The 124,484-nt window shown below is 32.1% G+C and overlaps 12 protein-coding genes and 2 long non-coding RNA genes across 32 annotated transcripts; 7 read left to right on the forward strand and 7 right to left on the reverse strand.

Moving 5' to 3' along the window:
* The first annotated feature begins 3,978 nt into the window (after nucleotides 1-3,978).
* On the forward strand, nucleotides 3,979-5,700 carry LOC123207474 (wall-associated receptor kinase-like 15). 2 transcript variants are annotated; one of them, XM_044624937.1, is made up of 3 exons: nucleotides 3,979-4,910; nucleotides 5,006-5,084; nucleotides 5,476-5,700. In XM_044624937.1, exons 1-2 carry the CDS (start codon nucleotides 4,049-4,051, stop codon nucleotides 5,056-5,058), a joined length of 915 nt encoding a protein of 304 aa, XP_044480872.1. In that variant the 5' UTR covers nucleotides 3,979-4,048; the 3' UTR covers nucleotides 5,059-5,084; nucleotides 5,476-5,700. The 2 variants fall into 2 exon arrangements, with proteins under 2 accessions (XP_044480872.1, XP_044480871.1); XM_044624936.1 differs by lacking the exon at nucleotides 5,476-5,700 and having other exon boundaries at nucleotides 5,006-5,178.
* A 208-nt stretch (nucleotides 5,701-5,908) lies between these two features.
* LOC123207473 (hydroxyproline O-galactosyltransferase GALT6-like) lies at nucleotides 5,909-10,418 on the reverse strand. The gene is made up of 7 exons (XM_044624934.1): nucleotides 9,151-10,418; nucleotides 8,501-8,733; nucleotides 8,138-8,428; nucleotides 7,895-8,023; nucleotides 7,561-7,734; nucleotides 6,671-6,778; nucleotides 5,909-6,543 (listed from the first exon to the last, which is right to left on the reverse strand). Exons 1-7 carry the CDS (start codon nucleotides 10,016-10,018, stop codon nucleotides 6,334-6,336), a joined length of 2,013 nt encoding a protein of 670 aa, XP_044480869.1. The 5' UTR covers nucleotides 10,019-10,418; the 3' UTR covers nucleotides 5,909-6,333.
* Nucleotides 10,419-24,288: 13,870 nt separating this feature from the next.
* LOC123207487 (glycerol-3-phosphate acyltransferase RAM2-like) lies at nucleotides 24,289-26,672 on the forward strand. Its single transcript, XM_044624953.1, has 2 exons — nucleotides 24,289-24,903; nucleotides 25,773-26,672. Exons 1-2 carry the CDS (start codon nucleotides 24,292-24,294, stop codon nucleotides 26,670-26,672), a joined length of 1,512 nt encoding a protein of 503 aa, XP_044480888.1. The 5' UTR covers nucleotides 24,289-24,291.
* A 3,319-nt stretch (nucleotides 26,673-29,991) lies between these two features.
* On the forward strand, nucleotides 29,992-32,153 carry LOC123207484 (probable leucine-rich repeat receptor-like protein kinase At1g35710). The gene has a single exon (XM_044624948.1). It carries the CDS (start codon nucleotides 30,057-30,059, stop codon nucleotides 32,019-32,021), a length of 1,965 nt encoding a protein of 654 aa, XP_044480883.1. The 5' UTR covers nucleotides 29,992-30,056; the 3' UTR covers nucleotides 32,022-32,153.
* Nucleotides 32,154-32,420: 267 nt separating this feature from the next.
* On the reverse strand, nucleotides 32,421-37,494 carry LOC123207485. 4 transcript variants are annotated; one of them, XM_044624950.1, is made up of 9 exons: nucleotides 36,830-37,494; nucleotides 35,560-35,640; nucleotides 34,998-35,459; nucleotides 34,667-34,832; nucleotides 34,291-34,453; nucleotides 34,043-34,171; nucleotides 33,534-33,728; nucleotides 32,816-32,938; nucleotides 32,421-32,685 (listed from the first exon to the last, which is right to left on the reverse strand). In XM_044624950.1, the coding sequence occupies exons 1-9, from the start codon at nucleotides 36,999-37,001 to the stop codon at nucleotides 32,572-32,574; spliced, it is 1,605 nt and encodes a 534-aa protein (XP_044480885.1). In that variant the 5' UTR covers nucleotides 37,002-37,494; the 3' UTR covers nucleotides 32,421-32,571. The 4 variants fall into 4 exon arrangements, with proteins under 4 accessions (XP_044480885.1, XP_044480884.1, XP_044480887.1 ...); XM_044624949.1 differs by having other exon boundaries at nucleotides 35,560-35,643; XM_044624952.1 differs by having other exon boundaries at nucleotides 34,667-34,802; nucleotides 36,830-37,491.
* Nucleotides 37,495-43,192: 5,698 nt separating this feature from the next.
* LOC123207475 lies at nucleotides 43,193-49,834 on the reverse strand. Of its 10 annotated transcripts, XR_006500362.1 has the most exons (11): nucleotides 49,215-49,834; nucleotides 49,039-49,139; nucleotides 48,845-48,955; nucleotides 48,532-48,684; nucleotides 48,333-48,389; nucleotides 47,461-47,932; nucleotides 46,927-47,000; nucleotides 45,575-45,677; nucleotides 45,393-45,479; nucleotides 44,812-44,981; nucleotides 43,193-43,590 (listed from the first exon to the last, which is right to left on the reverse strand). It is a non-coding gene; the product is annotated as an uncharacterized LOC123207475 (long non-coding RNA). The 10 variants fall into 10 exon arrangements; XR_006500359.1 differs by lacking the exon at nucleotides 43,193-43,590 and having other exon boundaries at nucleotides 44,566-44,981; XR_006500365.1 differs by lacking the exons at nucleotides 43,193-43,590; nucleotides 47,461-47,932 and having other exon boundaries at nucleotides 44,566-44,981; nucleotides 48,478-48,684; nucleotides 49,215-49,830.
* A 711-nt stretch (nucleotides 49,835-50,545) lies between these two features.
* LOC123207480 lies at nucleotides 50,546-52,127 on the reverse strand. 2 transcript variants are annotated; one of them, XR_006500369.1, is made up of 2 exons: nucleotides 51,826-52,127; nucleotides 50,546-51,713 (listed from the first exon to the last, which is right to left on the reverse strand). It is a non-coding gene; the product is annotated as an uncharacterized LOC123207480 (long non-coding RNA). The 2 variants fall into 2 exon arrangements; XR_006500370.1 differs by having other exon boundaries at nucleotides 51,805-52,127.
* A 3,632-nt stretch (nucleotides 52,128-55,759) lies between these two features.
* On the forward strand, nucleotides 55,760-59,209 carry LOC123207476 (transcription factor BHLH089-like). The gene is made up of 6 exons (XM_044624938.1): nucleotides 55,760-56,729; nucleotides 57,010-57,204; nucleotides 57,305-57,370; nucleotides 57,617-57,685; nucleotides 57,786-57,857; nucleotides 58,653-59,209. Exons 1-6 carry the CDS (start codon nucleotides 56,445-56,447, stop codon nucleotides 58,776-58,778), a joined length of 813 nt encoding a protein of 270 aa, XP_044480873.1. The 5' UTR covers nucleotides 55,760-56,444; the 3' UTR covers nucleotides 58,779-59,209.
* A 1,284-nt stretch (nucleotides 59,210-60,493) lies between these two features.
* Nucleotides 60,494-74,323, forward strand: LOC123207481 (phospholipid-transporting ATPase 3-like). Of its 2 annotated transcripts, XM_044624940.1 has the most exons (27): nucleotides 60,495-60,917; nucleotides 62,747-62,812; nucleotides 63,011-63,072; nucleotides 63,362-63,443; nucleotides 63,645-63,755; nucleotides 64,777-64,854; nucleotides 64,989-65,085; nucleotides 65,694-65,800; nucleotides 66,176-66,241; nucleotides 66,586-66,707; nucleotides 66,833-66,929; nucleotides 67,006-67,083; nucleotides 67,171-67,287; nucleotides 68,132-68,281; nucleotides 68,375-68,479; nucleotides 69,570-69,712; nucleotides 69,949-70,050; nucleotides 70,137-70,200; nucleotides 70,286-70,498; nucleotides 71,233-71,398; nucleotides 71,512-71,591; nucleotides 71,705-71,944; nucleotides 72,154-72,375; nucleotides 72,456-72,623; nucleotides 72,726-73,088; nucleotides 73,208-73,314; nucleotides 73,640-74,323. In XM_044624940.1, exons 1-27 carry the CDS (start codon nucleotides 60,744-60,746, stop codon nucleotides 73,941-73,943), a joined length of 3,684 nt encoding a protein of 1,227 aa, XP_044480875.1. In that variant the 5' UTR covers nucleotides 60,495-60,743; the 3' UTR covers nucleotides 73,944-74,323. The 2 variants fall into 2 exon arrangements, with proteins under 2 accessions (XP_044480876.1, XP_044480875.1); XM_044624941.1 differs by lacking the exon at nucleotides 72,456-72,623 and having other exon boundaries at nucleotides 60,494-60,917.
* Nucleotides 74,324-86,325: 12,002 nt separating this feature from the next.
* On the forward strand, nucleotides 86,326-88,879 carry LOC123207489 (CLAVATA3/ESR (CLE)-related protein 25-like). The gene is made up of 2 exons (XM_044624956.1): nucleotides 86,326-87,129; nucleotides 88,357-88,879. Exons 1-2 carry the CDS (start codon nucleotides 86,876-86,878, stop codon nucleotides 88,394-88,396), a joined length of 294 nt encoding a protein of 97 aa, XP_044480891.1. The 5' UTR covers nucleotides 86,326-86,875; the 3' UTR covers nucleotides 88,397-88,879.
* A 3,742-nt stretch (nucleotides 88,880-92,621) lies between these two features.
* On the forward strand, nucleotides 92,622-96,881 carry LOC123207488 (serine/threonine-protein phosphatase PP2A-2 catalytic subunit). Its single transcript, XM_044624954.1, has 6 exons — nucleotides 92,622-93,063; nucleotides 93,408-93,522; nucleotides 95,917-96,025; nucleotides 96,111-96,188; nucleotides 96,317-96,508; nucleotides 96,602-96,881. The coding sequence occupies exons 1-6, from the start codon at nucleotides 92,811-92,813 to the stop codon at nucleotides 96,773-96,775; spliced, it is 921 nt and encodes a 306-aa protein (XP_044480889.1). The 5' UTR covers nucleotides 92,622-92,810; the 3' UTR covers nucleotides 96,776-96,881.
* Nucleotides 96,882-102,858: 5,977 nt separating this feature from the next.
* On the reverse strand, nucleotides 102,859-113,093 carry LOC123207483 (probable inactive receptor kinase At1g27190). 2 transcript variants are annotated; one of them, XM_044624947.1, is made up of 3 exons: nucleotides 112,501-113,092; nucleotides 104,565-104,593; nucleotides 102,859-104,459 (listed from the first exon to the last, which is right to left on the reverse strand). In XM_044624947.1, the coding sequence occupies exons 1-3, from the start codon at nucleotides 113,046-113,048 to the stop codon at nucleotides 103,216-103,218; spliced, it is 1,821 nt and encodes a 606-aa protein (XP_044480882.1). In that variant the 5' UTR covers nucleotides 113,049-113,092; the 3' UTR covers nucleotides 102,859-103,215. The 2 variants fall into 2 exon arrangements, with proteins under 2 accessions (XP_044480882.1, XP_044480881.1); XM_044624946.1 differs by lacking the exon at nucleotides 104,565-104,593 and having other exon boundaries at nucleotides 102,859-104,402; nucleotides 112,412-113,093.
* LOC123207482 (probable inactive receptor kinase At1g27190) lies at nucleotides 107,134-109,078 on the reverse strand. 3 transcript variants are annotated; one of them, XM_044624943.1, is made up of 2 exons: nucleotides 108,148-109,078; nucleotides 107,134-107,280 (listed from the first exon to the last, which is right to left on the reverse strand). In XM_044624943.1, exons 1-2 carry the CDS (start codon nucleotides 108,782-108,784, stop codon nucleotides 107,168-107,170), a joined length of 750 nt encoding a protein of 249 aa, XP_044480878.1. In that variant the 5' UTR covers nucleotides 108,785-109,078; the 3' UTR covers nucleotides 107,134-107,167. The 3 variants fall into 3 exon arrangements, with proteins under 3 accessions (XP_044480878.1, XP_044480880.1, XP_044480879.1); XM_044624945.1 differs by having other exon boundaries at nucleotides 107,134-107,215; nucleotides 108,148-109,072; XM_044624944.1 differs by having other exon boundaries at nucleotides 107,134-107,253; nucleotides 108,148-109,071.
* A 4,666-nt stretch (nucleotides 113,094-117,759) lies between the features above and the next one.
* LOC123207477 (transcription factor MYB1R1-like) lies at nucleotides 117,760-119,243 on the reverse strand. The gene is made up of 3 exons (XM_044624939.1): nucleotides 118,876-119,243; nucleotides 118,589-118,797; nucleotides 117,760-118,500 (listed from the first exon to the last, which is right to left on the reverse strand). The coding sequence occupies exons 1-3, from the start codon at nucleotides 119,150-119,152 to the stop codon at nucleotides 118,069-118,071; spliced, it is 918 nt and encodes a 305-aa protein (XP_044480874.1). The 5' UTR covers nucleotides 119,153-119,243; the 3' UTR covers nucleotides 117,760-118,068.
* Nucleotides 119,244-124,484: the final 5,241 nt, after the last annotated feature.

A 124,484-nucleotide genomic window follows, 5' to 3' on the forward strand; every position in this document is an offset into this window, starting at 1 on the left:
TAAGTTTTGCCGATGGTTGGGATGTGATCAACAAGAAGAGTTAAGCTGAAAGGGAGAGCCAATCTAACTAGAGATGGTCGTCTTCAGTGACGGTTTGCAAACCCTAAGGGGAGAATATTGATTTTTCAAACTTTGGGTTGAGGAAAATTATGAGATTTTCAAACTGAGGGGGGCAAATAGAATAAAACTTTAATTTTTTATTTAATGATAATTTTACCTTTAATTCTAACTAAGATTTTAAACGGATAGGTGAAACTTTTGACTTTTCAAACTTTGTGGATGTCACTTTAAAAACGCACTTAAACTTAGGATAGGAAATAGTCCTTCGGCCTTCTTTTGTATGTCAAGAGATTCTTCCTACCTTACACATTAAGGTTATGTTTCTCGGTGGAATTCTTTTGGCCAAAGGACTTATTCCCACCCAAAGTTTATTATATTCATATTAGGATTCTTTAACTATTGAAAACTCAAACACTCACCCATAAGTAGCTAAAATTAACATAATCACTTAAATTCAAAAAATAAAATAATTATCTAACTAGTAATATATTAAAAATAATAAAATATTATCTATTTTCTTTATAAGTTTAGAAAAAAAAAATTTCTCTTAAAATTAAACTTTAAAATGTTAAATTTTTTCTTTAAGAGTTTTCTTTTTTTTTTTCATTTCTTTTCTAACAGTGTCATAAAAAAAAGAGAGAGAGGAAAAAAATAAAACTCTCAAAGAAAATGTAATATTTTAAAATTTAATCTTGAAAAAAATTATTAATTTTTTATATTTATATGAAAAATAGATACTGTTAACTAATTCTATTAATTTTAACTTCTCACGAATGAGTGTTTAATTTTTTTTGATAATTTAAGGATATTAATTTGATAATACAATAAACGTGAAGCGGAAATAAGATTCTTTTCTATCCCTAAGCATCCAGGTATGCACAACTTGCTATAGAATCGCATAAATTTGGATTTGTTATTTGATAGCCCACCACAGATCCGCAACAGGTTCTCATAATTTCTCCATATTTTATTGCTACATTAATGATTTTGTTTTTCCAAAGAGTTAGGCCATTAAATAACTCTTACAATTGTTCAATTTACAAAGTTTTCGCTCAAAATTATTACGTCACTCCAAATTAATAAAATTTTAAAATTATTTCTTTCATATCAAAATTGTCATAACACTTTATTCTTTCCCTGTTACTTTCACTATCATTTTCGCTCTCTTCTTTTTTAAAAATTTAATCAATTCCACTAAGTTTTTGAAATTCTTGTAGATGGTTGAACTTCTATTTAGAGTACCAAGTTCATCCAAAGTCTAAACATCCACAAGGAATTGTTATTTTGTTTGGTTTTACTGGGATTGAATTTGGGATAGGTGGGTGGCGATTTTGATGGGTTTAGACTTAGGTGGGTAATGTTTATGTGGGTTTAGATTTGGATGGTTGACAATTGTGAATGTTAAGATTTTTAAACTTAAATAGTAGAGATTGAATTACGTATTTTTAAACTTATAAAATATAAAATCATTATATTTAAAATATTAACTTAAAAGTTACAAATAAATCATTTTTTGTAATATTTCTTTAAAATGTTTAGATAGTATTAATTTTTTAACAGAGTTACGTTTTGAGTAAGAAAGTGTGGTTTATACATTGAGTTGGTGGAAAAATGTCGTAAAGCCAAACCTTGGGCAAGAAAATGTAAATCACTTTTTTTCAATTGCACTTTGAATGTGTGTTTTACATTACTTAGACAAAATAGTGTTCTTTGACAATTGATTATACACGGAGGTGATTCTTTCTAAACAAGCCTAAGAGGTTCAATTTGGTTAAGTTTTATGTATGAATACTTTCATTTAATATTTAAAGCTCCTGTGGTTGAACTAATAACACAAATCAGCCTCCCCTGATTCATTTTCTGATATTAGCTCAATCGCAATTTGTATAGACATTATTTAAACTATCGGAAATTAAAATACATGATCAAATAGACGTATCCAAAATATGTTTTGAATGAATTCGATGATGGAACCAATTTGTGTGATGATCCAAAGCCTATGTTTCTATTTTCATAATATAATTTGTTTTTATGTAATATAGGTTTTGTGCGTGTTTTCTTCTGTGAAAACGAAAGAACAGAGAAAAAGTAAAGAAGAAGAAAGAGTTTTGATCTTTTTTGCATAATACTGTGTTGGATGGTTATGTGGTAATTTTTTAGACTTTTAAATTGAAGTCTAACTGCTTTTAACTTCTTACAATTGTCATAGACAATAATGTAGATGTATCTTCAACTGTCATGAGCAATAATATGAGGACGAAGCCCAATATAAACAATAGAAAACTTTCACTTTCACTTGCTTTTTGTTATTAATGTAACTCATCTTTTGCCTTGCCTTGAGGACCCGGAGCAAGGAGGCACTCATCAGGAGGATATATTACTAAAATGGTCAGCTTTCGCACCCATATTCAATGGTCACCCTTGTTTCCAGCTGGTGGAGGATTAGGTAAAGGGCATCTTCTTCGTACAAAGGAGATCATCCCATCTATTTAAAAACAAGTAATTAATGCACAGTTTTCACACAATGGCAGTAGATTTTCAAGGAGCTGTTTCATGCACCGACAAATCAAATCTTGTTCTGCATTCGGAATTCAATCTTCTAGTAGCAAATACAACTGCACTGCACAAGTAAAGACAGAACGCTGAGTGAATGGCAGTCTGCTTAATATGATTTGGGAATAATCTCACTTGCTTTCATGTGATTCTGCTATTAAACTAATCTATGGGTCAATGATATAGAGCTGGGTACTCTTGAATGTGAGAAAATTTGCTTATATGTGCTAATATTAATCATGATTGTAGTTTAATAAAATCGAATAATTAAATAGTACAATAACAGTTTACAGATAAATATAACTGATCAAATAAAGATAAATTCATTTGGATAGACAACATTACTATGAGTCTTAAGATTTATTAAACCTTTGACGGAGTCTATTAACCTAAAATATATTAGCTAGGTCTCCTCTCAACTAATACAATATAATATTTTTCATTAAAAACTATCATTTAAGAAGGTTTCAAAAGCAAAAGACTAGTCACTTCTAGGTATTACTATAATCATAAAGTTTCAATTCAGTATTTTATACTAATGCGGAGGTCCTATGAAATTAGAATTGCATGGCTAAAGTTATATGTATATTAATCTCACAATGTAACCATAAATATGTTATTAAGCTAACTCATCCATGCGGAGAAGAGTCTCTTAGCTGGGCACAGCACATGAAGCACATTGAGAACACTTAGAACCCTAAATGGAAATCCTGAGATTCTCGTAGTTTAGCTATTAAATCTTTAGATTAAATAATTTGGTTGCTATGAATTAGTCTTCCATGTTCAAAGTGCTTAATTTTCATACTTGTTGCTCTGGGATAAAAACTCGTTTGCCAAGTACCCAGAATCCCTCAGGAAAGTTCGCTTTCCTAAGAAAGCCAGTAATTTTGCTTTCCTAAGAAAAGAAAAATGATGATCTCATAAAACACAAACAAGAATCAACAAGGAAAGTTCAGGCAGCAACTTCTTTCTTAGCTTTTGTTCACCACTTCTTGGATCACCAAATGAAGTCTTTTGTAGTGGAAGTCGAATCATAGACTCAATAAGCTAAGAAAAATGCTGAAAACAAGGCATCTAAAGATGGAAAAAAGCTTAGAAACCAAAAGCTAGCCATCCCAACACCCAAAGTAATAAAAACACAGCCAATGGTATTAATTCTTTTCCGGTACGAGCAAAATGTAAAGTGAAAACGTTTATCTTTCACTCTCTCTTGGATCTTACCATCTAAACAGAAGAAAGGATATATATTTCTTCCTTTTCCTTTTCACTAAGCAAATATAGTGTAAAGCCACGTGCTGCTTGAACCCCGTTAAGTAAGCTAAACCCCCATATAAAATATGTACAAATTAAGAGCACATTCCACATCTCACTTCCTCACTTCACATCTCAATTCTCTCTTAGACATACACCTGCTCTTTCCCAAATTTGGTTCAAAATGAAGCTACCTTATCCTTCAATTACACTCTTATTCTTTTTCTCTCTAATCCGCTATCTTCCTTCTTTGGTTTCATCACAACCTTGCCAAAGAAGCTGTGGCACACTGCCAATCAAGTACCCCTTTGGCTCTGGCCCTGGCTGCGGCGACCCTCGATTCCAACAATTTGTTACTTGCAATGATCAAAAACTCACCTTGACCACACACACAGGCTGCTACCCCATCACCGATATAGACTACATGAATCAAGTCATATACTTGACGGATCCTTCCATGTCTACTTGTGCTTGTACACAACCAAGCAAAGGTTTTGGCCTTGACTGGAATGCTCCCTTCAGTTTCCATGAAGATAATGTCTTTACTCTACTTGACTGTTCCATCGCTTCCTCACCTATCTACAAATCAAGCACATTCAATGGAGATAACAGCTCGGCAGTAGTCCCTTTATGTGACAAAAATGGGGTAGCCATTTGCAGTTATTTGTATTCTTGTAGAGCAATTAGCACCCTCAACCTCCCTATCTCTACATGTTGTGTTTATGCACCGGTTGATCTGGGGCCTTCATTTGACATGGATTTACAGAAGTTGCAATGCTCTTCGTATTCCGGGTTCTACAGCTTCAGTGGGCAGGAATATAACCCGGAAAATTGGAAGTACGGAATAGCACTTAAATATAAATTCAATGTGTATAACGACTATCCTGGCACATGTGCCAACTGCGAGAAGAGTAATGGAGCTTGTGGATACGGTGGAGCTTACAATTCATTTATCTGCAACTGTCCCAGTGAAGCGAACACCACCACAGACTGTTTCTTTGAATCAACCTTCAATAATGCTCAAGGGCTTCTCCCATGGAAGACAGGTACTGATTCTTTCATTTTCTCTTCATGTTTTGATAATACTGTCAGTTTTTTATCTGATTTCTTCAAGCATACATGAATCATCTCGATGTTGCAGGGACTCGGCTGACCGGTGCCTTGACATTGATTCTGGTTTGGGTCATGCTGTAGAATGTAATTTGTTAGAGAGATGAAAGGTATTTAAGTACTGTTAAGTGTTGAAGTCTCTTTTGTTTCTTGTGTAAGTTTTATGAGCATAGAATCAAAGAACAAACCACTTGGTGATGAAAATTTCTTGCGTAATATTGACAATAAGCACCCACCAATTAACCCAATTATAAAGGCCTAAAATTTGTTACATATTTTGTATCCAAAGCATCAAATATGTCTGGTCTAGGTTATAAAAATACTATTCTCGAACCTGCTAGGGGAATTGATGATCTCAGAATGATCATGGAATAAGGTCCTCTTTCTTTTCATCATAAAGGTTCTTCTTTATGCCTACTTTCCTTTGAAGCTCTGGAAAGTGGTAAACTTTATGCCCATTGTTTGATGCTCTTATCTTTGAGTATCCCACTTTTTATGCAGGCTAGACAACCATTTTATTGAAGAATCATATTACTTGTACTCATATAATAAGTGGGCAATGAATGCAAAAACTTTATCTAGCTGGGAGTGATGTTGCTAGAGCTCTTGAAAGTGAAAATTTTGGATGTAACAGCACTTCATCTAGCCAATGGGGAGTTTTAAAGTCAGGACGTATGACATTCAGATACTCTCTCGTTGGCCACATTCATTTTGCACCCAAGTTTTTTTTTTTTCCTAGAAAATGCAATAAAAATTAAATACAATTCAATAAAATGCTGTCATAATTTTTATTAATTTATTTTTTCTCTCACTTTATAATCAGCTACTAACATATTAACACTTCAGTTTATAAAAAATATGTCCATATAATTTATTTGTACATATAATATTAGTTAGAGTAAGCCAAACCATTTAACTGTTACAACAATGGACATTTTAGTTTGCAACTCCATCCTCAAGAGAGAATGAACCATAAATACTTTCATTCTCCGCCTGTGTTTCCAATTACAACAGGGTGTTATATTAAATAGTCACAAATGAAACCCCCCAACTTGAACATTTAGCTAAAAGATACAGGGTTTCACTGGTTTTGGGAATACAATCCAGGTGTGGTCTATGAAAGAAAACCTTGTATATATTCCTAAAGTTTTGTTCCGTCACTATTCTTACATTTACGAGCGGTAAATTTGGAAGAATACAAAGTTAAATCATAAATGGCCAAAACATAGAATCGGTGATGAAAGGGAGAGAACTGGCCTAACCCTATCACTTCAATCCCACTAAATATACACAGAGACTTACTATGACTGCAAAATTGTTCTCAGATTTACCATACTGCAACTGGACAACATGGCATTATCATCTCATGTTGCAGCACTGTGGCTTTCCTCGCTTTTGCAACTTACCCCACAAGCATGTCATCTGTCTAGGAGATTGGTAATGAGCAGTATAATAGTCTTCGATGCACCCATGCTGGCAGAACTTCAAACTATGAACATACTCAACTGGTTTTGTACTATTGAACTTTTCCACCCACATTCCCATGCTCACGTCTTCCATCTTGAACAACTGGACGGGCCAACGATTTGGTTAAAAAGAATAATGACTACTTATCATCGAAAAAACTTCACACAAATCTTGCACATATAGACAGCAACAAGAAGTTATGTGGATTGCAGGCAGATCAATAACTTACTCTTAGCATGTGTTTTTCAAATTCATTTACGATAAAATGTCCAATGTCAGAAGACAAAATATAACCTGGACCATTTGCATATGGTGGATAATCTTCTTCAGGCCATTCCTGGAACTCACCAGAAAGGAAATAGTGTAAGCACTTGTTCAAGATGTGACAACCAAAATTCTACAAGCGAAAGATACATACTAAAAAAATAATCATTAATTATTAGGTTAATAAAATCGAGAATTATTGATCATCTGGAAATATAGCTCAAGCAGCACTGGACACATAATTGCCACTTATGCCAGAAAAATGATCGGTTAAATTTTACTACTCTAACCACACCACAAAAGGATAAAAAGAGAAAGGAAGAATGTAACGTTCGTGTAAGACAATTCTCTTTTTTTTTTTTTTTTTATGTAAATTTTCACAAGCACTACATATGACCAATTATGATTGGTCTTCATTCCAAAAGCAAAAAATTCCTCTAATCTCCAAGTAAGAAAGAGCAAGTACAGTACCATTACTGAAATATTCGAGACCAAACAAAACAAAAACCAAAACAAAAAAAAAAAAAAACATATATTCTTTCACACCTTCAACCAAAATTCAAATAATGGAAGGAAACCAAATATCATGTCAAATAAAAGCATGGTCTCAATTGAAAAAGAGAGATGAATGGAAGGAAAAAAAGAGCAGATCCTCAATTCCCTTCATTTTACCACACCTTCAACCAAAATTCAATTAATGCAGCCAAAATTGATATATTAGAATAATTTCAAAACAGATAGTTACCATGTAAACAAAATCTGAGCACAAAAGTGAAAACTGTACAAAGAGCAAGAAAAAGAAAACTAAGGAAATGGGTCCTCCAGGATTTGCAGAATTTAACAAAAAATGCATACCTCATATGTTACTGCCCATTTTCCATTACGGAGGGGCTTGTGATAGTAATTTATGTTCCCAATATACAGGCTCTTATCTCTATTGACTTTCTTTGCTTCCTTGATGACAGCATCCACCCGAACAAATGTGTCATCATCACACTTCATGATATACTTTGCAGCAACTGTGCGAACCTGTAAGCAGCGATGAGGATAATGCATTTTTTCCTTCTTTTGAAAAGGAATAAATAATATAAAAGCAAAATTTAAAATCTGAAAATTTTATAAACACATAGGCCATGTACTATTTTATTTTCTTGAATAATGAAGAAAGTTGAACACTGCTGCCACTCACCCCATATTCACAGATTGCAACAGTCTTCAGTACAACAAGGTCATAAGCATCCATGTAAGGAACTATCACAATATCACCAAAATACTCTGCTTCTTTCTTTAGGTCCACATTCACTTCTTTTCTTCCATGCTGTGGAGAAAAAGACCCAAAAATAGCAGGCATTATTAGCTCATACTGCACATTCAATATAGAAGATTTCTCATCAAAAAGAGAAATGGCATACTACCCTGCTTCCATCCTTACCAGTGCAACAAAAAACCGAGCCACCACTTTGGAAGATTTAATTAACTTGTGTTGCATCCAAGACTTCCTCACAGCCATCCGCTCAGCAAAATGGTTGCCAGCAGAAAGGATTCCAATAAAAAGCTCCACCTGTCCGTGAGGTAAAGGTGGAGCTTGCCACTTACTTATCATTTCAAGATGCTTTTGGGGATCAAAACTTGGATGAGAAGTGGGTAAGGAAGCAGCATATATAGCGTGCACATCAACATTACCATTCACAGCTAGTCCAGTGGCATCCTCAAGAGCAAATCCCTGAATATATTTATTGTCAATTTAAGAAGTTCCACCTTCATCAAAAATAGGCAATATGACAAGGTTACTCACAGTTCGATAAGGAAAAGACGCAATATGGTTTCCATCGATATTAATATGGTAGCCTTCAAAGCCAGCTTGTATCGTAAGAACAAATAACTTGCCCTCTGCAAATGGGTATGGCCATTCAAATGTCACTTTCTTGGTTCGCCCAATCAGCCTGTTCAACCACCATGTGGCCTTAGATTCTTCTAAGTGATCGTCATCATCACGAATCCATTTCTCACATTTCACTCGTCCATCAACTTCACAAAATGCAACATAAATGACGGTGAAAAGTAGCCCTTTAAAAAGATTAAACAAGCTAATTTGAACCATCAGTCCAATTTTCCATATTACCAGATTGAGACACAATTAAACTCCAACAATCAATCAGTTCTTACTCGTCAATTAGATCAATGACAAACACACACAAAATAATTTTCACAGTAGCATTATGGCAATTTCTGACTTTGTATCAACATTTATCATAATTCTTAAATAGCTTAACAAAGGTCTAAACCTTGCATATCACCTACAACTGTAATCTATACCAGCAAATATCAGCTTACTGAATAGACTATATTTACTTACTAATATATCAGCTAAATGTGGTTAAATGTTCTCACATTGCACAAAAAACAACCAGAAAAACAAAAAGACAAAGTGTAATCATTACTTACTAGTTTCGTCATCAGCTCTAGATTTCCAGCCTTCACATCTATGAGCCGAACCCCACTGCATCCTATAGCAAGTGTTCATTTCAATCACAGGCTTGCCGCTCCAATCACCCTTCAATCTGGGATTAAAATGCAAAATCCTCGGTGGGTCCTCCCCATCCACCGTCTTTAAACCCTGCAACTCCATTATAAACTGGGAAACCATCAAAGACTCCTCCCCTTCTTTCAACGTCGCTATCTTCGGATCATTCTCCGGATGTGCCCAATGCGGCAAACCAATAACAGTAATATGCGAACCCAGTGTTAATCCACACGGCAGCACCATGAGATGACCCCTCTTTAAAAAATCCGACCCGGACATCCTAATCGAATGCGGACAAGACTCCGATTTGTTCTCCACCGTCTTGTTTGTTTGGGGCTTGGTTGAAGCAACGGTTTTCCCGGATTCAAGTTCCTCCCAAACTTTCTTACCAACCAGCCACGCTTGCTTCGCCGTCTTGTGGAGAAAAGAGAACTCGTCTTTACTTCCTTCAATGTCTTCAAGTGTGCTCTCGTTGAAGAACAAGCCGGAAACTTTCTTGAACTCCCGCATTCTCCGCTCCGGTGTCCGTGAAAAACTATTAAAATCGTCCCTTGAAGGTCGACTCGCCGCGTTCAACTCTTCAGACTCGGTTTCAAGCAGCACATGCTTGGGCAAAGCGTTATCGAAGAACCCAATAGACCCATCATCGGACTCAGAGTCGGCAGTTCTGAAAACAAGAGGAATTTCAAAGCTCATGAAGAGAAGGTAACTAAACAAAACACCCATCAGAAATTTAATCATCCTGAGTCGACTCAGCGTCAAAACCGAGTCAAATTTCCCCCGCTTCATTTTGAAAAAACAGTCAAATCAAAAAACCGAGGACAGGATCACAGTGTTTGGGTTTTATTATCGTCCGCTGTTGGACAAAACTAACCCAATAAGGCGAGGAAACTGGGAAGAAAGAAAAGTGTTAAGGCAGTTAAGAGTCAGCACTTGCTTGAAAGAAATGAACTGAAAGGGAAAGGGAAAGGGAAAGGGAAATGGAAATTAAATTCTTTATATTTTATTTTGCTTTAAATGGCAAAAAAGCAAAGTATTATTTAAAAAAATCATTTAATGCAAAATCCCATTGCCTTCCATCCAGATCTTAGGCTGTCGTATAGCTGGGTTTGGTCTGCAATGGAAAAAACTAATGGCAATGGCGATGGCAACGGCAATGCTGATCAAGTAAGAAATGAAGAGAATGGTGGAGTGGAGGACTTGCTTTTGCTTCTAATTTATTAATAATATTTATCTACCAACAACATTATTAGATTAAACTAAATTAATAACATGTTTTCCCCTTAAATATCAATTTAAAGTCTAATAAAATCTTTCTCACTAATTTTATTACAATTATCCACCCCCACAACAACAGCTGTCCCTTCCCCCCCTTCCAAACGTAAATAAATAAACATTTTAAACGTGATCATCCTTGTGTTCAACCGTTAACACCAGAACGAAAAGGCATTACATGGCTTTTTTTTTTTTTTAACCGATTCGAAGAGTTCCACACGTAACCGATTTAGTATATAAAAATAAAATAATATTTAATTATAAAATAATATATAAAATATATATAACAATAATTAAATTATGTATTATATTATATATTAAAAATTGAATTTTTTATATCATATATTAAATATCGTATTATATTATATGATATAATTTTAAAAAAATAAAAAAATTATAATTAATATAATATTATTTAATAAAATATCACACACGATTAAAAATTAAATTTTTTTTTATACAAATCATTGCTATAGTACAGCATATAAATGCATATAGTTTTATGAAATTAAATAATAATAATTTATAAAATCTTGCAAATAGATTTTGATGGTGGGGACTTGGACAAGACGGGTCTAGTTTAGGTGGTTGGTGGAGTATTTAATCGTTGAGGTTGTCTTTATTAACTCCTTTTTTAAATTTTAAATATTTATATAGCAGGCAACTGACTTGGAAGAATTTCAGATTGCGTTTTTTTTTTATTCTTCATTTTCGCCAGAGTGTTATAGCTACTTTGATGTCGACTACAAAATAAATCCAGGCCAAAAATTATTTTATTTTATTTTGGAAAAAGACTTATTTCCACCCAAGGATTGGTAAAATCTCAAACTCATATTAATTAATTTTTAAAAATCTAAATAATCATTTTTTTATTAAAATTTATTATTAGAATTAAGAGTAAAATTTAAAAAAAAACTAAAAGATAATCATATTTTTTTCTTATATTTAAAAATCTAATAATTTTTCTATCGAAAGTTGAAAAAGTGATAATTTTTTCTAAAGAATTTTATTCCTTCATTTTCCTTCTTCGACGATTGTTCTTTGATCGATTTCCCATATGTCAACGCTCCCTCCAACCTCCACTATGAAGACATGACCACTAAGAGGCCATGAAGGCGACGACTAGAAGCAGTGTCATCAAAGATCCGTCTAGTTCCACTTTGACATCGTTTCCACTTCCACTTTCAGATCTCAAATCTTAGCGTTGCTTCTAGTTTGACAAATCTTAGCATTGTCCAGAAGCATCCTCAACGAATCAAAGCAGCACAAAAATGGTTAAGATCTATCACGTGATGGATCTAGATGAAGTCAATTTCTCATAAACTTGTCAATTTCTCAAGTCAAACATCGAATATCTAATTATTAATATTCATTTCTCTATCGTCATCTTGTTACACTTGCTCTTAAGCTTTCTATTTTCCCTCTACCATTAGTAAAACCTTAACCTTAAGATTAATTATGTTTATTTCTTTGTTCTTTTGAATAAGTTGAGGCTTATATATTGTAAATCTTCTTTATTTCTATAAAACTAATATCTCTCTATATTTTAGTTGACCTTTCTTATATCACTCATTGTCACCACCTCTTAGCTGTTGACACTTTTTTTTTTTAATAACCAGGGATGGATGGGTAAACTTGGTGTACGGTTATCATACCTATAACTATTGCATCAAATAAATCAAAGTTTCACAAGTGTGATAGAAACTCGAATCCAAGCTTTCATCTTGAAAGTTTTAATGTTTTACCAGTTTTACTAACCTTTAGGTTCTCTGTTGTCACTTTCCTCTTTAACAAACAAGGTTCTGCTTCTAAATTATCATGTGTGATAATAAATTATCGTCTAGATTCTAGAGATGAAAGTGTTGTGGATTAACTGCATGTATCAATTTCAGTTTCATTACTTACGTGTTTTTTGAGACTCTTAACTACACTATGGATTGAATCATTTGATTATTGTAGTTGTTGTTGCCTTTTTTCCCTTTGTTTTCATCATGATAATTGAATTGTGTATCATATCATTATTAAAAATCTAATTTTTTGTATCATGTCATTATTAAAAATCTAATTTTTTGTATCATATATTGAATATCATATCGTATCATGTGATACAACTTTTAAAAAATAAATTAATAAAAAATTATAATTGATACATCATCATTTTAAAAAATATCATAAACATCCTTGAAAATTTAAAAAATTTCAAATATATCTTTAATCTATTATCTTTTTCTCTAAAAAAATGGATCGATTTATATTGACAAAATGTATAGTGTTATAAAACATGTATCATATATTATAAAATACTAATAACTATTATTTTTGTAATTTTAGCTTTCATCAGTCTATCGGGTTTTGTCGATGGTATTGTACGAGGTTGTGGTTTATGCAAATTGTTTATTTTTTGAGGAATACTCCACCTTTGGAGCAAAAGGATTGTAATGGGTGGGGCATGAGTAAATGGTGCTACTTTCAACTTGGGGCAAATAAATTAATTGGATACTTACGATATTTTATTTAGTTTAAAAGTAATAAAATATTATTACAATATTTTATTATTAATGATGATAAAATAGGTAATAGAAGAAGCAATATAAATACTATTTCCATTTTAAATATTAAAAAATTACTGACATAATCTTTATTTTATTATATTTTTATCTTTATTTATTTATTTTTTAGGATAAAAATATTTTATTTTCAATTAATATAACAAGTAACATGAATAATATTTTACAATAATTATATTTAAGTACATTTAAGTAAAATGACATTTTAGTCTTCTTTTATTATATCAAACCAAATATAATAATTATTTATACTTACAAATTTTTATTAAACATAGTAATATTTTATATTCATTAATTTTTTAATTAATTTATCTTTATGGTAATTTTTTATTTTTAGTAATAAACATTACTCTAACCGAATGCACCCTAAGAGTCATTAATGTTAGAAATTTTACCAAATATGAGCAAACATTAATCATGTTTTAATTTTATAAAATTTAGGTAAATATAGACTCATGAGTTATTTTTTATAGGCATACCACGATAAATTTTGTTGAATGCTCAATGCATTTCATGTAAGGCTAGATTCGAAGTGAGTTTGCTTGAGCTTGATACAAGTTTTGCTAGAAGGAACCTGAACCCAACCTTGATATATATGAACTTGACTCTAAACCCGAGTTAAAATATATTTGAAAACCAATCACAAGCCCAAACCTGATCTTGACATATACGAACCCAAGCTAAAATATATTAAAATTTTTTAAAACTACACTACACAAGCCACAAGTGAACCAAATCGAATGAATTCGATGAGCCCGAGCCAGGTTTGGTTTGTGTACATGAACTCCCAATCCATGAAGCGAGCTGAGCTCCTAAGTTCGATGAACCTGAGCTAAGCCCCCCAAAAATGAGCTGAAAATGAGTTTTACCTTGCTTGGGCTTGGTTCGGCTTAAATCTAGCCCTAATTTCATGTATTAAATCAAGATTTTGACGATACAAGTTTAGACTATTGAGTTTGTGATGAGAGGCTTGGTAAATTATTGTAAAAAGAGAGCTAGGTTCCCTTACGAATGCTTGTACAATGAAAACACCTCATTCTAAATATTGTTATTTTGAGCATATATGAAAAAGGATGACCAATTTCATTAAATCAACAATCGATTAGATTAATAAGCAATTCTACATTAACTATGATGCAATTCAGGTTTGTTTAATTCTCTAATCTATGAATTTTATTACTTTATAACATGTATGTAAATGAATCAAAATTGATGTTGAGATTAGACTGACTGATTTTGATGAATAATTTTGTGAAAATTTATGTAGTTTAATTTAACATGTGGTATCAAAACTATGCATTGTATCATTGGCATAAAGTTATAGGATCTATTTTGTGAAACTGAAATTAATAATTTTGGATTAAAATTGTATCATTTTCATTCTAAGGTTTATAGGCAAATTTTAGACATTTTGATTCAATTAATATAAAATCAATTTTGATGTGAAATTAGATCATCATCATGACCTAGAATACATTTGGCATCATTGCCAACGTTATTTCTAGGCTTGATTAAGCCTTAAATCGCTGTTGTTGGCAATGATTTTGTCTTACTACCATGATATCGAGGCATAATTTTGGCCATCAAAATTGACTTTGATGTAATCCATAGGCACATATGGTCTCCTAGAAATCATTACAACATTTTAACGGTCGAACTTAGTGTCAGTCAGTCTAAGAATTATGAATTTATGGCTAGGGTTTTTTTTAATATTGTGGATTGATTCTGGGTTTTTCTAACTTAGAAACCAGACTTATAAGAAAATAGGTTAAGTAAATCCTAACCTGGTTAACAATCAACTTGCATTTGGTCAAATTGATCAAATCAACAGGGCAACCTGTATTAGGTCAAATCGGGCCACTCAACTTGGTTAAAAAGTCATCTCATACCATGCCAAAATTGGTCAAACTTGACTTAATCAATAGGTCAAATGTTGTCAACCCAACCTAGTGAATGAGTCAATTAGAACCAAATTTAGGTGAATGTGCATAATGGTGCATGATGATGCCTTGTCAATGCATGGCGGTGCATGTGATGTTCTATTGGCTCGTGGCAACGTGTTTGATGTTCTACCAATGCATGACAACACTTGCAATACTTTAACTAATGTATGACGATGCATGGATATGTGTGGCAATGCATGGTGACATGTGCAATACCTCTAAGACTTCCTTTGTTATAATTTTTCACTATTAGAGACTTAAGTCTTAGGGAAAGTGTAACATCTACAAGTATGTTAAATAGTCATTTTGTCTATATTTATATGTTTGAGTATGTTCATGGTCTATTAGATTGAAATAAATGAAGTATTATAAAATTAAAGTGAGGGACAACCGTACACAAGATAGGCATGCCAATGTGTGAATTGTCATATCAATTGGAATGGATAAGTGCCATATTAGAAGAAGTTTAAGTGATGAACTGTTGTATGTACGAGGCATACACTCATTTATGACATTTATGGCATTATGCACTAGCAATTTAAATAAGACTTGTTAGTTGTGCCTTAGGGATCATAATTTCTGATTAGATGTACACACTTTTATAGAAAAGAGAAATGGTGTTTTGAACTGATTTCCAACATTCCTCATGGTAGTCTGATGAGTTTTTTTTCGAAAACTAGAAGGCAACAAGGAAAGAGAGAAGGAGAACAAATAGGCAGCTTCAAATCTTCAAGCATAAAAAGGTAGGTAACTAAGACTATCTTACGAATTTTGTTCATGAATTTCTAATAGTTGATTGGGTTCTTTTCCCTTACCAAATTGAGTGTGATTAATTGATTGGATGATTTGGTTGTTGAAATTGAGTATTTTGTGCCCCATTATTATGCATGTTTTAGGTATAATTGATGGATCATGATTGCTAGTGTGATGTGGTTGAGATTCATGTTTGATTTGTGGATTGTTAGTTGATACAACCCATTCGAGCCTTTATTTTTATGTTTTTGGTTGTTTGATTATGTGAGAATGTGAATTGGTTAATAAAAATTGCATAGAAACGCTTTAAGGTGCGAAAACAAGTTAATTTATGATGCCCACATGTCATGCACGACCACCTCTATTGTAGGGACGATAGTGTCATGAGTGAAAACATTTTATTCTAGGCCATGCGTTAACACTCACAGGTATGTTCAAGGTTATTTTTGCCTTTTTCCTTTCATTTTACTTGTTTGCATTGTGTGTTATGCTTTTTGGGTGTGCATAATCATGTAAGTGAGTTTACACACCCATGTGTGTGCTAAGAAGGGTATAATTATCATTTCTTGCAACATGAGTGAAAATGGCTAAGTCTAGGTGAAAAACACGCTCCTGTATGAAGGAATAGATGTCTGTGTGTGGTCAATAAATTTGAAAACTGGATATGGATCAATTTTGCAACAGTTTTGGGAAAACTGCCATTAGTTAGTAGGTAACAACACAAACGCCTATGTGTGGAAAGACATATGGTCGTGTGTCATATTTTTCTGGCAAAAAGAAAAAAAAAAGAAAACACAAGGCTATTTGGCTAAATATGCATTTAATATTTCTTTAGAGCAAAAGAGACTAGATAACGATCTAAGTGTGTTAAGTTCTTGCTGGAGAACGAGGAATCATTGGAAACTCACCAAAGCCATGTAAAGACTGTTATTGTGTCAGAAGAGAGGTAAGTACGATAACCTTTGCTTGAATTAAGATTTTTGATGTTGTAATTGTGCTATGATGGTAAGGAGTAACATATGAATTATAACCTACTGATTGAATGAGAATCTATGAGTGCTTGCCATTTTGTTATAATGACAAAAAATGATGAGTTGTAGGTCATATGAACGGTAAGATTTGGAAATGTCTATGCCAAGTTGCTAATGTTAGGATATTAATTAAAATAGACATAAAATTTTGCACCTAAACCTTTTTAAACAAATTTTTAATGAATTTATTTTTTTAAGCAAACTCAATATTTATTTTAACAATACTCCTATTTGATAATTACCTTTTTTCGGTCGTGTTTTTTCTTCTGCAACGTTTTCTTCAATAGTATACTCTAACATCATCATATTAATTATAAGTTTAGTAGTTTATGAATCAAAACATTCATAAACTCGTTCGAAAATAGGTCAATTTTCGGTTTGATTGTTGATATATTTAGATTGAAATGAAAACCAGAACAAAAGTAAGTGTAAGTGCAAAAAGTGTGAGAAATGCAAATCCATGCGGATATAAATATATGTATACATGAGTCTGAGAGCATTCTCCCACTCATGTATGTATATATATATTTTATTATTTTTATAATATAAATATATTTATTTAATAAAAAATATAAATATTTTTATATAAATATTATATTATATATTATATTAAATTTTATATATATATATACACACACACACACACATACATACATACATGAGTGCTTGCATTCCTGCTATAATATAAATATATAAAAATATATTTATAATAAATAAAGCATTTGTCATACTTCTTATATTTCATGTACCCTTTGTAGTCACACTCATATTTGTTCCACTTTTTGTTTGGATCTAGACATATCAATAATCAAATTAAAAATTAATCTATTTTCAAACAAGTTTATAAATGTTTTTATTCGTAAATTATCAAACTTATAATTAATATGATGATATTAGAGTATACTATTGATAGAAATACTGTTAAAGAAAAAATATGGCTAAAAGAAGATCATTACCAAAAAAAAGTATTATTAAAATAAATAAATTTATTAAAAATTTACCTAAAAAAAATTTAAACATAAAATTTTATGTATATTTTAATTAACATCCCAGCCAGTGTTTGTGTTCTGTAAAACCTTGATTAATTGTTTAGTTGTTGATGCTCTGATTTGGAATTAATGTAATTTAAGACTTAGTCAGTGGTGAGATCACGTCATGTGCGTCACGCCATATAACCCATGAACCATGTAATCAGTTTCTAAAACAAATAAATGAATAAATAAATTTATTTATTTATAATTTAGTGCAAATATATTTGGACATTGACCGATAGATATTGATGTTTCCTGATCTTAATTAATAGCGAATTCGATTCAACGATCACTTGTAATTATTACCTCCCTTGTGTCTTGCATAAATAAATAAAAAATTTGCTAACAGGTTTTTCTTACGGAAAAAATAGGAAGTGTACCGAAATTTCAGCCAATTGGTTGACACTTAAAATTTATGATCATTCACAAGTTCCTTTAAATTCGTAGACATAATAGTGGTAAAATAAAGGGAAAATGACTGTTTTTCAGCTAAATTTTAGATCATTCTCAAACTTATATTCATAGGAGATAAAAAATCTCAATTCACATTCATATTCAAACTTTTATTAATATTTTCTGTTAAAGGTAAGGGTAAAATAGTTATTTTACTATTTATATTAAAAAATTTTAAAGTTTATTACTCTCCGCCCCCTCAGATTTTAGAAACTAATATTTCACTCTTACCTAAAGTTTTCAAACTTAAAAAAGTAACATTTTCACCCCCAAACCTAGGGTTTTCATATTTTTTAAAACTCAACCGCCCCTCCATAACTTTTAAAAATAGCAGTTTCACCCTCATTATTCAACTTCATCTTCTGATGTCATCTTCGACCTTCTTCTTCTAGTGCGACGACGATAGTGCAATAAAAAGATCTTCATCTCCTTGTCACAGACGTCCTCTTCTGGGAGGACGATCGTCTTCTTAGACAAAGACAGGATCTTCATCTTTGTCCAGGAAGACGAAGAGCTTTGTCTTTCCAATAAAGCTCTTTGTCTCCCAAGCTTCATTTGACACCGATTAGATATCTAATTGAGTAGAAATAGATCGTCGGAGGGAGAGGTTGCCAATAATGGTGTCGGAGTTTAAAAACTAAACCTTAGAGGTAAAATGTCATTTTTTAAAACTTGACCTATGGGGAAAATAGTTAGTTTTTAGAGTTTAGGGGAGGAGAAGTGATAAAATTTTAAGGGGTTAGAGTTTCGTTAATTTTAACCACCCATAAATAGAAAAATATAATTTTTAAAGTTAAAAGAGTTAAAATTTACAATTAGAGGATACTTGATGTAAGACATAGTCCTTTGGCCTATTGATATATATTTGTTTATTTTTTGACATGACTGATAGATATTGTTAATATGTGTATATATTTGCATTTTTTAAGACAATTTTATATTAAAAAAATATGTCATTATTTGTCTATTATTGATATATATATTTACTTATTTTCGGATAATATGTGTCATTATTTGTGTACTATTGATATATATATATATATATATATATATATATATTTGCTTATTTCTGGACATTGACGGATAGATATTGATGTTTCCATGTCATAATTAATAACAATTTTAATTCTACGAACACTAGTAATTATTACAGCCCTTGTGTTTTTCTTATGGAAAAGATTTTGGTAACAGGTTTTTCTTATGGAAAAGACAGTATGCCGAAATTTCAGCCAATTAGTTGACCCTTAAAATTTATAATCATTCATGGATCTAGCAGTTTGAGAGGTCGCAATTGTAAGAGACCCCAAAATACCTCTAGGATTATGAGTATCCCACTTTTTCCACTGATTTGTATTGGTTGACATTACACAATTGATATGTTGCATGTTACATATGTACAAATCATGTAATTATTTCGAGCTAGCATCTAGGCTTGGTTAATTATCGTTATGATTATCATGCATACAAAACATTGTTGAATGAGGAACTTTTAGTTCAAAGAATATTTTCGAAATAAGATTGGATGTTGATTTGATAAAAAAATGGTTCAATTCAACTTATGGGTGGATTAGTTGATCAATGGTTGAACCAATTAATCAATTAAAACTAATATTTAAAACAATTTTGAATAAGTTATTATGGTATACATGCTCAAATTTGATAAATGAAGTTAGAGGTGTTAACAGGCTATGTCAAATTACATTAGACGGACTATGTCAAGCTGGGTCGGACCGATATTGATGCGACCCGTCATGCTCGCAGGTTGAGCCATGCCTAATCCCGTTACAATGTGGACCGAGTTAGCTCGCTAAGATTTGAAGGCTAGTGGCATGATCTAAGAGTTCTTGGGTTATGTTATCTCAATCCCTTAACAACTGTCCATGGGCTTTTGATGAGCCAACCCATTACTTTTTTGATAAAAAATATATTTTTAATATATAATTTAATAAAAATAATTTATATTCACTTTCGAAGTAATATAAATGTGGACAACACTTCTAAATTTTTATTTAAAATCTCTCATTTATAACAGAAAAATATTGTGGTTATATGATATAACGAAAAAGTCAAATATAATGAAAATAAATTCAACTATAAAATATATAAATTCCAATTCTTACTAGTGTAATTTTTTATTTACATACAACGTCAAAATTCTTGAATTGATAAAAAATATCCTTTGCTATCTAATTCTACAACTTGAATTTTGTAATCATCTAATCTTTCATGCACATTATTGTTTTCAACTATATTAGGGTATAAATTTGATCGTCTATCATTCAACATATATTCACTTATATTAAAAGCTAACTCCAATGCTACAATAGACATCTGAAGTGTTAGTGCATCACATGTCATGATAGAAAGCACAAGATAACTGCTTTGATGTGCTTTCCACCATGACAGAACATTAAAAGAGTCACCTTCTCGATTCATAATTTCAGAAAAATGATCAATATTAATAAAATTATAAAAGTCAGTATAACTGAAACTTAAACCTACTTATTGCTTATTTTTGCGGAGAATAGATCATATACACAACTTATCTTTATATAAACTATTTGAACTTACTTAAAGTTTGAGAGTCTGTGACGTTTTTCCATATTTAATTTAATAAACAATATACACTTTAAGTAAAAAATTTTAAATATCATATATTTTATAAAATAAAGGTTCTAATAAATTCACGTTTATAACTTCTAATAAATTTTGTGCTTCTAAAAATTTTTCTCTAAGGTCTAAAATGGTGGCTGCAAAAATAGTAATAGTGTTTCTTTCCAATATTTTTAAAAATTTTCCTCCATTTCTCTTACAAAATCATAAAAAACAATATCAAATCTATATTTTTTAAAAATAAAACTAATTTCTACTATATAATATAAAATTAAACAATAGGTGGGATAATAAACACATAAGCATTGATCGATGGCCGTTTTAAGGGGTCTAACATGTTTATTAGAGTATTAACTGTGTCTTAACATACTTAGTGAAAAAAATTGGATTTTCAAGATCTTTTGGTTAAGTATGAAAAAATTGTGTTATAGTTGTTTCATATAATTTACATAATTTAAATATAAGATATATTGAATTTCACTTACTTTTGACATCAATCTTTAATTTTTTTTGTCTACATATTTGATGATATATTTGTACGTGTTAGAGAAAATAAAATATAATCAATGACATGTCTAATTGTTTCTATATGAGTTTTTGTTAAACTCAATCCATCTTACGCTATTAATTCATAATAAGTTATGTGCGTCTAATATGAAATAATTTGCCACAAAACAGTAAATTTAAATGATTCGTCATTAACTCAATTATTTTTTTATTACTTTTGGCATTAAAAAAAAAGTAATTATAAAAATAAAATTATTTATTCTATATTCATTAAAAATGTTTATTAATGTTCGATAAATTGTGATACCAGAATGAAGATATTTTAACACCTTAAATATAATAATTTTTTTGCACAATTGTCAATCATAATTAATATAATGAGCAGGTGCATAAATGTATACTATGTCTTGATTACAGGTTGTTCATAAATCAAAAGTAATAAAAATAATATCATTAAAATTAAGTAGTTCTTTCATAATTTTTATAAGTAGTTCTTTCAAAATTTTTAATGATATCAGATCTAGGTATAGACTTATCAATTTTTAGAAGTGTTGATTGAACACTATTTTGTAGCATTCATTTTAATATTTCATCATCAACATAAGTAAAGGTTTGATCAAATGTGATAACATACCTAGTCATGTACTTGCACATTTTTTATTGATCGTATGTGAAGTTTGTCGTTTCCCCCACACTTGAAGCCCTTGGATTACCTATTTCTCAATTGATCGTGATCTAGTAAAAACAATTTGTTGTTATCCTCTTAAATGGTGTGATATTTATTTACAATATTCATTGATATGACAATGAAGATAATCGGTGTCATCTGAATTTGACATATGTTAAATAAGAACACAGTGTTTACACATTGTCTATCGAATTAATTTACCTTCAATTATTTCTTCGATTTAATCGAAGTGTTCCCACACCGTCAATTTCTTTTTTCTTTTTTATCGTATGACCTCCACGTGCCTATGTTTGAGATTATTTATTGAAAACATATTAAGTTTTTTTATTATCAAAGTGTTTAAACGAATTAAACTAATGTGAACTTGAATCTATTTGTATTGAATAAAAGAAAATTGGTTGACAAAATTGTAAAAACAAATGGAAACAAAGTTGTTGGAGAAAATAAAAAATTTATTAAGAGAGTTTAAGATTGAGATTGAGAGAGTTGAAGAAAGTTTAGACCGTGGAGTAATGGAAAATCTGTGTGTGCATGGGATGTTTATATACGAAATTAAGAAAAAAATAAAAAAGTTCAACACCTACCGGCACTTTCAATAGTCGTTGCTTGGGTGTAGAACATCTTGACCCGTTACAATAGCGGGTTGTGTTATTGCCGGGCAAGCTGAAGAAAGGGTTCAAATCGGGTTTCAGATCAGCCTGACCCCTTATCCCTCTAAGTAAGGTTATGAGTTTAACTGTTTAAATCTCAATAATAAATTTAAAAGAATTATTTTTTATACTGATAAAGTTAAACTCGGTCTTCATTTCTCCAATCGTAACTATTTTGAATTAATCTAATTTTAAAAATAGTTTTTAAATAAAATGAAACTATTTTGATTAGCGATAGATGATTCAACCAATTGGACCAACTCCCTGAACCAGTTTCCAAAACCATGGCATGGAGACTTTCTTTTTCATGTTCATTTCATCTGCATATAATTCACTCTGTCTCTTCCTGTGCATGTAACCTGACATGGAATTTACCTTAATTACCTTGATATTTTGACCTGCGGAATTAGCTCGAAACAAAGGAAATCTAAAAATTTTCATCCTTAAGTTTCATGAAATGAAACCAACACCTTAATTTTCATTAGAAGATTTTTAAACTATAGCTAATGCCTTGGTTCCTATAAACAACAATCCGCAGGATTTAATTTTTCCATCCAATAAAGTTACGAAATTTTAATTTTTCAGTTTAGAAAAAAGTGATATATATAATATAATAAAACTATACGTATATATTTTTTATACATAATATTGGTATATAGATAACGTATTATTATGTGATTGGATGATTTTGAATTAAATAAAAAATAATATTTAATTATATGATGATACATTATCTATGTATCTAAATTATGTATAATAATATATATATATATATATATATATATATATATATATATATATATATATATATATATATAAATATAAAATATTGCTCTATATTATCGAACATCATCAAGATTTCATAATTTAAGTGATGACAGAATAGAAATTAATACCTCTAACTACTAGAATTAACCTGGATTATTAATGTTAGTTTCACAAGTTTGCAAAATAAAATTGTTATTTTCAAAGAATTTCAAGAATGGAAATATTAAAATTTCAATAAAACTATGTATACCTATTTTTGGTACATAATTTATGTACATAGATGAGGTGTTATCATGTGATTGAATGTTTCTTTATCATATGATGATACATGCTTTAAAATCATCTAATTACATGATGATACATCACTATGTATATAAATTGTGTATCAAAAATATGTATACACAACATTGCTCTTAAAATTTTACCCACGACCAACAAAATCAATGTTTTGGCAAGAGCTCCTTCTTCTACGCATGATAAAGACAAACCAAAGAAAACAGAAGAACGGCGGACTAAGCAATAAAATTATACCAAATGCGTATAAACCATTGTTGTTTTTCCCCTGAAAACAAGAGTGGCAAACCCTCGGTTACACCCATATGCATGCACTGCCCCAAACAAACCTTTTGTCCATTCATATTTTCCTTCCTAATGCAGCTTCCATTTGTCTGACTATACACATTTTCCTCTATATGTAGCTAATGAACACCAAGAATTCTCTCAAAACCAAACACTTTTCTCTTCGAAATTAAGTTAATATCTAGGCTCGGCTACCTCCTAACCATGGATTTTAATAAATATCCAACTGTCTATCAATGTTTATCAGTGGGTCGAGAAAAGCACACGGTTGTTGCCGATATGGACGGGACTTTGCTAAGAGGACGTAGCTCTTTCCCTTACTTTGCTCTTGTTGCTTACGAAGTTGGTGGGGTTTTGAGGCTTCTTTTCTTGCTTTTGGCTTCGCCAATCGCTGGTCTTCTATATTATTTTGTCTCAGAATCAGCGGGGATCCAAGTTCTTATCTTTGCTTCATTTGCTGGAATGAAGGTGAGTGACATTGAGTCAGTGGCTCGTGCGGTACTGCCGAAGTTTTACTCTGCTGATATCCATCCTGAGTCGTGGCGCGTGTTCTCTTCGTGTGGGAAACGGTGCGTTCTAACGGCGAATCCGAGGATTATGGTGGAAGCATTTCTGAAAGATTTATTGGGAGTTGACATGGTTGTGGGTACTGAGATTGCAACTTACAAAGGTAGAGCAACTGGGTTTGTTCGTCGTCCTGGGGTGCTTGTGGGAGATAAAAAGGCTCAAAGTCTTCGGAAGGCGTTTGGAGAGGCTCAACCAGACATTGGCCTTGGCGATAGGCACACTGATATTCCCTTCATGGCTATGTGTAAGGTTGGTGAATCCAATAACCACACACTTATATATATAAATAAATGATTAGCTGCTATTTTATTACCAATTTAAAATCATATAATCACATAATAATATATTATATATGTATATAAAAGTGTGTATATATAATATTACTCTAACGAATATCATATAATTTTTTATCTACCATAATTATGGTTATTATTATATTATGATCCATGATATGTTTGTTATAATAAGATATAATAGAAAAATGATATGATTTTAAGGTATGTCAAATTAATATAATATAATACATGTATCTTATAATAAGATACATATCTTGGATTCAAACCGAGTTCGAGCTACTCGTCAAATTTGTCAATTAAAAAATTTGGATTCAAAACGACATCGTTTCAATTAATATGTATTAAAACGACATCGTTTTAATAACAAAATAGTTAAAAACTCGAGCTCAAACTTATTCAAACAGAATTCGAGCTTATCTTTCACAAACTCTACTACATACAAACCAAGCTGAGCTCGAGTTTGGCTCAGTTCGAATCTAACTATAATATCATATAATATAATATAATATATATTCATATGAATAATCGATTACCTTTTAAGAAAAACAACTACTTAATAAAAATGCATACCATAAATTTTAAATTTTTAAGATTTATTTGTAATATTTTTTATATTATAATAGGATAATAATTGTTTTTTTTGGTTATTTTATTTTAAACAAATGCACTCTAATATAAAATAAAATACAATATTATTTTATAATATATAAAATTAAGTTTTTAAAATATAATACGATTCAACGATCCCATTCGAAATATATGAAGTATTTTTACCGGTAAGCACCATCTAAACCTTAATTACTTCTATTTGAAAACTTGTAGGAAGGCTACATCGTGCCATCCAAACCAGAAGTAAGGGCGGTGCCAAGCGAGCAGCTGCTGCAACCAATAATCTTCCACGATGGTCGACTAGTCCAAAAGCCAACACCACTCATGGCGCTGTTTATCGTTCTCTGGATCCCCATCGGCTTCCTCTTAGCCTGCTTACGTATCGCCGCCGGTGCTCTCCTCCCGATGCAGCTGGTATATTACGCTTTCTGGGCACTGGGTGTTCGTGTCACCGTCAAAGGCACTCCACCTCCTCCAGCCAAAAAATCAACCGGTCAATCGGGTGTCCTCTTCGTATGCTCCCACAGAACATTACTCGACCCAGTTTTCCTCTCCACAGCTCTCGGCCGTCCCATTCCCGCGGTGACCTACTCAGTCTCGAGACTCTCAGAGTTCATCTCACCCCTCAAAACCGTCAGGCTGACTCGAGACCGAGCCAATGACGCCTCCATGATAAAGAAGCTACTCGAAGAAGGTGACTTAGCGATATGCCCAGAGGGAACCACCTGTAGGGAGCCATTTCTCTTGAGGTTTTCAGCATTGTTTGCGGAACTAACAGACCAGCTTGTGCCGGTGGCGATGGTGAACCGGATGAGCATGTTTCACGGAACCGCAGCTCGGGGCTGGAAAGGGATGGACCCCTTTTACTTCTTCATGAACCCCAGCCCGGCTTATGAAGTAACTTTCTTGAATAAGTTGCCATTGGAGTTAACTTGCAGTTCAGGGAAGTCTAGCCATGACGTAGCGAATTATATGCAAAGGGTGATTGCTGCAACTCTTTCGTATGAATGCACTAGCTTTACCAGGAAAGACAAGTATAAGGCTCTGGCTGGGAACGATGGAACTGTTATTGAGAAGCCTTTGATTTCACCCAACAAAGTAATGGGATGCTGATTTTTGGGTTTTTATGCATAAATGGAACTGTATTATTAATAAAGGGGATTAATTACCAGAAGATGTAAAATTTGGAAAGACGAGAATTTGAGGGAGTTAATATTGTTCATAATAAAATTTAATTGCGATTATTGGAGAAAATGATCCTGTTCTAGGGTAAACAATTTGAGTTCTTTCTCATTTGTATATGTATAATGCTTCATTTTAAAGAGGAATTTAAATGGTATTTGTGAGATAGTAAGTAATACTATGTGGCTAATGCCATTTTTAGAATCAGATTATCTCTGTTACCTATATGCATTACTGGGAAAAAACAGAAGCTCTAAAACAAGTGCCATTACATTTGGAATATCGAAAAGTTTTTATATTTAACTGGGCTAACTTATTTAGTACCAATGTTACTGTTATACTGACAACAATTTTTCGATAATTAGATAGATATTTTTTAAATTTTTATTGAACACACAGCGGTGAGCATGCAGACAACTCATGCCCCGTGTATATGGATGACTCACGCTGGTAAGATACCAATAAGCGAGGCATCCCCAAGTTTGTGGATGTGACCTGTGGTCTATGTGCAACGAGTAAGGTATTCCCATCTTTAGTAAAGAGAAAACATAGCCGCTTAGATGTGCCTACGTGTCCCCTTTGAGTAAGATGCATGACCTGTCACCAGTTTACTTACTGAGGAAGAATTGCCACCGTAATGATTCTGTGATCCGAATCACCAAAAATACAGAATCTCAACATTATTTCTTAAATCCAAACAATAACATCCAGAGGAAATTGTTTGAAAATTTAAAGACCAGAAGAGAATGATAAGACAAGAGAGATAACAATTGATAGTTAGAGATAAAGAATCATTGTCTATGAAAAAAAGAAAAACCTAAGGTATAATGATTATTTTTTAAATTTTAGATTAAAAAAATTATAAATTTTTAAATTTAAAAAAGAAAATATGATAAAATTTTAATTTTTAAAATTTTTTTAATAAATAATAGTTTCACCTTTAATTTTAACTATAATTTTTATAAAAAAAAAAAAGATTTTTATTGTGTTTTTAAAATTAAGGTAGTAAAACTGAAATGGAAACAAGTCTTTTGGCCTTTCCTTTAATCCTGATGGAACATGTGTCGTTCCTATCGGCAAAGGTGTTGAGTCCCATGTGCTTCAATAGTTGCATATTTGTTCTCTTCTCCTTGATCTATAAAAGGACGGTCACTTTGTAAGTTTTGGGGGTGGGGGTTGGGGGTGGGGGTGGGGGTTGGGGTGTGTGGTGGACTTTTTTTCTTCTTTTCGGTCCAAACATGCAAGGGAACATCTTTGGAGCAAGCCAACCATCTTTGGATCTTTTTCTCTGGCGCTCCTTTTGGCAGTCTTTTATATAATTTTCAAAACAAAATCAACATTTGGAATTCTCTCCAAAATTCTTCTAAATATTCTCTTTATAAAAACACCCCTTGTAATTATTTCCAATAAACACATTATAAACAAAAAACTATTATCATTACAGTAAAAATAAGTATTGTCCAGACTATCTAACCACTTAAAAAACCTTTTTTTTGCATTATTTGTTTGATTGTTTTGTGTTTTACACAGACACAGATGGTCTCCATCGCAATCTTATCACATTTAGTCACACTTAACATTATCGGGTTGGTGCAAATTCATACATCAACAATTACTAAATCCATTAAGGAACTATTTTCCAAATTGAGTAGGATGGCAAACATTGCAACTGAGATGTCTGTGGGCAGAGAAGGGGTTGCAACTATTCTTTTCAACGAGATTAACAGAAACAGTGGTACCACTGTTTCTTTCTAATGACTAAAACTTCTGGGCTGAGATAAAGGAAGGGCCAAGGCCTCTGGGTCCTTATGGACTACAGCAGGTACACAGGGAAACACATATTTCGGCTCATCAACTGGCTTATTGTAGGTATTTAAAGTTTGGAATAACTGTTTGCCTTCCATGCAATTTTATCTGGATATGCAGTTTGAGATGCTTTTTGCATCCCTAGCCAAGGCCACTTACATCAAGTTATAATTAAAACCATTATAGCTAGAGCCATTGATGCTGTAGTTGCCATTGGATAAGATCTCTACTGGTAATTCATGCTTAGCAGAAAGACTGAGAGCATCATTTGCTCTGTTTGCTTATGAATTAGAGTTGCAACAGAGCAAATGATGCGATGCCATGCCAAGAACTCAACATAAATTTAGTTTTACTTAAAGTGCTACCAGCACTAAAAATCAGCTCAATTAGATATCTAGCAAACTTTTCTCATGCGGATTCAACAAACACATGCTTCACATCTTCAAATAGATTCCAAAGCCTGGAGGTAATTTGTTGCATTGCAGAAATCGTTGATGATTCTATATTGTTTGACAGGTCTACCAATAAGACCTATTTATTTAGATGATAGCAGAATACTAGTTCAAAGACTGAAATATGGACATAAATACATTGGTTAGAGTGCTTGGAGGGGCATCAAAATTGACCATTGAATCTTAATCTTTAAATTTTTTTCTCTTCTGTTTAATGTTTATTAGAATAATACTTACAAACTACCCGATTATATGGATCAGAGGTCTCTTCCTCTGTTCAAATTTTTGTCCAAACTCCCCACGGAAATCAAGAACTTTGTTCTTTTCTTTTTTAACAATGCTGACGACTATAAGAACCTTCTTGAAGTTCCTAAAATATACATACATGTCAGTTCCTGGGGTGAATAAACATGGTGGAAATCCATTTTTTAAGCTCTAGGACCACCAGGAATCTAAGAAGATGAAAGTTTCCTTGAAAGAACAAAAGAGTATCAACTCATGTGCATCTAAATTGTCAAACTCGATGGACTGAAGGCAGGCAGTGGATTAGATATTTCGGAGACCCTAGAAAATGTTAGAAAATTTGAACTCTTACTCTCTACTTAGAATCCCTCTCCTTTGACACTTAAATTACCCATACAGACTACTTGGGCTTGCTTGTAATTCAGTTGAATAATAGCAACTTCTTAGGGAAAATGTTTTGGACCTTTTGAACATCATGAAAAGAAATGAGGATTACTTTAATCATTATGAAACTTGGGTGAAGAAATTTCTTCATTTTTACGAATTAACTTAATGGGCAAAACTGTGATCTCCATTGACTCCTTTAACCAGAAGCATGGACATCATGATTCAGACATATTAATGCAAAAGAGAAAAGAGAAGTTAAAAAAAAAAAGAAAGAAAGAAAGAAAAAGCAGACAGCAATATATCTTTGACATCTCTGAGTTGTTCCCTTTATTTCAGTCCTTAACATGCGCAATTAATTTCAAATCCAAATATCAGAAAATTGTACCAGTGAGAGTAGGCAAGAATCTCATTCAGCAATTCGGAGAAAATGGGTTATCAGTTGCTCTTAATAGTTGCAGTGTTCACTGTCATAGCAGCTGGAGAGGGAAACATCAATGGAGGTGATGTATGCAACTCCAATGATCTGAAAGGGCTAACCAGCTTCAAGGTTGGAATTCAAATTGACACATCCGAGCGTTTAGCCAAGTGGGTTGGGCAAAGTTGTTGCAGCTGGGAAGGCATTTCTTGTGATAATATGACTGGTAGAGTGACTGAAATTCATCTTCCAGGATTCATCTCCACGGATGATTTTGTCTTTCAGTCGCGGATGGAAGGCTCGCTGTCTCCTTCATTAACACTTCTCACCTCTCTTGAAGTCCTTGATCTTGGAGGACTCATCGGTCTTGCCGGAACAATCCCAACATCTATTGGTTTTCGCCTTCGAAAACTCCGGAAACTCCATCTCTATGGCAACAAGTTAAGTGGCCCAGTCCCCGAAAACATTGGGAATCTTTCGAAACTTGAAGAACTTCACTTACACGAAAATGGATTATCTGGAGCCATTCCTTCAAGTCTGGGCAATCTACAAAATCTAAATGAGCTGTTTCTGTATTCAAATCAATTCACTGGTAAGATACCGGATTCATTCGTTAACTTGACGAATCTGGTACGTTTGGATCTTCATAGCAATAATTTCTATGACCACATACCAGAAAAGATTGGTGAATTACAGATGTTGGAAGAACTTGATTTCTCAAGCAATCTCTTAGGAGGAAAAATTCCAACTTCAGTGAATAATCTATCTGTTATTTCAGTCCTCTACTTGGATGATAACTATCTTGAAGGGGCAATTCCATTTCCATCTAGCCATGGCCTAATGCGTTCCCTCAGCTTCTTAAGACTGAATAATAACAACCTTACAGGACGGATACCACCGAATTTCGGGTCTCTTGTATCCCTCCAGAGAGTCTCCCTGGAGAATAACAAGCTTCAGGGAGCGATTCCAGCTAGTTTGGGTTACCTACAAGATTTGACAGAGTTATATCTTTATGGAAACCAGCTTTCTGGCCACATACCAAAATCAATTGGTCAACTCTCTAGACTCTTGATCTTTAGTATTTCTCATAACTTGATTAATAGGCCACTGCCTAGCAAGATGTCTTCCCTGCAAAATCTTCAAACAATTGATCTATCGTTTAACCCTTTAAACCTCTCTTCAATCCCAAGATGGTTAGCAGAATTGCCATCTCTTTCCCGAATACTCTTGGCAGGAGTTGGAATCGAGGGAAAAATTCCAGAGTTCTTAAGAAATACTGCAAGTCCAATACAGGAACTGGATTTATCAGCTAACCATCTGACGGGAAGCATACCGGCATGGCTTGGAAGCCTCACTCAGCTCTACTCTGTGAATCTCTCATGGAATTCACTTGTTTCAGAGATCCCCAATACAATTACTAACTTACAGGACTTGGGTGTACTTGATCTCCACTCGAATAAGCTAACCGGTCCAATAAGTCAGGTTTTTGAGATAGGGCAAAGGTTTTCTGGTGGTTCACTGACATACATAGATCTCTCAGACAACAGCTTTTCAAGTGGAATAGAGATGATGGGTGAAGGACAAATTGGGATTCAGTTTCTCAACTTATCACATAATTTTCTCAAAGGGCGGTTACCCATTTCCATAGGGAGATTGAGATCACTGAGAGATCTAGATTTGAGCCACAATAAATTAGGTTTTGAGTTGCCCAACACTCTTGCAAATGAAAGCTTATTAGAGACACTGAAGCTGCAGAAAAACCAGTTTAGTGGAAAAATACCGCGCGAATTTTTGAATTTGAGAAAGTTGAAGGAATTGGATTTATCAGACAATCTTTTGGTGGGGGAAATTCCTGCAGGCACTCCACTGAGTAACTTTCCTGAAAGCTCCTACTCTGGCAACAGAGGTTTATGCGGCAGGCCCCTTTCTCCCTGTAAAGCTAAAGCTTTAGTAAAATCCGTTGTCCCCACAAATTGATGTATTACCTTCTCAAGTTATAGCCTTTATCTTAGGACGACCTGTTCTTCATTCTTCTTCATATCCTGATATCACAACTGTATTACATGTAACCGTTTTGCAAATCATTTGATCCGACCAATCTTCTTAGTATACTAATTGTGTACAAACAAGCAACTCAAAAGATGTTAATCATGCATCACTTGATTTTTTCACTAGCACGAACGTGGAAATTAGTATTCGATTACAGAGGGAGATACTACGTGAAGGACTATGTGATACGCTGCGATTGGGTTCTCTCTTTGAACATACATTCTGTTAGACATTCCTTTTACGTGCCTGTTTCTGGGTTATAAGCCGATACTTATCAATTTACTGTAAAAATATTATCAGGCAAAAAACCTGACTTCAGTACTTCAGTGCGTGCAAGACTGGCGTGCAGTTCCCACTGACCCCCTCTGATTATTGGATTGAAAAATTTTTCCAGTACCAAACAAAATGCAAAAGAAATATCTGTGGAAATTAATTTTTCATTGAATGCTGTTTTCATCCTTGCATTGTTTTCGCAAACTTATAATCGGAGGGCCTCTTCACCGTGCCCCAGTTGTTGATAATTAATGTAGTCAATACCATTTAACCGTATACAACACAAGATCTGCTCTGGCAACTCTTCAACTTTGTTCCCCTGGTTTAAGATTCAGATATCAGTACAACAAGAAGAAAAAGAAAATTTAAAGCTAGCAAATAAAAGTAATATTAGTTTTATGAGCCAAAAATCTATTTATCTTGCTTTTGACAAAAATAAAATGTCATGCCTGAATTGTGAGGCCAACATCCAGGACGCACAGCTTCAGTCTGTCCAAAAATGCTTCAAAACCTTTCCTAGAAATGTAACTAAATCTGTGCATATCTATATCAATCTCGAAGTAATTTTCTCCCTGTAAAAAATTAATAGTGAGTAGTCTAGTAAGTAGTGACCCCATAGACTAAAAGAAAAGGACTATGAAGGAGATTATAGAAAAACTATGTCAGTACATCTTTTATTCATCCCTCACAAAAAAAATTATGCTGCTAGGACTTGATGCATTATTGCAAATCATCCAAAAGGTTCATTTGCTCTGGTTAAGTCAAACTCATCCATTTAGTAGCTGAATAGGTATTTGCTGGCAAGCAACAACTTGTTGCCAAAAAAACAGATAAGAATCATCAATAATTTAGGTACGCATCATTAAAGCAATTCAAACTTCAGAAGAAATGATGTTTTTTTAAAACAAGGCACCCAACCCAAACCAAAAATTAAATGACACCTGTCTAAAGTTGGTATGAGAAGGATTACATCACTAAACCTTTTGCCCCATCACAAGAGATCTAACCAACTAGACTAAATACTGATGCATTTGACTCATTTTAAAAAGGAGTTCATAAAGTTATCTCCTTGTTCGATATAAACACAAGTCTTGCTAACAATAAAATAGAAACAAATACATGATGATTCACTCTAAACCAATAAATATGAGTTAGATATGAACTTACAGAGAAAAACTCATGTTGTGGGCGTGAAAGAACAGGCTTTTCATTATAAGCCTGCATAAGTTTTCTCTCAGCTGCACTCAAATGAAGATCTTCCACATTCACAACACGGCCCAATATTTTCAACCTTTCACGGAAAGGTACTATTGTATCTACAGGAAAGCCTTTGACCTTTTCAACCTCATCATCAATTAACCTCTGTTTCACAAATGGCTTCTATATCAGCTAAACTGAGATGTGTAACTACAGAAGGATCTTATATGTTTGACATCAGAAAAATCAAGGTCCACTTTCAGGTTGGAAAAATGGAAAAAAAAAAAAAATGTAATGATGCAAGAACTGTAAGCCCATGGCATGACAGTCGAGAAGTATACCGAAAACAACAGTGTATCACAGTGAATATTCTAATGCATGATTAACCTGATCAGTAACTCAGGAATATCATTGTTGAAGTTTGATATCTATAGGCAATAACAGAATGGTATTGAGATTTATTAGAGACTGCAACTTACTCTGAGATTTTCTTGGAAATGTGGTGAAAGTTCTTTGGCATAACTATCAGAAAGCTTAAAATACAAAACAAAACTCATTCCTTCACCATCAATTTCATTTTGAAAGATTGCGGCAGGATATAACGGAACCTGCAGAGCCCATAAAAAGTCAGTATCAAACATGATAATTTAAACAAGACATTCTTGAATTAAATTAATAAAAAAAAGTCATTTAGTTATTAAAAGCATGTCTAAGTAGAAATAGATACCTGGACATTTACAACAAGGATAGGTGGAAGCTTCCCTTTCAAACTAACTGCAGGAAGTTTCACAAAACGAGCTATATGATCTATTTTTCGCTGAGCTAAGAATACATCAACACCAAATGGATAATATGCGGCGTGGTTATGAGCAAAATCCTTCTTCTTGTCCCTATCATATAAAAAGTTTATTGCCAACTGAAGTTAGAAAAAACAGGTATTGCAAAACAAGAGAACACTGGCTAGGTGAAGTCCCACATTAGAAGTCTGAAACTTTCAATAAATATAATGCTCACTATTGTTAAATAGAAGCATTACTTTGAAATAGCAAACAAATTCAGGCACACATTCTCACACCAAATAAAAAAATTTCTTGCAGACTAACCTGAAGTAATTCTCAGCTCGAACTTTAAAAGAATTTGGCTCAATCTGTGACCAACTATCAAGCATCTTCTTCTCTACAGGGCAGAAAGGTACTTGAGAACCTGCTACCGGCCTTGACAGAAGCCTCTTTGAAGAAACTGAAATACAATTGTGAAAGACAAAACAAACTACTAATAATGATAATTAATAATAATAATAAATAACCTAATTAAAATTTCTATTTGAGTTCAGATGTATAAACACCAAGAACTACAACCAATTAAATTAACTATTGCAAACTCAAAAATGTATTCAGACGATAAGCTTCAATAAAAGTGGTATGAAACACTCACATAGAGTAGCATTAGCATGTGCATCCTTCCATTTAAAGGAAAGCTTTGAAGCAGCCTTTTTCCATGGCCTTGGTGGACTAGAGCTTAGTGATCTTCTCTTTTCAACTGAGGGAACAGTAGAAGCAAGACAAGGCAAACAGTTGCTAGGAAGAATCCCACAATTATCCAACAGTCCATCATCCTTGCCAGAAGCCTCATCCACACAGGGTGTGATCTCATCAAGGAACACAGGTTGATTTCCTTCGTTAGAAAGCCCATCTGATTTTGATTGGGGATCAACATTACCAGAGCTTGGGACCTGAATATTTGAATTTTTGCCAACCTCACTGACAGAATTGCGAGCAGAATTTCCCGCTGATGAGTCCTCTGGTCTCAGCAACTGGTCAGCTCGATAATTAGCATCTCTAGGAGAAGCATTACTTGATCTAGACAATCCTTCAGAACCATTTAGAGATAACACATCTGCATCTCAAAGGTAGACACACTAACTTTAATTATACATGAGAGATTAATCAGAAAAATATAAAATAAAATAGACATCTGATATCCCCATATATCTTACCATCCTGTACACTCTGAAAATCATCATCACAATCAGACTCAAATTTTGCAGCTGTATCAAACCAAGCTTCATCAAGACTTCCTGCTGAAGGACTCGCAAAGTAACAAAATAAAAAATATATTAATAAACAGACATAAGAGAAACAGCATATATGTTTCCCTAGAACCAAGAACTGAGAAATACATTATTAAGATAATGGATAAATATAATTTTTCTAATATAAATTCCAAGTTAAGCATGATTGAAGCAATAAACTCAAAAGGAATCTAGACACAACATTTAAGATCTAAATTTCTAATAGGCACCACAGAGTATAACAATTAACAAGTGCATCAACAAAACATCCATCAGATGCTAGTTATACTCAAAGTATGTCTTTTGAACTTTATAACATGAAGGTTAATATGAAGTTAAACCGACAACAATATTGAAGAATTTTATTTAACGCTTTCTCATAGCTTGAAAAAATTATGATGATGTAGAACTAGAAAAAGATCATGTATGATGGATTTCAAATGTAAACTCATCAAATATCATGAAGAACGCCTCCCATCGAAACAAAGAAATCATCAAAACCCAGAATGACACATAAGAACAACAGGCAGCCAACTAGTCAAATCCTGGCATGAGTTTTACAACAGCATTGTTACAAAGTCTCTAGTGCATTTTGAAGACCTTATGTGGTCAACCTCACAAACCTCTTTGTTCAGTCAGGAGATTAGAACCACCCAATGAGTTTAGCACACCAAGAACACGGTAATATTACAAACTACTACAGACGAGATATGCCATGACAGATTATGCGACAATCTACCTCAAGATCCAGAATAGAAATTTCACTTTGATCACAAAAATTTTAGAGGTACATTGTGTAAAGCCACCTCTCAGGGCTCCGATTGAGTGATAAACATACTAATAATCTCAGAAAGAACCTTTGAAATGAATCAGTATCCAAAAACAAAATGCGCATCAGCCCGTTCCTATCAACTAAATATCAGGCCCCATCTTTCTAATTATCACAAAAATAACAATTTAATTCAAATCTGCACAATCTCAGTAACAAAAAAATCTGCTGTGTAAACAGAATTGCGGTTGACCCTGCTTCTCAAGAACTACTTTTTTTAAATAAAAAATGGAAACTTCAGATTCTTACAAAATCAATTAAAAAAAAATCCAATATCACATTTGAGAGTAAAAACGCGACTGATCAAATTAAAAACAGCAAAATTTACAGCAAAACCAGTCAATAAAGAGGAAGATTACAAAAGACCTTGCAAAGCGGGGTTGCAGAAAGATGAACGGTGATCAAATGGTGCAGGGTGCTCAAGTGATCCATCAGATAAGCGAGACGACACTCGTTTCTTCCTTTTGCGGTTCTTCTTCTTGGACGACCTCAATCTTCCACCAACACACCCCTCCGGCTTCGACACACAAGCTCCCATCTCTCTCACACGCACAGGCTCAAAGATCAATCACCAAATCACCATCACAAACAACATTGATTTCTCAACGACAAAACCGAATAAACGGACTCCGTAGAAACACACGAAACTACCCAATAACTTCAAAGAAGAGGCTGTTTTAATTTAAAGAGACATTTTTACAAAAACAAAGCATTCAATAAAAATCGTAAATTTGTTTCGCAATCTCTCAAAGTCAAATTCTATATATAATAAATAAAAAGGACAAGCGAGTGAGTGACGGCAATTGTTGGTGATCGTCCGCGCAAGGCACCTGTTAATCTTCCCAGAAGTTGAGTGGGACCTCATTTAAGAAAATCATGCCGCCACGTGGCTGCATACGGTTAGCCCACCCCCGGATGCGGTGGTTGCTGTGACGGTGATAATTTGCTTAGATTTCACGTTAGTTGTCGAACTTTATAGTAAAACGGTTATAAATAACCTCGCTTTTCCCATCCGTTCCGTTGTAACCTTATTTTCATCTGCCTAATTTATTATTATGTTTTTAACCTAAGTTTTCACTTTTCGTATTAATAAAAATATAATTATTATAATATTTGTTTTATTATGTAACAAAATTGTATAAAATACGACAACGAAGCGTGGGAGAATATGGGTAAAAAATACGAGGTCGGCCGAATCTGCAATTACAATGTGATTGGTCGGCTGACGTAACCCTTTTATCATTTTACTTTTCACATTGGTTCATATTACCAAACGTTCAATGTTAGATGGTGTAATTTTTTTTATCAACATTTTAAATATATAAATATATATATATATTTATATGAATTATTATGTTATTAGATATTTTGAATTAAAAATAAAATAATATTTAATCATATAATTATATGATAACATATATAAATATATACATATTTGTGTATCTAAAATATGTACGCATAATATTACTTTTTTTATATAATTTGAATTTACAGATGATATGTTATTATGTAATTAAATATTATTTTATTTTTAATTAATAATCATATAATCACTTTATGAGATATCATTTATATACTTAAATTATAAACTAAAAATATGTATGTATAGTTTTATTGTTTAAATATTTAATTAAGTATTATTATATAATTGAATAATTTTAAAGTAAAGGTAAAATAATGATTACATATCATTTAAATGTCTAATTAATTACTTAAAACTTATATATATATATATATATATATATATATATATATATATATATATATATATATATATATATATATATATATATATAATATTGTTGTACCAAATATTATGTGAATTGGATATTACCTTATCGGAAGAAGAAAAATAAACAATATTATACGCAGTCACTTTAAGTACTTAAATGGGTATATACTTATGTCTGTTATTATGTGATCCTTAATTTAGATTCACCTAATCGTATAATAATATATATAAATATATATTTATTTGTATACTTAAAGTAGATACATAATTTTATTAAAAAAGATATACAAAGCTAATACATACTTCACATCTAATCAATAGGCATGGGGATTTTTGACACAATTTAATGAGTTTAAATTGATTTGGTTGTAGGTTGTACCTAATGACATAATTAATTAAATGGGTTAAGTGAACAAGAAAGGTTAAATATGTCACAAACAACCCAAATGATTTCAATATACATGTCACAAATAATTTCAATTGAATAGTGTTACACCATGAAAAGTAGTGTTATCTGTACAAATAATAATATGTCACTATGTGATTGGATAATTATAAATTAAAGATCAAACAATATCCAATCATATGGTGATATATCATTATTTATGTATATTGTTTTATTGATATCATAAATATATTAAGATATGCACATGATATGTGTTGATGCAAAAATTGGTACACCAATGAGAGGATGTAAAACTAGGTCTTATGCAAGAAGATAATAAAGACAATTAACATTAATAAAGTAATTTCATGTCAACCATTTAGGGTGATGAGTGGAATTAATGATGAATGAAAGAGATTATGTAAGTAAATATTAAAAACAAAATATTTTTAAGGTGATCTACTGCTTTGGAGTATACGTCTATAGTTATATTATTTATATTTTTGAAAAAATTCGATAGAATATCGATAAGTAATAAAAAAATTACTGAGAAGATTCCAGTATGTCATTCCTCCCTCTATAAAATCTTTTATGTTTGTAGTACAAATAGGTATGATTACATTGCTATCCTTATACAACAATAAATCCATATATTTTTTTTCTTCTTATTATAATTTTATGGAATAAGATAATTGCATCGGTTTCATAATCATGATTTGATAAAAGTGATTACTTTCTTATAATTATTGACATGGGTTGAAATAAAAAGATAATCTTATAGATATTAAAGAGTTAAATTGTCAAATTGTGTTCTCCTCGTTATATTTGGGTGAAAAAACTTTTATCCACATTCTTAGTTAATGTGTGGGTAGACAACATATTCGATCACTAAACGATTAATTTAGTGTTGGCTAGTTGTCTCTTGGGTATCGGTTTTATAAGTTTGGTCAAGGAAGAGTTTATTCCATAACAATTGTCCCTTGTTTCCATAATGTGAGTAAAATTTTAGAAACTCTTTGCATTTCTATATAAATGGACAACACCTGAAGACTTAGGGTAAGGTAGTAGAATGTTGTGATGATAACATTTGCATCTTGCATATAATATGTCACAAGTGCCAGTCGTTTCTTTAAATTTAATGGTAGAGATAACTTCTTGTTCAATAATCTCGAATAACTTATAAAAATATGACCATATTTTGACTTCTTTACCCTAGACTTTTTTTAAGTTCTTATATATCTTTGACACCCTAACATTTTCTATCAAATTGATCTCTCTTGACCTCATTGTCAAAGTATTATCTACATTTGATATTCCAAATGTGAGTTTTTCTCAACTTCATTTGTCTGTGTTTCTTGATGTAGTATTGTTAGAATATAGTATCTTATATAATATCTAAGAATAGTGTCTAAGTAAATTCTAACGTTTCTGGTGTTTATCAAAGTGAAAACACATTATTAGGATTTATGAGTTGTGCTTCTCATTAGGTTTGATGTATAAGAAATTTGTGGACTAATGTCATATACTTGTTGAGTTGGTTATTTTTCTCGTATATATTGAGGTCACCAACAATGGATTTGAAGAGATCATAGTCTAGATCTTCTCTTAGAGTCTAGTTTTTTGGAGAATATTTTTGTTAGTATGTTAGTGTAGGGGCACCGACATGTAAGAGAGAAAAGAGCTCACTTTCTAGGTATACACAAGAAAAAAAGGCCCTTGGAGCCAGAGAAGAGACCATGTGTTGTTGAACATGGTCGTTTAGGGTAGCCTCATGTAAGCAACTCACACCTCGAATAAGGCATGTACACTTCTTCTTCTTCTCAGTCTCAAGAAACTAAGTCGAGTGTTGAGATATGTTATAAACTCGCTCTGATAGCCTCAATGATGAGGGAGTGCATCTTTGAGCAAGCTTAGGTGTAGCTTCGGGGAATAGTCGTGCTTGCAAAGCTTAAAAAGCTTGTTAAGGATGACACCTAGGTAGTTCATTGTATCTTTCTCTCTTTAATTTTCCTTTGTTTTCTTCCAAGCATTTGTCTAATTGTTTCTTTGATTTTACCCACAAGTTCTGAGCATGTTAACCTTTCCTCTATAATGAGGTGTATCCTATCATTTTGGATAGTAATAAATATGAGTGAAAAAATTGCCCACTTAAGGAAAATCTAGCAACTCTTAAAAGACATCTCCTAGTCAAGCAACAGAAGCTTGAGGCTACTAATCAAAGCCTTAAAGGTGAGGTCAAGGCTTTGTCGGTTGAACGTGCCACCCAAGAGCAATGTCTACTAAATAGGGAGAACGAGTTTGATTAGTTATGTTCTCAACTGATCAAACTGAGGAAGCTCTTTAGACTTAAAAGGAAGTAAGCTGTTGAATTTGATAAACGAACGAATCAATTAAAAGTCTTACTCGCAAAGATTGCTTAAAAGAATAATGGAGTTGATGGATAATACATAGATAGATAATATATCCAATCACTAAGTAAATTGGCACAGACATGTTGTTATCTCTTGGATATTGTTACCATGAGTTTGATTAAAGAGTTCTATCACATCACATGTGACAATGCACATAAATAGGTAAATTCACATCCTTTTAAAACAAATAATTAAATTAGTTATATTGTTACCACCTACTAATTTCAAGTCCTTTTAAAACAAATAATTAAATTAGTTATATCCATAATGATTAGAATTTTATTACTTGTTTATAAAACAAGTATAAAGATACTGACACATCAACCTAGTTAGCTAACCTAATTACAAATTCTTTATCAAATAAATAATTGATGATTAAATTAAACACTTAGTCAATAATTGATAGATTAAAAGTAGACAGAAAAATATCAGTGGATATGAATTGGCATGGGACCCATATTGTGAGTAGATGAGTGATCAATGATTAAGATCATGAGATTTAGATTGAGATGCCCATCAACCAAAAACAAGGCTTAAGGGGCAAAAGAAGTAGCAAATTAGAAAGCGTTTGTGAATTGTTAGATATAAAGAAATGAGTGATAGGTAGAGAGGTAAGTTCCAAGAATATGAATTTCTTTACCAATATGAGTAATATTATATATATTTATTTTAGGTACATAAATAGATATATATTTATATATGTTATTATATAATTTAATATTACTTTATTTTTAATTTAAAATTATTTATTCACATAGTAACACATATTAAATATATACATATTTATATATCCAAAATAAGTATATATACTTCTATTGTATTAACATCGTATTCTATTTTAACGTGTATAAATTTAGGGAAGAAACAAAGGGGCCCTTGATGGGTTTCTAATAATATTTTACAAATGAAGGGCATGCCATGGTTTCCACTAATTTTTGCAGTACAAGTAATGACCTTTTCTCTCGTTTAAAAGTAAGAAATAAGGAAAAAAGAAGTCCAAATATATCACGCTCAGAACAATGTTTATTTTCTCAACACAATTGATTGGTTGGAATTGCGTGGCTTTCCTTCAAATATTAGGTACCTTGACTGACCTTCCTTTGTAGAGCAAAGGCAAGAATAAAAAAAACTGCCTTCACATGTAATCAATAATCATCAGTAGAGTGCAAGTAATCAACCATGGAAATTGGCACAAATGAAGTTGGTACAAATAGCCCCCAAGAAGATGGTTTGAGTAGTAATAAAGATAAATTCCAAAATTGTGAGTAAGCATTCAAATCCCTTTTTTAATATTTCAATATTAAACTTTTACATTGTTTAATGCAATAATAATATATTCAATCTGATCTAACTCAAATAAAGTTTTTTCATAAAAAAAATTTGTACAAATACATCTAGTTAGTAAATACGAAAACAGAAGAAAACAATATGAAAATTATAGAGGTATAATATAATAAATAGTAAAAAAATATGTTTATAAAATAAAAGTCATAAAATTCGGATTCGAAAAGGATATAGAACATATATATACGTGTTTAATACAACATATAGTTAATAATACATTTATAAAGATATGACAATATCAATCATAATTTTAATATTTTTTATAAATTTTATATTCAATAATTAAAATGTAAAGTATATAAATGACTATTAAACATAATATAACATAATACATAATCAAATTTTAATCATTGTAAAAAATCATTAGAAGAGGTTAAAGATTTGAATAACAAAAAATTAAAAATTTTAATTTATATAATTATAATATTATGATAATTAATTAAAAAATAAATAATATTTTTATAATTTAAAAAATATAAAATATAAAAAATAATAAAAAAATATATATTTAATATATTTTAAATTTAAAAATTTAAAATAACATATTCAAAATACGAATAATTGATGCTTCCACTTATTTGACAAATAAAAAGTAAGAGAGTCTACAACTTGTTTATTATCACAGGAATTTTCGGATCTTTGTCTAACGCTATGGAGCCTTTTCAAAAACTAATCATATTTGCCATTGCTTTGACTACACTAAATCCAAAACTTCAAAGTAAACCCAACCCACCCATTTGAACGAGTCTGAGTAGTCGGTGACCATGAAAACCCACCAGACCACAGTGTCTGGTGGGGGGTTTTTTCCTTTTTTAATTTTGCTATTAAATTTGTACGTGTCTCTATCTGAGAACAGCTGTTCGAAATTGTCCTTAACTCATTTGTTTTAACCTGGCTTGAGTTGCCTTGTGCTTAAACTCAAACAATCAACGTTAAAAAGAGTAAAAAGATAGTACACCTGAACATTGACTGACAAAACTGTTTAAAAGACGCTGGGCTGTCAGTAGAAAATTTAATTTCAGGTTTTCAGAACTGAATGCTCCCCTGACCCTGACTTGTGGCTCAGACTCTGAGAAAGATATTAATTGATTTTTGGGGAAGCGGTCAGGTAACGTGCCGTCCCTGTTAACCTCTCAATTTAAGAGGCCCAAAACCAAATGCCCATCCACTCTTGTTTCTTATAGCTATAGGCCTAGCTAGCTTCGCGCTATACAAAAATCTGTTTCTCTCGTCCCTCTCCGCAACACGAATTTTCCTAGAAATAAAAATCAAAACCTGAATAATCAATCTATCGATTTGTCCATTTTCGAAACTAATGGATGATTATTTAAAAAAAAGAAAAAAGGCTAAACACGTGAAGAGTTAAAGTCTCATTTCTTAATATATTTACTTAAAAAAAAAAAAACTCATTAATGATCCAATTGATATTAAAAAAAGGTACACATCCACAAAAAAAGTTGATAAAACCATTGAAGAAAAACTTTGAAGACTAAAAGGACTTGTTCCCCCTAGGTATGATGTAACATCCATTTACTTTTTTTTTTTAAATCTAAAATCTTATTCATAAACAAATTTTTAATAAAATTTTTAATTAGATATAAAAATAAAATATTATTTTAATAATAATACAAAACACATATAATATATTTTCTTATAAATTTTAAAAATTAAAAATTATATATTTATATATAATTTTTTAATTTTAAAAAATTATATTCCTTCCTTCAAAACTAAAGAGTTTTTTCCCGTCATCATCTCCATCTCTAATGATCTCTCATTTCCATCATAAACCATTGTTAACAAGATTGGTCACAAGATCTTTGTCTATCTAACATGATTTTCCACTATTCATTAAAAATTATATATAAAAATTTGAAACCCTAAGAAAAAAAAATTTTCAAAGTTTAATTTTAAAAAAAGTTGCTAATTTTTAAATTTTATATTTTTTAAAATTACCTGTTAAATGATAATTTTATCCTTAAAACTATACAAATTTTGTTAACTTTAATAACTTATAAGTGAAACTTTAAGTTTTTGAAAGTTAAAAGGACAGAATTTATAGTTACATTGAACCTTGGGTGGGAATAAGTCTTTGGACCTTTCTTAAACTAACAGGTAATTCTTACGTAAGGCAAAACACAAAGGATTTAACAATAAAAGCCCAAATCCGTCTGACTAATATCCATCACCCAATCTATACAATTTAATATTTGATAGATGGATTAAGAAATATGTGAAATTGTCTAAGCAGACCTATTAAAGAATTATGTTCTTCAATAGGCCAACAAATTTTAGAAACGTTTTAAACAAGTTGTACAGTTTCAAGAGTCGTATCCAACTTAACTTTAAAAATGTTATCTAGATAGCATTTACATTTAATTTTGTAAAATGTGAAATGCATTTAGGAGATAGCATTTATATTTAAGCCCAATTCATTTCCACAATGACTTTCCGAAACACAAGACAAGACCCTTACCTACAAAAAGTTTGAAGTTTTCCTCATGTGCTGTGATGACAATGACAGGCATTTCAGTTCTCTCCCAAATCTTGACCAGATTGATACTTCTAGAATATTTAGAAAATATGCAGACATCTTCATACGCCATCAGAACACGATGTAGGAAGACGATCTCACGCTGAGCCTGGCTGAAATCAGCAAGAGTTCAAATATTCAAGAACAACGCAATAATCATAGGTAGCTCCAATCACTATTCGAAAAATTATAAAATATAAAAAAATAAAAAATAAAAAGAAAGGTAGCTTCAGCCTACAATGTTTGCAGAATGAGATGATTCTCTAGTGTCCAACCTGATATAGGTTCACTTTATGGAATTGGTATCCAATCCTCAAGCCAATTAGAATATATGCCGGTATGTCGGTCACAATATAGGTTAGAATTTTAATGTTAATATGCTTAGTAATAACAAGAAAGAATTAAATAATATGTTTCAGGCATAAGAATGCAAATTGTAGTAATATCTATACACAATCATGTTTCGGCCTTTAAAATCAATTAATTAAGCCAGCGTCCAAAAATCAAACTTAAAACTCTCTTACTGGAATTCTAAACTGCATCTTCTGAGCTCTCTGCTTGGATCATCGAGCACGCAGAATCTACATGCTGCTTAGAACAGTGCAGTTATCCTATACATCAAAATACATAAACAGTTAAAGTCTTGGAAGTTTTCTGCAATTGATAGATTCTCTCAAATAAATCTATGGCTGAAGCGATTTGTTACCTAATGAACTTTGGTTTGAAACTCATCCAATCAAGTTCATTATGAAAGAACAAAAATGGTTTCAAGTTATTGTTCTCCAACTGAATGTCAAATGTTTGTACTCCTGACATAGTGGTGAAACTAAACTTGAAATTCAAAAATACCCACAAAAGAAAAAAAGAAAGAAAAAAAAAACATTAAAATAACCAAAAGGCCTTATATCTATATATTAGAAATCATAGTTGCCACAAGCATAAGAAACAAAGGAAAGCTTTCATGTGTGTGTATTTGCTTCTATTAATCTGAAATGACAATGATTCACATCTCCCAGAGTCACATTTCAGTTAGCCACAATTGCACATGGAAGCTGTCTTTAATCTTAATATGAACCTCTGCCAGCAACTACCATTATGGGAAAAACAATGCACACTACAGCCCGTTGAACGTCACACGACCACAACCGGTGGTTTGATTTGTTATCCAATACAGATCATGATGCTTGCTTAACTATGAAAATGCTATTGCAGGGCAAAGCATTTATTGTTGAAAGTGAAAAATAAATATACTAAACCAACCCATTGTGCTGCTAGATAACTCAGGTTTTACAGAAATTCAGTTCTCTGCTATGACACCAACAAGCTTAAGTTGTCTTTTGCACAAGTGCACATGTAATACATCAACAAGATTATGATTATATATCAGAGCTGAAATTTCTGATGATGTTCCTGGTTACTCTAAGCTTAAGTCTAAGCCTAAGCATAGTGAAAGAAAAAAACAGAGAAAGATGAGTAAGCCTCTATCATCTGAAGCAGCTATATTTGGCAACTTAGTTGGTGATCTTTCTCCACTATTTTCTTCCACAATGACAATCCTGATAAAACATTGCCAAAAAATTAATAAAAAAAGAAAAGTCGTGGAGAATTTTTTCAATTTGTTAGTCAAGATGACAGGAAAAGAGTATTATTATGACCATGTTGCCATTCAAGACTGCATCTTCTAGGAAAACGTAAAAACTAAGATTTTAGTATGCTTGCGAGGAATTTAGACAAGATTACTCTTTTTTTACATAAATTAATTGCAATTTATAGTTTTGGAAAAACATAAGATGTCAAATGTAAACAATACAGTATGCAGACAAAGACATATCCACAAAGAAACACAGCCTTGTATGGATGAAAATGATCAAGAAGTTGTGGACCAGAATGATCTGATCTTGACCATCCAGCATAAAACATGATTAGTTATGGTACATAGAATGCTGGTTTCTTACAGAAGCAGTGGCAAGTCTGATAACAATGCATGCTAGTAAGTTAAAAGTTGGAAAGTGTTCAACAACTTGAACCCTAGATTTTGAGCAGTTGTCAATGCTTTACCTGTTATAATCGTTTGGTGTACCCATGTTACACTCTCCTTTAAGCACTAATGTTTTGCGGAATACCTTCTTATCCTGGATTAGAAATCAATTACTTTTCACATAAACAAGCGGACAAGTGGCACAGCAAGTCATGAGAGGAAAAAGTCTACAGAATCAAAAGGTACTTTAGAAGGAGATCCATTGAGTTTATATATAAGTTAAACTTGATAAAAGGAAAAACAAGTCTCACATAGAAATCAAGAGATCAAACCAAGAAATAGATTACACAGATTGATCAAATTGACAGATTATATCATCCCAATTGCAGAAAGGACTTTCTATTAGACATAAAAGATGAATTTTCAAATTTATGTAAACCATCATGTTGTAAGGTTCCCTCAGAGAGCCATTAATGTGGCACAGGTAGATATCATCAACTAAAAAAGGCTAATTACAGTGATAAGAGTTTCATGAGATTTAAGAATAAAACCTTAGAGCAGCTATTAGTCTAAAGATTGCAATATCAAAAGCCAGAATTTAACCCTCGACTGACCTCTTGATTCATATTAGCAACGGTGTCATGAATTCTCTGCAAAAGAATTCCTAAACTCCTGAACTCCATATACAAGGCCCAATTATAGTGTATTCGAACATATAATTAGAAAGACCATCAACTCAGATACACAGAAATTTAATGAAAATAGAATTTTAAATTCACGCCTCTTTCTCAGAGATCAGGTTTTGTATGACAATATCCTTTGCTGATACAGTTTTCTGGAGGTAAGGCTGGTTAAGCTCACAAATTTAAGAAATAACTTTGGCTGACAGTGTAACTTGATTCTTAAGAATATAAAGAACAGAAAGATCTCGTAATGCTTCTTTGGATCTCTCTTCAATCTGACTTTGGCGGTCATTACTAACTTTTGCCACTTCGAGCTCAGCTTCTAGTTCTGAAATAAGTTTATCCTTTCTTCTAAACTCATCCTTGTCATATTTTAGTTTACTTTCCAGGAGAGAAATCTTTTCTTCATAATATGACATAAGAGTGATGAGTAACTTTTATTTTCAGAATTTCACATTTATGCAACCAATTATGTTTAACGGCATATACAATTCAGGAACACTGCTATAATAAGTAGATCATAGATTGTGTTATGATCCTGAATTTCGGACTAATGCACATTTAGAAATGTTAACTTCAGTGTGATATATTTACTACTTGGTGAAACTCTAGCCAGTAAATTTCAAATAATCAAAATCATTATACAAGTTCCCACAATCTCAAGCAATCATATGAATAATCAACAAGTGTCATTACAGAGTTTATACAAAAGACAATTTCCACATACATTTATAGAAGTAATAAATTAACATTTTCATAGAATAAAAACGTAATTGAGGCAGTTAATAGCATAGGGAAATTACCAACAAAGACTTTTTCAAACAAAGAGGCCTTTTCCATTTTGCTCTTTAAGCTAGCAACTGAAAACAGCAGAGTTTAAATGAATACTACACCGCAACTTCAATAAAATGATGAGTGGTTTATGCTAAAATTCAGACGTGCATACACCTGAAAAAAGAAAAAACTTGTAAACTACATGCCTACTTCCTCTTTTTCACTCACAAGGAGTTCCGCATTATCCACAAATTGCTTGATGGAAAATGTCTCCTTTTCTATTGAATCAAATAATTTCAAGTGAGAGTTCATCTTCTCATATAGGAAACTGAACTTTCTATCTCTGGTTTCAATTGAACGTTTCACATCACAAGTAGATTCCTGCTCAAAATAATTACATCACTGAATAACATATTTACAATACAAACTTTCTCCATAATATGAAAATCCTATAACAAGAAGAACGATGACTAGTTTAACACACATTTCAAGTTCGCTAAAACAATGATAAAATCAATACAACCATCATAAAACACAAAACCTTGTAAGCGTTAAGGAAACTTTCCCTAGATTGAAGCAATCTATTTATAGTTTCCTTCAACTCCTTTTGCTTGTTTTCAAGCAATGCATTGTCGATTTGAAGGAAACTCACCTATAGCAACAAGGAAAACAAGATATTAATAAACATCTCCAGCAAGCATTCTTACAAAGACTTGGGCAACGAAATTCACAAACCTGTCTATCAAGTTTTTGACGAGAGATTCCTTGGACTAAGCTAATTCCGCTTGTAATTCCTGTAACTTTCTAGAATATTCCTCCTCAGTTTGCTTTTGTTTCTGCATAAAAACACCAAAGTCAATCCTCCAGAAAAAGAAATCAAGCACATAATAAATAAATTTAAAACACTTAACCTCGAATAAAACTTGAATTTGTTCAGTCGCCGTGCGCTATCTTTCTTATATTTATTTATTATAAAAAATAAGTGAATCATTTAATAATAGAGATTAGCGAGACTTGAATATGGATAAAGTTTACTCTGACATGTCGAGCTTCGGTGATTAGGACTTGACGATGGAGCCTGAATTTGGACAACTTCAGCAGCTCCATTATCAACTGTAAATTGCTCAGATGTCGTATTAATTATTGTAATGATTGCTTTACTTTTTTTATTCTACTTTTTTCATTCTTAACTCTTGCTTGAATCCCTAACATTGTAAAAAAAGCTGAACTTCCAGAACTTTGTTTGGGCCTTCCCGCCAAGTAAAGAATTTGACGAAGACCAACGTACAACCTTGGCACTAGTATCTTCTTATATTGGTGTTTAAGAACGCCCAATCAGACGTGTCAATGGGCCATTAAAAGTCACGGCCTAGGGGCCCGGCCCGCAATTTTACAAATCTACATGGTCTTTCTTAGCCCATACAAAGAACTATCATTATGTTATCTTACAAACAAGAGAAACACTAAATATGGAACAATTGAGACTAATGGTTAGAGTATTATTTTATTATTAAAACTTAAATATTACAGTAAAAATATATTATTTAAAAGATTAATGGGTATAGATAATTATTATATTTATTAAAATATTATTTTATTTAAATGTTATTGAGTATAAATATTATATTACTTATTATATTAATTGAAAAAGAGAGATTTTTATCATAAAAAATTAATAAAGATAGAATTATAATAAAATCAAAGTTATCTTACTAATTTTTTAATACTTACGATAAAGGTAGCAATCAGATTAATTTTTATATTACCTATTACATTTATATCACTATTGATAATAAAATATTATCAAAATTTTTTACTATTTCGTAAACCAAAAGTAATGTTAATAATAAAAAATTGATCACTATAAACCAAACACCCCTTAAAAGTGTTATAAATTGAATCATATTTTGTTTAGGGTTGGAGCCAAACCCAGTTGGTTTGAGCTCAAAAGTTGACTCAGCTCGTTTTGGTGCAATTCAAATTCGTTTAACTCAAATTTGAACTGAATTCGAGTTAAGAGAATTGACTCTTTCTTTAAACTGATACGAACTTGAACTAAAGAAAGTTTGACTTAATTTAACTCACACGTTGAGTGGATAACTCAATTTGATTTGAAAGGATTGTGATTCAATTTAAATTATATTAAATAATTGTTAAAACAATTTTTTTTACCCATTATAAGATAAAACGATATCGTTTTATCAATAAATCATGAATTTAAATCATAAATTCAGACCATATATTTGAATAATAAATTCGAGTTAAACTATTTTTTATTCGAATCGAACTCGAATCAAAAAGTGTTTATACTCAGTTCGGTTCATATCCACCCTTAATCCGGTTGCTTGAGGTTGAATATGAATCCATTCTCGACAGATGCAATTTTCTCTTAACCCCCTTTATAACTCAATCCACATTCCACACCATTGGCATTGTCTCATTATTTTCACTTTTCATCGAAATCATCTCTTCAAGGTTCCCTTTCCGCATCACCTCTTAATCATCTTCACCATGAAACCAACTGTTGGTCATAAGGTTAAAGACCTCGTAAAATCAGATCACTTAATTGATAACCCTCGAACATTTTCTGAGGAAACCAATTGCTTAAATTTTTGGAAACCAATAATGAATGGAGAATTAAAGGATAGTTATGAAAAAGTTGAAAGAATTGATTTGGTTGGAATTCTTATAAATATTATTTAGTTTAGTGCAGGACTCTTCTTCTATTGAGTAATCATAGCTTCTTCTACCAATGCCTTGGACAATAAATTATGGCTACACCAGCGCCACACCAATATTTGAATTATTCCTGCAATCAAATTCAAGAGATCACATAACCGTATTGAGTTTTGATGATACCAAATTTAATTAATTTAATAAAATATTATCAAGTGCTTAAGATTTTTTCTTAATGAACAAAAAGGCAACAATTCAGGAGCAGTGTTCTGAAATCTTATCTCAGTGTTTTCCATTTCATCAACTGTCCTTAATTTTGGCCAGTCAAGCAAGGTATATATCTGTCAATATATTCCAGTCAGGCAGGGTGACAGCTCAGGTTCAACAATATAATAGTGGAAGCATCCAGAATGCTGATCCATAATACTCTAAAAGGACATCCCAATCTTCAAATAATTGGGTTGTTGAGGGACCATTCAAAGGGGCAGTGTCTTCCAATAAGTCAGGTTGTGGGTCTTCTTTGCATAAAAACTGCCTCCAGCTGAGCTTAGATCCCATTACTGTCCCATTTCTTCTTCTTCTTCATCATTGCAGTTGGCAGCATTGTCAACCCAGATGCCATTTCATTCTTCCGTGGCTTCTGTCTCCATTCATATCAACTTTAAACCTTAAACCATAAACCTTAACATATTGGTCACGGAGATCTCAGCAACTTGTATTTAGGATAATAAAAGCTGAAAAGACAATCATGTTTTATGGTTGAGAGGATCATAAAAAAGGCTTTTTATTGAAGAGAGTTAATCACAAAACGTATCCAAACAACACCTTAAAAGATATAATAAATACCAGTGAAATGTACCAGCTGCAGGCCCCTCAGTGAAAGCTCAACTTACTAGCATCCTTTTCTCAGCACAAGCATCTGTGTTTACTGGCAACTAATACTGCAATTGCAGGATAGTTGGCTACGTTATGAAACCAACCCAACTTCAGTTTCGGACAGGTTGGACTTATTACCATTAATGGCCATTAAATTGGCACATGACATGTTAAGTTAAAAATTTCCCACGATGTAACAATGAAATGGCCTCTAGTTATTCATTTCCCACGTGGTTTTTACAAGAATCAAAGTTGCTAATGCCTACTGTAGCCTGCCCACATGCCTAAACACAACCATCATCTAAAAATGGCAGTTTGGTAACAAGCTTACGGATAATAAAGCTCTACTTGCTTCGGTTATTACCATTTTTATCCATGTGGATTGGACAAAACACTAGGGAATGAAATTTTAAAAAAAACGTGATGGAAATAAACAGTCTGCAGTATTTGGTTAATTTTCTGGTTTTCTTTTGGTGTTTTTATCTTTGCCTAACTAAATAAGATATTGAAATGGCAAGTTTTGGCACCAGTCACCACCTGTGCATAAATCATTTTCTGTTCACATCAACCACTTTGACAAGAGACTTCTAGCATTAATCAATGGCACCAAAGTAGGTCAGGCCTAATGGAGGACACTGTTGAAGTGCTTTTAAGAAGAGAAAACACCATTGAAGACTCCTACCAGTATAATTATTTTATGATTTCATATTTTATCTGACTAGAACATGCAGGCGGCTGTATACTGAGCAATTTCAAAGGTAATCGATATAAGCAAAGAAGAAAAATTAGCAGCACAGCCTTTTCAAACACGTGAGAAAATATAAAGATATTAATCATATAGAACACTGCTGGCAAGCATATAGTTTCGTGCTGGATACAGCATCTGATCCCCATTTTTAAGGACATGTGGAATTTCCAGTTCTGGTGTTTGATGGCATGTCATGAAAAATTATCCCTATGTTCTTTCCTAAATTTGTAATGCTTATCTTGCATGTTACGCAATTTGTTTTTGTATAATGGTTTTGATTTTTGATTTTGTTGGTTAGATGCACTAAGGGCAATATTCTTGATTTCATATTTAATTTCCACCATAGGAACAACTAGATTTTGAATACAAGTAGTTTAGTTTGAATTTACCCATATATCTATATAAAAGGAGAAATACTATGTGTACATACTTTTAATACATAATCTAAGTATACAGATAATGTGTCATTATGTAATTAGGCGTTATTTTATCTTTAAATCAAAATTATTCAATTACATAATGATAAATCATCTGTATATCTAAATTATATACAAAAATATGTACGCATAATTTTATTAATTTAAAAGACTCATTGTCACCCCCGTTAATTCACTTCATATGAAAAAACTTGTGTAGTTTTATAATTTATAACTATTCCCCTTCTAGTTATGCCCTTCCAAGAGTTACCCTACTTTGTCTTGACTATTTAAACATGATAAAAGATTGAATAAAATTATGTATATAAATAAATTATATAAATTTATTTGTACCAATTGATGTGATAGTTCATAATTGAATGATGTCATTGTTCATTTTTTTCTCACTTTAAAAATGTTATCATATCAGTTTGTATAGATAAGTTTATACAATTTATATATACATATAATATTACTCTATAATATTTATTCAAACATCCATAATAATTAAATAGCTTAAATACTGAAAAAACCTTTGTGTAAAGGTCAAAAGATGTCATATCCGGAAATAAACTAATGAGTGTGGTGCATAATATAAACTCATAAATAAGCGAATAATATCACCCACAAGTATCAAGATAATTCATCAATTAAAAGTAAGTCTCTCTCATACACCTTATCAGCTGATCTATCGTTATACAATCGTTATATTCACCTATCGCCTATAATATATAAGGAAAATGAATTAATGAAAATCACTAAATAAGTAAGTGTTTCTATAGTTTTACATGTTTTCTCTTGGTTTCTTTCAATATTTTTAGTATTTTAATCATATTATTTTCTCTCCTAATATTTAAGGCAAATCTATATGGACTAGGACTCTAATGACATGAAGTGCAAATGCATATAAAACATATTTTCAAAAATCATTTGGTGAAAACATTTTTTAAAATCAGTCTAATAAAAATCATCAAAATCTCTATGTTAATCAAACTAGATTGAGGTAAGATTCGACACCATAGACACCTGAATCTCTCAGGTTATCGTAATTCACATTATAGATGAATTTATCCTATCACCTCTGTGCAGGTGCAAATCTATAGGCCATTTCATAACACCTTCTCATGGGTGCACACCTTTTAGTGGATGTATATAGTGAACAATGTGTTATCTTTATAGGTATAACACCTGTATATGGATACATAATCTATATCACTGATGCCCCTTCACAACAACCCCCTAAAATATAGTTATTAATATCATACAATATGATATAGATAAAAAAACGACACGTATTATAAGATATATCGTAATTAATATGATACAATGAATATCGTATGATACGATACTCATCTTACAATACGATATATATTACTGATACGAATTAATACACTTTTTAGAGAAAATAATGATGTAATAGGGGCATATATGAAAATGTTTAAATTTTCAAAAGTGTTTGTGATATTTTTTAAAATGATGACATGTTAATTATATTATTATATTATTTTATTTTTTAAAAGTTATATCATATAATGTGATACGATACTCAATATACGATGCATAAAATTAGGTTTTCAATACATAATACAATACATGATTCAACTACTATACTCTAAAAAACATATCTTGCAAAAAATTATTGTGAAAACATGTTTTTATAAAAGACACAAAATATCTCCATCTATGGGATATCTATGTCCCAAATATATTATGGGGAATCTCTACGTCCCACATATGCTTTATTAGATCTTTTTGTCCCAAAACTCATCACTAGAAATGCCCAAAAAACTTGAAAATCACTTCTGAAAATCATAAAAATCAATGATATGTTTTCTTTAAAATCATGATCTCAAGCTTATATAACTCATCTCAGGCTCATTCTCACTTTTACTGATCATATACATATGTTCATGACTCTAAAACCTTATCTTGTATTCTTTCTTGACACTTTAATGTATTTTAGTGTCTATTAAATTCTCATGGAATAGCTCTATAGACGGGTATTCTCTTTGTGGAATAACCATTCAACTTCTTAGTCTCGTGAATGATCATTCAATATCAAAAATAAAGGTTCATCATTCTATCCCGAGCATGTTTTACTCTTTCTCAGTTATGACCATTCAGAACCTATAAGTAATTTTGTCTTTTCATCTAAATAAATAAGGTTCATGAGTACCTAATCTACATAGTTTGAACGACAATATATGTTTGATGGACAATTATCCATCGTGAATCGAAATCTCTATTCTAATAGATGAATAACCATTCCATCGCGCCTGAAATGAAAAGTTTCATCTATTTTGGTTGGATTTCTTTCCACAACTAGACCAAAACTTTATAGTTCATTATTTCTTTCCAAGTTCCAAATGGGCTAGTAACTATGGTTAAATATTTCTCAATAAATATATTAAATGTATTTGACCTTTTAATCAGGTCCAAGTTCCAATTAAAGATAGCTTACGTTCAATAAATGATAAAGAATTGGATAATATCTTTTAGTTATTTAATAAATGGAAAATGCACGGCTAATGTTGATTTGGCCTGGTAGCTTAGATTATGACCAATCAAAAAGGGTTGAGAGAACACCATCATTATTGATAGCTTTTACGATAAATAGACCACTCCCTAACTAACTAAACTAAACATCATAATCATAACAATGATCATGAAAATCTATTAGTGTTGGAACTTTGTTGGCAATCACTAATACTCACTAATCACATTTAGTTGATCGCCAGAAGATCCAGAACCCCATCAATTCATCTCAATAACGCACCTTCTAATGTTGTACATTGTACATGTACTTGCGCCAGCTAACGTACGCAGTTGGCGACCTCATCGGGAACTGCTCCTCCGCCTCCCTGTCGACTGCATGGTCCATCTCTTCACTAACTGTTGATGAACCATCATCTGGTTTTGATCAAAAAGTAATCTTATCTAACGGTGAAGAACTGGAGTTGATGTGCACGTGACAGAGATGGACCCCATGAGAAAACCTCACTGGAAGTGACTTAGTTTGCAACTCTCGAGGTGTCACTGTCTCTCTCTCTTTCAAGACTCATCAAGTTGTATGGTACTGCAAAGATAAAAATGAGAGGTTTTTAAAGGAGAGAAGTTTAAGCTAACACAGCGCATTAGTCTCCATTGTCCATGGAGATCACACAAACACCTATCTTTCTTTAGACGTGATCTCTTTATATATCCATCGCTAAAGCTTATATTAAAGAAAAAAATATGTTCTTTCACTTGCCTTTCGTTGCACAGCCACTCAAATGTTAGAACCAAACTTACCCATTTAAAGAATATTGACAAGTATTTTACAAGTTGTAAGCTTTTGAATCAAAGGTTGTATTTTTATTTGGAATCTTTGTGGATGAATGTTAAGACCCTTCTGAGGGGAAGTTGAGTAGTGTGAATCTTTAACAATGGATCCGCCAGCAATGATGAATGAGGGTTCGTACAACTTTGCAGAGATCTGGCCGTTTCAGGTTCATGGAAGTGGAAATGCGAATGAATCTGGAGGTGCGTTGGGGCTGAGGGAAGTTCAGTTTGGGCAGAATTTGAGTCAGTTTGTGACTAATCGAGAAGTTTCTGGTGAGGATCCGGCGAGTTTGGAGCACAAAGTAGTTCATGGGAATGGTTCGAGGAAGCGATGTGAGGTAGAGGATGAGTCACCCAAGGTTGTATCAACAAGCACTGGCAATGGAGTGGTATACTTATTCATTTATCTGTTTGATTGTATATTCAGTTTCTATTCTGACTTTATTTTTCGTACAATCTTAATTCTTCTTAGGAGGGGTTTTCTTTATCTGGTTACATGATACCGAATGCCAACTAACACACGCTTAATGTTGAATATAGGATTTTAAAGAATTGGTCTATCATTCTAAGTTTTCTAATCTATGGTGTTTATGTGGGATTGGCATATAGAAATTTGATTGTGAAACTATGATGGTTACATGAAAAATTCTTATGTTTTAATATGTGCAGAATGATTCTGATGGAAAACGGATTAAAACATCTGGAAGCAGAGATGACAATCAGAATTCAAAAGCTGATGTTGAACCCAGTTCAGGCAAGCCTGTGGAACAAAATAGCCAACCACCAGAGCCACCTAAACAAGATTACATCCACGTTCGAGCAAGAAGGGGCCAAGCTACTGATAGCCACAGTCTAGCGGAAAGAGTAATATTTCCAATCCTCTTAAACTCAATTGTAATTCAATTATCGATCAAATTAAGTGCTGTTTAACGAGTTTTCATGGTTTGAAACATTTGACGGATAGGCTAGAAGAGAAAAGATAAGCGAAAGGATGAAAATTCTACAGGATCTGGTCCCTGGCTGTAACAAGGTAAGCATTTGATTATTTATTAAGTCGGATGCCAATTGTGCACAGTTTGTGAAATTATATTTTGCATTCAATCAGCTGCATATAGTTCTAGTCCAATTTCACTTCTTGATTTGTGAGTTACTAGTGTGTCATAGTTGGCACTCATGAACATACATCATAAACCGGTAGTGTTCGGATTTCTCTTCAGTTTCCATGTGACACGGTCTGTTTATGCAACTCTGTACTAAGATAGTTTTTTGAATACAGGTTATTGGCAAAGCACTGGTCCTTGATGAGATAATTAATTACATCCAGTCGCTACAGCGGCAGGTTGAGGTGGGAAATTTTTTACTTCTGATACGGCTTTACCTTTTGATTGGATACTTTCTTTTACTAATTTTGAACTTGAGCCAAAAATTTCACTGGAAAATTGCAGTTTTTGTCCATGAAGCTTGAAGCAGTCAATTCGAGAGTGAACCCTGGTATTGAGGTATTTCCTCCAAAAGATGTAAGTCCAAATGTTATGAATCCTTACTGGACGCAATTTTGGTTGACATTCTATTAGTATTGCACTTCTGTTTTAGCCTTACAAGGATGGTTCATATCATGTTAGAACTCATACCACAAACCTCTTCACGTGTGTATCATCCTGCTCATTTGATGGATGGACTTCTTTGAGAGTCCTAAATTACAGTATTGAAGTAAACTTCTGAAACAATCTCAGTATAAATTCATTGTAGGAGATGGGAGATTTGTATGTTCTTAATAAGAAAAAGTGAAAAACTATGCATGATAACGATCGTGTTTTAACAGGGTGAACTGTATTTGGATTGCAATAGTGTCTGTAGACAAACAGGTCCAAAATTTCATACTCTTGAACCTTATTCAGATTCCTGCCCATGGCCTTCCATTGTTATGATTTCTGCTCCTCTGCATAGGCATGACTTCTTGCCTTAAATTTAATGGTTTCATTTTCCATTTGGTAGTTGGGACAAGAACCTAACTGTTTACTTTTATGGTGAATCATTATTTTTGGGGTCTTGTTCTCTAATCCTTTTTTTAATCTCCACATTTAAAATTAAAGAAGCAAAGAGAAAATCTAACTATGCATTTATATATGATTTCGTCCAGGTGAATCTGTCCATTGCTTTTTTTCTTTTTCACCTAAATGAGATTCTGCTAAAATTTTGTATAGCATTCTATTCTGTTGGTCGCTTATTTATGATATGATTAAGTTTTCTATGGATAATTTTGTTTATTATGGGTGAATGGTTTTTTTAACAAACTGATTTGGCTTTTTCAGTACGGTCAACAAGCATTTGATATCATTGGCATTCCATTTGGCTCTCAAGCTTCAAGGGATCTCAACCATGGTTCATCATCGGAGTGGTTGCACATGCAGGTTGGTGGTTTTGAAAGAATGACTTAAAAAATAAAAGGAAAAAAAATCCTCATCAATTAGTAATAAGAGCATTAAATGGTGAAGCATCCTCCTCCAGTTGTTGTTAGACATTGCACCCCATTATTCTACATTAAGAGAGTTCAAATTCCCAATTTCAACATCAAGCATGGAGAATATGATTGATGTTCAAAGACTCCTCAAGTTAGTAAACAAAGTTTCTATCTTGACCTCGTCATTTGTTTGTATGTTGGAGACTGAATTCTTTACTCCACATATCTTATAGAAGGCTTTATGCTGCACTAATACGTGAACAGAATTCGAAGAACAATCATTTTCTTGTATAAGAATGTTGCATATTCTGAATGTGTGATGCTTACTTTAAATTTTAAACTGGGTTTGTTAAGAAGCTTAAGGTGTATTAATAAATTAAGCCATTTTGGTGTGATGTTTTCTGGAAATTTTCCTTGATTTGACAATGTTTCTGCTCTGCATAGTATAGTGTTTAACATGGATTATGCTTGAATTTCTATAGTAATTTTCATCATTTTGACATAATAACCTGCATTATGTGATAATCATGGTCAGTTTGACTATGATTGCTTCATTTCTCCTGTGCCAGCGTCAGTTGTCTAACTAAAGTTTTTTGTCACTGCCTGATATGCGGCAATATCAGATGATCTGTAAATACACCATGCCTGTTCAGTGATCTTGGAAAATAAATAGGATCAATTGAAATCATTTTACCTTGTCCTTGGTGGTTTTCCTTTTTAATGTTACAAGGTTGATTCAATATTGAGCTATAGCGCAGTTTCAGGGGTGTACTCTGAAGAAATCTAAAAGGGCTAGCTCTAATTAATATCATAATGTGTTTTTAGTCTTAATGTGATCGAATTGGACAGTGATTAAACAATGCATGATAAATTGAACACGAATGATGCTCAAATTCACCGGTGGGCAAGATGGAACGGGAGGCTTTCTTGGCCCGCTTCGAGCTTTATAAACAAAGGCTTGTAAGAACATAATTAACAAATAGAGACTGCTCTCTGCGTTATCATCCATTGTTAAATTGTCGAAAAAAGCTTCATCGCTAATCTCACGAGCCTCTGCACTAGCTGAACCATACAACTAATGATGACAACATGCCTAATGTTATTCACATAGTTAGTAAAAAAACGAATTATTCACTTTTATGTCAATCTCAAGTTAGATTTTTTTGAACTAAATCATATTCGAGTATATCTAAATTTGATTTCGATTTAATTTGAATTTACCCTTATTTCAAATATAATATTTTTTTTGGTTGAATAATTGTTGGATATGGCATCAAGGTGATTTATTATCAGAACAAAGTTTCGTTTCAGTTTAGATACAAGAAGTTCCCAAGCAGCAAGAAAACAATATAACCCTGAAAGGAAATTTCCCAGAAACGACGTCGTGTAATTCTTTCCGTAATTCCTTCAGAGGGACAAATCATATTCTTTTTCTTTCAACCACTCCCCGTTCATTAACCTTCTAAAGTTCACGCGCCCAGGTCCACGTTTCGCTAGATCGACCCAATCCAAAGTGGTGGGTCCCATACCCACGTTTTAAAGACGCGCTGGCGTGTGCGAGCTGTGGTAGGGATTCAAGAGGAAAGTAAATTCCAAATCAGCAGGCTAGCGGAGGCAAAAATAAAATAAAATTAACGCGCTTCTTGTTTTTATTTGATTAACAAAGAAGGAGCACACAAAACATAAATAGAAATAGAAACCGAAAAAAAAAAAAAAAAAAAAAAAGCAGGGCGCAAGTAACTGCCAATTTGTGGGAGAACAGGGAATGAACAACAAGCCAGGGTCATTATCTGCTCCGTGGTCCGTACAAAGAAGGTTCTATTAACGAACCTTAATTGAATCTACAAGATACAGGAACAGAGTCGATCCAATTGAGGATTGTTATCGATTTCGGGTTGGGAGTTGCGATTTTTTTGCTTTTGGTGTTTGGATCGGGAAGAAGATGAGCGGATGGGATAGGGTTAGATCGTCTGCATCGAGATTGGGCCAATCATCGAACGGTTACCAGCGCATGCCACCGCGTACGGTTACACTGGGCCGAGTCCAGCCGCAGGCACCTGGTAGCCGTAATATACACTGTAATGACCGCGAAGCCAATGAACCTTTCCGATTCAAGGTTATCTGTTTCTTTATTTCTTTTATTTTGGTATATATTTATAAAATATGCATAAACAGGTTACTGAAATCTTATTATTTTCTTGATGATCCGAGAAATTAGGAACTTCACTTAACTTAGTATAATACGAACCTTTGAAATTAAGTGTTTAATGTTGGTTTGATGGCTGCTAAGTAGACAATGGCAAGCGCGAAGTGCTGAAGCAAAGTAGAAATTAGGTTCATCAGACCATAAACTTTAATCATTTCAATAGGTGGTTGACAATTAATCAACACTTTGTTTGGTAAGAGGGAAAAAACAAAGAAGGAAATGTTTTGGGAGGAAAAAACCTAGCGGCTTGAACGAAATATAAAGAGGAAGAAAGTCTCAAGCCCCTATAAACCAATCCTTCTATAATTATAATGGTCTTAAGAGGGAAGTGGAAAACTGAAAAGACATTGAATAAAGAAAATTAATTTAGTTCCTAGTTTCTTGTTGAGAGAAGAAAATAAAAAAAAGAAAAATTAGATTATTTTTTATGTTTTCTAAGAGAACAATGACTATAAACATACAAACTTGTAATGGTAATTTTGACCTGTAAAGATTATCTCTCTTCCCAAAGGATACCAAATTGTCAAAATTGAAAGTTCTAATCTTTGTCTTTTCTCTTATCTGCATGATTTTAACCAAATGGACGGAAGGGATAATAAATCCTCTTCCCATCTTTTTCTCTCTTATTGACTAGTAATTTCAGTAATTGAACTTGCTACTTGCTGTCTCTTGTTTGGTAGGTTTCTTGCATAGGCTGCAGTGCACAGAGTAAAAATGTTTTTCTTGAAGTGTACAAGTATCAACAAGTAAATAAACCTATTTGATTCTAAAATTAAAATAAGTTTGTTTGGAGTGCACTCAGGAATTAGGTCCAGTGTTTGGTAACGATAAGTCATAGGGTCAAATTTAAATTTTGCTAGTAAAGAAACAAATGTATTTTTAAGGATGAAACTTGAGCAAGTCGCAGTCAAATACAACTGAGCTCTATATATTAGGTGCAACTTAATCCGTAGTCATAATCTGTCCTTAAAGTACTTAGGTTTTCCATTGTTCTATAGTCTTAATGTGTCCTTAAAGTACTTGAGTATTCCCGTTTAACTACTTCATTCCATTTCTTTATAGACCATGGTAAATGCAAACATGGAAGTATTTTCATTATATTTGGTGCCAAGCACTTCAAGATTGATCAACTCATGAGGCTCCAGCAATGCAGCTTTTCTGTCTTCCATTGTTTTATCCAATATGGAAGAGTAGTACTGACAATGAAAAAACTAATTATTTCTTATCAACTAGTTTGAAAAATGATTTGACGATCAAGTTTATGCTCCAGAACTGAACACGCCAGATGGGATTTTCCTAATTTTTGAAACACAGGTTTTCTTGATCAATAATTTAAATGTAAACTGACAAGGCAAGTAATTTACTAAGAGATTTGCAAATAATTTTGCAAAAAATGTATGTTCTCACCATCACAGACTTGCCTTTTTTGGTTCAAAGCCTATGCTCATAATGTACTATTCTACAGAGGGTATCTTAATAATAGCAATCAGAGGATTGGGACTAATTAGTCGTAAAAATTGATGTATATGAATATTTTTACTTGATCCAATATGGTAGCTCTGTCTATTCACTTGCATACACATGTTGAATTTATAATTTGATTTGTAAACTACACTTGTAAGAATGTGGTATCTAAAAAATGAATAATCTTAACTGTTGTGATGAAATCTTAATCTTTTGCTTGCTTGCTTCTGGTTGTAATGGTGTGGTTTTGATTAGTATTGAATAATTTGTTTCAGGGGAATTCTATAGCAACTACAAAGTACAACGTTTTAACCTTTCTACCAAAAGGATTGTTTGAACAGGTAACCTGGATTTTAAGCTTGCTTATATCTGAATTAAGAGGATAAGTTTTATTTTATCTTTTTTTTATGCATTTAATAATGTTGTGTTTGAAGCCAACTAAGTCATTTCTATATGAAACAGTTAGGGATAACAATAAAAGATTTTTTTTTTTTATTGATTTCTTTTGTTCCTGAAAGAAATTGTGTTTACTCTGACAGTTCAGGCGGGTGGCTAATTGCTACTTTCTCATGATCTCTATTTTGTCAACTACACCAATGAGGTATGGCCATTTAAACCTAAGGTGGGGAGTTTCTTTTAAAATATGTTGGGGAGGTACACATATTCTGTTGACTGCTTAAACATGGTTTACGGTAGTTGTGACAATTTTCCCAAACATTCCTGGATTCAGCTTGGCTCTCATAATTTTCACTTTCAACTAAACTACTCTTATTTTTTAAGTTAAATAATGCCATTTTGTGATGCTCTGTTTAATTATTTATCAAACAAGAGTAATTTACATCCTGATGTGTCATAACGATTAACTGGCTAACAATTTTTTAATCATGCAGTCCTGTGAATCCTGTGACAAATGTGGTTCCTTTGAGTCTGGTGCTTTTGGTCTCACTGATTAAAGAGGCATGGGAAGACTGGGTGAGTATTGCAGTTTTTGCTCATGGAAGTATGCCATCTTAGTTGTTTTTTGTTATAAAGGCATGGGAGATATGTGTAGCTCTTGAGACACACTATAGTTTAAGTGTTTGAGTGGTTTAACTTGAGGAGCGAAGTTTGTCTGTCACTTACCGCTATTTCTACTTGTGTGTTTATTTTTTCCTTTCAAATTGCGTGCAACAGAAGCGTTTCCAGAATGACATGGCAATAAATAGTACTCTTATAGAGGTACTGCAAGATCAAAGGTGGGTGCCTATTCCTTGGAAGAAGCTGCAGGTTGGAGATATTGTCAGGGTGAGTTTGTTACACTTTTTATGTATTTAGCATTTGTTGATTTGTCATATGATGAGATCTGGTTTCTTAAATTTTAATATAATGCAGGATATCTACTGTACATTGCAAGGGATGTTGTTTATCAACTCCACTGAATTTTTTCACTGTGTCCTAGACATGTCATTTGGCGTTGTGATATTTCCTTTCGGAGATAAATTTTTTATTGGGCTAGTTTAAATCTGTTTGTCTTTGTTCCCCTAGTGCATGTGATTGGAATTCCTAGTTCAGAATGAATGCTGATTAATTGACCATTTGTGTACAATTTACCTTGTCAAATCTTATAATTCACCTTATGCTTCTTTTCTCCTTTCTTCTAAAACACATACCTGTTTACTTACATTTGGTGTTTTGTTTTTTATCTTTTATGAGTCCCATGCATTTTAGTTTTGTGCCCCCTAGGTACTGTAGTAGTCACTTGGATGTGAGTAAAATATTATTAATGTTATTCTCTTTTGGCATATTAAGTTAGGATCTCCATTTCTTCTTATTATTATTGTTATTTTTGTTGTTTTATGTTTTGATATATGTGATTGGCTAAGCTATATGGAAACCTGTTTTTGCCTTAGCATTGGGAGGTTTGCCACTTTTGCATGAATTCAACTCCACTTTGATGGGTGAATCCTGGGCTTTCGGGTTTAGCCAGAGTTTTTGTCTTCAAGTTTCTTCCAAATAATTGATAGTGTCAACATTTAGGAATTTATAATATCACATGCAAACGTTATCTTGTAGGTGTAGTAAAAACTGATTGCTTGTTATATGTATTTACTCCAGTTAACATTATTCACTCTGTCAATATGGAATTATGAATTGAGGCAAAGCAACATCATTTTTTGACTTGCAATGCTAAGATTTTTGAATTATGTATTCTGCTCGTTTGGGTAATATAAGATCTCTATTTATTTTGTTTTGGTTAAGTATGTGAAAATCATCTATAGTATCAAATATGATATCAAATATCAGTGGAATTTTGTATCTTTTGCAGGTAATGAAGGATCAATTTTTTCCTGCAGATATCCTTTTCCTTGCTAGTACAAATGCAGATGGTGTTTGCTATATTGAGGTTCAACTATTCTCTGTTGTACTATTTGATATGGTTTTGTTGACTTTTCAGTTTATCTGATAAAAGTTAATTCTCTGTTATGTTATGTTTGATTCCATGGTTTATGTTTCTTCAAATTTTCGTTTTGGTTGCAGACTGCAAATTTGGATGGGGAAACAAATTTGAAGATCAGAAAGGCATTGGAAAAGACATGGGATTACTTGAATCCTGAAAAAGCCTCTGAATTCAAAGGTTGAACCTTTTTAGTTGTTCTTCTAATCAGTTTTGTCTCTTCAAAGACCTATATTATGCACACTTTAATATTACGCTGTTCAGCATTTTCTCAAAATTTTATGGTAAATAGGAAGAGTTTTCATTTATGAAAGATACAAATACTGGCTGTATGAGTCCCCGTGGAAGTTATGTAAGAAGATGATGTGACAAAGAAGACAAGCAAGTGAATGGGGAGGGTAGGACTATTGTAGCTTATGGATTCTGTTATTGTGTTGATTCAGTCATAGAAATATTGAATAACATATAAATGTAAATTCTACTCTATTGAGTTCCTGAGGTCAATCTTTACTCAGTTATCATCTATACATCCTATAGATTTTCCTTGGCCATCTTTTATGATTTTATTATTTTTCTTGCTGTAGTCTTTATGCTTGGACCATTGTTTTATTTCATGTGCTGAATCATCAGTTGTTGCCTCATATATCTACTTGTGTCTTGGAGTTAGTACAGAACTGCTAGTTTAAGCTTTGTGGGAGTTGGTTTTCTCAATCCATTTGAAGCTGATTTACTCTGTTATTTCCCTCGCTATCTAATATCTTATTATTAACAGTCAATTTTCATGGCAGGTGAAATTCGATGTGAGCAACCGAACAATTCATTGTACACTTTCACTGGCAATCTTATAATGCAAAAACAAACATTACCACTCAATCCAAACCAAATTTTGCTAAGAGTATGTTCCCTTTTTTGTGCAGTCTACTTTAAGCGTATTGAAACTTAAGCCAGAATGTCTTTCCTGAACTTTTTTATAGAATTTCACAATTCTGCTAATAATATGTTATGTCAGTCCTTCAATCTCTTTTTTATTTAATCTAATTAGTTTTCATATTTCATTGTCTTTTCAGCTCTTTGGAATTCTGTTAGAAAGTATGCATTTGTGAAATTCTCTTTGTTTTTTTCTGGGACCAATCATTGATTATGCATTTTCTGGAATCTCTTGTTTTCATTGTCACTGTTGATCTTTTTTTTTTTTTTCACTAATAGATGCTGTTTAGTCATTGCAAACTAGAATTATATTTACTCAGTAACTCAAGCACTGTGGTTTCAGGGATGTAGTCTCAGGAACACCGAGTACATCACTGGGGTTGTCATTTTTGCTGGTCATGAAACAAAGGTTCGTAATTGTGACGTGCAATGCAACAGAAGATGCTTGTTTGCAATGATTTTATTTTCATGGTGATGGAAATTTTCTATCTCAGTGGAAGTTACACATTTTGTAAATGTTGTCAGCACAATGAAGTTTTTCAATAAGTTGCTAATTGGATCAATCCTGAATCCTGGGATTTTAAGTGTTACTTTTTTTTCTAAACTTGTTTGACAGTATGCTTTTTCCAGAAGTTTCTGATTTTGTTTCTATCTGATAAGCATGGGTTGTTTTGCTCTTAATTCCCTGACTTTTGTCCCTAGTTCTGATTATTTCATCTCTTGGATAATTGTGATTTGGGGTTGGAACTGTAGGTCATGATGAACTCCATGAATATTCCTTCCAAAAGAAGTACCTTAGAGCGGAAACTTGACAAGCTTATACTCGCTCTTTTTGGCACTCTCTCTGTAATGTGTCTGATTGGATCTATAGGAAGGTTTGACATTTCTTCTGTCTGTACTTCTATAATTAATTGCTATCATTTTTTCCCTTTTAGTTATCTTTTTTGTTTTTCGTTTCATATATTTTCCAATGCAAGTTTTTTCACTTGAAATTCTGCAGTGCTATATTCATAGATAAAAAGCAGTACTACTTAGGTCTTCAGAAAATGACTGGAAGTGTGGACGATGATCAATTCAACCCTGACAACCGTTTTCTGGTACCATAAAGTTCCTAAAGTGCCATTTGTTGTTAATCTTGATTTACTTAGTTGATTCTGTTTCTTGGTTCTGCAGGTTTTTGTGCTGAATATGTTTACATTAATTACTCTCTACTCCCCAATTATCCCCATTTCCCTGTATGTTTCCATTGAGGTAGGTTTCTTTGCAAATTACAATTTTTTGACTGCTCTAGCTGTGCATGAAGAGTATGATTGAAATGTCTCTCCCATGCAATTTCAGACAATCAAGTTTTTCCAGTCCACTCAATTTATTAACAAGGATTTAAGCATGTACCATGCTGAAACCAGCACTCCTGCTTTGGCTCGGACATCCAATTTGAATGAAGAATTAGGACAGGTAAAGTTAATCCATGTATACCTTTTTTGTTTTTTTTTTCAAAAAAAAAAAACCGTAGAGGAAGTTTCTTAAAGTTATATGCTATGAGATAAGTGAAAAGAGGATTACAATAGATACAATTAAATATCAGTTGGTGGAGAATTTCCCTGGAAATAGAAGAGCATCATGCACCACTTCAGTGTGAGATTAAACGGTAATTGTGAATGAGGGATGTAACAAACCTATGTTAGCAAGAGTCTTTGCTAGTTAATTCCACTCATTTAATATGAGAAAATAAGTTGTTCAAGTTCTGAAGACATGGAAGAGACAAATGGTATGATGAGGCCTAGGAAAAAACATGGACTTCTTGTGAAGACGAAAAGATAACTAAAAGGGAGTCAGTCTCTGTCCATAAACTGTGTAGTGTCTAGAGTATGTGAACTCTATTACAAGATCACTGCCTTGATATTTGCATAGATTATAAACGCCAAGAGTCATTGCAGTACCTCTATGAAATCATTTGTATGAGCTTAAGAAAATCCACTATTAGCAGATATGCCTGCCCTTAGGGGGGACTATAAGTTTTCACCTTTATCTAAGGAGAGGGGAGAGATTTCTGAAGACCTTCAATATTTAAGGGTCTTTGGGATAACTAGGAACAAAACGCAATAATAATATATGGCAGGATCATCAGAGTGCAATATGTTCCTTGACATTCTTTGCCAACAAAATGATTAACTGCAACATGTTTCTTACCATGTTGACTTTTGTAAATGAGCTGCGACAAGTTATTTTATTTATTTTATTTAATTCTATGTAGATTGTATAGTCAAAGTCATGATTCCTTATGCTGTGAATTGGTCAGGTGGAATATATATTTTCTGATAAAACTGGGACTTTAACAAGAAACTTAATGGAGTTCTTTAAGTGTTCAATTGGAGGAGAGATCTATGGAACTGGTATCACTGAAATAGAGAGGGGGGTTGCAAGGCAGACTGGCAGAAAAATTCAGGAGGTACACTTTGTCATCAATATGTGATTTCGTCATGACACCTGATTTTTATGTTACAAAGGTCATGATATGTCTAATATTATTGTACTTCTACAGCCAGAAAAGCCAGCCAATGCACCTAATGAGAAAGGTTTTAATTTTGATGATCCAAGACTTCTTCGGGGTGCTTGGAGGAATGAGCCTAATCCTGACATTTGCAAGGTAGCTTGTTTTGTTTCTTATAAACGGAATGTGAGATCAGCGGTTATATTTCATATGATAGGAGTACTGTTTCAAAGATGAACTTTTATAATAGCAGAAATAGTAAATCTTTTGTTCCCCACTAAATTTTATTTTTTCATGAAAAAAATGATTTTTGATAACTAATAAATGTGATGGTAAATTAGAATAATTTAATTCTATCTAATTGTATGAGTTTCTATCTGATTTTTTTTTTCCCTGGATCATTTTAACAGTTATATATATTTTTGCACGTGTAATATGAAATTCCATATGAAATTTTAAAATGATGAAGGCAATGGTGAAACCATGAATTTATTTGAAAGGGCACTTTAAGAGTATCAAGATATAGTATATTTTTTTACAAACCTCAACAGTGCAGGGGAATTTATTAAATAATTTTGGAGTAGGAAATGTAAAATCTTGTTTTCTTTTTTGAACTTCATTTATTAGATTTATGTTTCAAATTAATAATGTAAAAATTTTTTAAAAAAAATCGAGACAATAATTTGAAGTTAATGATAGCATCCTACCTGCGCCCCCTTCCTAGTGTAGGTTCACCTACAGCTGCAGTCACTCCTTCCAGTAGGTTGATGTCAACAGATTCTGCTACTGAAATCTCCTTGTTTTCTCAACATATCAATTTTTCTGCTTTGTGTGATCATGAGTTTTATAGTTTTGTGTCAGAATAACTGGTATGTTGCCTTGGTGGAGCAAGCCAAACCTGTTTTATGGTTGAGCTATAAATTTAGATTCTTATTTTGCTTTGGGTTGCTGTTGAGGGAGCCTGTTTATTATATCACAACTAGTAATATTTTAATCTGTTATTAATGCTTATCAAGTTAAATTTCTTTATTAGTATTATTGTTGCAAATGAGGGGATAGGGACTGACCTATAACATTTCACAAAGAACACTTTTGGCTCTTCACAAAGCTTCAAACAATTTATGAAAATATATTTTATTAATTCTGATGTTGCTTGATGCCTGAATTGTGCAATCCAGAACAAAAGTATCCTTGAACCCCAAATTACTTATGGCTTTTCAAGTGTGATTTTTTGCTTGTCATGTAGGAATTTTTTAGATGCCTTGCTATTTGTCATACTGTGCTTCCAGAAGGTGATGAATCCCCAGAAAGGATCACTTATCAAGCTGCCTCTCCTGATGAGGCTGCATTGGTTACCGCTGCAAAAAAATTTGGGTTTTTCTTTTACAGGTTTGTAATCTTACTCTGTTTTAGACCTTTTCATGAAGCTTCTAAGTTTTATAGTAGTTATCAAACATGGTATTTAGCCATTAGCCTATCAACTAATTGATCTTGGATGAGGCACTCTCCCACAACCTAATGGCCTTGAGGGAATTTGACATCTGGTTTTGGTATAAATTGAGGGAGCTTTTGTTGGTCAAGATATTTTTGGCCTATTTGTTGCTAATCCTTGTATCTGTTCTCAGGCGTACACCTACTATGATTTATGTTCGTGAATCTCATGCAGAGAAGATGGGTAAAATGCAAGATGTGTCATATGAGATTCTCAATGTTCTTGAATTTAATAGGTTGGCATATATTCTTCCTTGAATATATTCATCTAGCATGTTCTTGGTTGATAAACTAAATAACTGTAATCCTTGGTGCATAATAGTACGAGGAAGCGCCAGTCTGTTGTATGTCGATATCCTGATGGTAGGCTTGTTTTGTATAGTAAGGTAATTGTGTCGTTTTGATTCTTACATATTGCTAATTTCATTTGATGAAGAAATTGACCTTTGGCTAGAATGATGCTTTTCACAGGGTGCTGACACTGTCATTTATGAGAGACTGGCTGATGGAAATGAAGACTTGAAGAAAGTAACTAGGGAACACTTGGAACAATTTGGAGCTTCTGGGTTGCGAACGCTTTGCCTGGCCTATAGAGATTTGAGTCCTGATATGTATGAAAGATGGAATGAGAAATTTATTCAGGCTAAGTCCTCTCTGCAAGATCGTGAGCAGAAGTTGGATGAGGTGAATTCTGTTTGGAAATGTTGTCTTTTTGTTATAATAATTGATAGCTACTTAAGAAAATATGCTTACAAGATTAATATAACGTCTAAACAATGGACATTCTAACATATTCATTTTTTACTTGTGTGATGCTCTACATTTTTTCTTTTCATGGTTGGCATTTAATATTTATTTGGAAAGAAGCATGTGTATGTGTGTGTGTATATATATATATATATATATATATATATAGTTTTGTGTTTCATCACTTACAGAACATTTTTTTTAAAGTTGCTTCAGTTTTTTGTGAAATAGTTTGATGATCCATACTCTTTGATTTCGATGATTTTACTCTTGAGCTAAAGTGTGTGTTCATTAGAAGCTACATATTATTTCTTTAGTTAATTTGAAGCTATCTTCATTGCCAGTTTTACTTTAATGATTTATTGTCTTGAGAGGGAAGTGCTTATAATTCGGAGTTAGTGATTAGTTTCAGTTAAATTTTATTATGTTCTGCTAAATTATCTACGTTATTTTGCTTCAGATATGGCAAAGTGAAAAATGCTTCTTTATATCATTCTGAATTAGTGTCAGAGGATTATAGTCAAAATATAGAAAGAATGGAGCATGATCTTTAGATGCATTTTTGAAACCGTTTATCTGTTTCTTTATTGCCAAATATTTTAATCATGTTTTTCTTTTACTGGGATATCATTCTAAGTGTGTATCACTGAGAAAATGTGAAAATTATTCAGGTGGCAGAGCTTATAGAGAAGGATCTTGTTTTGATTGGTTGCACTGCTATAGAAGATAAACTTCAAAAAGGAGTACCAGCTTGCATAGAGACTCTTTCTAGAGCTGGAATTAAGATTTGGGTGCTAACAGGAGACAAATTGGAAACGGCAATAAATATTGCCTATGGTGAGTCAGTAAATTTAGATGACCTGGTTTGGCTCTTTGAAATATATCTTGAATTAAGATATTTTGTGTTTTTTGCCCTTGAGATTTATATCTCTGCTTTTAATTTGCTTTAGCGTGCAACTTAATTAACAATGGAATGAAGCAGTTTATCATCAGTTCAGAAACTGATGCTATTAGAGAAGTTGAAGAAAGGGTAAGTAGCATTCCTTAGCTAACAATGGTTTAGATGTAAAGGTAGTAATTTTACCAATTGTCAATGTCTATAATTAGCTTAATGATAATTTTTAATTGAATGCCTGGTGTCAGGGTGACCCAGTGGACATTGCACGTTTTTTGAGGGAAGAAGTAAAAAGAGACCTTAAAAACTACCTGGAGGAAGCACATCAATGTATGCGCTCTGTATCTGGACCAAAATTAGCTCTTGTTATTGATGGAAAATGCTTGATGTATGCATTGGAGCCTAGTTTGCGTGTAATGCTGCTCAACTTGAGCTTGAATTGTAGTTCTGTCGTCTGCTGCCGAGTTTCTCCTTTACAGAAGGCACAGGTAAGGTTCCTGAGGGAATCTAAACTCAAGAAAATTGGCTGTGTACCATGCAATTCTGAACACTTCATTTCACTCTTCCTGTTTTTGGTATCTCTTTCTCTTGAGATGTGCTTTTCATTTTAATTTACTCATACTGAATTGTTATTGGTGTGGGAAAATTTGGTTACAGGTTGAACCAGTGGTAATACCTTAATGTGTTTCCTTCTCAGGTGACAAGTATGGTCAAAAAAGGTGCAAAAAAAATAACACTAAGTATTGGCGATGGTGCCAATGATGTTAGCATGATTCAAGCTGCTCATATTGGCATAGGAATAAGTGGGCAGGAAGGAATGCAAGCAGTGATGGCTAGTGATTTTGCCATTGCCCAGTTTCGCTACCTTACAGATTTACTTCTTGTGCATGGTCGTTGGTCATATCTTAGAATATGCAAGGTTTGTGTTCATTACACATTCAGAACTCTGTTAAATACTGTGTTTGAGTGATAATTGTTTACAGTAATTTCTGATTTCAGGTTGTGACATACTTCTTCTATAAGAATCTTACTTTCACTTTGACTCAATTTTGGTTCACCTTTCATGCTGGATTTTCTGGTCAAAGATTCTATGATGATTGGTTCCAGTCATTGTTTAATGTTATATTTACATCCATGCCCGTTATAGTGCTAGGACTTTTTGAGAAGGTACTGCATCCTTTTTAATGACTTTTGACTAGAACTTTTTACTGCACTGAAGCAATTACCATAATATCATGTTGTTTCTTTGTTAAATTTTCTTTTTGTCAGGATGTCAGTGCAGCCCTTTCAAAAAAGTACCCTGAGCTATACCGGGAAGGAATAAAGAATGTCTTTTTCACATGGAGAGTCGTGGCAGTTTGGGCCTTCTTTTCTGTCTACCAGTCTTTAGTCCTTTATTACTTCGTGGCCTCTTCCAGTTTTGGTGGTCAAAATTCATCAGGCAAAATATTTGGTATTTGGGATGTCAGCACGATGGCTTTCACATGTGTTGTAGTAACTGTCAATTTGCGTCTTCTTATGATGTGCAATTCAATCACGAGATATCATTATATAACTGTTGGGGGCAGCATCTTAGCATGGTTTATATTTGTTTTTTTATATTCAGGTATCACGACTCCACATGATCGACAGGTGAGTGCTCTGCCTCTTCTCTGCTTCTCTTGTGGGGGGTGTCTATCACCAGTACCACTATTGTATTTTTCTATGTTCTGATTTGCCTTTTTTAAAATCTTTTCTTATATTCACTGCAGGAGAATGTTTATTTTGTCATATACGTCTTAATGAGTACATTCTATTTCTACTTTACACTTATTCTTGTTCCAGTAGTTGCGCTTTTTGGTGACTTCATTTACCAAGGGTAAGGTTCAGAAACACATGTTGAAGTACAACAGTTATTCTTGTGAAATGTCATGTGTCATCAGTGTGTGGTCATGCATTCTTGATAGTTGTTATCATGCTTCAATTTGCTGATCTTAAGCATGTATGATTGTTTAGTGTTGGATACTTCCACCCAAAAAAATATTTTTGACACAAAATGCATTCGCGCATGTGATCATAATGCCCTGATAATTTTCTTTTTGTTGCTTTTCATGACATTGGCTTATTTGGTTTTTGATTTTTAATGGTGCCTAAAGCTACATTTTCTCAATTATATTTGACACTAAATGTTTGTTTCAATGCAGTGTTGAAAGATGGTTTGCACCCTATGATTTTCAGATTGTTCAGGAAATCCACAGGCATGAGCCTGATGAAAGGGGGACAGGCTTGTTAGAGGTTGGTAACCAGCTCACACCAGAGGAGGCAAGAAGCTTCGCAATAGCTCAACTCCCACGAGAATTATCAAAACATACTGGATTTGCATTTGATTCCCCCGGGTATGAGTCATTTTTTGCGGCACAGCTAGGTATATATGCACCACAGAAGGCATGGGATGTTGCTAGAAGAGCCAGCATGAAGCCGCGGCTGAAGTTACCAAAAAAGAACTAATATCTCAGAGACACTGCTAGTGTACAAAGTTTTGACGGTCCTCTTTATAGAAATTTGTAAAATTAGCTTGTTCATATTTTTTTGTTTCCTCAATCTCTATCACGATTTCTTTCCATTTTTAGTTCCACACAAATCTGTTAATTGTTTTCTCTTTTTTTTTTTTTTTGGAGGAAATCATCCTAGTATTTATCAGGTTTTTCATGGTTGTATAGCTACTTGCAAGGTACCGGGGGGATCGTTATTGATGGTGCGGTGCAATTTAATTAGGTTTAACTCCTGATTCAAGTTGTACTTGATGAGTTAAATGAACTCTAATAGCACAAAACCTCACGTATCTCTGGAAACATGACGAAATCAGAGTAACTAGCATTGTTGGATAATTTTGTTCCTTATTTTTATTTGAGTTATGCAACACTGTCCACCTCTTAGTTTTTATAACTAGGTGGTGTGAGCATTATCACTGTGCAAGGATAAGGGAAACTTGATGCTTTATTAACTTTACATTTCCATTTGTCCTGGGTGATACGTGTATGGTTAGAATCAGCTGTTGGGTGTGACACCATTATTCGCATTTAATGTGATGTATACTGTTCAATTGGCCCAATCTCTTTACATTTAATGTAATGTGACAATCAATTTGATTATATGTTTGGTTGCCTATTATGATGGTTTGAATACTTTCTCCAATAGTGGACACGTGGTCATGATGGATGACTTAAATCTTTTTTCACTTGAAGGAGATTTACCCTCTCTGTTGCTTCGGGTAAGGCCCGGCATATTTGCACTATGCGGCAATATATAAATTGGTGTCATGAGTTATTTACACTAATATTTTAAAATTCAGATCAAACCAACTAATTTAACCAATTTGGTTAAGACCCACCAACAATGGTGGTTTTGGGTGACAATCCAATGACTTGCTTCAACCAAGAGACTCGTGTCAATTGGCAAGTAATTCACTAGTTTAGAGCAAAAATGAGTTATTGAAAATGAATCAAATAATGAGATTAACACTTAAATGATTAGATCGATGTCGAAAATAATTAGATCAACACTAGAAATAGATCAAATGATGAAATCAACTTCAGGAGATGAAATAATGATTTATTTGTCAGAATCAATAACAAAGAGAAAAATTAGAAAAAACTAGTGTGTAGTTAGATTTGTTCGACCTATTTTTTAAATACTTAAAGGAAAATTTTTGCTTTGATCCCCACATAGTGGACTCAGCCTTGCCTCTTAATCGGATCAATGTTTAGTTTTAAAATGAAAACTATGATCTATATGCTCTTGGTGTGAGTTATTTGCACACTTTTAGTGATATTGGGACGTTGAGATACTAGGCGGACCATCATATATCTATCATTCGGTAGTCAAACACTACTTAAGACACAAATTCCGAAGAATAATCTTATCTTCAATGCAATATGTCACATTCAAATGCCTATAATTAGATCATTGGTACAATTATTATTCTTCAATATATAAAAATTGTCAAATATATATGGACCATGGAGATTCTCACGCCCATACTCAAGAGTGAATTGGATGGTGATATTTATGGTCTTAACAATATGTCTCATAATGTAGATGGATAATGTTCATTCCATACATGTAGTAAATTTGGAAGTAGTATATAAGAAGGAATTAAGTAGGTTTGATGTTGATATCCTTAGAAAAGACTTTGTTCTTTGTATAGGGAGTGGCAAATTGTTCTTTATTTTCCTACCCAACTGATGGTGTGAGGAAAAGAGATAAATAATATAGAATTAGAGTAAGACAATATATTGTAATAATAAGTATTAATTTACGCAATAATGATGATATGTCATTATGCGATCAAATATTATTTTATTTTTAATTTAAAATCACTTAATTATATAATGATACGTATATAATTAATAAGTAATACTATATATACATATTTTAAGTACATAAATATATATACTTATATACTTATATATGTCATTATGTGATTATATATTATTTTATTATTAATTCAAAATCACTTAATCATATAATAATATATATAATATGTATCCAAAATGGGCATACATAGATTTATTGATAATGAATACATAAATTAATATTTGTTATTAATACGTATAGTTTTATTATATAAAAATATAAATCACAAAATTGACATAATTTGTTTAGGTTCTACTACTGTATTTTCAACACGAATATATGAAAGTACACCTACATGAATATGAATATACTAGAATGCTCATACAACAACACAAGTATATATGTATAAAAGTATTCATATGTCAACATGGATATATAAGAGTGATCACATATCAAACCTAGTACGTCTATATGTATGAACACAATGAACCTAGTACTTGTATGTAAGAGTACTCACAATAAATCTACTACTTAACATAGTACTTGTGTTTAATTTATCATTACATAAGGGCCAAAAGACTTATTCCCACCCAAGGTATAGTGAACTCTCACATTTCTATCCACTAACTTTCAAAAACCCAAACACCCATCCATAGTTTGGAAAACTAACACTTATCCTCCAAAATTAAGTTAAGATTAAGGGTAAATTTGTCATTTAATAATAATATTTAATATTTATATCATTTTTCCCCTTAATTTGAAAAACTAACAATTTCCTATAAAATTAAGTTTTGAAAAGTGACATTTTCCCCCCTACCTAGGGTTTCCAATTTTGCCGATGAATTTCTGGGCAACGATGGCCGATCTCTCTCCCTCCTGATGTCATCTTTTCCTCTGGTGTCCAAAAGAGATCGATCTCCTCATTTGGATCGTCGTCGTTGTCGTCTAGATGAAGCCAACTTCTTCTGGACGACGAAGATCCAGATGAAGAGTTTTGACTCTTTGTCTGGATTTCATCAAATCCAGATATCGTCTGCTAATATTGAACACTAGAGGGAGAGAGATCAATCATCTTTGGTCGAAAATTCATCAACGAAATTGGAAACCCTAAATAGGGGGAAAATGTCACTTTTTAAAACTTAATTTTGGATAAAATTGTTAGTTTTTCAAATTAAATGGTAAAATGATATAAATGTTAAATATTATTGTTAAATAACAATTTTGCCCTTAATCTTAACTTAATTTTGGAGGGTAGGTGTTAGTTTTCCAAACCATGGGTGGTGTTTGGGTTTTTGAAAGTTGGTGGGTGGGAATTGGGAATTCACTATACCTTGGGTGGGAAAAAGTCCTTTGGCCTTACATAAAACACTCTTCTTCTCACACTTGTGCTTATAGTTAATATGTGAGATATTACGTTGTTTAGAGGTATAATATTATATTCAAACTCTCAAAATTTTATTTTTATTTAAAATTGAATTCTTTTTTAGATAGTTTTTATAAGAGTAATATTATATATACATATATTTTTTATATAATTTGAATACACAGATAATATGTTATCATGTGTTGGACGTTATTGTATCTTTAATTCATATTATTAAATATCATAAGTGTATATGCATAATTTTATTATTTTTTTATAAAAATAAACAATTTTATATAGACACATATAGAAAACCAAACCTCAGAGGTTAACAAAACTGATAAAACACTAAAACTATCAAAGAAAAAACTTGAGTTTGAGCTTTTATTATGACTTATAAAATTTTTACTTATCCAATGTAACAGTTATGAGTTTAATTATTTAGAATTTACCCGTACAACTAATCCAAATAGAATTTTTTTTATTTTAAAAAATATATATATAAAATAGAAAAACAAATTATAATATTTCCACAATCAAGAATATGTAGTAATTAATATGTTATGGGTAATTATTGATGCGATTCATTGACACCATCAACTTTTGAACAAGGAATAGAAACTCTAGGCATCCAATGACCACCTATTTGGATGCCATCCTAGATTTTAAAAAAAAAATTAATAAGTAGTTGGATTTTATATTATTAATTTCTAGTTGTCACAAAAAATAACTTATTAAATATGCTTGCAACCTTAGCCTCCACCCTCCTACTCTGTTGCTCTTATCTCAGTAAATACATTGTAATTAAATCTAATTAATTTATTTCTTCACTATCATCTAATATCTGCAACTAGTTAGAAGACAGATGCAAAGATTAACAAAACTGGTTGAATATTAAAATTTTTATAGAGAAAGTATAAATTTTTTTTTAATTACGTTTGTGAAACTTTAACTTACTTAATATAGTAGTTATAAATTGATTATTGTATCTGTATCTCAGATTTATCCGTCCAATCAATACGTATGGAATCCCGGTTAATAAAAAAAACAAAAACCTAGCTGAAAGGCTTTTATTTTAATCACATGCAACGTGGTGAAAGAATGTTGGGAGCCACCATTGAAGTTGAGTTTTGATGAGCCAGAAGGTAGATGTGATCTTTTCTATCATTTAATCATTATATAATATAATTTATATTAGCTTTCGATGTTGATTTTACATAACAAATATGGGGAATACATTTTTTAAAAGGTCTATATATTCAGAGATAATTTATATGAAGCTGCAAAACTTAATGCTGGTTAAGATTTATAGGTGTGGGTTGAGTTTATAGCCATGAATAAATAGGACATAAGGCTTAATCAAGAATGCGAATAAAGAAACTTGTACAAGGAAAGTGTATGAACGTAACAAGTGATACTTTATATATAAACTTATATGTATATATAAATTTATCTATATAAACTGAGTTAATCATATTTAATTGGGTGTAAAGTAAGAGAATCGAATCACAAACTATCACTTCAATTTATATATATAAGTTTATACATTTTGTTTATTCGAATAATTTTATTTGGACATAATATATTCCCATTGCCTCAATTTAATTAACAAATATACTTTCTTTACCAAGGGCACAGAACAGAAGCATGCATGATTAAGCATATAATTAACTTGGTAGGCCCTCCATATATCGGGCTGCTGTTAATAAAAAATGATATCATTTTGTGTGGGAACATTTAACAAAGTTGTCTTGTACGAATCCATAAAAAGAAGGTCGGATTTTACCTTTTTTATATGCATGATTCTATGTAGGAACAGTACAAGTTCATTTTGTAAGGCTGAAGCAAGTATAGATTATAGTTTGCAGACTAGATGAGTTCTGTCAGGTTAAAGAGAGATTGAATTGTTACAAATTTACAAGCCAGGGTGGGCTGTATTTGATAGGACGTCTCGATTTGTATTCTGGTTCTACAATGGCTAAAATCCAACGTCACAGCAATAGTTTATAGTGGCTCGATTAAAGAGATCAGATTCTTTCGTAGAGCTGAATTCTGGGAACGCTGCATTAAACCATAAAACTTATTCCGCCCTCAAGACTGTAGCAATGATAAGGTTTTACTGGGTAAGTTTAAAACACTCATACTCTCATTCTTCTATTCGAATTTATTAATAAAAATATTATTTAATTAAAATTATTTAAAAAATTAAAAATTTATCATATTATTTTATTTAATTTAAAAATTAATAATTTTTTATTCAAAATTTGATAAGGAATAATTTTTCTTTTATATTATACTTTTTAATACTCGTCTCTTTTCTAGTCATTAATGTTTTCCCTCCCTTCGATTTCTCTTATCACCCTCCTTTGTCATCTTTATTGGAGAAAGACTAGAGGGAGAGAGAGTGTTGACAACAAAAGAGATGATGTTCATCATAGAGGAGAAAAAAATTTTAAAGAGAAAATAACCACTTTTTAAATCTTGAATAAAAGAGAATTATTAAATTTTTAAATTAAGAGAAAAATCTGATAAAATTTAGTTTTTTAAAAATATATTTAATTAAATAGTATATTTATTTTTAACTCTAACAATAAATTTTAATAGAATAATAAGTATTTAAACTTTTTTAAACTTAACAGATAAAATTTTGTCATTTTAACAAACCTTAAGTGGGAATAAGTCTTTTAACCTTAAACATAAATCCACAAATAATCATGTTTAAGCTCGTAAAGTAAAATAAATTATGGTAGTAGTCAAATTGCATGCATTTTGTATCATAAATCAAAATTTTAATTTTTTTTGGTATTGTATATCATTTATCATATAAGATACACATTTTTTAATTGTAATAATAACATAATAAAAAAGTTTTAATTATATATTATCATTATAAAAAATATCACAAATATCATTTAAAATTTTATTATTTTTCAGATATATTTCTACTATATTATCACTTCTCTAAAAAAAAATATTAATTCGTATTAATAATATTAATAATACCGTGTATTAGATGATTTATCTATTATATTTACCATTTTTTTATATTTTTTTTCGTATTTATCATATTATATCTTATCATACATTTCATGTATCAATAAATATAGATAATTATGATAACAATAAAATTATAAGTACATATTTTTATTACATAATTTAGATATACAGATAATATATTATTATCTGATTGAGTGATTTTAAATTAAATATAAAGTAAAACTCTAATCCAATAATAATATATTATTTATATATATAAATTATGTATAAAAATATATACACATAGTATTACTCCTGTGTTAAATAGTTGCCTTCCCTAAATGCATGTCCATATTAAAGCTTTTTTCAAAAAACAAATCCTCTAAGATACGGAAAGTCTAATTACACAGAATACTATTCTTATTGCTCGAGTGTTTGGGGGATGGACACAACCATTGTTTATACTGAGAATCCATCTTCTTTAAATGAGCTTTTCATATCAAAGCTTCATTCCCAAAACTGTGTCAATTAAGTTGATTAACTTGATGGTGGAATGAGTATAAGCATGATAAGACAAAACAGATTTTCATATTAAAAACCTACTTTTATGATTGCTCAATGTCTTATATCTACTTTTCTTTGTTCTATTATACCCTTTTTTTTTTTTTCTTATTTTCTTTTTCTTTAATTAGTTTAGTTTGTGTGGGATTTGGAAAGTTTTGTTAAATCTCTCTTGTTCCAAAAGTTAGCTCAAGGGATAAAGTTTTCCCTCATGCTTATATACCTACACTTCATTTGTTTTCTAACCAATTAAGGATGTTTAATAATCTTTCTTTAATCATGTATTAAGTCGTTAGTTCAACACTACTTACAACAAACCCAACACTAACCTTCCCTCAACTTGAGTTTCTACCCTATGAGGAGTGAAGAAGGTGAGACCTCCCCTTTATAAGCGTTCGAGAATGAGATTTTACTAAGTTTAGAGCTAGAATCACATAAACCAATACCTTCCCATGAAGGAAACGCTTTTAAACCTTGAGTTTTCATACTTGTTATGCGAAAACACAAGATATTCGTAATGAAAGCCAACATTTTATGTGGAAACTGTAACAAGAAAAACCACAAGCAAATGATAGAGAAATTCAATATACTAAAGTTTAATTACCAAGATAATGCAAGAGATTGATAGTTCTCTTGAATGTCTAATGCAAAAACTTTAAAATACTAGCCACTTTATTAAGTTTCTCTCAAAACTTAATAAAATTCACACACTGCATATATTTATACCTAGAATAAAACGATCATTCCACTCTATAAAACATCTCATTCCAAATGGAACAACCCATTAGAATAACCAAAGAGCTTACAAAACGACCAATGAACAACTAGTGGAACAACCTCATTTTGATTTGTTACAACACTTGTTATGCTTATTCACTGTATTAGAATGTCTATTCTGATACTAAAACTCTCAATTTTTCATTTTGATTGTCTATTCCTAAATTTAGGTCACCGTATCCAATAATATCTACCTTGACATGAATTCATCAACATGAACCAATTCAAATTTAACCTTCAACATAATTTTTTACCTTTTCCACAAAAAGTCCCTAAGGGCATACTTAACACTAAATATCAATTAAGTTCAAGCAATGCTCAAACTTGCTAATTGAAAAATGTTTGGTGAGCATGTCAACTAGATCGTTTACAATACAAATATTCTTGATGGAAATATCTCCCTAGCAAACACATAATGTACAATATGATACCTGACATCTATATGTATGGTTCTCTCATGGTATATCTAGTTTTTTATCAAGTGAATACTTTGACTGTCACAATAAATAACAATAGAATTCAACCTAAAAGTGATTTCACTCACCAAAATTTTGAGTCAAATTTCCTACTTAATGTCTTTGTTAAGACCATGTGTTCTACCTTTGTGGTCGACTAAGCAATAGTAGATGGAACAGTGGCCTTCCATTGACTACACATCCTCCCAAGGTGAACACATATTTGGATAATCTAAGTCCACAAAACTCATCAAAATGTCACTACTTCTACCATACTCCAAGCATGCATCCATGTTGCCTATCAAGTATTCAAGGATCCACTTAACAATTTCTTAGTGTTGTTTGCCTAGATTTGCTAAATACTCATGACACTGTTGCCATGTGTAATATCTAGTCTGGTACATACCATCAAATACATAATGCTTCCAATTGCACGAGTATATGAAATTTACGATATATGACTTATCTTATCATATAGTGTAGGCCACAAGTCTTCTAAAAACTTGAAATGAGTTGCAAAAAGAGTAGTCATTGGTCTAGCCTTTTTCATGTTAAACCTATTCAATACCTTTTTTGCAAAAGCCTTTTGGAAAGAAACAACTTTCCTTTTGATCTATCTCCAATGATCTTAATTCCAAAGATTCTTTTAGTAACTCTTGAATCTTTCATATCAAACTTAAAACTCAATTGTCATTTCACTTTTTATATCTCAATCATGTTAGATGTTACAAATAACATATTTTCCACATAGAATAATAAGTATAAACGAGTACCATTTGGAAGCTTCTTGAAATAAATATGATTATCATAATTAGACCTCTTAAACCTAACCCTCTTCACGAAATATTCAAATCTCTTGTACCGCTACCTAGGTGATCACTAAAGATCATACAAGGATTTCTTCAACAAAAACACATGATCTTCTTTACCATGAATTTCAAAACCCTCTAGTCGACTCATATAAATCACCTTATCAAGATAACAATGAAGAAAAGTAATTTTCACATCTAGTTGTTTTAACTTTAAATCATTTGTTGCAATCAAAGACAATAAAATATGAATGGAAGTATGCTTAACAAATAGTAAGAACATTATTAAAATTTATGCATTGTACATGGTTGTAATCTTAAGCTACTAACATGAGCTTGTACCTTACATCTATGACGTTTTAATTATCAATCTTTTTCTTGTAGATCCACTTACAATCAACTATCTTTTTTATTTCTAGAGACTTCACAAGTGTTTATGTTCGATTCTTCTATAAGAATTGAAATGCTTCTTGCATAGTTAAGATCCAATTTACAACATTTTCCAAAGATATGGTTTCCTTATAGCTTTTAGGTTCACTATACTTCACCTCTTCAGATATGACAACGCAATATGCAAAGTTTGAATAGTCGTACTTCGTTAGTGGTCTAATTGTTCTTTTAGGACTATCTTAGCAAGGTTGTAGTGTTGTTATTTTTGTTCCTCTTAAACCTACTCTTACACGTCTAAATTCATTTCATCAATCTATGAATCACTTTATACTAAAGTAGAACTAAAAGATTAGTTGGGCTGAATGTCAACTTCAAAGTCAACCTGTTTTTTATCTTTCTCTATGCTATCCTAAACAAATGACTCATACTTCACTTTCCCTTTAAGAATTGAAAACTCATCAAATGTCACATCTCTACCAATCATAGACTTAGAACCCTTTTGATATGTACACCATAACTTGTATCCATTCACAATAGATAAATACTCAGGAAACACATATTTCTCTGCTTTAGGTTCTAGTTTTCCTTATTTTACATTAGCATAAATAGGACATTCAAACACTCTTAATACAAAGTAATCAACTTGTTGGCCACACCATACCTTTTCTACAATTGTGCACTTAATACATGTGTTAAGAGATAAGATCTATTAGCTAACCATGCTTAATAATTAGTGAGAAAACTTTTTTCTTAAACCTACATTTGAAAGCATAAATGTAGCCTTTCTAAGTAGCGTTCTATTTACCCAACTCCACTTTGTTGAGGAATACCTATAACAAATCTATATTTTGCAATGACTTGATTCTTACAAATCTCATTTATTCATTGCAGAATTGTAACATGTTACATATTCTATGTCTGTTGATGTGCTTTCTCATTTGCTTCTTAACTAGAGTCTTCTGCTTCTTGAAAGTAGCAAACACTTGACTCTTCTTATTAAAAAAATAGGTCTGCACTTTTCTAGAAAAGTCATCAATGAAGATAACCATGTATCTAGCTTTACATCCCTTTGAAAGAACTTGGGATGACCCTCAAAAGTCCGAATGAATATAGTCAAGAGTCTCCTTGGTCTTATGTATGATTATGTTGAAACTCAATCTCTTTCGTTTTCAAAATACACAATACTCACAAAACTCCAACACTCCAATATGTTATCCCCATGACAACCCCTTTTAGCTCAAAATTGTGATCTCTTTCTCACTCATGTGGTCAAGCCTTATAAGTCATAGTTTGGTATTGTTTGGAAATAGAAGTGGTAATCGCTTTTCATCTTGTAATTGCCATGTTTGAGTAAGTGCTAACCACCATTAATCCCATAACTATAAAACCCTAGAGAAAATGCAAAATACCAATTCAATCTACTTTCATCAATGACAAAACACACATAGAAACCCTGAGCACTCCCACACCCAATTTATTTTCCAGCCAAAATAGGATTCTCAACATAGTCTATTAGTAAGTGTACCATATATCTACTTATAATAACTTGTATGCGCATAAAGATTTCTCAATCTACTTTTGAGCCAATAATAATATTTAAACACACAATCTTCTAAAAAAGTGGCGGCGTAGCTATTAAAAACATGTTGCATAATCAACTTTGAAATGGGCACGTCAAAATCACAACACCTATACATAAAATACGTGACAAAAACATTTGCTCTTGAGAGCATCCATATCTTAGCTTCCACAGAGAGTAAAATTCTTCAATCGATTGAAGTAGCTTCAGTACCTTCAATGGTAAGCTATTACAGCAAGAAGGCATTGGATTCTCCCAACACAAACTTTTTAATGTTTCTTCAACTGTTGATTTAAATTTCATGGATAAGACAAATTGTGCTATATGCTTTAGCAATATGGAGCAGTAATGCATATGTAGATATGATAAATATTCTCATTATTAAAGGCTCAAAGGAGCCAGCTTCTACCTCTGTTTATTCTACCCCATATTCATTATTCATATACATCTATCTATCTATGTTATATTCAATCTTCACATATATTCCTCAGCCTCAAATCAGTTCTTGGTCAAATTCAAATTCAGTGAGACTATGTATTAAACTAGCCAACACCCACAATAATGAGTGGTTCGAGTGATAAAGGCATAAATGTGGACCATCCATGGTTGGCCGTAATTGTAAAGCAAATACAGATGCCCATGTAAGAGAGTTTGGTACAAGTAATATGTTTAGGAAGGGTATTGTTACAATTACAAGTGATTAAGTATCTTAAACTTTGAATCCCAGGCAACATAATATGGTAATTTATTTAATATAATTTTATTATGATCTTCAATTAAGGGCAGCAGCTGAGCACTCTTCGATCTTTGTCTAGTCCACATGGAGAAATAAGTGAAATATTATACATAATAATAAAACTACATATACTCACTTTAAGTATACTAACGGATGTATACTTGATATGTGTTATCATATAATTAAGTGATTTTGATCTAAAAATAAAGTAATACACAATCACATAATAACATATATAAATATATACTTATTTATATATTCAAAATAGGTACGTATATAATTATTCTTATACAATTGTTTTTTGATGGTAAACTCTCAACTGTTTCTGGAAATATTAGGTACATTCCTACTTTTTATATAAAGATGGGGCAACACAGATGGATGGTCAGATTTATAGGAAACTGTACAAATAAAACTTCACCCTCCCCACCCATTGGAATAGAGATATATACTCATTCTCTACAATATATTCCTTTCCAGGCAATTAATAGATCTTGAGTGGTTAAAGAGTTTATTAGAGCACTTAAATATTGGTTATATTTCAAGATAACATGTTTAACTTCAAGAATTCATTCATAAACAATTATGTTCTGAAGCAATATTATACGTACTCACTTTTAAGCACACAAATAGATATATATTATCTATATTATCACGTGATTGAATATTATTTTATTTTTAATTTATAATCATTTAATTATATGATACCACGTATTAAATATAACCTATTGATTTACTCAAGTGAGTACTTATAAATTCATTATAAATTTCGTTGCTCTTTAATTAATTAGTTTATTAATTCTGGTCAACCACTAGCTAGAGGAATTAATGTTTTCTATATCTATATAAACGAACTCATCTATCCATTTTTCACTTCCAAAATATCCGCACCAAATTGCTGATAATTTTAAAGAAATTGTTGTGCAGCAAAAGGATTCTTGGGAAAGCTTCCCAGATCCCTTGGCATGGATATAAAATTCCACATGAGGCAGGTAGTCGTCGGCTAAAATACTCTGCTTTGATCCTGCTGTACGTAAGGGAGTGTCTTTTGGTAAGCGCATGAAAATACACAAACCAAAGCAAAAGATGAGTGTCGTATTGGCGAACTAACCAGTATAAAGCAAAGGGGCTCGCCTCCATGTCACCAGCTAAGCCCTCTCCGTTCGAGAAAGTGCATGCAACACATATTCGCTTCTACCTATAAAGTTACCAACCCATCAAGTGAAGTTAAACTACGCTAAAATTTGGAACCAAAAACAAATTCTTGCCTTAACCCATCTTCTCTTCTCTTCTCTTCTTCTTCTTCTGAGTTGTCTCTTCATATATATATATTTACATATATATATATCTATCTATCTCTGCTCTAGGAGCAGTATAAGAAGCTTCCTCTATAAATTCTAGGAAGAAACAAAGCTACTTAGCAAAATCCAAATTATATATGGGGAGGAGTAGTTTTTTCTTTAGGGCGTTGTTTGGAGCTGTTGCAGTGACTGGTTTTATCTTGCTTTTGTTGATTGGAAGCCTGGAAAGTGGAGGAAACAAAGCCACAACAACATTATCTACTCAATCAGCAGGAAATCGAAATCATGTGGATTCTTTAGCAAGAGAGAAATCGATTAACCGTCAGGAGTTGGATCTCAATTACATGAGCAAAAGAAGAGTACCCAATGGACCAGATCCTATTCATAACAGGTACTAACTTGCTTGTGTTTCCAAGTAATTAATTAATTTTCATACTCTATCTCTAATTATTCTTAATTACCCGGTTCTGACTTTTCTTAGTTGATATCATGGAAATGAATTTCGAACTTTGAACTGTTATCAGGCATATTTGCACGTTCTGTGCTTTTTTGGTGAATTTCTGGTGTTTCTATAAATTAATTATACATCTGTGAGAAGCACTATCTCCATTTTTATATCTTTCCAGCTCTCATAGCCATATCTTCCAAATATAATAGTAGACCTCCTAAAATATTATTCTTGTTTCAATTTTCCTGGTATTCTATACATGAAATCAGGCTTTGTCTTTCATGGAATTAAGTGATATTTATAATATAAGTTTTAGGGGTTTTGTTTTCATGCTTCTAAGATAAGTTTTAAGGTTTTGTGTTCATGCTTTTACTGTTTCATTGTATTCTAAAATCAATGTCTTTTTAATTATTTTACCTTCATTTAACCTTAGGAATAAAACTTTGCATGTCTCTCCACTTTATTCCTTCCCACTGCCTGCCCTTAATCATGATTCTTCAAAGTTTATCAACATTTTTTATTGTTCTCTACATTTATGAGCCCTTTACAACTCTCCATTTTTATGGTATCTCTGCCTTTGCCTTTTTCTTTATCTCTACTTTTTTATCAAACCTACAATATTTTTTCGTAATTATCTGATTATGAATTATCAAAACTATTTATACAGTCATTATAAATACTATTTTTATGCTTATAATAATTAATTATCTATATTTTCATTAAAATTAAATAAATTTATAATTTTAACAAGAGAAAAATTATTGTTAAAAAGTTTATTTTTTATTGTAAAAAAGTTTTAATAACTAAAAAAATTTTATTATTGTCTATCATTATAAATTTCCCATTAATGAAAAACCTATAATGATAGACAAACTTTTTAAAGAAATAGATTTTAAACCACAATTTTTTTCTTATTGAAATTATAAATTTATTTTGTTTTAATAGAAATATAAATAATTGACTGTTAAAATAATCAAAATATTATTTATAATAATTGGATATTTATCCATTCATTTTTTAACTTTTGCTAATGCCAGATATTTTTGTAGTGAGTTTAGCACTTAGCCTTTCATAAGCCTATTAAAGTTACCAACAAATAAGCAATACACCAACAAAACAAAAGCCACCATTAACTTTGTAAGTTTTAACAAAATCCTGGTTGAATTTCAGGAGAGCTGGGAACTCTAGAAGACCTCCTGGGCAATCGTAGGTAACAAAGATAGGAAAAGCCACCAAAAAAGGTACGCAGAAGATGAAACAAGGGGATTATGAGAAATGGTGGAATATATTTTGAGGATCCCAGAAGGCCTGCAACTATATTTCTAATTTAAACAAGTAAGATTTCTTTTGGGCAAGGTTTTATCAGGGGTGAAGACATGGAAGTTACTGTGACTTTACACAGAAATTAATACGTACGCTTGCAAAGAATCCAGAAGATGAACAGCCTTGTAGAAACTTTACTTTATTAGTGTTTTGACTGTTCTTTTCTTTTTTTTTTTTTGGGGAGGGGGGTTTATCAATTGAAGATTTGTGTGATGAGTTGTGTAGAGAAAGAAAAAGATAGACGGATGATAAATAGACATAAATATTTGCCTGTAAATTGAAGTCAATAAGCTTGAGCAGCCATGCATGCATGTACCATCTCTATCAATCTTTCAATCAACAAATACTATTCGACTTTGGGTTTGGCTTATTTAAAATTTTGAATAATTTATTAGGCTTAAACTATATATTATAAGAAAGCTGTGGAATAAGTTCTCAAACTAATGAAGAATCAAAGGTAGGAGAGCTAAAAGGAAAGGTGATTGCATCTTGTGTTAGTTCTTTTCCCTGGATTCTTTGGTGGGGAAATTAATACAACCTAATATACCGTTTTGGTCTTTGGTCAAATCAAAACAACATGAGGTTCTTCCAGTCTCGGTACAATCAAATTCAAAACTATATGGTTAAATTTCAATTTAAAAGAAGCAATTTTCTTACACATGGACCATTACTCTGTTCGGATTGTCTATACCAAAAGACGTAAAACTCTATTTTCATTAACTAATCTCAGAACTCAACTACTCTTTCAAAATACTGAATGGTTTTAACTTTAATATATTGTAAGTTTTCAAAACTCATATTATGCTAGAGCATCTCACTTTTAAGTGGGTTTAGATTGATGGAACAAAAAGATTTTACTAGTAATATATGTTTTATTTTTTATATATATTATTTTATTAAATTGGTATATAATAAAAATTCTAATCTGATAGGTAATATAAAAGATAAAAAATATTTTTTAATTAAATTGTGTTATATATATTATTTTATTAAGTTGGTATATTAAAGTAATTTTGATTTTGTTATAATTATATCATTAATTACTATTTTTTTAAAACAAAAATATCATCATTTTTAATTAATATAATAAGTAACACTAAGAATATTTTAAGATAATTATATTCAAAGATATTTAAATGAAATAATATGTTAGTATTTTTTTATTAATTATCTCTAATCAAACACAATAATTATTTATACTTACCAATTTTTACTAAATTTTAATATAATAATTTGTATCCATTAATTTTTTAGGTAATATATGTTTGTGATAATTTTTTTAGTTTTGTAAGGAATAGTATTATATGCACAACTTTATACGTAAATAATGACGTATCATCATATGATTATATAATTTAAAATTAGAAATAAAACAACATTTAATCATACAATGATACTTTATTATTTATATATAAATATATATATATAATTTTATTAATTATCTTATTGTAAGGTTTTTTTTTTCCCTTCAAAGAGAAAAGTCAAAAGAGGCTTTGTACGTATGCACAAGCTGCAGAAAGCTTTTTCAACCCACGCAATCTTTAGGGGTTTTGATTAATTCATCTTTGAGTCTAAAGGCCAAAAGACATATTCCCACCCAAGGTTTGACACAAACCCAACCCAACTCTCATTTATTAATTATTGAAAATTTAAACTCTTATTTTGAACTATTAATAGAAATAAATAACTTTAAAAGTAAAATCATTATTTAATAATTAATATATTAAAAATAATAAAATATTATTTATTTTTCTCATAAGTTTAGAAAACTAGTAATTTTTTTTTAGAATTAAACTTTCAAATCTTATATTTTTCCCCTAAGGTTTTTCTCTCCCCTTTTTAAGCATCGGAACCAATGGCTTTGCTCTCCCTTCTCTTTTTCGGTGCCAAAACCAATGGCTTTGCTCTCTCTCCTATTTTTCAGTGCACCTTCGACGTGTTTCCCCCTTAGTGACTCATCTTCGTCACTGGATGATGACATCACTTTTATCACTAGATAAAGAATAGTCACTAAGGGGGGGAACACACCAGAGATGCGTCGGAAAAGGGAAGGGAGAAACTCTAAGGGGAAAATGTAAGATTTGAAAGTTTAATCTTGAAAAAAATTGTTAATTTTATAATTCTATGAGGAAAATAGATAACATTTTATTATTTTTAATACATTACTAGTTAAATAATAATTTTATCCCTGGAATTAATTAATCTTATTAGTCTATGGGTGAGAGTTTAGATTTTTTATAGTTAGCAGGTGAGAGGAAAGTTTGCATCAAACTTTGGGTGGCAAATAGTGATTTGGCGGAGTCTAAATTAAAACTGGATTCAAATGGCCAAAAAGGGCAAAAGGTAAAAGAGACTGAAATTGGTGCTTTTTGTGGCATGTGAAGAAGCTGCCAAGCGAAGAACAACCCTGCATCACTGCATACAGAGTGTGATTAGATAGACGTTAATGTCTCTTTTTCTTGAAAATATAAGAAAAATCATGTCAAGTAAATTCCACTTTATTTAAAGAATTGTAAACATTATTACTTTATTTACATGACAGAATGTAAAAAGTTAAATTATCATTCAGTAAATGGGAAATTTAGAATATATTCTTGTTCAAAGTCCCAGATCACATAACACCAGAAAGAGAGGACAAAACAGAAAATTAAAGGGAGTTTTGTGGAAGTGGCAAATAAAACAAATTTTAAAATTCAAAAGCTGAATGGATCTTCCTTCAATCTTATTTTGCTTTCTTTGACCAAATTCATTTTCATCACTTTGTGTCTTTGACCCTCATCATCACCCAACAAAGGCCGGATCACCGTTTTCCACCTGAACTTTGATAAAACTATTTTTCCAACCTACTAAGTTTTAAAAAAAAAAAAAATCTATTTTCTTATCATCTACCAATTCAATACAAATCACCATCACAAAATTTCTCAAACCCACAAATAAAATTAAAAAAATAGCAAGCATGGGTTATGGATTCTGTGTGCATGTGTCTAAGGGTATTGGTAAGCACACAGTCAACTAATGACATTGAACGTGTGCATCAAGACTCGGTGGAGACAAATGTGCAATGGTAGGCAATTGGGTGGATAGTGGAAGTCACACAAAAACAAACTTAGGTGTGGGTGAGAAGAGGAGATGATAAATGGCTGGTGGGCCATTGTTGATGGATGGTGGAGAATAGGTTGGCATTGGTAGATAGGGGAGAACTGAACGTTGCAGCATCACACAAAATCAAATCTCAAGTCCTTTGAGTCACAATTTCACATACCAAAGTAGTTGTGGTGAGATGGGATGGACAAAATCGATGGTATCTAATTAAACTATAGTTGTTCTATTGAAAGGGGAGAGGGCAATGCAACCTAAAGAAAAAACAACGTAACGAAAGAAGTTGTTATAATTCTTACAAGACCAAAGACAAATAAATAACAATAAGACAATAATCTTATCATTACTAAAACATAAATAAACCATCAAGAATTTGAAGAGTTTATGCACTAAAAGATAATTTTCTCTCTCCTCTCACTAGAATTTGCCTCCCCTCCTTCCCTTGCACCCTTGGAAAACATTAACATTAAAATTAACTAGGGATGGATAAAACTTTAATAAATTTTGTTAAGACAAACTGTGATTTAGATTGGTAAAAACAGAAGGCATTTTTGTCTTTTTACTAACTTTAAAAAATTAACAAATTTATTAACAATTTAATGAACAGGTGATAAAATGAACTTTTTAAAATTAAAGGGTGCAAAAAATCAGAAAACTTTTGGTCAGGAATATATTCGGCCCAAGGAAACAAACGACTAACAAGAATGTTAAAATCAAATTAAATAAAAGAAAAAATCCGACACGTGTCACTCTCCTTTGCGACATTGACTCGGCGGAGCCACCGGAGACAGAAAATTTTCCTTCCTTACAATTTTCGCCAACACAAACAAAAATAATACAATATAACGTATAACAAGTTGTTTTTTATTTGAATTAAAAAAATAAAAAAACACAAACATCATTTTCATTGTCGTTTGAAATTGAATCTCCATTTCATTTCATTTGCATTTGGGTTTCATTTCACTCTCCTCTTCCCCACCGTTTTTTTTCATTTACAAAACATATTATTCGTATACGCACAGCATTTTATTTTATTTTTTTATGAAATAAATAACACCGTAATGAATCAATGGTAGAAAGATCGAAATCACTGCGATCATCAAAACGATTCGTTTTGTTAATCGGAAACCCTAAGCGTATCGTTTCTCTGTTTTTCTAGGCTTTTGATCTATAGATACGTGGATCTGCTGTGATCTGAAACGATGCCGTCACACGGGGATCTGGATAGGCAGATCGAACAATTGATGGAGTGCAAGCCGTTGTCAGAGGCGGAGGTGAAGACTCTTTGCGATCAAGCGAGAGCGATTTTGGTGGAGGAGTGGAACGTCCAGCCAGTCAAATGTCCAGTCACCGTATGCGGCGATATTCACGGACAGTTTTATGATCTAATCGAGCTTTTTCGCATAGGTGGCAATGCTCCCGATACTAATTATCTCTTTATGGGCGATTACGTAGGTGAGCTAATCTCTTCTTTTATTTTTCGATCTGTATTTTTAATTTTTATTTAATTCATGCATTTTATGTTGGTTTTTTCTTTTTTTTTTTCATATAATACATGTATTATTATGTTGGTTATTTTTGCTATTAAAATTTTTTATTAGTGTATTGAGATTTATGCCAAATTTATAGAAACCGGCTTTTAATGTTATCCAATTAGATTGTATATACAGTATTAGTGACTGCCCAAATGTTGTCTGACAGGTGTATCTTTGTTTCAATTTTGAAATTTGGGTATCTCGATGAAATTCAATGAAATTGAATGCTCTAGCACCTTTTAATTAGCTGTTACTTCTATGTAGATCGGGGGTATTATTCAGTGGAGACTGTCACGCTTTTGGTGGCACTGAAAGTTCGGTACAGAGATAGAATTACAATCCTGAGAGGAAATCATGAAAGCCGGCAAATAACTCAAGTGTAAGATTTATTTTCTGTCATTTGAGCTGTTTCACTGGAAATCACAGAGTAAAAATTTCAATACTGGTTGAAGCAGCTGTAGGCTGTAGTGATTATTTTTGCTTATGAAACCATGTCTTTCTTGTCCATGGCCCTACAACTCTTAGTTGGAACAATATATGAAAATACTATATATATAGATATACTTTTCATTGGGATCATTCTTTTGTGATAGTTAATTTTTATATTATGATTTTTAAATTATCTACACCACTTTGCTTTTTCTAGAGCAATGTATTGTGTCCTGAACTGTGGTTTGTGAAAGGAGCTTTGCATGTGATGTGACTTACACTATCCCCTTTTTCCCACATTCTATCTGAGTGTTTGCCCACTGTCAGAACCTGTTCCTTGGTGGGTAGGCTTAGAATGTGAAGATTTCATTGGACAATAAATCTAAAAAAATATACACAGAGAATTGTGTGATTCGCAGCCCAAATTACCATACACTGTTATTGAATCATAGGGTTGGAATATTATGTTTCTATAATATTCAGAGAAATATATATTTACTTTTAATGTGTTGTACACTACTGTGGCAATCATGGATTGCCTTAGACTATGCATTGAGCCAATCCTCAGTTGATATCAATAAATAAAAGTGGTTATTTTCATAGCTTTTACCATGTTGGGAGTTGCAATATTTGTAGGGATCATTACATAAATAAGTGCTTGCCTACATGTTCAATTACACAATATTCTTAATCGATGGAGTCTTGAACATAGTTAGCAGCTTACCCCTTTGCATACTTCTTAATTTGTTTGAAGAGTTATCAGTATCTTAGCTCCAGTAAAATTTCAAAGTTTTGTATGAGAAATCAACTGAATATATGCTTGTTTTGTGAGAGGTATTGGAAAGCAAGGGAAAGATTGGTTGGATAGAGAGAAGGGTGGGGAGGTTGTGTTGGGTGGAGAGAAAATGAATAAAGAGATGGTGGGGTAAAATTTTAGAATGATAATTTTAATTCCTCCATTTTTGTCTACTTCTGGATGAGTATTCTACGTCTCTCTACTTGTCTTCTGTGCATCAACTAAGGGATTGACGTTTCTTTTCTCTCTTGTTCTTTCCCTTGTCAGTTTTCTCTCTGTATTCCTACCAAACAATTTCTAATGATCTCCAGTTGATTTGAATTTGCCTTGTATAATTTTAATATTGATTTACCTCTTAGGTAGTGTTTAATAGAATTTGCATGTTATAACTTGCTATATTGTGGTATATGTTCTAATACACAGAATATAGGAATTTCTTATGTAAGGTCTGATGCATGCATTAGAGAGAGATGGAAAATAGATATTTATTTTGACTTCCAAATCAGAAATGAGTTAAGAAATAAGATGAAAAAGAATAACTTACATGTTAAATAAGAATTGCATTACATGTCAGTGTGTCTTAGTTTACTTAAACTAATGATCTTAACAAATAACATGACAAGAATAACTAACATGTTAAATATGAATTACATTACATGTCAGCATGTCTTAGTTTACTTAAACTAACAATCCTCTTTTTAGATGATTATGTCTTTTAATAGGTAATCTGTTACATGAAGTTTGCATAGACAGTCCTTCATATAACTGGTTAGTTTGTTGAATGGTAACACTGCCGAAGCAAATTGTTATACTATTTCTTTTGATCAATGCTTTTTTGCATACATTACTGCAGGATCACCCTTTTGTAGGGAAACAATTATTCTGTTTTTACTATAAATTACGTAGCTCCCACTCATAATGCAGTTGTTTACTTTATTATCTCTCCTTAATGCAAGAAATAACAGAACAGTGTCATAACTGTTTTTTTTAATTTTTTGCCAGTGGTGTTTTTCTTTTCTCTCTATAGTCCAAAGTGCATTTAGTGCTGTTAGAAGATTTTTGAGTACCATGGTCAACTGCTTGAGAGTGTGATTACACAAAAGGGGCTTTGCATTACATGGATAGATTTAAGTTTGAAGGATGTGGGCTGAGGCTTTATGACATGTGCATTGACCTAGACTTGGTTGATATGAAATGCTCTGATTGAAGCAGATGCATGCATCAGGGTGAGGGAGGGATAATGGGAGGAATAAGACTAGGGTAGTTATATGTTATGATGGCTTAGAAGATGGAAATTTTTTTTATCCTGATCGAGTTGATGTTGATACAGATTGTTTAGAAGATGGAATGATATACAAGTTTCTTAAGCTTCTCTTTGTCTCTGTCTCTCTCTCTCAAATACACACCCTCGTGCACATACACACACATGCACATACACAAGTGCAAATACACACTTGCATGCAGCACACTGCATATGCATGGACATACTTGAATGGTGATTATTTATGCTGTTGTGTTTCATGCAATTCTTTTGCTTTACTCTTTCAGGTATGGGTTTTATGATGAATGCTTGAGAAAATATGGAAATGCCAATGTCTGGAAATATTTTACCGACCTTTTTGATTACCTACCCCTGACAGCCCTTATTGAGAGTCAGGTTTGAATTGCACATTTTTAGTTGACTGTCTTATCTTGATTGATGCCCCAGCAACCTGTAACAACCCTTAATTTTGATTTGTTAGATCTTCTGTTTGCATGGGGGACTGTCACCATCTTTGGATACCCTAGATAACATCAGGGCATTAGACCGCATACAGGAGGTATGTCTAGAATGGCTAGGCTAAAGGTTTATATTTAAACACAATCAAGATTCTGGTATTTAATCATGGATTTGGTATGCTGCATGTAACAAAGCTGTATGTTGTTAATGATTGTTGCACATATGTAGGTTCCACACGAAGGACCCATGTGTGATCTGTTGTGGTCTGATCCAGATGACCGGTGTGGATGGGGAATATCTCCTCGTGGTGCTGGTTACACATTTGGGCAGGATATTGCAGCTCAGTTCAATCACACAAATGGACTTGCACTGATTTCAAGGGCACACCAGCTAGTCATGGAAGGATACAATTGGTGTCAGGTGTGACTGAGAGAACATTTAGGGATTATATTAGGTATGTTTATCACTTTCATTTATGATTTGTTATTAACTAGCATATAATTTTTCCTTTAGGAAAAGAACGTGGTGACTGTATTTAGTGCTCCAAACTATTGTTATCGGTGTGGGAATATGGCTGCAATTTTGGAGATTGGGGAGAATATGGACCAGAATTTTCTTCAATTTGATCCGGCGCCCCGGCAAATAGAGCCTGACACCACACGCAAGACACCCGATTATTTTTTGTAATTTTGATATTTACCTTGTGTTTGTAATTTCTGTTTGCTTCTTCTGTACCAGTATAGATGTGTCCTAAAAAAGAGGAGCTTTTGTTTAAGAAGTTGAGGTTGCTCGACATCATTCTTTCGTGTGGAGTTTGTCCTATTACTGCTTGTTAATGTGCTCACGGAATCCATAGGTTTACTGACATAAGGCACCAGTAGCCTATTGTCTTGTATATTGAAAAAAGAGGGCGGGAATAACATGTTATATATTAATCTGTAATTTCACATTTCCGAGTAGAAAACAGCATAATTGCAGCATTCAATGTTTTTTAAATCAGATCAGTAATTTAATTAGTTGTCTCATTAGATTATGATTTGATTGATTTAACCAAAAAATTGATTGGTTTAATTTATTATCAAATTATAATAAATAAATTTTATTTAAAAATTTTTGAAAAATCAAATATATTCACAATTATGGAGGTTATAATATATATTTTTTAGTGAATAATAATTATTCATTTGGTTGTAATAAAACAATTAAAATAAACAAGTTTTAATTTTATGATATAGAAAAAAAACATAATTCTATAAATTATTGTAGAAGATATTTTAATAGATTTGGGATTTTTTTTTTTAAACTTATTTTTCTTTATAAATATATAGAAATTCATTCAATCTAATAAAAAATAATCTAATTATTTAAAACTAATTAAAATTTGAAAACATACTTTAAATTTAGGTCAAACCTTGTTTTGACCGGTTCAATTTTAATCGAGTTTGACCAGTTTATTAAACAAACAATTTTTTTATGTTAATTGGATTAGACTTAGAGTCGATTTTTTATTCAATCAATTGAACCAATTAATTCGGTTTGATTTTAAAATCATTGAAAGCATTTTTCTCCTTTAAAAGGATTTCGTTACCCATACTGTGTGTTACAGTCGCCGTTGGTGTTCAACATGCAGGGATGGATATGAATAGCAGGCTTTTGCTACTCCCAGATCCTTCCAGCTCCCACTCCTCTTCTGGCAGGACAGCAGTCCGTTTTCTTCTTTATGTAGACAACTGACCATCTTAGGAGCAACAGACACGATACTACACTTTATCAAAAGCAGTTAAAAGAAAAATGTGAGTCTACATTTTAGGCCAAAAGAAAGACTTGTTCCCATCCATGTAAATCTAAACTAACATTTATTAACTTTCAAAAATTTTAAATCTCATCTACAAGTCAAATCCTATTAAAATTTTTAGTCAAAATTAACGGTAAAATTGTCATTTAACCAAAAAAATTTAAAAACTAAAATTTTATCACATTTTATCTACTTTATTTAAAAATATAATAATTTTACCCTCAACCCAAAATTTGAAAAGTAGTTATTTTTTTTCTAAGGTTTTTTTCTTTTTTTCTCTGGTGACTTATTCCTTCCCAGCCATCGGTTGACCTTCCCTCGTTCTCCCTCGGCCAATCAATGGTGGAACCTTCTTAGATCCTATAGGTGGCAACATCCAATTAAATCTCAGCATCCAGTCTAGACCAAAACTCATCTAAACGTCAACGCATTCAAACAAAATCATCTGGATGATGAAAGCTTTCATTTGGATACATTGTCGTCCAAATGAGTTTTAAAGAAGATCTCAACCAAGACTTCAACAACAATGATTTCAGGTGGATTCAACAATTGTTGGATACGGAGATGATGGACGCTGAAGAGAGCCAGGTTAGGGGCAAAAGGTGAACAATTAATTGAGCCATTTGATGTTTCTGCTCTCAGAATCCAATTTATTTTTCATTGAATTTGTACAATTGATTTCAATATTATATAATTTACACTGATTCCATCTTCATACCGAATACTAAATTTGAGTTTATGTTAGGGGAATTTTAGGGAAGTATGGAATCGCCCTGATGTGATGGGTTTCCCAGCATTGCATGCAGCGGTGTTTGCCCTCTGTATTAGCGGATTGCAATGGGTTTCCCAGCATATGGACATAGATGCTTGAGATTGTCAAAAATTTTAGAAGGAGGGAGGGCTCTGTAGATTGAAGTTCGTGTTGAATGCAAAAGTGCCAAACGTGGCCACATCATTAATCGAAGATGGTACCACTACTACCAATGACCACGGACACTGATGTAGCAGCAGAGAAATATTGATCTCGTGGCACAAAAAGGGTTTCTTGATTTCATTGGAATTTCACATCCTAATCCATCTAGGACTCTTCCAAGGGCACTTGTACATGCTCTATAACTATAAATAAAGGGAAAGCCATGAGATAAAGACAAGAGAAGCAATAGCAATTCAAAGCAAAGAAGTTTCCCCCTTATCAACCTACCAATTTTCCTAAGCTATCCTACTCATTATTACTTGTTTGTCCTCATGATTGTGAAGTAGTAAATCACTTGTGTTGAAAATAATCACTTGATTCAATAGGTTTCTTCTATTATATTAAATCTAAAGTGTTTGCTTTAAGTTATTTGATAAAGAGAAAATTGGTTTAGAGATTGTTTAATCCACCAATATAGTAAAGAGGAATGGAAGTAGTCAAGCTTGTGATATCTTTTGAATTTATATACTTGAAAGATTAGGAAGATAGGAAATGTTCTTATTATCTTGCATTATATGATTAACGGTGGCTAATGATCCTTTGATCTTGTTTAATTCATACTTTTGGAATCGATTGAAATGGATATTGCTTTGTTAAAAAGATTCTTAAAGAAACATCAACACAATTTGCTTTTTTTTTTTTAATTGTGGTTGGTGTTAGCTTTACTTATAAAGCAAAATAATAAATTTTGTTACTCAAGTTGAATCCACCCCTACTTCAACGATTAATGCGGTAAGTTTATCTCAAATACAAATTTATTTGAAATTTTGAGTATCAATGAATGCAAAATTTGGTCAAAATACTTGGTTTATTTTTAAAAGGCCAAATCACTATGTCCCACCCAAGGTTTGGTAAACGACTAATCTCATCTATTAAGTTTGGAAAACCCAATTTTGCACCCATATGTCAAAATCAACTATTAATTTCAACTGTCAAAAAGTATTTATATCGTTTTTTTCAAATATTATAGTAGAGATATATTGTAGGATATCAATGTTTTAAGAACTTATGAAGGGTAAATGAATATTTTCCCTATTTTATTTAAAAAATTTTCATACTCATCTCATATATTATAAAAATATAATAATATCAATAGTTTATAATATGACCTTTATATGCTTTATTTATTATGTATTTTTGGGTGTAATTATAAATTTTAAAAATATTAGGAGGTATATTAAAATTTTAAAAATTTCAAAAACACCTGAAACTTTTTTCAAATTTAGAAAACCCTTAAAATTTTTTAACACCCCTAATATCTTTAAAAATCATCATTGACACTTTTATTTATAATTAAATTAATAATTTTTAATTAAAATTAATATAAATTAGGGTATAAAATTATTTAATAAAATCTTAGTAGTGAAGTGTTATTAGGTTTAAGGTTTTTTTTTCTTTTTAGTAATTTTTATAAAAAAATAAAAAAAAGTTAACAAAATTTGTTGAAAAATTTAATTGATGAGTTTTTTTTTTAAAATTTAATGAGTAAAAATATGCCATTTCATAAAACCTCAGGTGGGATTAGCCATTTGACCTTCATTAAAAATAAGATTGGAGATAAAGCTAGCGTGATTACGGATGGCAATGGGGAGGGGCAGGGAGGGGATATCAATCCCCGTCCCCGTCCCCGTCCCCGTAAGGGATATCAATCTCTGTCCCCGCCCCGTCTCCGTTATGGGGATAACAAAGAATCCCCGTCCCCTTTCCGCGAAGGAAAATCTCCTCCCCATCCCCTCCCCGTCCCCGCGGGAAAAAATCCCCTCCTCATCCCTGCTCCGTCCCCTCGGGGAAAAATCCCCTCTCCATACCCGCAAATATAAATTTTAATTCCTTTATGTATTTCAATAAATAAAATAAATCATATTCTCTCAAAATATCACTTGTTACAAAAGCTACAAAATATTCATTATTATTTTAGTTCAAATACAAAGTTTTAATAAAATCTAACAATATGCAATAATCAATCTCTTCATTAGTAGCTCTTCATGTATGTGATTTAGGGTAATTTTATAATAACATTAAATTTAACATTTTTCATTCACTTCAATTGATTTTATCAAGTTTATAATTTGTTTTTTTTGTGTAATTTGATTTAGGGGAGGGGCGGGGCGGGGCGGGGACATATGTATCCCCGTCCCTGACCTGTCTTCGATTACGGAGATTTTTTTCATTTTCATCCCTGCCCCTTTCCCCATTTTTATTGGAAAATCCCCTCTCCTTTAGGGTCAAAAGGGTCAAAACCCTTAAAATTGGGTCCAAATTGTCATCCCTAAGCGTGATGGTGTTGAGAGCGGATTATTACTAGTCATCTTCTACTATTGAAGCTCAATTAACTCGCTTCTACGGTCTTCTCTTTCACGCCAATTATAAGATTGAGCAAATTGGCTCACAGGACATCCATAGATTCAAGGGCCAAAATAGTATTTCTGACTCAAATTTTAATGTAAAGATAAATGTATATTTATAGAATTTAAAATTTTTAAATATTTATTTATGAACTAATTATTGTTAAAAAAATTTATTATGATTAAAAATAAAATCATCATTTTATCAATAATATTAAAAAATATATAATTTTATTTATTGAGTTTTGAAGAATCATATTTTACCTTTAGCCTTAACTTTAAAAAATAATTTTTTTTTTTTCCAAATCTTTAAGATTTGCTGTAAATTCTAGCAACGATGATGATGATAACCAATCAGTTTCAATATCGATCAGCCTTTTGTGTGTCTCCCTTTATTGTCATCGACGATACCAGATGAAACCCTGATGGGGATGAAACTCGAAAACAAAGAAGCTTCATTGAATCAACTCCGAATGACAATAATCCGTCATATTTTTTATCAATTCAGCTTCAAATATAGACGATCATTACGAAAACTCGTTCTCCAGCCACGAACGTATTAGTCTATAGAGAGATGTGAGGTAAAATTATATATTTTTTAATATTATTAATAAAATAATAATTTTATTTTTAGTTTTAATAATATATTTTAATAGGAGATAATCTATAAATAAATATTTAAAATTTTTAAAATTTTATAAATATATTTTTATCTTTACGTTAAAATTTGAAAGAAAAATAGGCCTTTGGCCTTGATTCAAGCAGTGATGCCTTTGCACCGTTGACCCAAAAAGCAAAACGACCTCGCTGCATGATGCACATTAACCATGCATTAAAGGGTCTGAATGAGGAACGAAGGAGGGGAAGTAGGGTCGGTCAGAAGCACGTGGTCTATGAATTCAAATTACAAAAGCGTTGTTTCTAACCTAACCAGGCCCAGAAAAACGCCATTCATAAACCATATGCATTTCATTTTCCTTCCATTTCATGCTTCTAAGTTAACCACCCCCCTGAATATCAGTCTGATTTATGCAATATCATCACGGGAATCCTGTGTGCCATGCCATCACCTCATCATAATTTCTTAAGAACCCAAGCCATATCAGTTTGTGACTGGTAAAATACTGAATACAGTGCCTTTGACAGAATTTTCGAGCTGTCTTTGCACAGCTTAGAGAGAAAATTAAAATCAACCATGTCATTGTTTACAACAGTAATATAGACAAATATAAATTAAATGCATGGACAGGGCATAACAAGGTTGATTAAAGTGTATAACACCACTTGGGTTGAGATGTCCTGGAAAAAGTTGAAAGAAAGTCATTTATCACCTTCCCCAACAAAAATAAAGTAGCATGGTTCCTGCAATTGATTCTAAATGGCCTTCCCTTTCCTCAATCTCAATTGAATTACACAGAGAAAGAGATTTTGTGCTGATTTAAAAATATCAGAAACACTGCAGCATTGAACAAACAATACCCAAAAAAACACAGTGCATTATCAATAAAAAATTCATCCAAAATCAGGAGACTGGCATCAAGGAAACCTGGATTCGATCATAATATAGAATCACGAGGCATTTAGAAACATCACTCGAAGCTTGCAAAACAATGATAGATGGCAAAACAAACATCAAAGAAGTAAATTCACATGACAATAAAGCCAGAGAATTGGTTTCCCTTTGGTAATATTAGATAGCATAATCATCCAGAAATATCAATGAACGAAAAACCAAGAGGCAGAAGCAGCATTTACCATAATGATAAATTGATAACAAAAATCTCCTAAACTACAGAGCATACTGCTTCATTTAATATACAAAAGACAGAAGTAACAGAATTATCAAATAAATGAGCACTAATACAGGGAATCCTCTCCATGTGGAAACCATAGCAATTACTGAGAAGGAATTCCATAACAAAGCATACATTTTAGTGATAGAAATGCCCTATAATGCTGCCAGACGCAAAATTGGTTACAATTTTTTGTGCTTCTCTTTCTTTACCCACCAAAGCTACTCCTTAAATTCAGGATCTTGTTTACCAAAGATCAATGGGAATTCCTCATACTCCTCAAAGAAACCATGTCTCTCAGCCATGCTCTTCAATGACTCATATATCTGATACATAGAAGGCCTATCCTTAGGCCTAGAAACCACACAAGTACAAGCAACCTTCAGAAACTGTGTAATTTCATCGTCATTACCTTTCCCACATAAAGCCTTATCAATGGCATCTTTACTTCGACCAGTGATTACTAAATGGTTAACCCAGTTAACCAAATTTCCCTCAAATCCTTCCTCTGCAATGCTCACTTCAATAGGCTTCTGACCAGTAACCAATTCTAACAGCAAAACTCCAAAACCATAAACGTCCCCTTTCAATGAAGCAACCATAGTGCTTGAGCACTCTGGAGCAACATAACCAAACTCTCCCAAATCTCCATTGATGAAAGAACTATCATTAGAATCACGAGAACCAACAAGCCTTGCCAGTCCAAAATCCGTTACCCTGGCATCAAAATCATCATCAATAAGAATCACATTAGAACTAACATACTGGTGCATATACGGTGATTGGCACCCATGGTGCAGCCAAGCCAATCCTCTTGCCACACCCACACCAATCCGAAGCCTGGTAGACCAATCCAAAACACCATGCTGACTCTCAACAAAACCATTTCCATGTAGCAGCGAGTACAATGTCCCATTAGGCATGTGCTTGTACAACAAAAGCCTCTCTTCCTCCACAACACAAAATCCCAACAATGGCACCAAATTGGGATGTCTAAGCTGCCCCAACCTATTCATCTCTGACTGAAACTGCTTCTCACCAAGCTTACAAGCACTTAGCCTCTTAATCACCAAGGCAGAGCCATCAGGCAACACTGCCTTGTAGGAAACCCCAGTTCTTGTAGAAATAATAATATTTCCAGCATTAAAACTGTTTGTAGCAACCAACAAATCAGCCAGTTTAATCTTAACAATGGGTTTCTGAAACAAAGAAACCTGAACAAGCTTATGTGAACGCAATAATTGAATCCAACTACTATCATCTTTCCCATCGTCAACACCATATCCTCTTTTCTTCCGATTATATCTAACGAAAAACCACCACCAAATCACAAACCCCAAAAACATAGAAAACAAAGCACCAATAACACCAGCAGCAATAATAATACCAAGACTCTTACCACTCAACCCTCCACATTTCCCCAAAGGCTTCCCACAGAGTCCTTTATTCCCTTCAAAACTTTCTCCTTTAAATTTCGCAAGATCAGACGGTATTGATCCAGACAGAGCATTCCCAGCAACAGAAAATTCCTTTAACCGATCCAACCGGCCCACTCCGTACGGAATCGAACCCGACAATTTATTGTTACTTAAGAAAAGTCTGTTAAGATACTTGCACTCAACTATCTGAGATGGGATGGGACCGGAAAGTTGATTGTTTGAGAGATCAAGTTTCACTATGAAAGGCAGCCAGGAGCAGAGCTCCACCGGAATCGGCCCGGAGATATCGTTATTCGAGAGATCCAGAGTTTGCAAGCTGTGACAGAGGTTCAAGGACTCGGGCAGTCGACCGGAGAGTTGCATTGAACCTAAATCCAGACTGATGATTCGGGCCTCCTTCTGGTTCCAACACGACACGCCGTTTAGCTTGCAGATTGACTCGACAGTGGTATTGGCGAAGGACCAGGAAAGCTTCCCTTCAGGGTCTTTGAGAGATGTCTGGATGCCTTCAAGACACTTCACATCATCATCAATGGAAAAAATAACAGAAAAAGAGGTCAAGACCAAGAGTGAAGCTAAGAAGAAGTAGATGTTCATGGTTTCTGTTGAGTGGTTTTGCAGTTAGGGTTAAATTTTGGGCGGTTCAAGGTTAAGAAAACAGAAGATGAGAAGAATGGGCGGCCATTCACTGCGTTTAGGGAGAGGAAGAGACAGGTAGATTTTTTCTGCCTGAACCAGTGGACACTCTACTTTGCGTGTCTTCTTGTGTTGACAGAATACGGCGTCGTTATAGTCCTTGAAGTGTAAATTGCGCAATTAGTACTTCGGTTAGTCCACTGTTAAGACAAAGTCAAAATTATTAATTGACTGGAATTAGGAGCTATTCAACCTTCATTTATGGAATTTTGTTGTTTATTATTATTATAATTTATTATAATTATATCAACATGAACACTCGTTTACCCATTTTGATCAGCCGGGTCAAACACCGTCGCTCTCAAATTTAAACGTGAGGCACACGGCTGAGGCAGTCAGGCTCAGATGAACCTAACTTCTATTCGTGTTTCATGACTAGTTAAATTAAGGTAAAAAGACTTATTCTCACCCGCGCTTTATGACCAACCCAAATTTATAGCCGTTATTTACTAAAAACTTGCATACTTATTTGTTTAGTATATTTTATTATTACTATTAAAAATAAAATTATTATTTAATAAAAACATTTAAAAAATTAAAAAATTATTATATTTTATTTTTTAATTTTAAAAATTTAATAAATTTTTTCAGACAAATCATCATTTCCGTTAGGATGTAAAGAAAAGTCGTTATCAATTGATGATGGTCAAAAATAAATTGAGATAAAAAAAGTCAATAGAGAGAAAAAAACTCAACAATTACTATCTTTGGCCATTGACAATAGTAGTTAAAAACACTACAGGAGAAAATATTCATTTTTTAAATTTTGGGTAAGAAGAATTTGTTAAAAAACTAAATTTGAGAAAAAAAAGATAAATTTTTAGTTTTTTTAAATGATAATTTTATTTTTAACAATAATAACAAAATTTAACAAATAATATGAGTATTTAAATTTTTGAAAGTTAGTAAGTATAACCTTTGGTTTTGGTTAAATCTTGGGTGAGAATAAGTATTTTGGCCTTAAATTAAAGCCTTCTTTTCTTAATGGCCAAAGGACTATTTCCTACCCAAAGTGTGTTGATTTCTTAAGTTTTCTTTGTTAACTTTGAAAACTCCATCTACTCACTTATAGACAGTTAAAATTAACGGTTTCAAAAGTAAAATTATCATTTTATCTATAAAATTAAAAATAAACTTAAATTTGATTTCATTTTTCCCCTCTAAACCCTAAAAAGTAACAATTTTCTCTAACCCAAGTTTTCAAAAATAACATTTTTCTCTTAGGGTTTCTAATTTTTCAGATTCAATTTTTCAACAACATTTCTTTCTCTCTAAGGACCTCAAAGCGATGACTCTTTCTCTCCGACACGGCCTCCTTTCGATGGTTCTCCTAGGCGCGTCAATAATGATACCTAGGAGAACTACTGAAAGAAGGTCGCGTCAGAGAGGAAGAGATATCACCTGGAGGTCACGAGAGAGGAAAAAACATCACCGAAAAATTAAATCTGAAAATTAAAAACTCTGAAGGGAAAATGTTATTTTTGAAAACTTAGATTGAAAGAAAATTATTAGTTTTTAGGATTTATGGAGGAAAATGATATAATCAACGAACTCAGTTAATTTTAACCATCTATAAATAAATAAATGAGATTTTCAAAGTTAACGAGAAAAATTTGAGAAACAACATACTTTGGGTGGAAAATAATCCTTTGGCCTTTCTTAATTTTGAATTTACTTTTTCTTTTTCAAATTAATCGGCATACGATACATTTTTTTCATTATTACTCTTAACCTCTTTTTCTTTACTTAAATTTAAAAAAGGGCACAGGATTATTTACCACCAGGTTTTACACTAATTTCAATAACATATTTATATCAGATATTCATTTATAAACTAACTTTTGGTAGAATTTTTTATTAAGATAAATGGTAAAATCGTCATTTTACTATTAAACTCTAAAACCTTAAGCATTTATATTATTTTTTCTTTTTAATTTAGAAAACTAACAATTTTTCTCTAATTTTAAATTTTAAAAAACTATATTTCTCTGTAAAGATAATTTCTTCCATCTCCAATGATCGATTGTCGTTCCCTTTGTCAGTCGACCTTACCACCATCTTCTTCTCTCCCTAGCAGCGTTTCCACTTGACCGATTTCATCAAGTAAAGACAAATTATCTTTGTCTGATAAAGAGACAAGTACAACGTCATCTTCTTGAGACGAATACATGCATCAAAAGAAATCAAATTTATAACAAAAAATTCAATGTGTTATATGAATTGGTTACATAAAATTATATGATATCAACATTATATATATATATATATATATATACACACACACACACACACATATCATATATGATAAATCTTATAAAACAAAATAAATGACAAAAAAAAATCTTTGATCTTAATACTGAACAACATGACATGAGTGAGGCTCTGATCCCACAAATGAAAACAATATTTCTATTGAAAGCAATATTGTTGTTTATTCCATATTTTAAATATACATAATAAAAATATACACGATGCTCTAACTATTGTTGTTCAAGCAAAACAATAAACATAAACTCTCATCTCTCTTGTGAGTGTCTTCTAGTCTATACCAGTAAAATATAAAAATGATAATACAATGATGATATTATTATAGATTTTTTATAATGGTAAGGCTAAAGACTTTATATTTGTAGGTATATTAAAAAAGCAAAAAAAACTACCATCAAGAAAACATAATTACTGTTTTTAATTTTTAATTAATTATCAGTTTAATAATTATTATTCACTTGTAAAAGAGAGTTAAAAAATAATAAATATAATGATTATTAAATCTCAAAAGAGAATTATGAAATTTTGATATAATAACTTTTAAAAAAGGTTATGAAGAAATAATGCTTAGATTAACCTTCAAAAAAAAGTTATAAGAAAATAACTTAATAATTATCTTTAATGTAAATCAAAATGCTTTTATGACTAACAACTATGCCTAACGAAAAACCACCACAAACACAATCCCCAAAAACACAGAAGCCAAAACACCAATAACACCAGCAGCAATGAAAATACCAAGACGCTTACCAGGCGACCCTCGGCATTTCCCCAAAGGATTCCCACAGAGTCCTTTATTCCCTTCAAAACTTTCTCCTTTAAATTTCGCAAGATCAGACGGTATTGATCCAGACAGAGCATTCCCAGCAACAGAAAATTCCCTTAACCGATCCAACCGGCCCACTTCGTACGGAATCGAACCCGACAATTTATTGTTACTTAAGACAAGCTTGTTAAGATACTCGCACCCAACTATCTGAGATGGGATGGGACCGGAAAGTTGATTGTTTGAGAGATCAAGTGTCACTATGTAAGGCAGCCAGGAGCAGAGCTCCACCGGAATCGGCCCGGAGATATCGTTATTCGAGAGATTCAGAGTTTGCAAGCTGTGACAGAGGTTCAAGGACTCGGGCAGTCGACCGGAGAGTTGCATTGAACCTAAATCCAGACTGATGATTCGGGCCTCCTTCTGGTTCCAACACGACACGCCGTTTAGCTTGCAGATTGACTCGACAGTGGGATTGGCGAAGGACCAGGAAAGCTTCCCTTCAGGGTCTTTGAGAGATGCCTGGATGCCTTCAAGACACTTCACATCATCATCAATGGAAAAAATAACAGAAAAAGAGGTCAAGACCAAGAGTGAAGCTAAGAAGAAGTAGATGTTCATGGTTTCTGTTAAGTGGTTTTGCAGTTAGGGTTAAATTTTGGGCGGTTCACGGTTAAGAAAACAGAAGATGAGAAGAATGGGCGGCCATTCACTGCGTTTAGGGAGAGGAAGAGACAGGTAGATTTTTTCGGCCTGAACCAGTGGACACTCTACTTTGCCTGTCTTCTTGTGTTGACAGAATGCGGTGTCGTTATAGTCTTTGAAGTGTAAATTGCGTAATTAGTAATTCGGTTAGTCCACTGTTAAGACAAAGTCAAAATTATTAATTGACTGGAATTAGGAGTTATTTAACCTTATATTATTATTATAATTACTATTATAATTTATTATAATTATTGAGGGTCAACATCCCCGGTCAAACACCATCTCTTTCAAATTTTAACGTGAGACCCACGGCATAGGCAATCAGGCTCAGGTGGACCTGACTCGTATTCGTGTTCCATGGTTAGTTAAATTAAGGTAAAACGACTTATTCTTATCCGCGCTCTAGGACAAACCCAAATTTATGTATGTTATTTATTAAATATTTAAATATTGTTTGTCTATTATATTTTTTTTATTATTAAAAATAAAATTATTATTTAATAAAAATATTTAAATTTTAAAAAATTTACTATAATTTTTTTAATTTAAAAATATAATAAATTCTTCAAGATAAATCACCGTTTTGAAATAGAAAGAAATATTATTATCAATTGGTGATAGTAAAAAATAAACTAACATTGGACGCTGAAAATACCTTAGAGAAAAGTATTTATCTTTCAAACTTTAGATAGGAAATTTTTTTTAAAAAAACTAAATTTAAAAAAAAATGATAAATTTTTAGTTTTTAAATATTTTTATTAAATAAGAATTTTATCTTTAATAATAATAACAAAATTTAATAGACGATGTAAATATTTACGTTTTCAAAAATTAATAAATATAACTTTAGGTTTGCATTAACCCTTGAGTGAGAATAAGTCTTTTGACCTTCAATTAAAGCCTTTTTTTTCTTAATTTTAAATTTATTTTTTATTTTTCAAATTAATCGGCATAGGTTAAATTTTTTTCACTGTTGGTTTTGACCTCTTCTTCTTTGCTTGAATTAAAAAAATAAAAGCGGGGGATACTAATAACTTATATGGGAGCTAAAATTCACTTTCCTAAAATATATAAATAAAATTTACTTTTTAAGATACTTTCTTGAGTTTTTGGTAACTAATATTTTTTTTTAAGGCAAAAGATTATTTTTCACTCAACTTTAATAAAACGGTAATTTTTTTAATTCTTAAGTTTGAAAAATCTTGCATATTAGATTTGTTAATAAAATAAATTATTTTTTTTTCATAAAATTAATGAAAGATAAGTATACCTTATGTCTATATTGTACTAAAATTAAATAATAGTTTTTTCTTTAAAAAGATTATAAAAATTTTATCAAGTACATTTTATGATATCATTATCTTTGTTTATTATCAATTCAATCAAGATCCATTAAATCTCATTCAACGAGTAGGACTATTTGTGATGACAAGATCTCAATTAACACATGTGGAAGTAGTCACGAAATCGGTTGTCAACAACTAAAATAACGCTTGGGGTCAATTAATCTACTAGAGAAAAAAGTAGATTTAGATTGTAACGTAAGGGTGGCAATACGTTTAATTGGAAGAGAACGAGATATTAGTGATGACAATGAGGTTTGAGGGAAAAACAAATTGGTGGTAATAACAAAAAAGCGAGATTTGGAGGAAAAAATTATAAATTAATAGAATAAAAATATAATTTGTTTGTACTATTATAAGCGAAAGTGATACTAACTTTATTCAATATGATACAAAATAACAAAAAGACTTTTTGCTGGTTACAACTAACTTTATCATATGGGTGGAAAATTAGACATTTCAGACTTAAAGATGAGGAATTGATCTTTCATCAAAGGTTGGGCCAACACCAGTGGAATTGGAAAATGATAAATAGCTGAAAATACATGAATATCTAATGAAGCAAAGATTGGGATTTGGGACCATGCCACCGAGAGTGAGAGGAAGATTCTGATGAGAAAAATGGGGTCATAAGGGCTTAACTTTACATGGGGCCGAACCAAAACTTGTTTTTATCCTAAGCAGTGGAGGAGAGAAAGAGAAGTGTAGAAAAAAGGGAAAAGGACATTCTACGTATACAAGAATCCTGGAAAGTTTGTTTTGAATAACACGCAAGTTTAAACTCCACGTTACGCAATTTATTGGCCAAAAGAGACATGTGAAGACCCATGTTGGAATGGCATAGCCAGCTGCTGCATTGTTTTGTTCTAATTAAGTTAAGCCTTTAGGCAAATAATTTGGAACCCCACAGAATAATCTGCCTCCTGATCTTCACTACTTTCCAAAAGCAATGTGACATTACATTTGTTGTTTTTTTTTTTTTCTGCTATAGATTATACTATGCTCTTCCTGCCAATTGATATGACTATAGAGGCCAGAAGAAACAAGGAGAAATCAACTCCCTCCTCTACCTATGTAGGTCTACGTTACTTTATTTTTCTGAACTATATATTTTTACAAGGAAAGATAGAGACAAATTTGAGAAAACTTTTAAGTCTTTCCTTTTGAAGTAATAATTTGGTCTTCTTCCTCATAATCTGAGTTGGGCTTCACCCCAGTTATTGGGCTTCTTCCAATTCATTTACCCAAATCTAACACCTTTATCAGATCTTCAAATTGGTCTTCTTCCTCCTGATCTGCTATTTTATTTTTGGCCGGAAGAGTTATTCCCGCCCAAAGTTTGGTATAATTTCAAACTTCTACTATTAACTTTTAAAAACTTAAATACCTACCATTTTATTAAAGTTTATAGAAAGATTAAGAATAAAAATTTCATTTAACTAAAAATATTTAAAAATTAAATATTTATTATATTTTTCTTTTAAGTTTAAAAATCTAAAAATTCTACTCTTCCATAAAATTTGAAAAATGATATTTTTTCTCTTAAGATTTTATTTTTTCTCTTTCTTCTTTGATGTAAGGATGACAACAGAGAGGAGATCTCAACCCTCGTCTCCCTCCTTAGCCCGTCCCTTTTATAAGGATAACAAAGATTTTTTGTTTTTTTCGTAAAGAAAATCTTATCTTTGTTTCTACGTAGAAAAATTATTTTCCTATACCAAAGAGAAAAAATTTTTTTTTCATATTCTTTAAACAGAACACAAATATATTAAATAATAAAATTAAAATCAATATATTATTTTAAATAATATAAATATTATATATTAACTAATTTAATATATATATAATTAGATTTAAATAAATTTAAAATATATAAATAATTTAAAATTATAAAAATTTGTTAATATTTTAAATAAATATATTAATATTGAAAGGACGAAATTTAGACAATAATAGAGACAAAAACAAGGATGGAAACGAAGGTAAGATGAGAGAGAGAGAGAGACATGTATTTTTATTTCTAATATTTTTTTCCTTCGTATTCCCATCCCATCGCCATCCTCTTTCCCTGTTTATCATCTCTTCTATCATCCACACCATCCTCTCTTCTTCCTACTATATCTAAGGAAAAACCACCACCAAATCACAAACCCCAAAAACACAGAAACCAAAGCACCGATAATAATACCAAGACTCTTACCCTTGAACCCTCCACATTTCCCCAAAGGCTTCCCACAGAGTCCATTATTCCCTTCAAAACTTTCTTCTTTAAATTTCGCAAGATCAGACGGTATTGATCCAGACAGAGCATTCCCAGCAACAGAAAATTCCTTTAACCGATCCAACCGGCTCACTTCGTACGGGATAGAACCCGACAATTTATTGTTACTTAAAACAAGTTTGTTAAGATACTTGCATCCAACTATCTGAGATGGGATGGGACCGGAAAGTTGATTGTTTGAGAGATCAAGTGTCACTATGTAAGGCAGCCAGGAGCAGAGCTCCGTCGGAATCGGCCCGGAGATATCGTTATTCGAGAAATCTAGAGTTTCCAAGCTGTGACACAGGTTCAAGGACTCGGGCAGTCGACCGGAGAGTTGCATTGAACTTAAAGCCAGACCGATGATTCGGTTCTCCTTCTCGTTCCAACACGACACGCCGTTTAGCTTGCAGATTGCGGCGACGGTGGTATTGGGAAAGGACCAGGAGAGCTCCCCTTTAGGGTCTTTGAGAGATGCCTGGATACCTTCAAGACACTTCACATCATCATCAATGGAAAAAATAACTGAAAAAGAGGCCAAGACCAAGAGTGAAGCTAGGATGAAGTAAATGTTCATGGTTTCTGTTAAGTGGTTTTGCAGTTAGGGTTAAATTTTGGGCGGTTAAAGGTTAAGAAAACAGAAGATGAGAAGAATGGGCGGCCCTTAACTGGGTTCAGGGACAGGAAGAGATAGGTAGAGTTTTTCTGCCTGAACCGGTGGACACTCTACTTTGCCTGTCATCATTTGTTGACAGAATACGGTGTCGTTATAGTCTTTGAAGTGTAAATTACGGTAATTAGCAATTCGGTTAGTCCACTGTTAATTCAAAGTCAAAATTATTAATTGACTGGAATTTGGAGTTATTCAATCTTCATTTATGGAATCTTTGTTGTTTATTATTATGATAATTACCATTATACTTTATTATAGTTATTGAGGGTCAACATGAAAACTCGTTTTTTGATCTCCCGGGTCAACACCATCGCTTTCAAATTTTAACGTGAGGCCCACGGCTCGGGCAGTCAGGCTCGGATGGACCTAACTCTTATTCGTGTTTCATGATTGGTTAAATTAAGGTAAAAAAGACTTATTCTCACCGCCGGTTTACGAAAAATCCAAATTTATTTTAGTTAATTATTTAAATTTTAAATTTTTTTTATTTATTATATTATGTTGTTATGCTAAAAAATAAAATTATTATTTAATAAAAATATTTAAAAAACTAAAAATTTATTATATTTTTTATTTTGAATTTAAAATTTTAACAAATTTTTTTAGATAAATCATCACTTTCGTCAGTATAGAGAGAGACATTATCGTCAATTGATAATAGTTAAAAATAGATCAAGATGGAGAGAGAACTTGACGGTCACCATCTTTGGTTGTCAACAATGATGACTGAAAAAACTTAAAAAAAAAATTATTTTTCAAACTTTAAATTGAGAAAATTTGTTAAAAAACTAAATTTGATGAGAAAATATGATAAATTTTTAGTTTTTTAAATATTATTATCTTTGTTTATTATCAATTCAATCAAGACCGATTAAATCTGATTTAACTAGTATGTATATCGAAAATAGAAAATGCGAGTTAATTGGGACTACTTGTCAGGTTGGCGATGCAGGATGGGCTAGTGGACACCTGATCGATGACGACGAGGCAAAGTAGAGTATCCACCGGCTCAGGCGGAAAACTTTAAGTTAGCAAATGGCGAAAGCGATTCTATTGTGGTTGTGTTGTGCTCGTTAATCTTTCCTTGAGGTAATAAATTGGTCTTCTTCCTCGTCATCTGAGCTGGGCTTCTTCACCTCAATTATTGGGCTTCTTCATATGCATTTACCCAAATCTAACACTTACATCATATATTCAAATGGTTTTCCTCCTCATGATCTGCTACTTCGTTTTTGGCCAAAAGACTTTTTGGCACCCAAGGTTTAATGAAATTCCTAATTTTACCCTTAACTTTTGAAAACTTAAATATTCATCCTTTTGTTAAAATTCACTACAGGATTTGTCATTTAGCGAAAAATATTTTAAAAATTAATAATCTATTACATTTTTCCTCTAGGTTTAAAAATCTAACAATTCTCCTCTCCCACAAAGTTTGAAAAGTGATAATTTTCCCCTTAAGGTTTTATTTTTTTTTTCTTTTTAATATAGGGATGGCAACAGAGAAGGGTAAGAAGGGGATCTCAATACCCATCTCCCTCCTTGGCCTGTCCCCATTACGGGGATAACAAAAATTTTTCATTCTCTCTTCGTAAAGAAAAATCTCTTTTACGTCTCTGCAAGGAAAAATCCTCTCTTTGTATCCATAAGGAAAAATCTTTTTCTCATACTCTCTAAACACAACATAAATATATTAAATAACAAAATTAAATAAAATTAAAACCAACCTACTATTTTTAATATTACAAATATCATATATTAATCACTTTAATATACACAACAAAACCTAAATAAATTTGAAAAACATAAATAATCTAAAACCATAAAAATATATTAGTATTTTAAATAAATATATTAATATAAAAAGAAGAAAATGGGGACAAAGATATGGATAGGGACAGAGACAGGGACAGGGTGAGGTGGGGACGGGGGCAAGGTGGGGTAGAGAGGGACACATGTATTCTCATTCTCAATTACGGAGACTTTTTTCGTTCCTATCCTCATCCTCTTTCTCGTTTCTATTAAAGAATCTCTTTTCTGTTAAAATCATGACCCTTAAAGTCAAACAAAAATTGTCATCTCTACTTCGACATTTATTCTTCAACCAACCTCTTATACTTGCACACCCTCCAATCTCTCAGATGAAGACAAATCATCAAACAATTGGAGAAAGGCCAATGATTCATCGACAAAAATCTACGTGACATGATTAGAAAATAAATTATTTTCAAACATGATTCATTTAGTAGTCATAGAGATTAATCTACTTTTATGATGGGAGAGGGAGAATATACATACACACACACACACACACACCTATACTTACCTTTGATAACAAGTGAATGACATTGCAATCATGATGTAGTGTTACATTCCACCTTTCCTATGATGTATTATTTGCTCTTCCAAAAATGAATAAGAACAAACTATTAAAAAACGTTTTCAAAATATATAAATAGGCTCTAGATCTTGTTTTTCTCACTTTATATGGTAAAAGCATAATTGCTTATTTAAGGTGTGACATCGCATGTTGTTTCAATAGACAGTCAAATATTTGATGGTCTAAGATAAGGCATATATTTCAGAAAGTTATGTTAGTTTGATTGTTGTCTTGTCTACAAGCTTCCACCATAACCACACCATAAAAGGCTTTGATTGGTAGCTTTATAGTATTAATATGTCTTCACCATTTAAGCTTACACACATCAATAAAACCAGTCCAAATACAGGATACCCATGATTTTAAAAACAATTAATTACTGGCTTATCTTCATGTCACCCAAATGGATGGTGGTATAGAAGATCGAATTTGCAGGGAGACAAAGAAATTATAGCATTAATTTTAGCCTTAACAGTGAGCAGACCTGACTTGTCAAAAGACTTATTCCCACATAAAGTTTAGTGTATTTTTAAATTTTTATTTGTAAAATTTTAAAAATTAAACTATTTAGACGGATAAAATTAACAAAATTTATTAATTGTAAGGGTAAAATCATCAATTGATTAGTGATATTAAAAAATACAAAAATTTATATAATTTTCCCACTCTAATTTAAAATTTTAATAATTTTTTTTCAAGATTAAGTTTTAAAAAGTTATATTTTCCCCTTATGGTTTCAATTTTCTAATAAAACCTCTCTCTTTCTGGCAACTAGTGCCCTTCGGCCCTCCTTGTCCCTTCTTCTAGACTTGTCATGGTTGGGGAAGATAAATTATCTTCGTCCAAACAAATCGACAAAGATGAAAAAATTGTCTTTGCTTAAACGAATTGTGCCAGGAGAGGGCGAATTTCAAGTTGTCGAAGAGGGAGAGACGTCACTAGGAGGGATAAAGAACGCTGGAGAAATTGACCATTCACTGGAAAATTGTCTTTGAAAAATTGAAACCCTAGGGGGAATACAACTTTTCAAAGTTTAATCCTTAGGAAAAATTGTTAGTTTTTAGGATTTAAGGGGAAAATAAAATAAATTTTTTTTTGGTATCACTGATTAAATGATAATTTTATTTATAGTACTAACAGATTTTATTAATTTTAACAGTTCATGAGTAGATTTTTGAGTTTTTAAAACTTTGCTGGTAGAAGTTCGTAATAGACTAAACTTTGGGTGGGAATAAGTTTTCTGGCTTAATAAAAATATGTCTACATATTTTGAGTACACAAAATAAATATATAGATGATATATCATTATTTCATATAACACATCATATATATATCATTTTGTATAATTATAATTAAAATGTAAAAAATATATATATTAATAATAACAATAATAATAAGTATTTATATATCTCCTAATTAACTTAATTTTATAACTCAATTTTCACCTTTTGATCATGACTTATACAATACCTCAAAGTTTTGTTAATTTGTTGCATTCATTTTTTTAGTTTTGACACAACAAAATACACATGTTTAAATTTGAATATAACAAATAAAAGATTATATAAAAGTTAAAAAGAAATATGTAAGACTTGGAAGACTCTAACTTTTATATAACAATTGTTGGTACTCGATCAGAATTCTTTATAAACATAAATTTTTAATAATATATCAAACCATATTAAAAATATTATTATATTTAATTCTTTCACTTAGTCAAACACGCATTATCTTCACTTTGAACCGTCATACACATCATGTACATAATTTAATATTTGTTCTGTAATAAGCATGCTGTAAAAGTTTCGATAGCCTGACATCATCTTAGTAACTCCATAGAAAATATAGTGTTCCTTTTTCTAACATGTGGTAGCCCATGCCCTTTCATTATTATACAAATATTAGAAGAATCACATCTCAAAAATTAGTTATTGAGATAAGAGAGTCTAAAGCCATATAAACTTTATATTAGTTGTTTATATTTTTCAATACGAGATCCAAGTATGATAGTATATTATAGTCATATTGATTTGGCTACACCAACTTGCATTTTAAATTGACAGGCTTGTCCTTTAAAATGGAAAAAAATCAGCCACAACCAAATCACTCGGAGAAGAATCACACCATCTCCAAGAACAAGGCCATATAAACAAACCATTTTATTGCCCGTTCACATGCTTTCAATCAGAAAGTTTTCAACAAAATTTCAACACCACCCAAATATAATTAAGAATTAGGTACACAAAAGAAAATGATAATTATATATAATAAATAAAAATAAAAGTTTGAGATATTTTCCCAAGTTGTTCAAGTTTCATAGACAGCAACGCAGAGTACCTGGTTCTCTATCATTTCACAACAAAAGAAACTAGACAAGACAAACAAGAATCCCCCACAACGAAAAGGACAACCCCATCTCTGTACAAACAAGGAATCACCTAATGGACTATTACTTTAATCCTATTTTATCTTTAATTAATTATCTAATTTCCCACATTAATTCAACCTTTACATCACCTAATTTAATTTCATTAATCATAATATTCTTCAAGCAACACTGATAATGCTATCACCACTTGACATGGCCTGGAAAGCAGACGAGTGTGATGTCGTCGGAGCCGCCGGCCTCTCGTCCGAAGATGTTGGTGGTGCTGAGAGTTTCAGTGACAGAGGCAAAGCCGGCTCTATGGCTTGGGTTTGCATAGCTTTCTGGTTCAAGTTAAGATCAGCCATTTTTGAGGATGGAGGCAATGGAAGAATTGGTATTGGACGGATGGGCTTTGTTAATGGTTTCTGTTGGCTGCTGCTTGGACCTAAAGTTAGATTCTCCATGGAGTTTTCTCCGGCTACCGGTAACGATACTGGAGCGAGCTTCACTGGATAAGCTGACACAGCAAAACCTCCTGGCTGTTGTGGCTGTGTCGACGCTGCTACCGTTTCTTGACGAGCTCGATCTTCTTCCATTGATGAACCCGCGAACTGCAGATTAATAATTATTAGAATTAACGCAATGAACATACCAGGTTTATTCTGATTTAAAAAATGAATTCAGTGAAACAAAATTTACCGATTCAGTTGTGATGTCAAAAAGACTAGATCTGCGGCGCCTCCGATTCTGATTAAAACGGCGGAGGAAATACTTCTGGGCATGGCTAGCAACTTGAGTAGGTGTGCGAGTCTTCACAAAGTTCCGAGAAATTCCTCTCCAATCTCCTTTTCCAACTTTCTGTAAACCTAACAAGAATAGTCTGTGCTCTTCCTCTGTCCATGGAACACCTATAAAATCCAACACAAAAAAATAAATAAAATTAAATAATTTATACTTAAATCAGATCTTAAGCTATCGAAAAGTACCTCTCTTGCGCTCACGGCTCCTGCCGGATGCGTGAACGACGTCATCGGAGACATAACCAGCATCAGCGTTTGAATCTTGAGGTTGATCAAACTGAGAAAGATTATTCATGCTAACACTTTTCCTGAAAGAGGCGCCCTCGGTGACTCGTACACCAAACAACATGATTCCATTCTGATTCTCCCCACTGCCACCGCCGCTGTTTCCACCACCGAAAGCCTCCGAACAGGTTCGCGAGTTGTGGCCGTTGTTGCCGCACTGAGAGCAATTTCGAGACATCTTTGCTATATAGATATCCAAATTCCAAACCAATCTCTCTCTCTCTCTCTCTCTCTCTCTCAGTCCATGCAACAAGAGAAAGCAATTGAAACAAATGGCTTCTAGTTATAGATAAGGAGACCATAATTTTTTTTTAAGGGTTACCATTGACCTTTCCAGATGGTAAATCAGAGCCGTTGAATGTGAGTCGTACTTGGTAACGATACGACCAAGGGAAACTAGTCTTGTAATATCCCATGTAGAGAATCATTGGAAGTGTGAATAATCCTGTGTAGAAAGTCAGACAAACAGATTACGGGCACTGGTCAATGATCATGCAGCCCAAAGATAATATGGTACATGCGATGTTTGGAGCAATGTGATTGGCTGGCAGAGGCATGTTCATGAGTAAAATAAGTAAAAAAGATGAAAGGAAATGTGCGGGGGGATGAGTGGAAAGTAACGGAGGGAAAAAAGGAAAATAAATAGTTAAATAATAATAAATGGAAAATAAAAAAATAGATGGTGGAGAGAGGAAGTGAATTGTGGACCGTCAGGTTGGCATATTCGGATGTTGTCGTGTGGGCGTGAGCTACAGTAGATTAAATTAGCGTATTGGAAGGTGGTGGGTGAGAAGGATAAGAGAAAATGGAGCCCACTCCGTATCAAACACATAATCTTCTTTCTCTAACTTCACCAATCCCTTCCCTTCCCTTAACCTCAACCTTCACCTTTATATGTGGCTGTGCTGGGTGCTGGTGGCTGGTGGAGTCTTTTTTTAATATTTGATAGTTCGATTTCTGGGTGGTGGGCTTCCTTTTTCATACTATTTCTCTGAGTTAGACTATTTTTTATTCCTCAAAGTCCACCTCTTTTCGCCATTTTAACAAGTATATTTAATATAAACAAATTATTTTAATAATTTCAAATGCCCATTGTTATTCCGCCTGAGCATAGTTTTTTATATATATATATAAATATCTTTGGATATAATATAATATAAATAAATAATAATATTTATTATAAGATATATTTTAATTAATATAATATAATAGATATATTATATAATATAATATATAGAATTGATATAAATCAATATATTTTTTAGAGAAAATAATAATATAATAAGGGTACATATAAGAAATTTAAAATTTTTTATAAATATTCGTGATATTTTTTAAAATTATGATGTGCATGTTATATTTTTATTATTTTATTAGCATTTATTATTTTATTTCTTTAAAATTATATCATAAAATATGATACAATATTTGATACATAATACATAAAATTAGATTTTTGATATACGATTAGATTACTATACACCCAATAATCAATTATAAAGCATTTAAGAAACATTTTTTTAACCCTAAAATGATAGTTTGAGTGACAAAAAAGAATGTTTTATATATAAAAAAAAAATTGGTTCAATTCTCCTCTAACAATATATTAAAATCAAACCCTTGACTTATTTAGTTTAGTGATTGCAGAGTCGTTCACTGGATCTGAAGTTTATCTTGCTTAGTGTGGTTGGTTCAGTCTCAATATGGCAGTTCAACTCGGGTGAGGTTGAGTAATTTTGAATTTATAATAAAGTATCATATAATCATATAATGACATATCATATTTATATCTATTTGTATACTAAAAAATGTATACATAAAATATTACTCATGTATAAATGTTTCCTTAAATAAATAATTTACTTGATAATTTTTTTTTTTTTTATATTAAACCCTTTTATGTTTTATTTCTTTAAAGCTAAGTTATTCTATTTAATTTGAAGGAAATGACAGTGTTAAATATTCATCCAAATTCAATCAATCTTACATCCAAAATGTGGAAACAATGCAAAGAAATTAATATATACTTTCTGAAAGTTGGATTGATGAAATTGTTGGTGAATTTAAAAGTTGAATTGATGACATTTTTTAAAGTAACATATGCCTCTTATAAAAAAAGGCCAATTATAGGAGAGCTAAAAATTGTTGACTACAGAAAAAAAAGCAAACCATGGTGGATATTATATTAAAAAAATAAATTAATGTTATGTACATAATTTTTCTATATAATTTTATGTATAAATAATAATGTATCATTATATAATTAGATAGTTAAAAATTAAAAAAAAATAATAAATATAATTATATTAAAACACATCATTATTTATGTGTACAATTATGTATAAACATTATGAACATAGTTTTTTACATATCATCTATAAATACAAAAACCAATATTAATAAAGAGAGTGAGTAATTATGGGTGCTATTGAACTGTTTTTTAAAAGCAAAACAACCCTAAAGGGCACGTAAAATTGGTGGAGAGAAAATTTAAGTTTGAATATTTGTTACGATTATGAAACTGTAACTTATTTAATATAATAGTTATAAATCTGATTATTATATTATGAGATTTATCATTTTTATCAATTTAAACAAAATTTATATTATTTAAATGATATAATTAAATATTATTTTATTATTTATTTATGAGATAAGGTATTATTTTTACACATAATTATTATATTAAAAATGGTTATTCGTGATTTTATTAAAAAAAAAGTAAATAAGGGAAGCACGTGTTTCTTCTTGCAGATTGCTTTCAAATTTTTCCGTCCAGCAAGCGGTGATAATTCTGAGGGTCCGCACATTTCTTGGTAATGTTTTGTCATGTTGTGGCTTTTGTCTTGTCACGCACTGTCTTTATTTCTCTCTTTCTTTCGAAACGCATGAATTGTAAGACCGCTTTGATTCACACGATGTCATGTGGCGGCTATTATTCCACACGCTATCTTCCTTTCTCCCCTCTTTTTAACCAACCACTTCTCACCCATTTTAATTTATTCTTGTTCTTTTTCTTCAATTATGCCAATTATTTTCTTCATATTTCAAATGCTAGTGCCCAAGAGTTGACCTTTTGACCTTCCCTTCTCACATTACATTACAAGTTAACTTCTTTAAAAAGAAACTTATCCTGTTCCTCCCCCCCCCCCCCCCCCCCCCCCCCGGGGGCATATGGAATCAAGATTAGATAATGAGCAAAGTGACCAGCCCTGTCTTGTGGAAATAACGATTTCATTTTAATATTTGATGTAAGTGATTCTCATTTTGTACAACTTTTTTGTTATTTCATTATTAGTGACATTTTATTATTTATAAGTTACATGACTATTTTCCACTAGAAAATTATGATGAAATGACAAATTTTTACTTTTTGAGTTTGAAAAATCTGTTTTCCTATATATCATCTAATTTTGTCAATAAATTATGTTAACTTTAATTATAAAATTAATCAAAAATCAAAAGTATCATACAAGAATTAATAAATAGTCTAAAATATTTTGTCATAATTGTGAAAAGTCCTTTCTCTTTTCTCTATCTCCTCCTTTCCCTCTCTGTCCTTGGAGCTCTAACTCCTCTTCCCAATGCTTGGAACTCCTATAAAAATTAATAGAGAACCACTGATGGAAAAAAATGTTGTATATATACAAGTTCCTCATCCATCTATGCATGTAAAACCAAAATCGTCCTTTGGATCAAGTAATCCCATAAGGGCCAATGATGATGAACATTCTCTATGTTAGTTTTTATGCAATGACGAAAAACGAGTGAGTTGTTTGTGCAAGGGGTAGGTGACATAGTGAGGATTGGGTTGCGTTTGAGGAAGGGGATGAGAAGCTAAGTTTTTTGTGTGTGTGTGTGTGTTATGGTAGCGAAGGATGAGGGTGAGTTTATGTGCATGGAGAAAACGAAGGAGTGGGTTGTTTATCCACATTGGCTGAATACTTTTCCTCCTCTTGATGAGAAAAATCATATTTTTTTCATTTAAAATCAAACTTTGTTAACAAAAAATAATCATAACACAGTGTAAAAAAAAAAAATTAAATTATCAAATTATCCTTGACTATTACGTTTTTGAAAATTATCATATCACCATAAATTAACAAAAAAATAAAAAAAATCTCTCTATATATCAAATTTGCATCAATATTATATTTTTCTCTTATCATTTCACCTTTATCATCATCTTTATGGGTGTTTTAGTTTATCTCCACCATAACCATTAAGTTGCCACCATTTACCTCTACAAGTCACCCTACTGAAAAATTCATTCATCCTTAAAATCTCTACCCCACGTCATAACTTCTCTAATGTCAATTTGTTAGCCATGATAGCTACAAGCAAAGTCACCACCCTCGCTAACAAGGCAAAACAACGTCTCCAACATTAGAAGCTATCACTTTCTCCCTAACTATAATAAATGAAGAAAATTTAAGTGTTGAAAGTGTCTAGGTTATTGTATGTGGTGAAAGCAAAAAAAGTGACAATAAAGGCTATGGTTCCAAACTTTTATGGTGACTAAATTATAAGTTTTCAAACTTATAAAAGGGTAAATTTTTTTTTTTTAATTTTAGATGGTAAAATTACTATATACTTTTATAGCATTATTTTTTTATTTAATGAAATTTGAATAGAAAAGATGTGATTTAATCATCAATAGATGGAGAAGTGTTTATAAGCCAAACCTTGGGTGAGGAAAAACAATTCATCCTATGATAAGTTGTACAAAATGGTAAAAATATCATATACCTGAAAAAATTATCGTTTAATTTTGACATATGGGTGTAGAAATCATTTTTTTCAAACTTAAAAATATGAAATTTGCCAGTTTATCAAAGTTCAAACAGGAAATTCTCATTTGACCATCTTTTAACAATGTAGACACATAACAGAGTTTATATCCCTATTTCTTTATTAGGTATTATTAAGCTAACATGGTTTTACACTTTTAGTTAACCTTAATCAAAATATTATCAATATTTGTATGCATAATCTTACATATATAAAAAATTATACAAAATAATTAAATTAATAAATAATAAATAATACAAAATTTTATCATGTGATTTTATAAAAAAATATAATTAAAGGGTCTAGATTTGTTACATACCATAATGTGGAAGGGTTTGCTAGAGTTGAATTTCATTTGTAGCAAGGGCAAATAGATGACTGAACGGAAGAATCGATAGCCGTTCGATCGGTACAGCGTTATGTCTTGTCAAAGTCACAATTTGTAATGGAGAGTGACAAGATTGGACAGGTTTGGAATCCCATCAAATTGAAAGGTTTAGATTCACTCGTTTTCAGAGATTTTGTGATCATTTTATTTTTTTCTGTTAAATTAATTAAAAAATATTAGTAGGAGTCATTTTATTCTATTAATGAAAGTTCAGTGTTTGAAATAAAGTTTCTATTACGTACATTACGTAATTGAATGGACGGCATATGGTCTAGATTGGTGTGCTTTACAAAAGAAAGGGCAAGCACCCCCTTGCACTGAATTAAGTTTT

The sequence above is a fragment of the Mangifera indica genome, unplaced genomic scaffold (assembly GCF_011075055.1).
Source record: "Mangifera indica cultivar Alphonso unplaced genomic scaffold, CATAS_Mindica_2.1 Un_0081, whole genome shotgun sequence".
NCBI lineage: Eukaryota > Viridiplantae > Streptophyta > Magnoliopsida > Sapindales > Anacardiaceae > Mangifera > Mangifera indica.

Coding starts and splice junctions, on each gene's coding strand:
- LOC123207477 (XM_044624939.1), bottom strand. CDS start 119,152: ATGTCTCGAAATTGCTCTCAGTGCGGCAACAACGGCCACAACTCGCGA. Junction 118,798..118,875: donor GAGCCGTGAGCGCAAGAGAG/GTACTTTTCGAT, acceptor TGGATTTTATAG/GTGTTCCATGGACAGAGGAA. Junction 118,501..118,588: donor TTGACATCACAACTGAATCG/GTAAATTTTGTT, acceptor ATTAATCTGCAG/TTCGCGGGTTCATCAATGGA.
- LOC123207476 (XM_044624938.1), top strand. CDS start 56,445: ATGGATCCGCCAGCAATGATGAATGAGGGTTCGTACAACTTTGCAGAG. Junction 57,205..57,304: donor GCCACAGTCTAGCGGAAAGA/GTAATATTTCCA, acceptor TTTGACGGATAG/GCTAGAAGAGAAAAGATAAG. Junction 57,858..58,652: donor AGGTATTTCCTCCAAAAGAT/GTAAGTCCAAAT, acceptor TGGCTTTTTCAG/TACGGTCAACAAGCATTTGA.
- LOC123207483 (XM_044624946.1), bottom strand. CDS start 113,048: ATGAACATTTACTTCATCCTAGCTTCACTCTTGGTCTTGGCCTCTTTT. Junction 104,403..112,411: donor GAAATGTGGAGGGTTCAAGG/GTAAGAGTCTTG, acceptor GGAAATGTGGAG/GGTTGAGTGGTAAGAGTCTT.
- LOC123207484 (XM_044624948.1), top strand. CDS start 30,057: ATGGGTTATCAGTTGCTCTTAATAGTTGCAGTGTTCACTGTCATAGCA.
- LOC123207474 (XM_044624937.1), top strand. CDS start 4,049: ATGAAGCTACCTTATCCTTCAATTACACTCTTATTCTTTTTCTCTCTA. Junction 4,911..5,005: donor GCTTCTCCCATGGAAGACAG/GTACTGATTCTT, acceptor TCGATGTTGCAG/GGACTCGGCTGACCGGTGCC.
- LOC123207482 (XM_044624943.1), bottom strand. CDS start 108,784: ATGAACATCTACTTCTTCTTAGCTTCACTCTTGGTCTTGACCTCTTTT. Junction 107,281..108,147: donor GAAATGCCGAGGGTCGCCTG/GTAAGCGTCTTG, acceptor CGTCTCAAGAAG/ATGACGTTGTACTTGTCTCT.
- LOC123207473 (XM_044624934.1), bottom strand. CDS start 10,018: ATGAAGCGGGGGAAATTTGACTCGGTTTTGACGCTGAGTCGACTCAGG. Junction 8,429..8,500: donor CGTCTTTTCCTTATCGAACT/GTGAGTAACCTT, acceptor AAATATATTCAG/GGATTTGCTCTTGAGGATGC. Junction 7,735..7,894: donor TTGCAATCTGTGAATATGGG/GTGAGTGGCAGC, acceptor CGCTGCTTACAG/GTTCGCACAGTTGCTGCAAA.
- LOC123207487 (XM_044624953.1), top strand. CDS start 24,292: ATGGATTTTAATAAATATCCAACTGTCTATCAATGTTTATCAGTGGGT. Junction 24,904..25,772: donor CCTTCATGGCTATGTGTAAG/GTTGGTGAATCC, acceptor GAAAACTTGTAG/GAAGGCTACATCGTGCCATC.
- LOC123207489 (XM_044624956.1), top strand. CDS start 86,876: ATGGGGAGGAGTAGTTTTTTCTTTAGGGCGTTGTTTGGAGCTGTTGCA. Junction 87,130..88,356: donor CCAGATCCTATTCATAACAG/GTACTAACTTGC, acceptor GTTGAATTTCAG/GAGAGCTGGGAACTCTAGAA.
- LOC123207481 (XM_044624940.1), top strand. CDS start 60,744: ATGAGCGGATGGGATAGGGTTAGATCGTCTGCATCGAGATTGGGCCAA. Junction 63,756..64,776: donor AGGTTGGAGATATTGTCAGG/GTGAGTTTGTTA, acceptor TATCTTTTGCAG/GTAATGAAGGATCAATTTTT. Junction 65,086..65,693: donor AAAAGCCTCTGAATTCAAAG/GTTGAACCTTTT, acceptor TTTTCATGGCAG/GTGAAATTCGATGTGAGCAA.
- LOC123207488 (XM_044624954.1), top strand. CDS start 92,811: ATGCCGTCACACGGGGATCTGGATAGGCAGATCGAACAATTGATGGAG. Junction 93,523..95,916: donor AGCCGGCAAATAACTCAAGT/GTAAGATTTATT, acceptor TTACTCTTTCAG/GTATGGGTTTTATGATGAAT. Junction 96,189..96,316: donor CATTAGACCGCATACAGGAG/GTATGTCTAGAA, acceptor GCACATATGTAG/GTTCCACACGAAGGACCCAT.
- LOC123207485 (XM_044624949.1), bottom strand. CDS start 37,001: ATGGGAGCTTGTGTGTCGAAGCCGGAGGGGTGTGTTGGTGGAAGATTG. Junction 35,460..35,559: donor TTTTCAGAGTGTACAGGATG/GTAAGATATATG, acceptor TTTGAGATGCAG/ATGTGTTATCTCTAAATGGT. Junction 34,454..34,666: donor CGAGCTGAGAATTACTTCAG/GTTAGTCTGCAA, acceptor TTTATATGATAG/GGACAAGAAGAAGGATTTTG.